This window comes from Petromyzon marinus, chromosome 52 (assembly GCF_048934315.1).
Source record: "Petromyzon marinus isolate PM22_M1 ecotype Great Lakes invasive population chromosome 52, UKy_Petmar_22M1.pri1.0, whole genome shotgun sequence".
Classification (NCBI taxonomy): domain Eukaryota; kingdom Metazoa; phylum Chordata; class Hyperoartia; order Petromyzontiformes; family Petromyzontidae; genus Petromyzon; species Petromyzon marinus.
In genome coordinates this window covers 3447367-3573152 of record NC_133718.1, presented here as the reverse complement: position 1 = coordinate 3573152, position 125786 = coordinate 3447367, and the positions used below count along the sequence as shown (strand labels likewise).

At 51.4% G+C, this 125786-nt stretch overlaps 1 protein-coding gene across 1 annotated transcript; it reads right to left on the bottom strand.

The window, feature by feature from the left end:
• Window positions 1–5690: 5690 nt before the first annotated feature.
• On the bottom strand, window positions 5691–92472 carry LOC116953507 (potassium/sodium hyperpolarization-activated cyclic nucleotide-gated channel 2-like). Its single transcript, XM_032973763.2, has 9 exons — window positions 92181–92472; window positions 84214–87745; window positions 44508–44931; window positions 34395–34556; window positions 26018–26236; window positions 24200–24346; window positions 22681–22921; window positions 21555–21719; window positions 5691–6796 (listed from the first exon to the last, which is right to left on the bottom strand). Exons 2-9 carry the CDS (start codon window positions 85143–85145, stop codon window positions 5691–5693), a joined length of 3396 nt encoding a protein of 1131 aa, XP_032829654.2. The 5' UTR covers window positions 85146–87745; window positions 92181–92472.
• Window positions 92473–125786: the final 33314 nt, after the last annotated feature.

Sequence of the window (125786 nt, the reverse complement as noted above, 5' to 3'; positions counted from 1 at the left end):
GAAGTGACTGACGGGAAAATCTCCTGCTTTGATCAGAAACAGAAGTGACAGACGGGAGAATCTCCCGCCTTGATCGGAAACAGAAGTGACTGACGGGAGAATCTCCCGCCTTGATCGGAAACAGAAGTGACTGATGGGAGAATCTCCCGCCTTGATCAGAAACAGAAGTGACTGACGGGAGAATCTCCCGCCTTGATCAGAAACAGAAGTGACTGATGGGAGAATCTCCCGCCTTGATCAGAAACAGAAGTGACTGACGGGAGAATCTCCCGCCTTGATCGGAAACAGAAGTGACTGACCGGAGAATCTCCCGTCTTGATCAGAAACAGAAGTGACTGACGGGAGAATCTCCTGCCTTGATCAGAAACAGAAGTGTCTGACGGGAGAATCTCCCGCCTTGATCGGAAACAGAAGTGACTGACGGGAGAATCTCCCGCCTTGATCAGAAACAGAAGTGACTGACGGGAGAATCTCCCGCCTTGATCAGAAACAGAAGTGACGGATGGGAGAATCTCCTGCCTTGATCAGAAACAGAAGTGACTGACGGGAGAATCTCCCGCCTTGATCAGAAACAGAAGTGACTGACGGAAGATTCTCCCGCCTTGATCAGAAACAGAAATGACTGACGGGAGAATCTCCCGCCTTGATCGGAAACAGAAGTGACTGACGGGAGAATCTCCCGCCTTGATCGGAAACAGAAGTGACTGACGGGAGAATCTCCTGCCTTGATCGGAAACAGAAGTGACTGACGGGAGAATCTCCTGCCTTGATCGGAAACAGAAGTGACTGACGGGAGAATCTCCCGCCTTGATCGGAAACAGAAGTGACTGACGGGAGAATCTCCCGCCTTGATCGGAAACAGAAGTGACTGACGGGAGAATCTCCTGCCTTGATCGGAAACAGAAGTGACTGACGGGAGAATCTCCCGCCTTGATCGGAAACAGAAGTGACTGACGGGAGAATCTCCCGCCTTGATCGGAAACAGAAGTGACTGACCAGAGAATCTCCTGCCTTGATCGGAAACATAAATTACTGACGGGAGAATCTCCCGCTTTGATCGGAAACAGAAGTGACTGACGGGAGAATCTCCCGCCTTGATCGGAAACAGAAGTGACTGACGGGGGAATCTCCCGCCTTGATCGGAAACAGAAGTGACTGACGGGAGAATCTCCCGCCTTGATCAGGCGAATGTAGCGGCCTCTTGTGGCTGGAAGGGGTCACATGATCCCGTGGCACGAGAGACGTACGTGATTTTTTCCAATCTTAATTTCCTCTTCCTCAACCCACGCGTTTAAATGTGTGGGTTTCAGAATCGATATTTCAGTACATTGCTTAAGCCACGCATCTTCCTCACCACGCTTACCTGCCTATATGGAGGTAGGCCTCCATGAACAGATGTTTTTTGGGTTAGATCGTGCAAATATGAATGCTTCGTTAAACCTGCTGCAGCCTATTAGTACGGTCTGTCACGTAAACAAAACATGCCACTTCGTTACTAGTTCAGCACCAACTGGTGTGTTGGAGAGTAAACCCACTACGACATTTACCGGGGCCAGGCCTGTACGCACGCAGCGCGCGTGTACAAATTACTGACAAATCGGAAACCCTTTGAGTGACGGCCAAAATGAGTCCGCAATTTAAACCCCATCGGAACTCCCTCTTGAGCATTTGACATGATATATATTACACATGCACGTGCTGCAGCAGGATGATATATACGCGCGCTGCATTAAAATGATATACATGCGTGCCTGCCTGCCTGTATTAGAACCACGGTTAACTGCCGTGGACCTATACATTTTTTAAGCTTTCGTGACTGCAGGGATTCATATTCTTGGTTCTTTCGGTAAAGTCACGTAGAAGGGAAACAATGTTTATTATTGTATTGTTTCCCTTCTACGTGACTTTACCGAAAGAACCAAGAATATGGCGTGGACCTGTGAGGTGTCAGGAGAATGAATGAAGGACACCTTCAAGGTTACCGCTGTGCCCTTCGTTGGAGAACGCGGCGGTGAGATGTTAACTACCTCGCCTGGTATACAGGAGGTCGAGGGTTCGATCCCGACCCTGACGCCTACTGTATATTTGGAGTTTGCGGTGTCTCTCTCTCTCTCTCCGCGTGGATGTCTCTCCGGGTCCACCGTTTTTTTTCCCCCTCCACAATTTAGAATCAACGCGTTAAGATTATTTGGCTGCAATACATTTTCACACATGATAAGCCACTTCTCTTTGGGCTATCATCTGTGGCCAGGTCGCTTCTGAAAAAGAGCTACTTAGGTCAGTGAGCCTTCCACCTGGTAAAATGTTAAAAAGAAAGTTGAGTTTTTTTAGTTTGGAATTGCACGGCGAGACGGCAGGAGGAGCGTGTGAAGGAGAGCGATCAGCGGTGGAGGACGTGTGACTGTGGCATCGCAGCAACACGAGGGACGGCGATGGAGCGGGGAGGCCTTCATCCAGCAGTGGATAGAGTGTGGCCGATGATGATGTGCGCGCGACACACTCTGGCACGTTAGCCCCACCCGAATCTCGACCCCTTGGAAAGGTCACCTCGAGGTCTCCGTATGTAATACTGGAAAAGGAACATGTCGAGCAAGTTTAAGATTTGCTCAGATGCGGTTATCTTATGTTTAAAGCCCCCTGAGCCAGTGGTGTAAATTCCACATTCCTATGGCAGGGGCGATTATTTCCACATGACAACCGCTCTTGACTTCCCCCACAAAGCGGTACTAATTTTATCGACCCTCTCCCAAACAGAATTTGAACTCCGCGCCCTTCCGATTGCGAGCCGCTCGCTCCGCCGCTGAGCCACCTAGGAATGGCAGCAGCAGCAGCAGCCAGGGCTTCATCAGTTGGAGCTGTCCGGTGGGGAGGAGGGGGTGGGGGAATGAGAAGTGGGGGAGGGTGGGGAGGGAGTTGGGGGGGGTGGTGGTGGATCCAAGTATCCGGTTGAGACATCACATGCCTCCGCCAACCACGACACCCACCGCTCCCAAACGCAATCCTGCGATTCACGTAAACCGGGGGGGTCTCGGCAAAACCCCCGGCCATCCGGAGCCGCACGGGGCCCTTCAAGGACTGCAGCGTCGTGACGTTACTTATTCGCCGCGTTGCATTGCGGCTCTCGAAATGTCTAAGGTTGATTCCCTTCTTTTTTTGTACCGAATTCTAAAAACAAAAAGTCTCCCTCTCGTTGTTTCGGGTTTGCCGACAACCACCCCTGGCGTAAAATGTCGCGCGATCCCACGGCGCGTGTCGCGAGCGAGCGCCAACGACCGCTCGCCGATCCCACGAGGCCGATCGCTTCCGTGCGTGGCGGACAAAGAAACCTCCCCCCCCCCCGCCCCCCGCCGCACCCCTTCAAACAATGAAATGACAGAACAAAAGTTTACATCGGCAACGCTGAGAGAGCGATTCGGAGCTACGGACTGCAGAACTCCCCCCCGCCACCAATCCGGCAAAAACAACGGCAAACGGGGAGAAAGCGAGGGAGCGTTGCTCACGACGTCGCGCTGCGGTTGCGGCATTGGCGACGTCGCTGCGGAGCCGTGTACAGGCGGTGAAACTGCGCCGGAAGCCCCACGGGAAATTGCAACCGGGGGCTGGAGGGGGCCCTAGAGCCACCGGGCCACGAAGACGGCCCAGGGTAGGTGGGGGGGGGGGGCATTGCGCTGTGGGGCCGAGGGGCCAGAGAGGACTACCAAGGGGAACAAAAAACATCGAAACGGAGCTTCCAATTCTATTCGTGGCACCGGGGGTCCCGTGCCAGCCACTGGGCAGTGGGCAAAGAGCTCGGCGGAGGTGCGTGCCATCGCAGCTTCGTGACGACGACAGATTCGTCGTCGCGTGTCGCTTGTTGTTGTTGTTTTTGTGTGTGTGTGTGTGGCTCGCCGACGGCTCCTCGAGCCAGCAGAGTTTTTTTTGTTTTTATCAGAGTCCACTTTTGCGTCGGGAGACGCACGGGTGGTCCGCACGGTCGCCACAGTTCTGCCCACTCGGCACTTGCAGTCATCTCTGTTATCCTGTAGTTGGGGGGGGGGGGGTTTCGAGGGCTCTATGTATTTATGTACATTGTGGTTGTGCGTGCGTGCCACTGCGCGTGTCACTGCGTGCGCGCGCCTCCCATGGACTGAATCCTTTCTCGAAATTATTCGCACGCGAAATCACGACTCTTCGTGGCTATTGGTACGAGTCACACACTCAGACGTCAATGTCCAACGGTGGCGATGAAGATTACGATAAGTATGCATATGATGAAGATGGCGACGATTTGTTAAACGATTATGTATTTTCACAATAGACAGTTGCATTGTTGTAGTTTTGACAGCGGTCGGGGCTGCCAAGGGTTGTCGTGGGGGGAGCGGCGATCTGCCACGGACCTCACAAAAGAGGGCCCCAAAAATCGGGCCTGAGGACGAGGAGCCCCCACGCGGAATTCCACCCCTGGCCTCTTAAAAAAAAACCCTCTCAGCGATGGTGTTGATGTCACGTGATATGTGGTGATGTCACGTGATTCGTGGTGCCGCTGCTGAAATTCACTTTTTGATGCCGCCGCTGCTGCTGATGGTGATTGATGATGATGGTGGTGGTGAAATTTGCCACTGGTGATGCCGATAAATACCGTTGCTCATTGATCACCGTTAGTTATTTTTGAATTGTCATGAATTGTGCTGATGATGACGACGGTATTTATTTTAAATTACTTTCCCGCTCATTAAAAAAAGTGTGTGGGGGGGGGGGAGGAAATACATTAATTGCCGTGGTGACAGCGATGGCGACGACCGTGCGCGTTGCGTTTCAACTCAACAATTGCCGATACCGAATTGACTTGACGACGATGGCGACGACGATGAACGACCTCGTAAAATAATTCACCCACCACGCGGTGGAGGGTTGAGGGGGGAGACAAAATTTGTAGCCGTGCGGCGGCGTCATCGTCGTCGGTCGTAATTCGATTCGGGAATAATTTTCCGCTCACAGTGGCGCTGCCCACACGTCGAAAATAATCGTCGACGCTGAAACGTTGCGGCGGGCTGAGCCGTCGGCGCGTCGTGATGCTTAGCGGCAATCGTGGGGGCGGCGACAGTGTCGTCGCTCGATTTGAACGCCGGGAATTATTTGAAAACAACGCAACAGCGATTTGGGACGATGACAAATTACTCGGGGAGATCAATTTAGAACGGCGAGGTTCAAAACTGGGAAACTGTGTTCAATGCGAACCGGGTGGCTGTGAGCAAACGGACGGTGGGTTCTGAATGAGGACAGCGATGATTTTGACCAACAACTTATTTTAAAGCACCGACGGTGGTGAGCGATTGACGACGATGACTTTGAACGAGTTTGCGATGACGTCGCGGGCGGCGACGATCTCCACTGGCGATGACGATGGCGGCGCAGAGTGACGACGAGGCCCTGGACGACCGTAACGTTCGCACGTCACCGCACCATCGTCTCTACCACCACTCGCAGTACCACAACCACCAGCAGCAGAAGCACCACCACAAAGCAGCACCACCAGCAGCATCATCATCATCATCAGCACCAGCAGTGGCACCACCAGCAGCAGCGGGGGCATCACCAACAGCAGCGCTACGAGCACCACCACCAGCAGCATCATCATCATCATCAGCACCACCACCAGCAGCATCATCATCATCAGCGGCACCAGCATCAGCAGCGGGGGCACCACCGCGCTACAGGTTGGAGGAGAGCCTGGCCCGTGCGGGCTCGCCGCCCTCCCCGGCCACCACCACCGAGTCCCTCTTGACGAGGCTCAGCTCCCGCGAGAGCGGCGCCCCGGGCACCCACGGCACGCCGCCGTGGGTGCCCACGGACGCCGACGACAGCTGGCGCCGCAGCAGCGTCGCCGCCCTCCCGCGCGACGGCCCCTGCCGCTGAGCGGCGCCGGCGGCGGCGGCGGCGGCGGCTGCCGTCGTGGGCAACATCGGCGGCGGCAGCGGCCCCCACCGCGCGGACGCCGTCCCCCCGTCCGCGGGGCCGGGGCCGGGGCCCATCCCGCCCGGCGACGCGGCGGCCGACGGCGCCGGCGCCGGCGCGGCTCGCGCCGGCGCCCCGCCGTCGTGGTGCTTCAGCGCCGGCTGCGACTGCGAGAGCGGCCGCGCGTCCCGGCTCAGCGCCGTAGCCGCGGCGCCGACGCCGCCGACGCCGGCCGAGGAGGAGGCGCCGGTGCCGGCGCCCGCGGTCGTGCCGCTGCGTCCCAGCGTCTGCGCGCTGCGGTGGGCGGCCCTCCGCGGCGTGCGCGGGGGGCTGCCCCCAGCCTGCTGCTGCTGCTGCTGCTGGCGCGGCGAGCGCGGCCGCGAAGGGGAGGAAGGCCCGGCCTTCGCCGAAGCCCCGCGGGAGGCGGATGGCACGGAGGAGGGCGGCGGCGGCGGCAGCGCCGGCGGCGGCGAAGTCGCGGCGCCGATCGACGGCCAGAGCCACGTGGCCGCCGGCTGCTGCTGCTGCTGCTGCTGGGGCGACTGCGCCGACGACGGCGGCGCGGAGGAGCGCGGCCGGTGCTGCGCGTGCGGCGTGGTGCCCTGGTGCGTGAGCGCGATGGTCACGGAGGCGGCCGTGTTGATGAGGGAGTTGACGGCGGCGCTGCCGCCCGGCGACAGAGCCCCCTGCGCCTGCTGCAGCTGCTGCCGCTGCTGCGCGTGCTGCTGCGCGGCGGCCTCCTGCAGGGTCATCTCGCGGTCGTAGCGCACGATGCGCTGGATGATGTCGTGCTCGCTCGTGTTGAAGATGCCCTCGTTGAGGTCGTCTTGCATCTTGTGCAGCAGCATGGAGTTCTTCTTGCCTGCCGCGGGCCGACAGCGTTTCGACGGTGAGAGGAGACACGGACCACCAGAGAGAGAGAGAGATCATTCACCATCCCTCCCCCCCCCCCCCCCCTTAACGCCTCGTCTGGAACAGATGGGATAGGTTTGCCACCACGGCATTCTGGGAGTGAGTAGTTTCAGCAGCAGCAGCAGTATTAGTTCAATGCGGGCAAGGCAAGGCTCTGGACCGGTTTTGACATTCAGTGTCTCAGAGCAGCTCTGAAAGAGGATCGGTTCTTCGCCTTTCAGTTTCTCTGGAATTTGGTGAATTGCAAATACACCCACTCACTCAACCACTCGCCCTTCCCACTCACCCAATCAACCACCCAATCACCTACTCACCTATCCGCTCACCAACTCGCCCACCCATCCACTCACCTACTTATCCATTCACTCACCCACCCACTCAACCACTCACCTACTCACCCACCCACTCACTCACCCACCCACTCACCTACTCACCTGCACACTCCTCACCCACCCACCGCCTACACGATTATATTTGGCACAATGCGGAGTTCTGTGGGCCATGATTTGGCCTGGGAGGGGGGGGGGGGTCGAGGAGCTCTCATAGTGAGGGGCGAGAGGGAGCAGGGTAATAGGAGACCGTGTCTACAGGGTGGAGGGTGGCGCACGCTCTTAATGGCTCAATGTTGGCGAACAGGACACCGGTGATGGTGGGGTCACATCCCCCCCTACCGATGTGGAGCCGACGCGTCCCAAATATTAATTGATTGTTCGGCTGGATAAAGGCACGAAGAGTGTGTGTGTGCGAGTGCGTGTGTGTGGGAGGGTTGTGGGGAGCGATAGTGTAGCGGTTAGCGCACTGCGCTATGAACCTGGCGACCCGGGTTCGATTCCGGCTCACGGCCAACACCAGTGACGATTATCTGAACCGGTCCCGGGCCTCCCCTAGGTCGACTCAGCCTCAAATGAGTACCTGGTGCGGTGTGTAAGCATCGTCACTAGGGAGACAAAGGCGGTCGGGCGTGGTGCTGGCCACCCACCCCCTCGTGTACCGTTCCGGCCTTCATAGGTGCTCGCTAACAGCACTTGCCCCTACAGTCTGTGAAGGCTATACGGGGGATCTTTATCTTTGTGTGTGGGAGGGTGCGAGTGCGTGGATTAAGTGGGTGTTGGTGCGAGTGCGTGGTCTGAGTTCGTGTGTGGGGGGTGAGTGCATGTGTGTGGGGTGTATATGTTGGGGTTTGTGTGCGGTGTGGGTGCATGTGTGTGGGGGTGTGAGTGCGTGTGTGTGGGGGTGTGAGTGCGTGTGTGTGCCAGGCGTGGTGCTGGCCACCTTTGTGCCGTGCCGGCCTTCATAGGTGCTCGTTGACAACACCTGCCCCAACCTTCCATTACATCAAACACGAGATTGGATGGAGCACGTGTGTGCGCGCGCGCGTGTGTGCACGTGTGTGCGTCAACGTGTCTCTCCTGAAATATTATTTGCCCTTTGGCTCCGAAGGAAATGGCTTTTAAGTGACCTATGTTCTTTCCACTCATTTAACTCACAGCTCTGTCTTGCACTCAAAACGACACGGCCATAAATCATTCTACCGGTGGTGTGTAGTCGGGAAGGCCGCTCTACTTCGATGATTGTAAACCGGTAAGCAAGCTCCAACCTGCTTGCTGTTATTGGCTTCAGCGTCACGCTCTTCGAAAAGGTGAGCGGGAATCGAATTCGGGTCGCCCGGTTCGTGGCGCAGCGCGCTAACCACTACACCACCGCTCCCCAAAGACGAAGATCCCCCGTATAGGCTTAACAACCTGTTGGGGCAAGCGCTGTTAGCGAGCGCCTACGAAGGCCAACGCCACGCCTGACTGCCTTTGTTAACCCAGTGGCAATGTTTACGCACCGCACCCGGTCCTCATTTGAGGCTGCGTCGACCTAGGGGAGGCCCAGGACCGGTTCAATTAATCGCCACTGGTATTGGTGGCGCCGGGTTAGTAGCGTAACGCGCTAACCGCTATACTACCGCTCCCCACACATACACACATACACACGTATAGCGCAGAGAGGCCATGGTCAGAATGTATCGGACAGTGCATTGCCAAGGAACGTGGAGAGCATTCCTTGAGGCCTCCGTGCCAGCTCGTGACTGAACTGTGCGGTGGGTGGGTTGGGGTAATTGGCCTACTCTTCCAGGCGGCACAGACTTCTTGGAAGAATTTGGAGTACCCACACTTTACCCCATGACTGCACACGACCTGCCAATCAAATCCGTGGTCTACAACAGCGGTCCCCAACATCTTTGGCACCAGGGACCGGTTTCGTGGAAGACAATTTTTTCACGGACCGGGGGGGGGGGGGATGTTCATCATTGGGTCTTTCCCCCTTTTCAAAAAAACTCTCCAGCGACATTTGTTTTTTACTCATTGTGGCTACAAGGGGTTAGAGCTTGTGAGCTTACCAACACTGTGACTGAGACGAGTGCGCAGTGCAGGAAAGAGGCGCGGAAGGAAGTGGTGAATAATAAAATAATTGGCGGGCCACGCGCGGACTCACCGCTCTCACCTCCTGCTGCTGTGCGGCCCGGTTCCTAACAGGCCACGGACCGGTACCGGTCCGTGGCCCGGGGGTTGGGGACCCCTGGTCTACACAATCATACTGCTGGGTGGATAGAGGCGGGGAGTGTGGGGGGTGGGGTAAATATAAGAAACTTCCACCGTTGTTTCATTTGCCATGTCAGGGAGAGCCAATCGAAGTGGTGACCCCACGGAATGCCAGTCCGCTGCGCTAACCGCTTACACCGCAGCAACAACAGCAGCAGCAATGGAGCAGCAGTAGCAAGAGAGCAGTAGCAGCAGCAATACAGCAGCAGCAACAGCAGAAGAAACAGGAGCAGCAACAACAGCAGCAGCAACACAACAGCAGCAGCAACACAGCAGTAGCAGCAATACATCAACAGCAGCAACAGCAGCAGCAGCGCTCCCTTGCTTGTGCGAGAGTCGTTAACTAAGATCCACGTCCCCGTGATCTGCCGGGGCAGCGGCAGGGCGAACTCATGAATTCTGAAAAGTCTGCGCGCCGTCTTATCATCCTCTGCCAAAAAAACCTCAACGGATAAGGAGGGCATGACAGAGGCAGCTGCGGCAGTGGCAGCAGCTTTAAACGATGTGGACGTAGGAGCTGTAACAGGATAAAATAGATCAGCGATAGAATTATAAATTATGCTCACGTAGAGGGAAGACAAAGTCAGCGTCGAGGGGAGGCCTAATATGGGGTTTTTTTTCGATCCACAAATCGTCTCTTTAGATCCAGAAATTATGTGGCAGGAATCTTAACGATAAAAAATTTTCGTATTCAAAATATCACGGCTTGATCCATGCTGGAACACATCGGCACACGCATTCAAAATATCATAGCCATGCGTGATCCACACTCGAACACATGCACACAAGTATTCAACATATCATAGCCATGCTTGATCAAATGCTCGGACACATACACACAAGTATTCAACATATCATAGCCATGCTTGATCCATGCTCGGACACATACACACAAGTATTCAACATATCAATATATTTGCCTATGGGTTCGATCATGGATCAAGCAATGGATCAAGCATCGTACCGTAAAAAAATCGCTCGATTCCCGTTTAATCGTGCATTGGATCGTTAAAAACACGTTGAATCCCATTCCGGTAATACTCATATGCGCAAAGTCACGCCCCAATAACCGTATATGCGCCTAAAACATTAACATAATTATTAATTCATTCTGTCTCCGATAAAATTGATCCTGTTACAGCGGTGCCGCTAATTGCCGCGATGGAGCGAGCCCGCTAGGGTCACCCCGCGCGGTAGCGCAAGAGGAGCACAACAAATTTCGTATACGAGAATTAAATAAATGTGTCTCGGAAGGGTACCGCGCGCCTTTGTTTCCCCCACCGGGCGCCGGGGGCTGACAAACACTTTGTTCCAATTAACCTTTGTCAGTGTTTAATGGTGATGCTGTTCAACTTCGTAACCCGTGGAGGGTTCCCGTGGTTTTGGTGAAAGGAGGTGGCCAATTAAGATAAGGTGGAGGCCCGTGTGGGTTTTGAACTGAATATTGGGGATGCTTCATCGTCGTCATCATCATCAGCAGGAGCAGCTATGGTCGATCCACTGCTGGATGAAGTTCTCCCGACGCACGCAATAATTAATAACACAATATCATAATGTATTCATTCATAACATGATTAATAATCAGGTGTGGTGGCACAGACACTGCATTATGGATCCAGCAAATCCGAGTTGGATTCCCGGGCAGGGCTAACATCAGAAGCGAGTGCGTGCTAAACGGGTCCTTGACCCTACGGCGCTGAACCGATCATTCCATGGCGAGAACCCAGTGAGCCTTGGAATCTCTCTTGCAATGCGGGAACCAGTGTCAGATGGGTGCACATCACAGGAGCCAATCACAGGAGCCAATCACAGGAGCCATTCAGTCGGCGGTCATTAATTAGCGCTCACGCTGGCGTTGCTTCGTCGAGCAGAGTCGTGACCCCAGCACGAACAGACGCGACGACACGGGTAGCCGCATTAACGTCACGTGTGCCCGTCCTCGTCACGTCGGAGAAGACGAGTTGACGATTAGCGATGTGGGTGGGAGGGAGACCGGCTAGGGCTCTGAGATGGATCAGGAGTTCTACGTACGTATGTTGAACTTCTTTCGCACCGTATGTAGCCAACCTTGCGAATCGGAGGTGCGGGGGAAGGACAATAAACTAAAACACAAAAAAAACTGCTTTAAATAAATGAGTTTGTCAATCAAGATGATGATGATGATGATTTAAAAAAGTGCATAGCTCCCAGCCGCTTCCTAATATCGGGAGGAGCGTTCCAGACGGCCGCAGAAGCGCACGTGAAAGCGCTTGATGTGGTGGCCGTCTTTGTTCGATGGCTGAGCCCAAAAGCGGCCGCGAGGCTGACCGGAGTTCGTGTGATGGTTTAGACTCCATGACGAGATCGGCGTGAAAACTCGATTCGAAGCTTTCGTGACTGCAGGAATTACTCTTTGGTTCTTTCGGTAAAGTCACGTTAGAAATAAAATAAATAATAATAGAATACGCCGTTTCGATTGCAACACAAGCAACCATCATCAGGTACACATGAATGAGAAAACAAACATAGTAAACTTGGAAATACAATGCAACACAAGACAGAGAGTCGGCCAACAACACAGTCAACACCCCACCTGGTTGATTGCGTTCTTCCAAAGATTGCTAATTTTAAGGCCTCGACACAGAAACGTTGTCTTTCTGTGTGCCTATGTGTGTGTCTCTCTCTGTTTGTCTCTGTGTGAGTCTCTCTCTACCTGTGTCTCCGTGTCTATGTTTTGTCTCTCTCTAAAATTTAGCAATCTTTGGAAGAACGTAATCAACCAGGTGGGGTGTTGACTGTTGTGTTGTTGGCCGACTCTCTGTGTTGTATTGCATTATTTTTCCGAGTTTACTATGTTTGTTTTCTCATTCATTTGTACCTGATGATGGTTGCTTGTGTTGCAATCGAAACGTCGTATTCTATTATTATTTAATTACATTTCTTTCTACGTGACTTTACCGAAAGAACCAAAGAGAGATCGGCGTGGTATTGTGGTTCATTTGCGGCAATCACTTTGCGATGTAACAACTCACCACAGCGACCTGCACATTCCTTTGTTCCATCTTCACACACGCTGGCCGTCCTCTCTGTGTTAGCGTTGTTGTTGTTGCTGCTGTTATTTGCAGTGCCTCTACTCAATAATAACAGTAACGGATTGTGCTGACGCAGATGACATTGCGAGCCCCATTAACGAAATCTGACTTCGCGAAGGGCGAGTGAATGAGAGTGAGGGAGCGCAAGAGAGCGATAGAGAGTGAGGGAGAGAGAGCGAGGGATAGTGAGAGAGCGATGGAGAGTGAGGGAGAGAGAGTGAGGGAGAGCGAGAGAGAGAGTGAGCAAGAGAGAGCGAAAGAGAGAGCAAAGGAGAGGGGGGAGAGCGAGGGGAGAGTGCGCGCCACAGTGCAAATTTGTCAAAAAGCCTCTACGGTGAACAAATTCCCATGTTTGCTCTTAGACAGAAACCGACGTCTTGAATGATAAAAAGAATATCTAGATTTGAAGCTTTCGTGACTGCAAGAATTCATACTCTTTGGTTTTATTCGGTTAAGTCACGTGACTTAACCGAATAAAACCAAAGAGTATAAAGATAATATCGGTTAAAAAAATCTAGTGTTTTTAATGTACAATTTTATTCGCACTCAAAAGTAGAAAATACATTATTTTGACCCCAGAAACCGCACTTTCAGCCCAGAATTAGTAAAATTTGATGTGCTGAATAAAAGTGGGTGGCATCCTTTCGAGATGCTTAATTTTCTTTATGCGAGCCATCCACTTTTATTCGGCGCATCAAATTTGATTTATTCTGGAGTCAAAAATAATAGACCTTCTACTTTTGAGTGCAAATAAAAGTGTGTGCACTGAAACACTTTTTTTAACCTATTTTTTACGTTGTCGTCCCATTGTCGATGACTTAACAAAGACCTGACCGTAAATGCTGGTCATTTTCATAGAGCAAGCTTACGTAGCGTTGAAGGGCGGCAAAGAAATGGATGGAACAATCTCGTCTCTCTGTTTATGCAAAATTTTTATGTGAACATGCAAAAGGCAAATGTGCAGGCATCAGGGTTAGGATGAAACTCAGGAACCTCCCATATACCAGGCGAGGTTAGTAAGCATCTCGCCACGGCACGATGCCAACTCTGAAGACCAGTAAAGAAAATATGCGTAAGGAGCCGTTCATAGATGACGTCACGCACCTAGAGGGGTTGGAGGGGGCGGTCACACATTTGTGACGATGCGTGACGAGGGGAGGGGGGGGTTTGAGAAATGTGACGTCACATCAAAATGCGCAACTTTAAGTAAATATAGATCAACACGTTCTACTTAATTAAATAGACTTTTTTAATGTTTTCTCCTACAACATCAGAGTGCAGCGCCACTTTAAATACGCACTACAATAACAATAGTTTAAAGCGATTTGAAACATGTTTTATTTTGGGGGGGGGGGCAGAGCTTTGTGACGTCATATTTGAGGGGGGGGGTCTGACTTTTTGTGACACCGTGTGACGAGGGGTGGGGGGGGGGGGGTCAAAAATCGTCAAAAAATCGCGTGACGTCATTTATGGACGGGCCCCTAACCCTCAAGGCCCGTGAAGAAATCACCCCGACTTGGAATGTGGCCGATGTGTTTGGCCCTCGAAAGTAAAGCAGCTCTGAGCCGGGAACAGTGGCGGTCGGTCGGGGCTGCCCACCATGTACTACTAGCAGGTTGCCATGGGCCTGGGAGCCGCACGTTGTGTTTATATGCGAGTTGTCACAATACGTATATGCTGCCCACCTTTAGCAATCCGCACTTGAGGCCGTCACCTACCCCCCGCAGTGCAATGACAAAGGTCTCGATGTTCCTACGGGCATTCCGAGGCACTCGTCTAGAGCGGTGGAAATTCCACATTGCCATGGCAGGGGCCACGATTGACAAGCACCGACGACTACGCCCGAAGCGGCAACCACGTCACACGAGCGTGTTGAGATGGCAATAATGGTGTGTGGGCTTAGCCTAATGCACAAGCCGTTGAACCGACACGTAATTTAAAGCGTGCGCATTGCTCTATAGCAGTGGAGTGAAGTGACATTCCGAGCAAGGCGACAGGGCCAAAGTGCGTTCAATTGTAGGATTTGCGATCGTTCGGGTCTGTAGTGTATGCCAGACGGCAATGCACACACACATGGATCCCGCAATGGTATAACCAATGCGCACATACGCACAGCGGTTGTATATATCTCGACAGCGTAGGCAGCGTGCACAGTGATCACTTTAGTATTTATGTCAACAAGAGAGAATGATAACTTTTTGGTGAATTTCTACGGTGCTCAATAAAAGGTTAAGTTCATTTAAGAAACTATTCTTCAAATGTATTTATATTATCATTTATGCCGAATGTCTACTACTGCTGTGTCCTGTACAGCACTTTGAGATCCTTGACGAAGAGGCGCTATATGATGTAATTGTAATTTAAATGGTAATCATGATCACAATGAGGAGCCACTATATGATATAATTATAATTAAAACAGTAATTGTGATCACAATGAAAAACCACTATATAAATTTAACAATAATTAAAATGCTAATCATGATTGTGATAAAAGGCCGCTTTATAAATGTAATACAAATTATTTAAATGTTAATCGGTAATCATGATCACGATGAACAGCTGCTATGTAGATGCAAATATAATTTAAAGTCCTTTGATCACGATGAAGAGCCACTATATAAATGTGTAATGACAGTAGAGTCGACCTACGGTGTGAGTGGACTAGTGGCCACGGGAGGTAATGACAGGAGAGTTAGCCTGCAGTCCGAAGGGACTTGTGGCCACGGGAGGTAATGACAGGGGAGCCAGCTTGCAGTACGAATGGACTTGTGGCCACGGGAGGTAATGACAGGGGAGTCAGCCTGCAGTGCGAATGGACTAGTGGCCACGGGAGGTAATGACAGGGGAGTTAGCCTGCAGTCCGAAGGGACTTGTGGCCACGGGAGGTAATGACAGGGGAGTTAGCCTGCAGTGCGAATGAACTAGTGGCCACGGGAGGTCATGACAGTGACAGGGGAGTCAGCCTGCAGTGCGAGTGGACTAGTGGCCACGGGAGGTAATGACAGGGGAGTCAGCCTGCAGTGCGAAGGGACTTGTGGCCACGGGAGGTAATGACAGGGGAGTCGGCTTGAAGTACGAAGGGACTGGTGGCCACGGGAGGTAATGACAGGAGAGCCAGCTTGCAGTACAAAGGGACTGGTAGCCACGGGAATGATCGAGAATAGGAGCATGGCCAGGTGACGGAAGAGGACGGTGGAGTATGCTGGTAGAGCGAGCGGTCTAGAACCAGCGAGAAGGTTCGGGAATGGTGGTCGTGGCCTCGGACCGTACGTAAGGGAGATGCGCGAGAGACTCGGTGCTGTCGCAGTGGGGGGGTCTCCGCCTACCCGAGTGTGAGCACGTGGCTCCTTAATACAGAAACCATCTCCAGACAAGCGCGTCGAAGTCATCATTACAAATGTTAATATACTTTAAATGGTAATAGTGATCACGGTTCTCACCTGCGAGCGCTTTTCAGCACAACCATGCCCGCCCTCCGCGAGTGAGAACGCGCCTCACGGCGCAAGCGATAGCGCTGTTTATTACGATTATAAGCATGTAATTGTGTTAACAACAGTAGTAACTGTTATAATTACGATCAACGTTTTAATTGTTGGTCTCGCGCTAAGGGAATAGGGCAACACAGCGGCCGCTCAGGCGCCATCACGAGCAGGCGCTGCAAGGCACACGCCTCGCATTGGTCAGATGGCCACTCAGCAACAGCCGCTGTGATTGGACGAGACGTTTGGCCCTCGTGGCTGGGTCCAACCATTCGTGATTTTCGCTCCAGCGCTGTCCTCCAGACAGTCTCGTCCCTTCACCTGATGAAGGCCGCTTGTGTTGTGGCCGAAACGTCGTGAGAATTTTATTGTGTTATTTTATTTTATCAATTTATTATTTTATTCTCATTCTACCTGACTTTACCGAAAGAACCAAAGAAGAAGGGGGGAGAGGTAGAATGTGTGAGTCCTAATTATTAAAATTACAAGAGAGTTTTGATAATAAATTAGTAAAATTTACTGTTTAAATAAAAAAATAAAATAGATTGTTAATTCTTAAAATTATAAAAAATAATCACGATGAAGAGCCGCTCTATATATGTAATTATGATTTAAACGGTGTTACTAAAAGACCTGTTACTAAAAAAAACCTGCTACTAAAAGACGTATTACTAGAACACGTGTTGCTCAAAAACATTACTAAAAGACATGTTACTAAAATACACGTTACTAATTTTTTTTTAATAAAAAAATAGTATTTAAAACACACGAACACACGCGTTCTGATGACAATCGAAACGTCTTAGTTTTTATTATTCTTATTGTTTTCTTTGAACCTATCTATGTGACTTTACCGAAAGACCCAAAGAAAATTTTACAAAAAAATGTTACGAAAAAAATGTAACTAAAAATGAAACAAACGCGAGGCAGAGACGACGAGACGGGTCCAATCTAGATTTGAAGTTTTCGTAACTGCTGGGATCCACGTTCTCTTTGGCTTGTGTTGCGCCCGAAACGTCGTGATTTAATTGATTTTATTTGATACCTACGTGACTTTACCGCAAGAACCAAAGAGTAGAAACGGGTGCACCGGGGCGGAATGGAATGGACATCGCCACGTGGCCTCTCTAAGCCAACAACCTCTCTCTCTTTCTCTCTGGGTGCTGTCGAGAAGGTCCATTGCCCGAAACGTCGCCGATTCAATATTTCCTTTTTTTTTACACCACACACGCGTTTTTTGTTTTGTTCTTCTTCTTGACGAATGCGTTGTGAGTGTTGGCTTGCTTGTTTGGATGTTGCTGTTGGTAAAGGGGCCGTAAATTTCGTGTCGGCCGCTGACTTTCTCAATCGCGGCGGAGGCGGCGGTGACGAGAACTGATGGGAGGAGCGGTAGGGCGGGCGGGCGACGAAGGGCATTTGCTTCTCCGCTTGAAGGTTCTCAATAAAACATTCATAGCAATAATGAACGACGCCGATGCCTCCGTGAAATAAAACATTCATAGCGCCCGGAGACAAGCTGGCGAGCGCGCCTGTGTGTTTGTCTGTGTGTGAGTGTGTCTGTGTGTGTGAGTGTGTCTATGTGTGATTGTGTGTCTATGTGTGTGCGTGTGTCTGTGTATGTGTCTGTTTCAAAGATCTGGGAAAGGTCCCATCAGTGAGCTCCTCCGGCAAGCAAGGCTGCGATGGCTGGGTCATGTAGCCCGCATGCCCAGCCACCGCATGCCGAAACAGTTTTTGTTCGGCCGGATCGAGGGGGCTAAACGGGCGCGGCACGGGCTAGAGAAGAGATGGAGTGACGTGGTCCAGGAGGACGTGGAGCTGAGTGGACTTGCCGATGACTGGTACCAGCGGTGTCAAGATCGGCCTCTGTGGAGGAGGATCGTGAAGGACGCTACTGGGCAGTTGGAGGCAGTCGCCCTCCAACAACAACGGAGGGCGGAGGAGCGACGCTCACAACAACGAGCGGAGCGCCGGGTGGCTAAAGCACAGCAGGCTGGCACTGTAGGGGGCACAGGTGGTGCACCAGCCAGTCATCTCAGTCATCTCAGTCAGTCGACCCGTGGTACTTGGGTCTGCCCTGTGACCTCCTGCCTGCGGGCGTTCGACACTTCACGTGGCCTCAAGGTGCACATGGTCTGGCACAAGCGTCGTGGTGATGTCACCGCCACTTAGTGGCGAATGGCGGTTGTTGTTGTCTGTTTCAGGAAAGGGCGGTCCTGCACAGATGCCATATTTTCTGTCCGTCTGCTACAGCAGAGGTGTAGGGAATTCTAACAAAACCTACATCTCTGCTTTATTGACCTGGTCAAGGCCTATGATACCATCAGTAGGCCTAGGCTCTGGGTTGTTCTTCGTGCTTTTGGAGTCTCTGACCCTCTGCTCACGATCATTAAGGACCTTCATGATGGTGAGCGGGCCCGGGTAAAACTACGTGGCCGGGAGTTAGAGCCATTCCCTGTACACCTTGGGGTGCGACAGGGATGTCCTCTGGCTCCCACATTATTTAACATCTATTTTGACCACGTAGTTCGTGAAGCCTTCAATAGCTGTACCGGGGGAATCTCCATTTGGTACCGATATAATGGGAGGCTGATCGATGCCCGGGTGCGGTCAAGGGATGGCTCCCTATTGCTCAACCACCTTATGTATGCTGATGATTTGGTAATAGCTGCTCATTCAGAGGAGGAGTTGGAGACGCTGCTGCTGAGACTGGAGCGTGCCACTAAGAGATGGGGCCTTACCATCAGCCCCACCAAAACTAAGCACCTGCCTGGGTATTTTGTACCATCGGACACTCCACCCCCACAACTCCCAATCGGTGATGGGGCAGTTGTGGAGAGAGTGGAGAGTTTCCCATACCTGGGCAGTGTGCTTATGACCGGCTCCAGTTTAACAGCAGAGGTCTCACTCCGAATCAGTCGAGCGGCAATATCTTTTCATCGGTTGCGTAACGCTGTGTGGAGGCTACCTGGTCTGTCGCTCCACACTAAGCTTCAGGTCTTCTCGGCCACGGTCATTCCCTCCCTTCTCTATGCTTGCGAAACGTGGACCCCCTTAATGGAGCATCTTCGCCGGTTGGAAACATTTAGGCTGGCCTGCCTACGATCCATCCTGGGTTTAACCAGGCTGGATTGTGTGAGGAGCTCAAAAATCCTTGAAAGATCTGGGCAAGGTCCCATCGGTGAGCTCCTCCAGCATGGCTGGGTCATGTAGCCCACATTCCCAGCCACCGCATGCCGAAACAGCTTTTGTTCGGCCGGATCGAGGGGGCTAAACGGGCGCGTTACGGGCTAGAGAAGAGATGGAGTGATGTGGTAGAGGAGAACGTGGACTTGCCGATGACTGGTACCAGCGGTGTCAAGATCGGCCTCTGTGGAGGAGGCTCGTGAAGGACGCTACTGGGCAGTTGGAGGTAGTCGCCCTCCAACAACAACGGAGGGCGGAGGAGTGACGCTCACAACAACGAGCGGAGCGCTGGGTGGCTAAAGCACAGCAGGTTGGCACAGTAGGGGGCACAGGTGGTGCACCAGCCGGTCATCTCGGTCATCTCAGTCAGTCGACCCATGGCACCTGGGTCTGCCCCGTGACCTCCTGCCAGCGGGCGTTCGACACTTCACGTGGCCTGAAGGTGCACATGGCCTGGCACAAGCGTCGTGGTGACGTCACCGCCACTTAGTGGCGAATGGCGGTTGTTGTTGTGTCTGTGTGTGTGAGTGTGTCTATGTGTGTGCGTGTGTCTGTGTGTCTGTGTGCGTGTCTGTGTTTTTTTGTTTTCTGTATTTGTGTTTATGCTTACTTAGTCTGTTATAATCGGGATATCTAGGTCAAGTTTAACACTGACCATAGGATAGAGCTTTGTCACGTATTCATGTAAGTATATGGCGAGGTGTATGTGTGTGTATACGTATGTGGGGAGCGTTAGTGTAGCGGTTAGCGTGCTGCGCTATGAACCTGGCTCCCGGGTTCGATTCCCGCTCACGGCCAACATCAGTGACGATTATCTGAACCGGTTCCGGGCCTCTTTTAGGTCGACTCAGCCTCAAATGAGTACCTGGTGCAGTGTGTAAACATCACCACTGGGGAGACAAAGGCGGTCGGGCGTGGTGTTGGCCACCCACCCCCTCGTGTGCCGTGCCGGCCTTCATAGGTGCTCGCTCACAGCACTTGCCCCAACAGTCTGTTAGAGGCTAAACGGGGGATCTTTGTCTTTATGTGTTTGTCTGAGGAGGCTCGTGAAGGACGCTCACAACAACGAGCGGAGCGCCGGGCGGATAAAACACAGCAATTGGGCACAGGTGGTGCATCGGCCAGTCATCTCTGTCAACCCATGGCACCTGGATCTGTCCTGTGACCTCTCGACAGCGGGCGTTCGACACTTCACGTCGCCTGAACGTGCACCTAGCCTAGCACAAGCGCCGTGGTTATGTCACCGCCACTTAGTGGCGAATGGCGGTTGTTGATGTGTCTGTGTGTATGTGGTGTTGGCCACCCACCCCCTGATGTGCCATGCCGGCCTTCATAGGTGCGACTCGCTAACAGCACTTGCCCCAACAGTCTGTTAAGGCTACACGGTGGATCTTTGTCCGTGCGTGTGTGTTTTGTAGTTAACGCGCTGGCTACGAACCCGGTGACCAGAGTTCGATTCACGCTCACAGCCAACATCAGTTCCGATTATCTGAATCAGTTCTGTGCATCCTCCTCTAGGTCGACTCAGCCTCAAATTAGTATCTGGAGCATCGTGTAAACATCGCCACTGGGGAGACAAAGGCGACCGGGCGCGTTGCTGGCTACCCACCACCTCGTGTACCGTGCTGGCTATCATAGGTGCTCGCTAGCAGCACTTGCCCGAACAGTCTGTTAGGTCTATAAGGGAACTCTTTGTGTGTGGGGTGTTTGAATGAGTGCGATTGTCCTCATGTCCCCACGTCTCCCCACGTACTCCCCCCGCGTCTCCCCACGTCTTTCACCAGGTCTCACCCCACGTCTCTCCACGTATCCCCAAGTCTCACCCCACGTCTCTCCACATCTCCCCACGTCTCTCCACATCTCCCCACGTCTCTCCCCACGTGTCTCCCCATGTTTTCACCAGGTCTCACCCCACGTCTCTCCACGTATCCCCAAGTCTCACCCCACGTCTCTCCACATCTCCCCACGTATCGCCCCACGTCTTACCCCACGTCTCCCCGCGTCTCTCCTCACGTGTCTCCCCACGTCTTTCACCAAGTCTCACCCCACGTCTCTCCACATCTCCCCAAATATCGCCCCACGTCTTACCCCACGTCTCCCCGCGTCTCTCCCCACGTGCCTCTCCACGTCTTTCACCAAGTCTCACCCCACGTCTCTCCACATCTCTCCACATCTCCCCACGTATCGCCCCACGTCTTACCCCCGCGTTTCTTCCCACGTGTCTCCCCACGTCTTTCACCAAGTCTCACCCCACGTCTCTCCACATCTCCCCACGTTTCGCCCCACGTCTTACCCCACGTCTCCCCACGTGTCTCTCCCCACGCGTCTCTCCCCACGCGTCTCTCCCCCCCCCCACCACCGCCCCCGGCGAGGGTATCTCACCGATGCGGTCGAGGCGGTCGATGGCCACGGTCTCGAAGGCTCGCCGCATCATGGGGTACTCCTCGAGCACCTCGTTGAAGTGGTCCACGGAGAGCGAGAAGAGGCGGCAGTAGGTGTCGGCGCGCACGCTCGCCGTGCGGCGCCCGCGCGTCAGCAGGCAGATCTCTGCATGCGCAGCGTCGCCGTCGTCGGCATCGTCAGCAGCAGCAGCATCATCATCATGAACAGCATCATCAGCAGCACCATCAGTATTATCATCATCATCATCAACAGCATTATCAGCAGCATCAGCATTATCAGCAGCAGCAGCAGCATTATCAGCAGCAGTAGCATCAGAATCATCAGCAGCATCATAATTAGCATCAGCATCATCATGAGCAGCATACATCATCAGTGTCATAATCATTATCATCATCAGGCAAATCTCAACACGCGCAGCGTCATCATCAGTTTCACCCGTTATCATCATCATAATCAGTGGCATCATCATCAGCCGCAGATCTCTTACATGCACAGCATCATCGGCATCATCAGCATCGGCATCATCATTATCATCATTATCGGTGTCATCTTTGTCATCTTCGCCATCGTCAACAGAGACGCCGAGCGACATCATCAACGCGGGAACGGCTCCTGGTTCAAAAGCAAGGGCCAACTCTGCGGCTGATGAGGCACCGGGTGTCAAAGCCGCTCCAGAGATTTGTCTCGCGTTGAACCGAACGCGGCCTCACTCATGCCACGACCAGAAGGCTGATGGGATGTGTAAAAAAAATAAGTTTGTGTGGCGACAAATCACGCGAAGGGGGTGTGCAGAAGAAGGCGCCCGATCGTCCGCTTATTTATTTATTTATTCCTCCTCTTGAGGCTCCTCCTCCTCACGTCCTCCTCCTGAAACTCCCTCCCTCTCCTCCCTCCCTCCCTCCCTCCGTCTCCTCCCTCCCTCCCTCCTGACCTCCTCCTCCTGAACCCCTTCCTCCTGACCTCCTCCTCCTGAACCCCTCCCTCCCCCCTCCCTCCCTCCCTCCTGACCTCCTGACCTCTTCCCCCCCCTCCCTCCTCCTGAACCCCTCCCTCCCCCCCTCCCTCCTCCTGAACCCCTCCCTCCCTCGCCCTCGCGTCGACCGACCTCCGAAGTAGGAGCCGTCGGAGAGCTTCGTCTCCTTGTTGCCCTTGGTGATGATGCTGACGACGCCGTGCTGGATGAAGTACATCTTCTTGCCGATGGTGCCCTCGCGCACGATGAAGTCCGCCGGCTGGAACACCTCGAACTGCAGCTTGGTGAGCATCGCCGTCACGAAGTTGGGGTCCGCGTTGGCGAACAGCGGCATGGAGGCGACGAGCTTGCGGCAGTTGTAGTTGACGATCTCCTGCGGTCGGCGGGGGGGGGAGCGGCACGGGCGGCGTGGTTCGTGGCGACCAGGTGACCACGGCGGCGGTGGCGGTGATGATGGTGGTGGTCGTGATGACGATGGTTATGGAGATGGTGATGACGATGGTTATGGAGATGGTGATGACGATGGTTATGGAGATGGTGATGACGATGGTTATAGAGATGGTGATGATGATGGTTATGGAGATGGTGATGAAGATGGTTATGGAGATGGTGATGACGATGGTTATGGAGATGGTGATGATGATGGTTATGGAGATGGTGTGATGATGGTTATGGAGATGGTGATGACGATGGTTATAGAGATGGTGATGACGATGGTTATGGAGATGGTGATGACGATGGTTATAGAGATGGTGATGATGATGGTTATGGAGATGGTGATGACGATGGTTATGGAGATGGTGATGACGATGGTTATGGAGATGGTGATGACGATGGTTATGGAGATGGTGATGACGATGGTTATGGAGATGGTGATGACGATGGTTATAGAGATGACGATGACGATGGTCATTGAGATGGTGATGACGATGGTTATGGAGATGGCGATGACGATGGTTATGGAGATGGTGATGACGATGGTTATAGAGATGGTGATGACGATGGTTATGGAGATGGTGATGACGATGGTTATAGAGATGGTGATGACGATGGTTATAGAGATGACGATGGTTATAGAGATGGTGATGACGATGGTTATGGAGATGGTGATGACGATGGTTATGGAGATGGTGATGACGATGGTTATGGAGATGGTGATGACGATGGTTATGGAGATGATGATGACGATGGTTATGGAGATGATGATGACGATGGTTATGGAGATGGTGATGACGATGGTTATGGAGATGGTGATGACGATGGTTATGGAGATGATGATGACGATGGTTATAGAGATGGTGATGACGATGGTTATGGTGTTGACGATGGTTATGGAGATGGTGATGACGATGGTTATAGAGATGACGATGGTTATGGAGATGGTGATGATGATGGTTATAGAGATGGTGTTGACGATGGTTATGGAGATGATGATGACGATGGTTATAGAGATGATGATGACGATGGTTATGGAGATGGTGATGACGATGGTTATGGAGATGGTGATGGTTATAGAGATGATGATGACGATGGTTATGGAGATGGCGATGACGATGGTTATAGAGATGACGATGGTTATGGAGATGATGATGATGATGACGATGGTGATAGAGAAGGCGATGGCGATGACGGCGACGCGTCTCGCCCTCACGTGTCTGAGCGGCTCGTTGAGCTCCCCCAGGATGTTGTCCTCGTCGAACATCTTGCCCTGGTAGCGGTGCTCGTAGTACTCGTGGATGCGCTGGCGCAGCTCCGCCGGCAGCTTGTGGAACGACATGTACTGCTCCACTTGCTTGTACTGCGCGCGGGGGGTCAATAGGTCAAGGGGTCAATGACGGAACAGCGGCTCAAGGGGGTCGACCGGTCAATGGGGGTGGGGGGGGGGGTTATATCGTGTAAATGTGAAACGTGCCACTAAAGCCATCGCCGCCCCCGACACAGCCAATCGGCGAGGTCTCGTCGCCGGAAACAAAACGTGGACAAATTCGCCGGCCGCTTCCAGCGCGCCCGGGTTGTTGTTGTTGTTGTTGTGGGTGTGTTGGGAAAGCAAACCCCGCGGCGTTTACAATTTCGAGTACGGTGAAGGTTCCGCGGGCGACTGCAACCAAGCAGGAGCTCCAACTCGGGGCAATTGGCATGGAATTGCGAGGAAAGTCTCCCCTGCGTCGTCAGTCTCAAGCAAATGTGACGTCATCGCTGTGAGCCCACGTGGTGTTAATCTGGTCAGTGGGAGGTCAATGTGTCAGCTAAACAGAGGGAGGAGGGTCATCACGTCGACGGGTCAAAGTGTCAGCGATGCATAGGGGGGGTCAATGGGGGGGGTGGGGTGGTCAACGTGTTGGTGATGCACGTGGGGGTCAATGGGTCAGCGATGCACAGGGGGTCAACGAATCAATGGGGGGATCAACGTGTCAGTGATGCACATGGGGGTCAACGGGTCAATGCGGTGGGGGGGTGGGGTGGTCAACGTATCAGTGATGCACATGGGGGTCAATGGGTCAGCGATGCACAGGGGGGGGGGTCAATGTGTCGACGGGTCAATGGTGGGGTCAACGTGTGAGCGATGCACAGAGGGGTCATTCGGTCAACGTTTCACAGTGATGCACATGGGGTCGACTGGTCAATGTGGGGTGAAGCGGTCACCCGCGTCAATGGGTGAGAGGCGACGGGTCATTGCTGCTGATGAGGATGATGATGAGGATGATGAGGATGACAGTGTCGACGATTAGAATCGCCCAGGGCCGGATGTAGGCCTAGGCCGAGTGAGCCACAGCTTCGGGCCTCTCATTACGAGGGGTGCGGTAGGCGGGCGGCGACCTCCGAATACGAAATAAATAACAATGAAACAACGGCACGAAGTTGCAAGTTTTTAACATAATCGGTTGAAAAATAAAGAAGACTGTGGAAATAACAAACAAACAAAAAAACCGAACTTAAACGGTTACGGGGTCTCCTCTTCTTACGAACGAGTTAGGTTCCAGAGGTCTCTGTTCGCAAGTCGATTTGTTTGTAAGTTCCAACTTTACTCCTATCGATTCCAAACACGTTGTACGGCACGGACACTAAACACGGGAGAATGGCTTCAAAAGTTGTGTAATCTCCTTTAGACGTAGATGCCGCTGGTTCTTCACGTTTCGTGCAGACGTAGATGCCACCACCGCCGTCTATTGCACGACGGTTGAACTTAAGACTCTCGGTTCCGAACAGGCAACTGGACATACGGACCAGGCTTGTTCATATCTCTGACAGTTCGCAAGTAGAGGAGTCCCTGTATTTCCATTGCGATATATGACAACAAATCTAAGGGGCATTCCTCCGAGGGGAACCCCTCGAAAAGCTTCACGTGGCTGGATTTTTAGATGCCCCAGCAACGTCACAATCTCCCACACCCCCCCCACCCCACCCCTCCCCACGAGGGGAGATGGAGGAGGTGGGGGGTGGGGGGTGATCCTCAATGCACCCCACGCACCTTCTCCTGGTACTGACGGCGCGACGAGTCGAGCGACTGGATGAGCGCCGTGGCGTGCCCGATGAACATGGCGTAGCACGTGGCGCCCACGATCATGCTGAGCATGGTGAGCCACACGTCCGACATGCTGGAGGGCGCCTGCTGGCCGTAGCCGATGCACAGCATGTGGCTCATGGCCATGAAGAGGGCGTACGAGTACTGCATCTCCCACGACACGTTCTGCGGCGGCACACAATGACAAAGGTCGCCCGTGTAGCCTTCACGTGGTGGTGGGGGGGGGGGGGGGGGACAAGTGCTGTTAGTGAACGAGGAATAGCAGCAACTCAGAAAGGCCGGCACTGTTGCACACGAGGGGGTGGGTGCCGTGCGGTGGGCAGCAAACCGCGACATCGCTAAGTAACACAAATTAAGAGATCGCTTCCACCCCCACCCTCCCCCTGGCAAACTCGCCGTGCGTGTGGTAAACTACGGCGCTGTGGGTGAGTGTGGGTGGGTGAGTGTGGGTGGGTGGGTGAGTGTGGGTAGGTGAGTGTGGGTAGGTGAGTGTGGGTGGGTGAGTGTGGGTGGGTGAGTGTGGGTGATTGTGGGTGGGTGAGTGTGGGTGGGTGAGTATGGGTGAGTGTGGGTGGGTGAGTGTGGGTGGGTGTGGGTGAGTGTGGGTAGGTGAGTGTGGGTAGGTGAGTGTGGGTAGGTGAGTGTGGGTGGGTGAGTGTGGGTGGGTGAGTGTGGGTGATTGTGGGTGGGTGAGTGTGGGTGGGTGAGTATGGGTGAGTGTGGGTGGGTGAGTGTGGGTGGGTGTGGGTGAGTGTGGGTAGGTGAGTGTGGGTAGGTGAGTGTGGGTAGGTGAGTGTGGGTGGGTGAGTGTGGGTGGGTGAGTGTGGGTGGGTGTGGGTGAGTGTGGGTGGGTGAGTGTGGGTGGGTGTGGGTGGGTGAGTGTGGGTGGGTGAGTGTGAGTAGGTGAGTGTGGGTAGGTGAGTGTGGGTGGGTGAGTGTGGGTGGGTGAGTGTGGGTGAGTGTGGGTGGGTGAGTGTGGGTGAGTGTGGGTGAGTGTGGGTGGGTGAGTGTGGATGGGTGAATGTGGGTGAGTGTGGGTGGGTGAGTGTGGGTGGGTGAGTGTGGGAGAGTGTGGGTGGGTAAGTGTGGGTGAGTGTGGGTGGGTGAGTGTGGGTGGGTGAGTGTGGGTGAGTGTGGGTGGGTGAGTGTGGGTGGGTGTAGGTGAGTGTGGGTGGGTGAGTGTGGGTGTGTGTGGGTGGGTGAGTGTGGGTGGGTGAGTGTGGGTGTGTGGTGGGGTGGGTGAGTGTGGGTGGGTGAGTGTGGGTGGGTGAGTGTGGGTGGGTGGGTGAGTGTGGGTGGGTGTGGGTGGGTGAGCGTGGGTGGGTGAGTGTGGGTTGGTGAGGGTGGGTGTGTGGGTGAGTGTGGCTGGGTGAATGTGGGTTGGTGTGTGAGTGTGGGTGAGTGTGGGTGGGTGAGTGTGTTGGTGGGTGAGTGTGGGTGAGTGTGGGTGGGTGAGTGTGGGTGAGTGTGAGTGTGGGTGAGTGTAAGTAGGAGTGAGTGTGAGTAGGGGTGAGTGTGGGTGAGTGTGAGTAAGGGTGAGTGTGGGTGAGGAGCGTGGGTGAGTGTGAGTAGGGGTGAGTGTGAGAGTGGGTGAGTGTGAGTAGGGGTGAGTGAGTGTGAGTGTGTGTGAGTAGGGGTGAGTGTGTGTGAGTGTGAGTAGGGGTGAGTGTGAGTAGGGGTGAGTGTGGGTAAGTGTGAGTAGGGGTGAGTGTGAGTAGGGGTGAGTGTGAGTAGGGGTGAGTGTGTGTGTGAGTGTGTGTGAGTGTGAGTATGGGTGAGTGTGAGTAGGGGTGAGTGTGTGTGTGAGTGTGTGTGAGTGTGAGTAGGGGTGAGTGTGAGTGTGAGTAGGGGTGAGTGTGTGTGTGAGTGTGTGTGAGTAGGGGTGAGTGTGAGTAGGGGTGAGTGTGTGTGTGAGTGTGTGTGAGTGTGAGTAGGGGTGAGTGTGGGTGAGTGTGAGTAGGGGTGAGTGTGAGTAGGGGTGAGTGAGTGTGTGTGTGAGTGTGTGTGAGTGTGAGTAGGGGTGAGTGTGAGTAGGGGTGAGTGTGAGTAGGGGTGAGTGTGTGTGTGAGTGTGTGTGAGTAGGAGTGAGTGTGAGTAGGGGTGAGTGTGTGTGTGAGTGTGTGTGAGTGTGAGTAGGGGTGAGTGTGGGTGAGTGTGAGTAGGGGTGAGTGTGAGTAGGGTGAGTGAGTGTGTGTGTGAGTGTGTGTGAGTGTGAGTAGGGGTGAGTGTGAGTAGGGGTGAGTGTGTAGAGTGTGAGTAGGGGTGAGTGTGGGTGAGGAGCGTGATCTCCGGGCGTGTCTCCGCACGCCCGGAATCCGGCGCCGCGCGCCTCGGGTTAGCGGATCACTCCGGGATCACGCTGCGCGCCAGAATCCCACCCAGGGCGGCACAGGGCGGTGCAGTGCAGCAAGTAGGTTCCTTGTCTACCCACGTCCTCTTCAGCGTGTGTCTCCTCTTCGGTGTGTGTGTCTCCTCTTCAGTGTGGGTCTCCTCTTCATTGTGTCTCCTCTTCAGTGTGTGTCTCCTCTTCAGTGTGTGTCTCCTCTTCGGTATCTCCTCTTCAGTGTCTCCTCTTCATTGTGTCTCCTCTTCAGTGTGTCTCCTCTTCGGTGTCTCCTCTTCGGTGTCTCCTCTTCAGTGTTTCCTCTTCATTGTGTCTCCTCTTCATTGTGTCTCCTCTTCCGTGTGTGTCTCCTCTTCAGTGTGTCTCCTCTTCAGTGTCTCCTCTTCAGTGTCTCCTCTTCGGTGTGTGTCTCCTCTTCAGTGTCTCCTCTTCAGTGTGTCTCCTCCTCAGTGTCTCCTCTTCAGTGTGTCTCCTCTTCGGTGTGTGTCTCCTCTTCAGTGTGTCTCCTCTTCGGTGTCTCCTCTTCAGTGTTTCCTCTTCATTGTGTCTCCTCTTCATTGTGTCTCCTCTTCATTGTGTCTCCTCTTCAGTGTCTCCTCTTCAGTGTGTCTCCTCTTCAGTGTGTCTCCTCTTCAGTGTCTCCTCTTCAGTGTGTCTCCTCTTCAGTGTGTCTCCTCTTCAGTGTGTGTCTCCTCTTCAGTGTGTCTCCTCTTCAGTGTCTCCTCTTCAGTGTCTCCTCTTCAGTGTCTCCTCTTCAGTGTCTCCTCTTCAGTGTCTCCTCTTCAGTGTGTCTCCTCTTCAGTGTCTCCTCTTCAGTGTCTCCTCTTCAGTGTCTCCTCTTCAGTGTCTCCTCTTCAGTGTCTCCTCTTCAGTGTCTCCTCTTCAGTGTGTGTCTCCTCTTCAGTGTGTCTCCTCTTCAGTGTCTCTTCTTCAGTGTCTCCTCTTCAGTGTCTCCTCTTCAGTGTCTCCTCTTCAGTGTCTCCTCTTCAGTGTATCCTCTTCAGTGTGTGTCTCCTCTTCAGTGTGTGTCTCCTCTTCGGTATCTCCTCTTCAGTGTCTCCTCTTCATTGTGTCTCCTCTTCAGGGTCTCCTCTTCGGCGTGTATCATCTCCTCCTACCGTGGTGTGGTTGTCTCCGGGGCTCGCCGGCATCGGTTGACAAGCGAACCTGACTCTGCTGATGAGACACTGAATGTCGACACCTTGTCTGGACACATCTCTTTTTTTAATATTCTTTGGTTCTTTCGGTAAAGTCACGTAGATGGAAAATAATAAAATTAAATAAAATTGTCTGGACCCCCCCCCACTCCTCCTCCAACGCCCCCCCCCAGCTTGAGAATCATCCGAAGCCTCCGTTCCAAAACACTCAAACTTGTTCCACCCCACCCCGCACCTTCACATTTAGACAGCGCACGGACGAGTTTTAGAATTCTTTCTTCGCGATGATGATCAGCCACTAAACTTCCTTGAGCGATCGTTTTGTGACAGCTCAGGTCACTTCGGGGGGGGGGGGGGGGGAGAGCCGTATAGCTCAGTGAAGGGTCGGGGGGGGTTACACCTTGTAAGATAAATAAAAATAGTGAAGTTTATTTTATTTAGTTTAGTTTAGATCGCACCCCCCCCCCTCCCCCCACGGTCAAACCACTCAGGGCCACAATCACAGCCCGTCATACTCGGCGGGGGTGAGAGGGGGAGCGGGGGGTAGGGGGGGGCTGGGTGGAGGAGGGGCTGGGGGGAGGGAGGCTGGGGGTGGGAGGAAAGAGGGGAGCTTGGGGGAGGGGGGTTGGGGAGAGGAGGGGGCTGGGGGGGGCTGGGGGTGGGGGTGGGAAGAAGGGGGGGGCTGGGGGGAGGGGGGTTGGGGAGAGGAGCGGGCTGGGGGTGAGTGGGGGAAGGGGGGTTGGGGAGAGGAGGGGGCTGAGGGGAGGAGGACTGGGGGTGAGTGGGGGGAGGGGGGGGTTGGGGAGCGGGGTGGGGGGCTGCGGGGTGGGGGGTGGAATTCCTGCGAGGTGGGTACGCGGCGTTGCCGACTGTGGAGCGCTCGGAATCTTTCTCGCCAGGGAGGATTAACAACGCTCGCCCTCTCGCATTTCAATGAACTTCACCAACGCCTCTCCCGTGCGAGGAGAGGCCTTGTTTGTTCTCTTCAGTCGGTGGGGGGGGGGTGGCGGCGATGGGTGGGGGGGCGGAGGAGCTGTTCATAATCGGGCGCCCGTATTTGCCAAGGACGAGTTATGCACGAAATCTTGGCCTCACCGTTGGGGTGGAACGCTGGGATGGATGGGGGAGGTTTTTTTGTGGTGTGGTTTTGGTTACAATCGCGTACGGTGGCAGGTTGGTGGAGATTGGCGATTTGACCCGGTGGAGAGAATGCAGGGTGGGCGCCAGGGAGGCGAGACGCCCACTGCCACGCCTGGTACACAGGAGGATCGTGGGTTCGAACATGGCACTGCCGCCTGTATATTTGGAGATTTCTCTCCGGGTCCTCCGGGGTTTCCCTCCACATTTAGAACCACCGTGCCTTTTAGAGTATTTGGCTGCTATAAATTTTCACGTGATAAGCCACTTCGTTGAGCTCGCATGTGTAGCCAGGTAACTTCTAAAACAGTTACATATATAGCTCAGTGGGCTACATTTAAAAACAATAGTTTATAGTCGAGTTTTTAGGTCCCGGCTGGTGGTTCACCCTCCCGCCCTCCACCCGCCTCTCCCCTCGTTCCCTCCGGTACCACCCCCACCCTCTCCTGAACTTTTGTTTTAATTGAAACTCGGAAGAGAAATAAGTTATTCAGAACAAACGCCAACAACAACAACAACCCAGCCATGAGTTGCGCAAGTCACATTTTGAGAAAAAGTCGCGGGAGCAACTGGGACATGGAGCGATTTGCGTGACTTTGAGTGGAGGTAATCTCACTGCGTGCCCACACATAAGAAACAGAATGACGAAGTGACCGTGATTATTTCACCGAAATCGCCTTCCAATTCATCCACGTGCGCCGCGATTCTCACCTTGCTGTAACAATAGCGCCCTGATTGTCATTGAGATCGGACGGAATCTGTCACGTGTCCCTATCACTATCACGTGTCTGTGTCACTATCACGTGTCTGTGCCACTGTCACTTGTCCTTCACTGCGACTTCACGCCTGTTGTTATTCGCGGTTCGGCGAGTAGGCAAGGCTCCGAATCCATTGAGTTGTTTCGTTATTCTGTGCACCATTGCGGCAGATTGAAAAAAAACTACATTTCTTTAGAACTGCTTCTTGTTGTTGTTGTTGTGTGTTTAGTTTGTTTGTCATTCCACCCCGCACCTCCGATTAGCACGGTTGGCTACGTACGGTGCGAAAGAAGTTCAACGTACAAACGTCAATCAATCACGTAATATGATTGCGCGGCCTTCAAAGAAAGATTATATAACAGCCGACGTATCAGACAATACACCAGAAGGACCATCGCCCGAAACGTCATATATATTTCTCTTTCAGGCCACGTGCGGCGTTAACGTTAACGAACGTGGCTGTCTCCCTAGCCTGGTCATCTCTATGAGCACGGCTGGCTACGTACGGTTGCGAAAGAAATTCAGCAGACGTACAGACATTGGGGCCATCTCTCCGAGCCATCGACACGTGATGTCGATGGTGGGTTCAGCCGAGAGAGTCAAGCCCCTGCACTCCGTCCCATTCCCCTCCCCCGAAAGCCCCTCTCGAGACCCTGCGTGCCAGTGCTCTTCACTCGTTTTCAGAGACGCGGGGGAGGGGGGGGTTGGCACTTTCGCTGATGATACATCATCAGTGCCGAGGGCCGTCACACGCATTTGAAACCATTGCTGAGTTTGACAGCAGCACGATGACGATGACGACGATGATGATGATGATGGGGGGGTGCGTCAGGGGCCGCACTAAAAGCCACTGGCGGGCCGCCAGTGGCCCCCTTGGTGGTGGCAATGCAATGAAGAAGGCCGCCGTGTGCCCTCTGTTGTGGCCCCAAATTCGTCCGCCCTTGCCCTCCCTTGCCCTTGCCGCCATCTCAATCAGTTTTTTTCATACTTTGCCGCTTTTAAAACTGCTTCAAGAGCTTCAATAGACCCAAGTCGACTTCGGCTACGCCCCTGCACCCGCGCGTGTGTAAACCTCGCGCGCACTTTTTGGGGGGTCTCTGGCCCAGAGACGCCGGAGCACCGCTACCAAGCTCACGTGCGGGATCCATCCCGTGAGTCGGAGCCAGTCCTGCAACAGACTCCACACCGCTGTTGTTGTTGTTGTTATTGTTGTTGTTGTATCAGAGAGCCAACTTCAATGTGTGATCGATGAGCATTCGTGATGGACCGGGCTCATAAGAGTGCTCAATAAAAAAAAAATACTTGCTTAAAGTGCCTTGAGTATAGGCGCTCTACAAATATGAAATATAAAATAAGATAAGGAACCTAGTCCCCCACTCAGGCCTGCTCCAGCCCTACAGAATGCACTCTGCTGCTGCCCATTGTGGGCCAGTGGTGTGTGTGTGTGCTGGTTATTGTGTGACAGTGGTGTGTGTGTGTGTGTGCTGGTCATTGTGTGACAGTGGTGTGTGTGTGTGTGCTGGTTATTGTGTGACAGTGGTGTGTGTGTGCTGGTTATTGTGTGACAGTGGTGTGTGTGCTGGTCATTGTGTGACAGTGGTGTGTGTGCTGGTCTATGTGTGACAGTGGTGTGTGTGTGTGCTGGTTATTGTGTGACAGTGGTGTGTATGTGTGTGTGTGCTGGTTATTGTGTGACAGTGGTGTGTGTGTGTGTGCTGGTCTATGTGTGACAGTGGTGTGTATGTGTGTGTGTGCTGGTCATTGTGTGACAGTGGTGTGTGTGTGTGCTGGTTATTGTGTGACAGTGGTGTGTGTGTGTGTGCTGGTTATTGTGTGACAGTGGTGTGTGTGTGTGTGTGCTGGTCATTGTGTGACAGTGGTGTGTGCTGGTCATTGTGTGTCAGTGGTGTGTGTGCTGGTCATTATGTGACAGTGGTGTGTGTGTGTGCTGGTTATTGTGTGACAGTGGTGCGTGTGTGTGTGTGCTGGTTTTTGTGTGACAGTGGTGTGTGTGTGTGCTGGTTATTGTGTGACAGTGGTGTGTGTGTGTGCTGGTTATTGTGTGACAGTGGTGTGTGTGTGTGTGCTGGTCATTGTGTGACAGTGGTGTGTGTGTGTGTGCTGGTTATTGTGTGACAGTGGTGTGTGTGTGTGTGTGCTGGTCATTGTGTGACAGTGGTGTGTGTGTGTGCTGGTTATTGTGTGACAGTGGTGTGTGTGTGTGTGATGGTTATTGTGTGACAGTGGTGTGTGTGTGTGTGCTGGTTATTGTGTGTCAGTGGTGTGTGTGTGTGTGCTGGTCATTGTGTGACAGTGGTGTGTGTGTGTGTGTGCTGGTCATTGTGACAGTGGTGTGTGTGTGTGTGCTGGTTATTGTGTGACAGTGGTGTGTGTGTGTGTGTGATGGTTATTGTGTGACAGTGGTGTGTGTGTGTGTGCTGGTTATTGTGTGTCAGTGGTGTGTGTGTGTGTGCTGGTTATTGTGTGACAGTGGTGTGTGTGTGTGTGCTGGTCATTAGGTGACAGTGGTGTGTGTGTGTGTGTGCGCTGGTCATTATGTGACAGTGGTGTGTGTGTGTGCGCTGGTCATTATGTGACAGTGGTGTGTGTGTGTGTGCTGGTCATTGTGTGACAGTGGTGTGTGTGTGTGTGCTGGTTATTGTGTGACAGTGGTGTGTGTGTGTGCTGGTTATTGTGTGACAGTGGTGTGTGTGTGTGCTGGTTATTGTGTGACAGTGGTGTGTGTGTGTGCTGGTTATTGTGTGACAGTGGTGTGTGTGTGTGCTGGTTATTGTGTGACAGTGGTGTGTGTGTGTGCTGGTCATTGTGTGACAGTGGTGTGTGTGTGTGCTGGTCATTGTGTGACAGTGGTGTGTGTGTGTGTGATTGCGCTGTCCCATTGTGTTGTAGTTTTCCTCCGGCCGTACCACCATGCGGGAGGTGGTGACCCAGCAGTCCTCTGGGAAGTCCTGCAGCATGGGCACTAGGAACTGCAGACAGCCGTCCCAGTGGCACAGCAGCAGCATCATGGCGATGAGGTTGATGATGCGCATCACGGCACTCGCCAGGTCGTACGTCATGTGGAAGATCTGTCGCGACGGGCAAGGGCGACACGAAGACAAAGATACCCCCGTATCGCCTCAATGCTGCTACCTATGTGTAATCACAGTGGAGTCTACATGCGGTGTCAGTGAACTGGTGGCCACGGGAGGCAATGACAAGGGAGGAAGCCGACGGTGTGAATGCACTCGTGGCCACGGGAGGCAATGACAGGGGAGTCAGCCTGCAGTGCGAGTGGACTAGTGGCCACAGGAGGTAATGACAGGGGAGTCAGCCTGCAGTGCGAGTGGACTAGTGGCCACAGGAGGTAATGACAGGGGAGTTAGCCTGCAGTGCGAATGGACTTGTGGCCAAGGGAGGTAATGACAGGGAATGATCGAGAAGGGAGCGCGGTCAGGTGACGGAAGAGGCCGGTGGAGTCTGCCGGTGGAGCGAGCGTCCAGAGTCAGGGAGAAGGTTCGGGAAGGGGGGGGGGGGGGGGGCGGGGCGTGGCCTCGGTCCATATATAAAAGGGAGATGCGCGGGAGACTCGGGGCTGTTGCAGTGGCATCTCCGCCTGTGTCAAGTGAACGTGTCTTCAATGAAGTGCCACCTCAAGAGAAGTGTCTCAAGTCGTCTTTACATATGCAAGGCCGGAAGAGCACAGAGACAGACACACACAAAGACAAAGATTCCCACCCACTCCCCCCTCCGTGTAGCCTTATCAGACTGTAGGGGCAAGTGCTGTTAGCGAGCACCTTTGTGAGGCCGAAACGGCACACGAGGCGGTGGGTGGCCAGCACCACGCCCGGCCGCGTTTGTCTCCCCAGTGGTGATGTTTACACACCGCACCAGGTACTCATTTGAAGCTGAGTTGACTTAGGGGAGGCCCAAGACCGGTTCAGAATAATCGTCACTGGTATAGGAATAGGTTTTACCCTCTTAACTGGCACAAAAACTGACACCTTTATTCAAGGCATCATGTTTGCAATAACCACAACACAAGCAGCCAAAATGCAAACAAAAAAGACAACTCTGATAATAATATTGGCACTGTCCTTGAATTTGATTGGTCCACACCCGAGACAGCTTTTCTTAGAGCCTAGTCTCCATTGGTGTTGGACCAGAAGACGCCAAAAGGCGTACAACTCAAAAACAGCGCACTATCAGAGTATTGAGGGCTCGGGGTGAGCATTTACAATATGAGACCTCCTTTGCCAGAAACAAGATATAGGAATAGGTTTTACCCTTTTAGTTTTTGTGCCAGTTAAAAGGGTAAAACCAATTCCTATATCTTGTTACTGGCAAAGGAGGTCTCATATTGTAAATCGTCACTGGTGTTGGCCGTGAGCGGGAATCGAACTCTGGTCGCCGGGTTCGTAGCGCAGCGTAGCGCTAACTACAAAGAAACACACAACGACAAAGATCCAGCGTATAGCCTGGACAGACAGTTGGCGCCGGTGCTGTTAGCGCGAGTAGCACACTGTGTGAAACGGGAACCGAGTTCTCGACCAAAGCTCGCGGTTTACCGGTCGATCTACGTTCCCACCCTCACCTATGGCCATGGGCTTCGGGTAATGACCGAAGGGGTGAGATCGCGGGTACAAGGGACCGAAATTTGGTTTATCGGTAGGGTTTTCCGGGCTCACTCTCCGTGATGGGATGAGGAGCTCGGTAATCGGAGAGAGCCGTAGAGTCGAGCTGCTGCTCCTGCGGATCGAGAGGAGCCAGTCGAGGTGGCTCGAGGACACCCGGTAAGGATGCCCCCCCGGTAGACTCCACCCTGGAACTCTACCGGGCAGCACGTCCCACTACGTCGCTCTGCTGGTCTGGGAACACCTGGGAATTCTCCAGGAAGAGCTAGAGTCCGTGTATAGTAGTGTATAGCAGTGTAGTGTATAGTGTAGTAGTGTATAGTGTAGTAGTGTATAGTGTAGTGTATAGTAGTGTATAGCAGTGTAGTGTATAGTGTAGTAGTGTGTAGTATAGTAGTGTATAGTGCAGTGTATAGTAGTGTAGTGTATAGTAGTGTATAGCAGTGTAGTGTATAGTGTAGTAGTGTATAGTGTAGTGTATAGTAGTGTATAGCAGTGTAGTGTATAGTGTAGTAGTGTATAGTGTAGTGTATAGTAGTGTATAGTGTAGTGTATAGTAGTGTAGTGTATAGTGTAGTGTATAGTGTAGTAGTGTATAGTGTAGTGTATAGTAGTGTATAGCAGTGTAGTGTATAGTGTAGTAGTGTATAGTGTAGTAGTGTATAGTGTAGTGTATAGTAGTATATAGCAGTGTAGTGTAGTAGTGTGTAGTATAGTAGTGTATAGTGCGGTGTATAGTAGTGTAGTGTATAGTAGTGTATAGCAGTGTAGTGTATAGTGTAGTGTATAGTGTAGTAGTGTATAGTAGTATATAGCAGTGTAGTGTATAGTGTAGTAGTGTATAGTGTAGTGTATAGTAGTGTATAGTGTAGTGTATAGTGTAGTAGTGTATAGTGTAGAGTATAGTAGTGTATAGCAGTTTAGTGTATAGTGTAGTAGTGTATAGTGTAGTGTATAGCAGTGTAGTGTATAGTGGAGTAGTGTATAGTGTAGTAGTGTATAGTAGTGTATAGCAGTGTAGTGTATAGTGTAGTAGTGTATAGTGTAGTGTAGTAGTGCAGTGTATAGCAGTGTAGTGTGTAGTGTAGTAGTGTATAGTGTAGTGTGTAGTAGTGTATAGCAGTGTAGTGTATAGTGTAGTAGTGTATAGTGTAGTGTATAGTGTAGTGTATAGTAGTGTATAGCAGTGTAGTGTATAGTAGTGTAGTGTATAGCAGTGTAGTGTATAGTGTAGTAGTGTATAGTGTAGTGTATAGTAGTGTAGTGTATAGTGTAGTGTACAGCAGTGTAGTGTACAGTGTAGTAGTGTATAGTGTAGTGTTTAGTAGTGTATAGCAGTGTAGTGTATAGTGTAGTAGTGTATAGTAGTGTATAGCAGTGTAGTGTATAGTGTAGTAGTGTATAGTGTAGTAGTGTAGTGTATAGCAGTGTAGTGTATAGTGTAGTAGTGTGTAGTAGTGTATAGCAGTGTAGTGTATAGTGTAGTAGTGTATAGTGTATTAGTGTATAGTGTAGTGTATAGTAGTGTATAGTGTAGTGTATAGTGTAGTGTATAGTAGTGTAGTGTATAGCAGTGTAGTGTATAGTGTAGTAGTGTATAGTGTAATAGTGTATAGTAGTGTATAGCAGTGTAGTGTATAGTGTAGTAGTGTATAGTGTAGTGTACAGCAGTGTAGTGCAGTGTAGTGTATAGTGTAGTAGTGTATAGTGTAGTGTATAGCAGTGTAGTGTATAGTGGAGTAGTGTATAGTGTAGTAGTGTATAGTGTAGTGTAGTAGTGTAGTGTATAGCAGTGTAGTGTATAGTGTAGTTTGTAGTAGTGTATAGCAGTGTAGTGTATAGTGTAGTAGTGTATAGTGTAATAGTGTAGAGTAGTGTATAGCAGTGTAGTGTATAGTGTAGTAGTGTATAGTGTAGTGTACAGCAGTGTAGTGCAGTGTAGTGTATAGTGTAGTAGTGTATAGTGTAGTGTATAGCAGTGTAGTGTATAGTGGAGTAGTGTATAGTGTAGTAGTGTATAGTGTAGTGTAGTAGTGTAGTGTATAGCAGTGTAGTGTATAGTGTAGTTTGTAGTAGTGTATAGCAGTGTAGTGTATAGTGTAGTAGTGTATAGTGTAGTGTATAGTAGTGTATAGCAGTGTAGTGCATAGTGTAGTGTATAGTAGTGTAGTGTATAGCAGTGTAGTGTATAGTGTAGTAGTGTATAGTGTAGTGTATAGTAGTGTAGTGTATAGTGTAGTAGTGTATAGTGTAGTGCATAGCAGTGTAGTGTATAGTGTAGTAGGTATAGTGTAGTGTGTAGCAGTGTATAGCAGTGTAGTTTATAGTGTAGTAGTGTATAGCAGTGTAGTGTATAGTGTAGTGTATAGCAGTGTAGTGTATAGTGTAGTAGTGTATAGTGTAGTAGTGTATAGCAGTGTAGTGTATAGTAGTGTAGTGTATAGTGTAGTAGTGTATAGTGTAGTGTGTAGTAGTGTATAGCAGTCTAGTGTATAGTAGTGTAGTGTATAATAGTGTAGTGTATAGTGTAGTGTATAGTGTAGTGTATAGTATGTATAGCAGTGTAGTGTATCGTGTAGTAGTGTATAGTGTAGTGTATAGTAGTGTATAGCAGTGTAGTGTATAGTGTAGTAGTGTATAGTGTAGTGTATAGCAGTGTAGTGTATAGTGTAGTGTATAGTGTAGTAGTGTATAGTGTAGTGTGTAGTAGTGTATAGCAGTCTAGTGTATAGTAGTGTAGTGTATAATAGTGTAGTGTATAGTGTAGTGTATAGTAGTGTATAGCAGTGTAGTGTATAGTGTAGTAGTGTATAGTGTAGTGTATAGTAGTGTATAGCAGTGTAGTGTATAGTGTAGTAGTGTATAGTGTAGTGTATAGCAGTGTAGTGTATAGTGTAGTGTATAGTGTAGTAGTGTATAGTAGTGTATAGCAGTGTAGTGTATAGTGTAGTAGTGTATAGTGTAGTGTAGTAGTGTAGTATATAGTGTAGTGTATAGTAGTGTATAGCAGTGTAGTGTATAGTGTAGTAGTGTATAGTGTAGTGTAGTAGTGTAGTATATAGTGCAGTGTATAGTAGTGTATAGCAGTGTAGTGTATCGTGTAGTAGTGTATAGTGTAGTGTATAGTGTAGTGTATAGTAGTGTATAGCAGTGTAGTGTATAGTGTAGTAGTGTATAGTGTAGTGTATAGTTTAGTAATGTATAGTAGTGTATTATATAGTAGTGTATAGTGTAGTAGTGTATAGTGTAGTGTATAGTGTAGTAGTGTATAGTGTAGTGTATAGTGTAGTAGTGTATAGTGTAGTGTATAGTGTAGTAGTATATAGTAGTATAGTGTATAGCGTAGTAGTGTATAGTGTAGATTATAGTGTAGTGTATAGTGTAGTAGTGTATAGTGTAGTAGTGTATAGTGTAGTGTATAGTGTAGTAGTATATAGTAGTATAGTGTATAGCGTAGTAGTGTATAGTGTAGATTATAGTGTAGTGTATAGTGTAGTAGTGTATAGTGTAGTGTATAGTGTAGTAGTATATAGTAGTGTAGTGTATAGTAGTGTATAGTGTAGTGTATAGTGTAGTGTATAGTGTATAGTAATGTAGATCTAGAGTCTGTCGTCAGGGAGGTGTGGACCGCCCCTACTCAATGCGCTGCCACCACGACCCTCACCAGGACGAGCGAACTGAGAAACGAACGAACGAACGAACCTATGAAGGCCGGCACAGCACACGAGGGGACGGGTGGCCAACACCACATACACAACCATACACAAGAACAACAACAACAACAACCGCCATTCGCCACTAAGTGGCGATGACGTCACAATGGCGCTTATGCCAGGCTACGTGCACGTTAAGGCCACGTGAAGTGTCGAACGCCCGCTGGCAGGAAGGTTGATTGACTGAGATGACTGGCCGATGCACCACCTGTGCCCCCTACTATGCCAACTTGCTCTGTTTTAGCCACCACGCACCCCACTCGTTGTTGTGAGCGTCGCTTCTCGACCCTCCGTTGTTGCCGGAGGGCAACTGCTTCCAACTCCCCAGTAGCAGCGTCCTTTACGAGCCTCCTCCACAGTCCCAAAGACAGTACAAACTAAAACAACACATACATCCCCCCCGTATAGCCTTTAATATACTTCTGAAGCAAGTGCTGTTAAGCGAGAACCTATCCCAAAGACAATAGTCTACCATATGACCCCCCCCCCCCACACACACACACACACAGACCGGCCAACATGCACACACACACGCACACTCACAGACACGTAGACACGTAGACACTCTGTTAATTAAATCGATTTACGAGGGAGCGTGTGAGTGCAAGTGGGCTACACACACACTCACGCCAGGATGGACAGCACACACACACACACCAGAGCGGACAGCACACACACTCACACTAAGGTGGATAGCACACACACACTCACACCAGGGTGGACAGCACACACACTCACGCTAAGGTGGAGAGCACACACACTCACACCAGGGTGGACAGCACACACACTCACACTAAGGTGGACAGCACACACACACACTCACACCAGGGTGGACAGCACAAACACTCACGCTAAGGTGGAGAGCACACACACTCACACAAGGGTGGACATACTAAAACAGACAACCTCCCCCTCAGTATAGACTGTCGGGGCAAATGCTGTGAGCGAGCAGCGATGGTTGGTAAGCACCACGCCCGACCGCATTTGTCTCTCCTATTGCGATGTTTACACATTGCACCAATTACTCAATTGAGGCTGAGTCGGCCTAGGCGAGGCCTAGGACCGGCTCAGAGACAATTGGCACCGGTGTTGGTGTTGGCCGTTGAGTGGGAATCGAGCTTCGGGGTCGTCGGGTTCGCAGTGCAGCGCAGCTAACCGCTGTCCCACCGCTCGCCGCCAAGGTGGGCAAACCTCGCGCCGCTTCTGCTGGAGGCGGGCGGCAGTGGCGGAGGTCGTTTGTAGCGACGCTGATTGGTGACCTTGGGTGACCTTGACATTGAAGGGGCCCGGACCTCGGCCGTCCGCTCGCCCGTTCGCGCGCTCGCTCGCTCGAGTGACGCCCGCGCGGCTCATCATCACGGGGGGTCAGGGTTAGGGTCGACTTCGATCGTCGGCGTCATAAATCGGTTTGCCACTTGGCTCCCGTGTCCAGAGACTTACATCAGAGCCAGTGACTCACGTAGACTCACACATTCTTACATAGGAGCCATGAACTCACATAGCCTTATATAGGAGCTATAAACTCACATAGCCTTATATAGGAGCTATAAACTCACATAGCCTTACATAGGAGCCAGAGACTCACGTAGACTTACATAGGATCCATAAACTCACATAGCCTTACATAGGAGCCATAGACTCACGTAGACTTACATAGGAGCCAGAGACTCATGTAGACTTACATGGAAGCCAGAGACTCAGGTAGACTTACATAGATGCCATAGACTCAGGTAGACTTACATAGGAGCCAAAGACTCACATAGACTTACATAGGCGCCATAGACTAACATCGACTTACATAGAAGCCATAGACTCAGGTAGACTTACATAGGAGCCATAGACTCAGGTAGACTTACATAGGATCCATAAACACGTAGACTTACATAGGAGCCATAGACTCAGGTAGACTTACATAGAAGCCATAGACTCACATAGACTTACATAGGAGCCATAGACTCACGTAGACTTACATAGAAGCCATAAACTCACGTAGACTTACATAGGAGCCATAGACTCACATAGACTTACATTGAAGCCATAGACTCACATAGACTTACATAGGAGCCATAGACTCACATAGACTTACATAGGAGCCATAGACTCACATAGACTTACATAGGAGCCATAGACTCAGGTAGACTTACATAGGATCCATAAACACGTAGACTTACATAGGAGCCATAGACTCAGGTAGACTTACATAGAAGCCATAGACACACTTAGACTTACATAGGAGCCATAGACTTACATAGGAGCCATTGTCTTCTGGAAGATGTGTTGTAATCTAGATTTTCAAAACCATATTCCGGAAGGCCATTCTTCACGGCCATACATTACCGGCCAGGGGGCAGGAGGTACCGACAGCCGTCCACAATCACCTTGTAGAAGAATCTCTCTCCCCATTTCATAGCAGCGTGTTCAATATTCATCTTCTGGAAGGCAGTGCCTCTCCATAGCGATGCCGTATTCTCGCTACTATAGAACCAATTATTTTTTCATTTCATTTTTTTTAAATCTCACCGCGCCGTTTTGAGAGTGTCTAATAATCCAGAGACTACGGCAAATGTAAACGAAACAATTATGAGCAGATGTCGTTGTTGTTGTTGTAGAAATCCTTTCCGAGCTCCTCCAAGGATACTTGTTTCTTTTAATCGATTACTTTATTTATCGACACTCGGTGCACACCTCGCACACCCCCCTGCAAAGAGCGTTCAGTGAGATCTTCTGGAGGAACTGCGCGGCTAACGGTGCATCACCGCGTGCGTAACCTTGTTGGTTCGCAGGCCAATGAAACCGAAACAACGGAATTCTCGTGACGCTGGAATCTCCCCAAATTGGGTATATGAACAAAAAATAACAACCACAAATGTGATATCACGGGGTATCTGTGCAGTACCATTGATGATTGGGATGAGACCATTAATTTAACACGTAGGAGGCTTTTGCGACCAATATTATTCATAATAAACGTTTTTGGGTTAAATCGCGTTATTTATAAATGTGTCGTAACACTCCACCACCCGACACCGCCAATCAGCAAAAAAAAGTGTCACGTTGACAAAAGACAAAATAGTTCACTACTTTAGCCCAACGGTGTGTTGAAGAGTGAATTCACAACATTTACAATGTTTGAGTACGACGTTTCGCTGGTAATTACATCCAGCATCAACCCGCTTCAACTGAGGACCCCGGTTTAATCACAGGCAGCTGCCTGGATTCGAACCCAGGCCCTCTGCGGCGCCGGCTCAGTGCTCTGACCCGTGAGCCACCCGTTCACCACCCACACTCATCTATTTATTTATATGACATTTTAAAAAAAACTTTACTTCATTTGAATAATCACAAGGCCATAGAGGCAACTGCATGCGCGGTTCCGTCCTTATCAAGGTTCATCAGCACCGTACGGTACTCCCAATCGTGCCTGGATGATTGACGGGGCGATGTAGGAAAGAGGACCGGTGGGGGAACGGTTGTGGGGGGGGGGGTGGTGGGGGAGGAAGGGGGTAGGGGGGGGGAGTGTCGAGTTCGTGAGCGCGATGCGCGCGACGCGAGCGGAGTTATTGGCTGCGTCGGGGAGCCCCCGAACGTCACCCCAAGGGCCTCCGTGCCTGCTGCCGCTCGCCCGGCCGTTACGTCCAATTGAGCGATTCGATGGGAATCTGTTTAACATTTTTTTTGGGGAAAATGCCACGAGGCGCCGTTAAAAAAAGATTCACGGAGCGTCTACTGGAGAGAGGCGGTGCAACGCCGCACCACACAAGGACGACGGGAATGTCAAACTGCGTGCCAACTGCTACTGTACCGGCCCTGCAAGCGATGCCCACCGGCTCCCGGAGAAGACCCACAGATTTATATCGAGACCCGTAGGTTAACGTAGGGTACCCATACGCTTGCAGATAGAGACCCATAGGATGACATTGAGAGCCATAGGCTCGCACAGGGACCCATAGATTTCTACGTAGATTTATAGACTTACACAGAGACCCATATGATTACATTGATACGTATACTCATATATTTATAGACTTACATAGAGACCCAAAGGATTACATTGATACTCTTATATTTATAGACTTACATAGAGACCCATAGGATGACATTGAGAGCCATAGGCTCGCACAGAGACCCATAGATTTCTACGTAGATTTATAGACTTACACAGAGACCCATACAATTACATTGAGACTCCTAGATTCATAGGCTTACATAGAGATCTATAGGATTATATTGAGATCCATAGGCTCGCATAGAGACCCATATATTTCGACATTGACTTTTAGACTTACACTGAGACGCATATGATTAGATTGAGACTCATAGATTTATAGACTTACATAGAGACCCATATGATTGCATTGAGACTCAGATTTATAGACTTACATAGAGACCCATAGGATTACATGGAGGCTCAATGGCTTACATACATACCTATATATTTATACACAGACTTATAGACTTACATGGATACCCATAGGATTACATGGTGACTAATAGGCTTACATAGAGACCCATAGATGTATACAGAAACTCATAGGCTTACACAGAGACCCATAGAAATATACAGAGACTCATAGGCTTACAAAGAGACCTATATATTTATACACAGATTTATAGACTTACGTCTACGTGGATACCCAAAGCATTACATATAAAATAAAATAAAAAAACACCACCACCTCGTGAAGAAGCTCACCTCCTCCCACTGGTGGATGTAGCGAATGAGCCTGGACAGACGCAGCAGCCTCAGCAGGCTGAGGATCTTGGCGAAGCGCACGATGCGCAGCGCGCGCGCCGTCTTGTACACGTCCGAGTCCATGCCGCTCTCCACGATGAGGAAGATGTAGTCGACGGGGATGGAGGACACCAGGTCCACCAGGAACCAGGTGCGTAGGTACGTGCGCTTGATCTTGCGTGGGTCCAGGATGATGTCGGTGTTGTCCTCGACCACGATGCCGGTGCGGAAGTTGAGCACGAGGTCAACGAGGAAGAAGGTGTCCGAGAAGACGTTGAAGATGATCCAGGGCGTCGTGGTCTCCTCCTTGAAGAAGGTGATGCCCACGGGGATCACGATGAGGTTGCCCACCATCAGCAGCAGCATGACGAGGTCCCAGTAGAACCTGCGAGAGGATTTTGTGAAGAGATGAGATTGGCCGGTGAGGGGGGGTTACGTGTGTACGTGTGGCACATGTGCGATGTGGGAGCGGTCGAGCAGTGGTTATGAACCCGGCAATCCGACTTTGATTCCCGCTCATGACCAATAACAGTGGTGAATATTTTAACCGGCCCTGGGTCTCCCCTAAGTCGATGCAGGCTTAAATAAGTACCTGGTGCAGTGTGTATACATCAGTACTGGGGGAGACAAAGGCGACCGGGCGTGGTATCGAACATCCACTCCATCGTGTGCTCTGCAGGCCTTCCTCCTATCACCAATAGTCTGTTAAGAGGCTATACAGAGGATCACTGTCCGTCTCTTGTTTGAGGAAGAGGATAGGTGAAGGTGCACCACCTGTAATTTTCTCAATCTTTTGCTCATGCTTTTAGTACCTCGTGTGTCTCACTTGAGGTAAATACCATGGATAGTCCGTTGTGTTTAATAACGCGGACAGCTCCGTGTGTATTTCACTTGGGATAAGTCCCACGGACAGCTCCTTGTGTTCAGTACCGCGGACAGCTCCGTGTGTATTTCACTTGGGATAAGTACCACGGACAGCCCCCTGTGTTCAGTACCATGGATAGCTCCGTGTGTATTTCACTTGGGATAAGTCCCACGGACAGCCCCCTGTGTTAAGTACTACGGACAGCTCCATGTGTATTTCACTTGGGATAAGTACCACGGACAGCTCCGTGTGTATTTCACTTGGGATAAGTACCACGGACAGCCCCCTGTGTTGAGTACTACGGACACTCCATGTGTATTTCACTTGGGATAAGTACCACGGACAGCCCCCTGTGTTAAGTACTACGGACAGCTCCATGTGTATTTCACTTGGGATAAGTACCACGGACAGCTCCGTGTGTATTTCACTTGGGATAAGTACCACCGACAGCCCCCTGTGTTATTTCACTTGGGATAAGTACCACGGACAGCTCCGTGTGTATTTCACTTGGGATAAGTACCACGGACAGCCCCCTGTGTTGAGTACTACGGACACTCCATGTGTATTTCACTTGGGATAAGTACCACGGACAGCCCCCTGTGTTAAGTACTACGGACAGCTCCATGTGTATTTCACTTGGGATAAGTACCACGGACAGCTCCGTGTGTATTTCACTTGGGATAAGTACCACCGACAGCCCCCTGTGTTAAGTACTACGGACAGCTCCGTGTGTATTTCACTTGGGATAAGTACCACGGACAGCCCCTTGTGTTCAGTACCATTGACAGCTCCGTGTGTATTTCACTTGGGATAAGTCCCACAGACAGCCCCTTATGTTCAATACAATGGACAGCTCCGTGTGTATATCACTTGGGATAAGTACCACAGACAGCCCCTTGTGTTCAATACTATGGACAGCGCCGTGTGTATTTCACTTGGGATAAATACCACAGACAGCCCCTTGTGTTCAGTACCACGGACAGCTCCTTGTGTATTTCACTTGGCATAAGTACTACGGACAGCCCCCTGTGTTCAATACCGCGGACAACTCCGTGTGTATTTCACTTGGGATAAGTACCACGGACAGCCCCCTGTGTTCAGTACCATGGACAGCTCCTTGTGTGTGTGACAAATGATACGAACAAATATTAACATCATCACTTCTCACCCAGCACAGATACTTATATTGTTTGGTTTCAATCATTTGTATTTATTCGCTCAAGAAAACCTCACTGAATCTCAATATTAATTTTCAAGTCTGCTTACTACAGCACCTTTCAGAGGGAAACCTGGGTACACGAAGCATACCCATGCATGAAAGGATAAAACACACTGTGCTGCACAGAAAGCCAGCCTGACCTAACCTACTTGCTGCACTCCCTCGTATGGGCAACACCACACTGTCATGCAAGGTTAGTGTCTCCTTGAGCGCCAAATCTGTGTGATCCATCAACTCTGCCTCGACGTCAGATTCACACCCGGCTATTAAACAATTATATTTTGGAAGATTCGTTACTTCTCCTGCTAATGAATGCACGAGGGGACATTCCGTTAATTTGATTTTCGACTTAATTTCGTAAAGTTCAAGCTCTACAAATGTAAAATATCGGTTGGGCAATCACGCGTTGATCTTTCGTCTGGAGCAGGGTGGGTCGGGAGATGAAACACGCCCGAGTGTGATGAAGGTTACCACTTATAGAGGGACACTCAAAAGTATTTCTGCGATATCGGCTTTCGCGAGCCGTTCTCTATCACACAGAGTGGTGCAATTCTCGCTCTGTGAGAGCTCCAAGTGGACGCTTCGTCTGGCGACGTGACGCCAATAGCAGAGAGAGAGAGAAGACGAGCAAGAGAAAGAATTGGGAACGAGAGGAAGAGGATGGGGAATGAGTGGATGAATGGGAGGACAGGGCCAGGGGAGACGAGAAGGAGGAGGGAGAGGCTGCCTGAGGACCTTGACGATGCTGCTTCTGCACAGAGCGGCGTCTGTTCTCATAGGGGGCGGGGCGAGTGGGGGTGGCCACTTCACAGAAATCACGTGATTCGCGGGAAGGCTTGAGCTGACGTAGAAGAGTTTTGCAGAACAAAAGCAGACGCGATTTTGTTCAACGTAGCAGGCGCATGAAATGTGAAATAGGATTCGACTAAATTTAGTGTTCACTTTGGGAATAGATATTGTGCTTGTCACAGCAAGTCTAAAGATGATGTGTTGCTTGCAAATTAACACAATTTGCCCGGAGTATTTTTAGCCCTGCTTTCAAACACGATCACATTGCCCCTATTTCCATCCTGGTAAAAAAATAAACACCATGATACTGTTCAGCTCGTTTTGTCAATCCACTGCTGGATCAAGGCCTCCCCACGTCGTATCAGTTACGGAGGGGGGAGGGGTTATATGACCATACAACACCACACTGGTTGGTGAAGATCGAAGGTGCCCAGAACCCTTTAATCAGATATCATTTACCACTGACGTTAGCCGTAGCCGGTAATCGAGCGAACTGGATTTATCGTGCAGTGAGCTACCCAATACCCCATCCCCTCTCCCCCCAACGCCTCCACCCCTCCCCCCACCACAAGTCCTAATAGCGCCCGTTAAGAGTCCATAAATCAATCACTGCTCTTAACGGCGGCCCACTCTAAAACTCAGTGCCTCCATTGGAGAGCAATCAGAGACCTCGGCTCCCCATTCACTTCCTCCATAACCGGGCACTGAGCACACACGGCCCGGGTTCGGCATTTCTCTCTCAGAGTGATGTTTGTTTAAAAAAAAAAAACACCCCCGCAGAAAACCACAGATTATCGTTTTCTCTCTCCTCGTCTCTATTCGGCTAACCCGAGCGTTCCCTCCCCCCGGGTCAACAATCCGACGAGAGATATGCGAGCTGACAGACCCGACCGTGCAGAAGACGATTAATGGGAAGAGGCCACTCACGAAGGCGGAAAGGCCGCGTGGTGTCTCCCAGTTGGCCAGGGGGGGAGGGGGGGTGGGATTCCACCCCCAATCCGGTTTCCAGGCAGCGCTGTGGAGTATCGGGGGAGGGGGGGGTGGCGTCCAGACATCACCTGGCCAGCTGATCGCCCGAGGTTCCAACACCTGGTTTTGTCCCGGGCAGTCTCATCGCGCCCAAGCGCTAATTACACGCAGGCTTAAAACAAAATCCTGCTGAGCTTCTGAGCTCTTGTCAGATCAGCCGCCGCAATCACGGTGATTGGGTCTTAAGAAGAAGAAGAAGAAAAAGAAGAAGAAAAAACAGGTACAGAGCTGGCGTGAAATAAACGTGACTCGAGTGATTGTCAAGTATGTGGCCCAGCCACTGTGGGCGTCCGGAAATGCCGAACACGTGGATAAGTGACGCCCCTCGGCATGTGGCTTAAAAACATTTTGGATTTTTAAAAAAATCTGTTATTTCTGAGTCCACGTGTTTCTCCTCTCCAGCAAGGTGACACGCACGCTGGTGATGATGATTATGCTGACGATGACACATTTAAATACGCAGCAGCGCACGAACAGCAGGCGCAGCATTAATGCAGTGTAGTTGCATAAATTAAATGTATTTATAGTGCCGTGGAACTCTTCCACCAATTTGGGAGTGGGGTGGGTTGGGGTGGGGGTTGCGGGTGAATTCCGCATTCTCTGAATTATACGACGCTTCGGGAAGTAAAACGCATTTCCCAAACTCGTGCCCAGTGCAAATAAAGTTCTACAAATCTGGTGACACAAACGCACGCACGGCCAGAAATGTGGCAGCGAGGTGAGTTGGGCAGGTAGCTGGGTAGTCGGTAGTTATATAAATATACTAGCTTGACTACCCGGCTTCGCCCGAGACTTGGATTCTTGTCTTGGATTAATACACGGCCTACGCCGAGGGTGGGGTCGTGACGTCGTCACGTCAGCAGGCACACTGCGTGACGCTGCCGCATGGGGGTGACATCTGAGATGTGACGTCACCGCTCACTTGCCGTGCAAAATATATCCATTATTGCGCCCCCCCCCCCCCCCAAATACAAAAGTCTATGTTTTTTCCTTTTTGCATTGTGTACAGTCTGGAAACTACCCACATGCCAAATTTCAAGTTTGTTGCATGTCGCGAAGTATGCTAAACATTTGGAACAGACACACATATTCACAACTTTGCTTTTAATATATATATAGTTAGATAGCGATTTGTATAGATCATTGGGTAGGTAAGTGTGATGGGCAGAAATATAGTTTGCTAGGTAAAGGTAAGGCGTTATAGGTATATAGGTAGATATTGGTGATTGGGTAGGTAGGATTAATTGGTATATATGCAGTTGGGTATGTAGGTTGGTAGATGGCTCACTCTCAGAGCTGACCTTGGAGGTCAAATATCGACTGCTCAACAGCTCTACCACCTGACTGAAGAAGTGTTTACAAAGCAAATCCGCTGCCCGCAAACAGCGTTGACCACGGCGACATCTCAAATCGTCGGCACGGTATGAACAGTCTGACAAACATCAACGGACACACGGCCCCACTCGCGGCGCATTACTAATTCGCCAATGTTGACATTTCCAGGGGCTGCCGGCGGGAAGTGTTTGGTTGGCAAGGGGCCGGCTGCAGCGCCCAGGGGGTCGAGATTGGGACCGCGAGAGCGCTTAGATGACAGCGGCTGTGGCGGAGTGGCGCGCCCCAGCCTGCTGTCTCGAGAGGGCCCTGCTGCTGCTGCTGCTGTTTCTGCTTCTGCTGCATCCGCCTTTGTCTGCTGCTGCTGCTTTTGCTTCTATTGCTTCCTCTGCTTATAGTGCTGCTTCTGCTGCTACTGCTGCTTTTTCCTTTTCTGCAACTGCTGCTTCCTCTGCTTCTACTGCTGCTTCCGCTGCCGATTTTGTTGTTGCTGTTGCGTCTGATGCTGCTTCTGTTACCGTTGCTTCTGCCGATTCTGCTGCTGTTGCGTCTGATGCTGCCTCTGTTGCTGCTTCTTCTGCTTCTGCTGCTGCCGATTCTGCTTCTGCTGCTGCTGCTTCTGTTGCTGCTTCTGCTGATTATGCTGCTGCTTCTGCTGCTGCGTCTGCTGCTGCTGTTGCTTCTGCTGCATTCCGCTTGTGCAGATCACACGGCGCGGGTTGTGGGGAGAGCGGTCAATGCCGAGGTGCCGCCCGCGTCCCCCCCCCCCAGCCCCTGATCTCGAGTGGTGTTCACGGCCGAGGTGCGGGGAATAAAATAAATAAATAAAGAAACGTCACGGAATTCAGGGCAAGGTCACGGGGAGAAGAGAAACGTGGGGGGGGGAGGGGGGGATGGCAGTGACTCACCTAAAAGGTTATATGTTGTGTTTGTTGTTTAAAATGCCGTCTTTAATCTTAGTGGCTACATAAAGTCAACACGAACGCAATGAATGTTTAAAAGTAGACACGATGGGATTTCGAATCGCTGCTTTCCGATGGAGGCTGCTTTATGCTTAGCTTCAGAGATTCCGACGGGTGAGCACGCAGCTGCATACCAACTAGACTTTAACTTCAACAGGAAACTCAAGAGCATGCATTTTAAAAAATATATATTTTATAGCTGCGCATACGGGGGAAGTTAATTAGAAGTTAATTTAATCTCAAACATCATATGCATTGGCGTGGCGTGATCTACAGTGTGCTTCTGCCGTGCGGTTCGTTTGCAAACCCATAGTCGTTGCACTGATGTCAGTGATTATAGCGCTCACGATTGTGAAATGAGGGTATTTTATCGATAACATTTTTTTATCAATAAGGAGGATTCAAAAAGCGAGTCATCGTGATGCTGGCAGTGGCGCACGGGAACAAAGAACGGCAACTGAACGTCTGGCTTGGAAAACTCGCCTCACTTTACCCCCCATAGTTCGAGCCGCTTTCCCTGCAGCCTCTGAGTGGCTGAGTGGGAGAGTCAGTAGGCGAGGGAGTGAGTGGGCGAGTGAGTGGGATGAATGAGTATGTGAGTGAGTGAGGATGTGAGTGAGTGGACGAGTGGTTGGGTGAGTGTGTGAGTGAGTGAATGGGTGAGGGAGTAGGTGAGTGAGTGTGTGAGTGAATGGGTGAGGGAGTAGGTGAGTGAGTGTGTGAGTGAGTGGATGAGGGAGTAGGTAAGTGAGTGTGTGAGTGAGTGAGTGGGTGAGGGAGTAGATGGTAATATTTCCCCTCTCCACACTCTCCTCTCCACCTCCCCTCCACCCCTCCACTCCGTTCCACCCTCCACCCCCCTCCCGCTGGGAAACCCGCAACACCCTCAGAGTCTCCGATGCAGAGCGGTGGTGGTGGTGGTCGTGCTGGCGACCCACGTAGTCAAGGCGCTGTCCCTGGTGCTGAGCTGCAATGTGGCTCTGATAGACGCGGTTACTGGGGCGTTTATTTGTAGTAGTAATATTATAATTGAATGCATCACCGATGTTTACCCAGGGAAGTCTTATTGAGTCTCGTGGCTTTATTTGGCAGGGAGGGTTGGGGGGGGGAGGGTCCTGCCAAGTTTTGGCGGTTGGGATCGATCATTATTATTGCTGCTGCCGCACGTACGTGATACCAATCTCGGCAATTGTCGTGGAGTTTTTCAAACGTTTGCAATACGATAAAAGCGTGACGCTGGCACATCAGCGGCCTTGCCAATTGGCCTCGTCACGGGATCTTGAACGTCCACCGTCGGTGTTCGCGGAAGGGGCGTCGTGTGACAATGGTTATTGCACAGACTGCCGTCCACAGCAGCCTGTTGGGGCAAGTGCTGTTGGCGAGCACCTATTGGGAGGCCGGAACGGCGCATGCGAAGGTGTTCTGGACAGAAACGCGCCCGGCCGCCTTTGTCTCCCCAAGCGCTGATGTTTTTTTTTTTCTCACCGCAACCAGGTACTCATTTAAGGATAAGTAGACCTAGGGCCCCGTTCAGATATTCGTCACTGACGTTGGCTCTGAACGGGAATCGAACTCTCGTCGCCGGCATCGGGGCGTGGTGCGTTATAATCACGACGCGATCGCGCCCCGGTGTTAACCAGGGCGGCCGCCGGAGTCGAACCGTGGATCTTCGATGATAAGCGGCGGGCGCTCCAACCGCTGGGCCTGCGTCAGTGGCAGCAAAGGGCGTAAGGGTGGCGCATCGACGATTAATCGATTCTTATGCTCGCGATGCGCGGCGTCGAATGACGCGACATCCCCACGTGTTTAGTGACGCGTCTGTTGAGCGTCACGCGACGCCCCTGCAGCCACTCAAAGCCGCTCCGTTCACCGCAATCGTGAGAATCGATTATCGAATCGAATCGTCATTTAATCACGGCAATCATCCTAAGCGCCGTTGTATTATAGACACGTGCTATGGGTACAAATGTTTGCTCCTTGCTGATACATTCATTTAAGCAATGGGGAGCGGTGGCGCAGTGCTTAGCGCACTGCGCAATGAACCCTTTGACCCGGTGACCCGGTTTTGATTATCTGAACCGGTCCTGGTCCACCGGTAGTTCGACTCAGCCTCAAATGAGCACCTAGTGCGGTATGTAGTAAACATCGTCGCAAGGGATACAAAGGCGGCCGGGCGTGGCGTCGACCACCCACCCCCTCGTTGTGTCGCGCCGGCCTTCATAGGCGCTGCTCGCTAACAGCACTTGCCCCAACAGTGCGTTAAAGAGGCTTCACGGGAGATCTTTGTCGCGCGTGCGTGCATGCGCGTGCGTGCGTGCGCGCTTGCACGTGCGTGCGTGCGCGCGTGCACGTGCGTGCGCGCGTGCACGTGCGTGCGTGCGCGTGCGTGCGCGCGCAGTAGCTTAGCAGCCTCAGCGTGGCTGCTCCATGAACACCGCATCAATATTTTACGCTCTCTCTGACGTTCAAGTGCCTAATGATCGCGCTTGCGTAACGCGCGTTTCAAAGGTCACTCGAACGCACCTCGGGAGGGCACGCACGCGCGCACGCACCCATACACAGACGGATACAAAGACAAAGACCCCCCCCCTCGTCTCCTCCTACCCGGGCGTAGCCTCCCAACAGATTGGTGGGGCACAGCGGTGGCTACGCTGCTGCACGTGGCTGCCTGTCATCGCTGCTGCTGCTGCCGCTGTAGCTGCTGGGGAGGCAGCAGCAGTAGCAGCGAGAGGTTCGTTGGATCACCCACAGCTACCCTGGCTCGCCATGAGAAGGCGGTACAAGCCACGGTGCCGACTAATCGCCATCTGTATCCATCCGTGCGGGAGTTGGAGTTTTATTTCACCCCGTGCGAGCTTTCTCCGGGTGCCTCGGTGTCCTCCAACTTGCATAGACACACTGATCCTTCGATGTCGGCTCTTCCTATCATTGTGAAGCAGAATTCACCAAGCGTTGGATTGTTCACCCACTAATAGGGAACGTGAGCTGGGATTAGACCGTCGTGAGACAGGTTAGTTTCTACCCTACTGATGCTGTGTCGTTGCAAACAACTCCAAACGTAGCAGCACCTTCGTGAATAAAATGACGAATTTCCGTTAACGAGCTCATATGAAGGCCGGCACGGCACACGAGGGGGTGGGCGGCCAGCACCACGCCCGACCGCCTTTGTCTCCCTAGTGGCAATGTTTACACACCGCACCAGGTACTCATTTGAGGCTGAGTCGACCTAGGGGAGGCCCGGGACCGGTTCAGATAATCGTCACTGGTGTTGGCCGTGAGCGGGAATCGAACCCGGGTCGCCAGGTTCATAGCACAGCGCGCTAACCGCTACACTACCGCTCCCCACTACACACACGACACACACTGACACACACGACACACACTGACACACACTGACACACACACGACACACACTGACACACACTGACACACACTGACACACACACTAACACACACTGACACACTGACACACACTGACACACACGACACACACTGACACACACTGACACACACTGACACACACTGACACACACACTGACACACTGACACACACACGACACACACTGACACACACTGACACACACTGACACACACACTGACACACACTGACACACACGACACACACTGACACACACTGACATACACTGACACACACGACACACACTGACACACACACTGACACACACTGACACACACTGACACACACACGACACACACTGACACACACTGACACACACTGACACACACTGACACACACGACACACACTGACACACACTGACACACACTGACACACACACTGACACACACGACACACACTGACACACACTGACATACACTGACACACACGACACACACTGACACACACTGACACACACACTGACACACACTGACACACACTGACACACACACGACACACACTGACACACACTGACACACACTGACACACACACTGACACACACTAACACACACTGACACACACTGACACACACACGACACACACGACACACACACTGACACACACTAACACACACTGACACACACTGACACACACACACACAACACACACACTGACACACACACTGACACACACTGACACACACTGACACACACGACACACACTGACACACACTGACACACACTGACACACACTGACACACACACTGACACACTGACACACACACGACACACACTGACACACACTGACACACACTGACACACACACGACACACACTGACACACACTGACATACACTGACACACACGACACACACTGACACACACACTGACACACACTGACACACACTGACACACACACGACACACACTGACACACACTGACACACACTGACACACACTGACACACACGACACACACTGACACACACTGACACACACTGACACACACACTGACACACACGACACACACTGACACACACTGACATACACTGACACACACGACACACACTGACACACACTGACACACACACTGACACACACTGACACACACTGACACACACACGACACACACTGACACACACTGACACACACTGACACACACACTGACACACACTAACACACACTGACACACACTGACACACACACGACACACACGACACACACACTGACACACACTAACACACACTGACACACACTGACACACACACACACAACACACACACTGACACACACACTGACACACACTGACACACACTGACACACACTGACACACACACGACACACACGACACACACGACACACACACTGACACACACTGACACACACACGACACACACGACACACACACTGACACACACGACACACACTGACACACACTGACACACACTGACACACACACTGACACAAACACACACACACGACACACACACTGACACACACACTGACACACGATACACACGATACACACGACACACACTGACACACACTGACACACGACACACACACTGACACACACTGACACACACTGACACACACTGACACACACACGACACATACGACACACACACTGACACACACTGACACACACACTGACACACACACGACACACACTGACACACACTGACACACACACTGACACACACTGACCCACACACTGACACACACACTGACACACACTGACACACACTGACACACACACTGACACACATACTGACACACACTGACACACACTGACACACGACACACACTGACACACACTGACACACACACACTGACACACACTGACACACACTGACACACTGACACACACGACACACACACGACACACACTGACACACACACGACACACACTGACACACACACTGACACACACACACTGACACACACTGACACACACTGACACACACGACACACACACGACACACACTGACACACACGACACACACTGACACACACGACACACACTGACACACACTGACACACACGACACACACACTGACACACACTGACACACACTGACACACACACTGACACACACTGACACACACTGACACACACGACACACACGACACACACACGACACACACTGACACACACTGACACACACACTGACACACACTGACACACACACACACAAACACACTGACACACACTGACACACACGACGCACACTGACACACTGACACACACTGACACACACACTGACACACACTGACACACACACACACAAACACACTGACACACACTGACACACACTGACACACACTGACACACTGACACACACGACACACACACGACACACACTGACACACACACGACACACACTGACACACACACTGACACACACACACTGACACACACTGACACACACTGACACACACGACACACACACGACACACACTGACACACACGACACACACTGACACACACGACACACACTGACACACACTGACACACACGACACACACACTGACACACACACTGACACACACTGACACACACTGACACACACGACACACACACTGACACACACACTGACACACACTGACACACACTGACACACACGACACACACGACACACACACGACACACACTGACACACACTGACACACACACTGACACACACTGACACACACACACACAAACACACTGACACACACTGACACACACGACGCACACTGACACACTGACACACACTGACACACACACTGACACACACTGACACACACAAACACACTGACACACACTGACACACACGACACACACGACACACATGACACACACACTGACACACACTGACACACACTGACACACACGACACACACTGACACACACACTGACACACACTGACACACACGACACACACGACACACACACTGACACACACTGACACACACGACACACACGACACACATGACACACACACTGACACACACTGACACACACGACACACATGACACACACACTGACACACACTGACACACACACTGACACACACTGACACACACTGACACACTGACACACACGACACACACACGACACACACTGACACACACGACACACACTGACACACACTGACACACACGACACACACTGACACACACTGGCACACACGACACACACACTGACACACACACTGACACACACTGACACACACTGACACACACACTGACACACACTGACACACACGACACACACACTGACACACACACTGACACACACTGACACACACGACACACACGACACACACACGACACACACTGACACACACTGACACACACACGACACACACTGACACACACACTGACACACACTGACACACACAAACACACTGACACACACACACTGACACACACACACTGACACACACACACTGACACACACACGACACACACTGACACACACGACACACATGACACACACACTGACACACACTGACACACACTGACACACACGACACACACTGACACACACACTGACACACACGACACACACTGACACACACTGACACACACACGACACACACTGACACACACACTGACACACACTGACACACACACACACAAACACACTGACACACACGACACACACTGACACACACTGACACTCACACTGACACACACTGACACTCACACTGACACACACTGACACACACACACACACACAAACACACTGACACACACTGACACACACACACACACACAAACACACTGACACACACACTGACACACACGACACACACTGACACACACTGACACACACGACACACACACTGGCACACACACTGACACACACTGACACACACGACACACACACTGACACACACACTGACACACACTGACACACACGACACACACACTGACACACACGACACACACTGACACACACTGACACACACACTGACACACACGACACACACGACACACACTGACACACACTGACACACACACGACACACACTGACACACACACACAAACACACTGACACACACTGACACACACGACGCACACTCGGGACGTCGCAGCAGAGACAATCTGAACGAGCTGAAGAGGGCTGCAGAAAGTATTTGACCGCGCACGAAGTCGTTTTGGGCAGGAAACACACAGAGGGCGAAAAGCATTCGGGGTCGTGCAACCAACAGCAGCTGTTCGGGTGGTGGGGAGCGGTGGTGCAGCGGTTAGCGCGCGGTGCGCTACGAACCCGGCGGACCCTGAGTTCGATTCCCGGCTCACGGCCAACACCAGTTGACGATTATCTCAACCGGCCCTGGGCCTCCCATGGGTCTACTCAGCCTCCAATCAGTACCTGTTCCGCGGTGCGTAAATATCGGGGAGACAAAGGCGGCCGGGCGTGGTGCTGGCCACCCACCCCATCGTGTGCCGTGCCGGCCTTCATAGGTGCTACTCGCTAACAGCACTTGCCCCTACAGTCTGTTAAGGCTACACGGGGGATCTTTGTCTTTGTTTAGTGGTGGTGGTGGACGGGGGTGATAGTTGGTGGTGGTGGTTGTGGTGGTAGACGGGGGTGATGATTGGTGCTGGTGGTTGTGGTGGTGGTTGACGGGGGTGATGGTTGTTGGTCGTGGTGGTGGTGGTGGACAGGGGTGATGGTTGGTGGTGGTTGTGGTGGACAGGGGTGATGGTTGGTGGTGGTGGTGGTGGATGGGGGTGATGGTTGGTGGTGGTGGTGGTGGACGGGGGTGATGGTTGGTGGTGGTGGTGGTTGTGGTGGACGGGGGTGGTTGGTGGTGGTTTGTGGTGGTGGTGGACGGGGGTGGTTGGTGGTGGTTTGTGGTGGTGGTGGTGGTGGATGGTGGTGGTTTGTGGTGGTGGTGGTGGTGGACGGAGGTGGTTGGTGGTGGTTTGTGGTGGTGGTGGTGGACGGGGGTGGTTGGTGGTGGTTTGTGGTGGTGGTGGACGGAGGTGGTTGGTGGTGGTTTGTGGTGGTGGTGGTGGTGGTGGACGGGGGTGGATGGTGGTAGTTTGTGGTGGACGAGGGTGATGGTTGGTTGGTGGTGGTGGAACAAACCAAACAAACCCCCCGGCAAGGACCGCACAAGCGACGAGCAGCAGCGAATGCGTCCACTCCGATATGCGGCAAAACCCCCAACAGCGGAGCCCACAGAGGGTGTGGGTGTAGGGGGTGGGGGTGTAGGGAGTGGTGGTGTAGGGGTGGGGTGTAGGGTGGGGGTGTAGGGGGTGTAGGGAGTGGTGGTGTAGGGGTGGGGTGTAGGGTGGGGGTGTAGGGGGTGGGGGTGTAAGGGTGAGGGTGTAGGGTGGGGGTGTAGGGGGTGGGGCTGTAGGGGTGGGGGTGTAGGGGTGGGGTGTAGGGGGTGGGGGTGTAGGGGTGGGGTGTAGGAGGTGGGGGTGTAGGGGGTGGGGGTGTAGGTGGTGGGGGTGTAGGGGTGGGGTAAAGGGTGGAGGTGTGGAGGTGTAGGGGTGGGGGTGTAGGGGTGGGGTGTAGGAGGTGGGGGTGTAGGGGTGGGGTGTAGGGTGGGGGTGTGGGGGTGTAGGGGGTGGGGGTGTAGGGGTGGGGTGTAGGAGGTGGGGGTGTAGGGGTGGGGTGTAGGGTGGGGGTGTGAGGGTGTAGGGGGTGGGGGTGTAGGGGTGGGGTGTAGGAGGTGGGGGTGTAGGGGGTGGGGGTGTAGGGGGTGGGGGTGTGGGGGTGTAGGAGGTGGGGGTGTAGGGGGTGGGGGTGTAGGGGGTGGGGGTGTAGGTGGTGGGGGTGTAGGGGGTGGGGGTGTGGGGGTGTAGGAGGTGGGGGTGTAGGGGGTGGGGGTGTAGGGTGTAGGGTGGGGGTGTAGGGGGTGGGGGTGTAGGGGGTGGGGCTGTAGGGGTGGGGGTGTAGGGGGTGGGGGTGTGGGGGTGTAGGAGGTGGGGGTGTAGGGGGTGGGGCTGTAGGGGTGGGGGTGTAGGGGGTGGGGGTGTGGGGGTGTAGGAGGTGGGGGTGTAGGGGGTGGGGCTGTAGGGGTGGGGGTGTAGGGGGTGTCACCGTCGTAATTTACGGCGAGAGACAAGGGGCCGTGACTCGCGTGCAGGGGCAGGAGGCAAGGGAGCTCCTCCGGTATCGATCACTCGGCAAATCGGCTCCTGTGAAAAACGTATTAACCGTCCGACGCACGTGTCCAATCTGTTGTTGTTGTTGTTGTCTATGTTGTTTACGACCCCCTTCGCAGGGGTGGGGAAATTAGACGGTAGCAGAGGGGTCACTCTCGCCTCGAGCAGGAAGGAGGTTCGGCCAACGCCGCACATCCGGGGTGGAGGCGGTGGCTGTCAGGAACATGTCCCAATCCATCCAACACCACCAACCGCGAGCAATTGTCTTTTGTTGTTATTGATATTTACTGGAGGAGGAAACGCGTCCATTGTTTGTTTTTAGTTAACGTAAGTGGGGGGGGGGGGGGCTTGTTTTAAGTGCTCGACATATCGGGACTGGTCGTTCAAGCCCAACCTCACCACCCTCCAACCTGACCCCCGTGCCCCAACTCACCGCACATTCGTCAATAACACCGTGGCATTAAAACATGAATATACATACGGGGAGACGTTCTGGACTAATGGTCCTTCTATTGAGCCAATTATTGGACTGTGTACGTGTTACTGTCTGGTGAACACTGATTGTGCACCACTACCAACAGCAGCAGCAGCAGCACCGGATCATTCGTTCATTTCGTGCGTAGACGTGTGGCTGACGTTTCGGGCAATGGCCCTCTATTCACGGCATGTAGAGAAAGGCTCAGAGAGGTAGAGCGATGAGTTTGTTGTTGTTGTTGTTTGTGCTTGTGCAATGCGTTGTCACCAAATACTCCCATCTCTCGCCGACAACTCCATCAGGATTGACGCTCGCGTTATCTTTTTTGGAGGCAGTGGATTGAGACTCAAGGCGCCCGCAGCTGCGCGATCTTATCAATTCGACCGCAGACGCCGAGACATTTGGAATTATTGAGAGCAGATTTAACGCCTCAAAATAACATTCCCCGCATGAATTATTTAGAAAAGTCAAGCCCCCCCCCCCCCCCTCCGATGATGATGATGATGAAAAATGTTTATTGGGCTCATTATGCTGTTCGGAGTGAAAGTAAGAAACGTAATTTGATGACAATGTTTTAATATCATTTCGTGGCAACCGTATGAATGTCATAGCTGACCCTACCTCAGAGGGCATCAATTCGAGTCAGGCTCATTTGTCTTACTGGCTGAGAAGTCCAGAGGTTAGGGAAGCCCCCATTGGCACTGAGATGTATACGTGTGTGTGTGTATACAGCAATTGTGCAGATATAAATCAGGGTAACATCAACCGTGTTATCAGAGGAATCTACAACACTGCACGAATATAAATCAACATCTGTCATGAGAGTTCGCTGGTTATTTATTTATTGTTATTGTTTTAAAACCGTTCAATTAAGTTACAAAACAAGCGACTGTAACATATTTCGGGTGATTATATGTAGAACAACCAGGCCTGATACATGACAGGGTCAACATATTACAGGGTTAATATATGGCAGGGTTAGTATATGGCAGGGTTAGTATATGACAGGGTTAATATATGGCAGGATTAGTATATGGCAGGGTTAGTATATGGCAGGGTTAGTATATGGCAGGGTTAATATATGGCAGGGTTAATATATGGCAGGGTTAGTATATGGCAGGGTTTGTATATGGCAGGGTTAATATATGGCAGGGTTAGTATATGGCAGGGTTAACATATGGCAGGGTTAGTATATGGCAGGGTTAGTATATGGCAGGGTTAATATATGGCAGGGTTAATATATGACAGGGTTAATATATGACAGGGTTAATATATGGCAGGGTTAGTATATGGCAGGGTTAGTATATGGCAGGGTTAATATATGGCAGGGTTAATATATGGCAGGGTTAGTATATGGCAGGGTTAGTATATGGCAGGGTTAATATATGGCAGAGTTAGTATATGGCAGGGTTAGTATATGGCAGGGTTAATATATGGCAGGGTTAATATATGGCAGGGTTAATATATGGCAGGGTTAATATATGGCAGGGTTAATATATGGGAAACAGTCCCGACTACCGCGTTTACAATATCCCTGAGCCTACGACCAGGTTACCCACAATGCACTACACAATGATCTATTGTTGTCAGTACAATCTCAGAAGCTAAGCGAGTTTGAGCCTGGATCGTGCTTGGATGGGCGACCAGCAAAGACACAGGTCTACCGTATAGCCTTAACAGACTGTTGGGACAAGTGCTGTTAGCGAGTAGCAACTAACGATGTCTAGCACCGATGATGCTAGATATCACTGCAGAATAATCTATTGTTGTACTGTACTCTGCTGCCACGTCATTGCCTCCCCCCGCCTTAACAACCCTCAGCACTGACAAGCGTGGTGAAGTATGGTGAAATAACCCCCCCCCCCCCTCCCATGACCCACAAGGCATGGGGAGATACTCATCCAGCTGTGGATCGGTTAAACGAGCTGTACGGACTGTGCACGTGTTAGATTGCCGGTAGATATTGTTGCGGAAACATTTTTAGGTCTACAAATTGTTAGTTAATTTCCCTACGGGATTGAATATTGTGAACAGGTTGAGGCGTAATCATGCAGCAACTGAGAGCAAAATCCCCGGACACAACCCGGCTCAACGCATTCGTTTTTAGAACACTGCGAACGCGTGTGTCTGGCCTTAAATAACAAGTGGGACAATCGGCGACGCTTCGGGCAATGACCCTTCCTCTCGGCACATGGAGAGGCTAGAGAGGTGCGCATTGAGAGACCAGGCAGGGCCATCTCCTGGCCCCTCTCTCTGCGCGCTGTGAACAAGGACCGTTTGCCCGAAACGTCAGATGTTTTTTTTACACGTGCCGTGCTTTTATTTTTAATTTTAGTTTAAAAAAAATTCCATCTGCGTGACTTTACCGAAATGAGAACCAAAGAATATTAATTCCTGCAGTCACGAAAGTTTTAAGTCAAAATCGTACACATGCTCTGTTTAAGGCCACGGCGTTACCGAGGAATGTACGTGGAGTTTGTGTTGCCGCTATTTGTGCGCCAACGCCAACGCAGTGTAGCAGCACGGCGTGATCTTGTTTTAATTAAAAAATGTTTTGCTTTTGTGCAATTGTACTCCAATCGCTGGCGCAATGGCACAAAGGGGTGCTGGGTGCAGCCCCTGCAATTGCTCGCGCATGCCACTGCTAGCGGAAGGGGGCCTCGACTGCAGAGAGAGAGAGGGAGAGCTCTAAAGAGACTCCCTCTATAGAAGTGGTTCTTAACCTTCACGGCAGCCTTGCATCCCTTTCGTTCTCAATCATGAAAAAATGTACAATGTTATTTAAAAAAAACATAGGGTTTTATGAAACAAAGTACGTTGTACGTACGCGCCCCGTGCTTAATTTGCGTTTCGATGATTTACCTTCTAACAAAAAAAAATTCTGCCCATGTCTCGCACCCCCAGAAAGGGCATCTCGCACCCCGGGTTAAGAACCACTGCTCTAGAATGTTAATTGGCCTGCTCTTCTATGCGGGATAGACTTGTTAAAAAATTATTTGGGAGTACCCACACTTTAGCCCACTGCCACGCGCGACCTACCAATCAGATCCGTGCCGTACACATTCATACTGTTTTTATTATTTAATTGTTTCCCTTCTACGTGACTTTACCGAAAGAACCAAGAATATAAATCCCTGCAGTCACGAAAGCTTTAAATCAAAACATTAATACTGCTTGCTGGGTGGATAGATGCGGGGGTGGGGGGCGGGTTTAATAAGCTTGCCCCATTCCGAGTTAAAACTTTCGTGACTGCAAGAATTAACATTCTTTGGTTCTTTCGGTAAAGTCACGTAGATAGAAAAAATAAAAGTAAATGAAATAAAATAGAAAGTTTAATTTTTTTTTCTATCTACGTGACTTTACCGACCGAACCAAAAAATATTGCCCCCATTCCTTTAACTTCCGTGCCTAGCGATCGAATCGAACCCATGACCTCTGGGGTGGTGAATTCCGCTGTGCCAACCACCACACTGATCCGTGGTAGCACTGACCCCCGTGGGATGCGACGGAGACAATCAAAGCGGAACTCCCGCGGAAGTAAGCAGCACATGTCCTCCATTGTGGCAGAGATCGACCTGCGGAAGATGAGATTACAGAACTACTTCTGAGATATCTGCCCAGTGGGCCTTCATCACACACTCGAGGGGCGCCGCACTTTCGTTCCCACGCGAAGAAATTGTCTCAGCACGAAAAGTTAAAAAAAACTTAATTTAATTTGTTGAAATTCTCAGCGCTGCATTTTTTTTTTACCCAAGTGAATTTTTTTTATCGAAATATTAAACGTTGTGTGTGTGGTTTGGTGTGTCAGTGTGTGTGTGTGCGCGCGGTAGTGTAGCGGTTAGCGCGCTGCACTACGAGCCTGGTGACCCGAGTTTGACTCCCGCTCACGGCCACAATTTGTGACGATTATCTGAACCGGTCCTGGGCCTCCCCTATGTCGATTTAGCCTCAGAAGAGTACCTGGTGCAGTGTGTCAACATCGCCACTAAGGAGACAAAGGCGGTTGGGCGTGGTGCTGGCCACCCACCCGTTCATGTGTCATTTTGGCCTTCATAAGTGCTCGCTAACAGCACTTGCCCCAACAGTCTATTACAAACTATGCGTCTTATCTTTGTATTTTTGTAAAACATTGATGACCGGCTTGAGACCAATAACGACTCTACAAAAAACCCCGGGTTACCCCCCCCCCCGCCCCCACAACTCCGCGTCTACTCGTAACCCACGTCTCGGATTCACCAAAATATATTATTTTATTTTACCAGGTAAGGCCCACTGAGCGATACAGCTTCTTTTCAGAAGGGGCCATGGCGATCACAAATGCGAGCTCAACGAAAATTGCTTCAGAGCGGACAAAATACTCTGAACGCGTTGGATGTTGACTCCAAATGTGGAGGGAGAAACGCGGAGGCCCCGGAGAAAGATCCACGCGACCACGGGGAGAACGTGCAGACTCCAAATATACAGCAGCAGCAGCAGCAGGCGTCAGGGTTAGGATATCGAACCCACGACCTCCTTGCATACCGGGCGAGGTAGTTAAAATCCCGCCACCATGGCGTCCATGAGAGACGACCTTCAACATTCGTTCCCCAAAGACATCGCTACAGTGCGCGTTTATATACCAACAGATGTGGGGAGCAGTAGTGTAGCAGTTAGCGCTACGTTTATATACCAGTAGATGTGGGGAGCGGTAGCGTAGCAGTTAGCGCTACGTTTATATACCAGTAGATGTGGGGAGCGGTAGCGTAGCAGTTAGCGCTACGCTACGTTTCTAACCCGGCGATCAGAGTTAGATTTCCCGCTCACAGCCAACACCGGTGGCGATGATCTGAATCGGTCCTGAGGCCTCCCCTAGGTCGACTCAGCCTCAAATAAGAACCTGGTGCGGTGTGTAAAACATCGCCTCGAGGGAGACAAAGGCGGCCGGGCGTGGTGCTGACCACCCACCCCATCGTGTGCTGTGTCGGCATTGATAGGTGCTCGCAAACAGCACTTGTTCCCAACGGCCTGTTACGGTGATACACGGGATCTTTGTCTTCATATACAGAATTAATTAGACAAATGTCACCCAATTAAAGATTCATCAACTCGGCGTTGCCATCTCCGAGTTGACCCGATGAGGCCCCCACTGCAACACAGAGGGGGGGGGGGGGGACGTGAGGGAGCGGTGAGGAATTGAACTGCCAAGGAGACTGCGGCTCTGCGTGTGCCTGATGACGATGATTATCTCGATGCAGTCAACGTGGTTGGTGACGATGGTGCAATGAATGTGGATGATGACGATAATGGTATAAGATTTTGATTTAAAGCTTTCGTGACTGCAGGGATTCATATTCTTGGTTCTTTCGGTAAAGTCACATAGAAGGGAAACAATAAAATAATAAAAATGTAAAACAATAAAATGATCACGACGTTTCGACTGCAACACAAGCAATCATCATCAGGTTTGAAAAACCTCAACAAGAAAATTTGAAAAAACTGTCTACCATGAGAGATTCGTTCATGAGGCTATCCACATATACAAACACAGAGACAATTTCAACCGAGAAGATGGATTCTGGCTTAGCAATCATTGGAAGGATTTGATAAACCATTTTGGGTCTTAATTGATTGATCACGCTTAAGGTGGCTTTCAGACCGCATCCATTATTCTTCGTCTCCCCCCTCCAGTTTTCCGAACATAGATGGACTCGTCCAATTGAATAACTGTCAAATCGCTATCCGTGGTGCTAACGTTATAAATAAAAAACGCCACTTTTTTCAAATTTTCTTGTTGTGGTTTTCACACCTGTCACACCTATTTTATTGTTTCCCTTCTACGTGGTGACTTTACCTAAAGAACCAAGAAGCTGATGATATAGTCAAAGTGCTTGATGATGATGTGATAAATGTGGATGATGACGACGATGATATAATCAACATGGTTGACTATGACTATGATGCGTAACACCAGATGATGATGATGATGATGTGGTGGTGGTGGTGGTGGTTAGGCTAGCAGTGCCACTGCTGATGATCCGGTGAACGTGAAATTTGGTGATGACGATATCACTGTATACATTTCATGTTGATGATGATGATGTTGTTGATGGTGATGTTGATGACGATGATGTTGATGAGGACGACAATGACCGCGTTTGCAGTGGTGCTGCTGCTGATGATAATCCAAAAAGCGAAACCCGGATGGCAATGATGGTTTAAATTCTGATGACTAGGATCATTTTTAGTATCAATCGACTAAATGATCGCTTAATTATTAGTTACAGACTACATCATCCGCATTAGCCAGCGAGCTCACGAGTGGGCAAACACCCCCCCCCCCCCCACGACCCGCGCCTCTCATCCAGCAGTGGAGAGACAAAACGGCTCTGCTGGTGTCGCTGCTTGTAGCCGTGCAGTTTGTAAATTGCAATGCGCATCGGCATACGCGCGGGTGTTATATTCCACGGCGCATATAAGACGTAGCGTTTGACCTTGGGTGACCCCAATCAGAGATATCTATGGGACCTTTTTGGCCAGTATCAAAATGATGAAAGAACTATAAGAATAGGCTTTGACCCGCCTGGCAAGACAACAGGAGTTGTTTAAGATATTCAAGCAGCGAATAGAGACACCCTTATGCGAGGCATCGGCTCTGCATTGACCACACGTGTTTGGTGACGAACAAAAAATAGCATGCAAGTAAACAGGCTCTCTGGTTAACGGAATCTCGACGCCTTGCAATAGAAATCTACTTAAATTTCGATTTAAAGCTTTCGTGACTGCAAGGATCCATCATCTTCTTTGGTTCTTTCGGTAAAGTCGCGTAGAATGAGAATAAAATAATAAAAATAACACAATAAAATTCTCACGACGTTTCGGCCACGATGCAAGCGGCCGTCTTCAGGTGAAAGACACAGACCCGTCGGGACGACAGAGCTTCAATGACTCTACTTGGCTTTTGAACGTCTTAACACGTCCTCCGTTTTTTTTCATTTGTTTGTTGTTATTGTCATCAAGGGTCGAGCCGATTTCCTACTTCATTTTTAAACCCAATCAGAGGCGTCCTCTGCTCGGTTCACCCGTCATTGTTTCCCGTTGTCGCACGCTTCTCGTGGAGGCGTACTGCGAGTACGTCCGCCGCCCGTACGATCGTAGGCACAAAGACAAAGAGGGCCCCGTGTAGCCCACACGGACTCCTTCGGCAAAGTGCTCTTGCTGAAGCGCGTCTGAAGGTCGTCACGGAGCACGCGCGAGTGGGGTGGGAGCGGCCGGATACACGGCCGGCCGCCTTTGTCTCCCCAGTGCTCATGTTTACACAGCGCACCAGGTACTCATTTAAAGGCTGAGTGGACCTGGGGGGGGAGGGGGGGCGGTAGGGGAAGGACCAGGAACGGTTTAAATATCTCTCTTTGATGTTAACCGTGAGCGGGAATCGCACAAACTCAGGTCACCCGTGTTCATAGCGCGGTGCGCTAACCACTACGCCACCGCTCCCCACAGACAAACACACACACACACATTCTCAACAACAACAACAAGGACTGCTATTTCGAGTTGACAGTCCTGATAACACGGAGCTCCAGCCAGGCCAGAGCCACTTCCATGGGGCCTTAATTTAGAGAAAGCCGATTCCAATTAAGATCGAGATCTCAGTGTGTGTGCCCGTTTTCCACGTGTGTGTCTCTATGTTGCGCACACGTGTTCCACGTGACGCAGACAACGTTAATTTGCATGCACGTACGGCGAACTTCCTTCGCACCGTACGCAGCCAACCGCGCCAATTGCTCAGCGCGTCGCGTGTTTGACGATCACGGTGGCGCATGCAACGTGGGACGACTGTGACGTTGATTAGATTCGAAGCTTTCGTGACTGCAGGAATTACTCTTTGGTTCTTTCGGTAAAGTCACGTGGAAATAAATAAAATAAAATAATAACATAATACGACGTTTCGATTGCAACACATCATCAGGTACAAATGAATGAGAAAACAAACCTAGTAAACTTGGAAATATAATGCGATACAGCACAGAGAGTCGGCCAACAAAACAGTCAACACCCCACCTGGTTGATTACGTTCTTCCAAAGATTGCTAAATTTGAGAGAGAGACAAAACACAGACACGGAGACACACAGACAGACACACAAGCAGAGACACTCACACAGAGACACACAGATAGACACACAAGCAGAGAGAGAGACTCACACAGAGACACACAGACAGACACACAAGCAGAGAGAGACACACACATAAACACGCAGACAGACACACAAGCAGAGAGAGAGACTCACACAGAGACACACAGACAGACACACAAGCAGAGAGAGACACACAACATAGACACAGACAGACACACAAGCAGAGAGAGACACACAGCATAGCCACACAGACAGACACACAAGCAGAGAGAGACTCACACAGAGACACACAGACAGACACACAAGCAGAGAGAGACACACAACATAGACACACAGACAGACACACAAGCAGAGAGAGAGACTCACACAGAGACACACAGACAGACACACAAGCAGAGAGAGACTCACACAGAGACACACAGACAGACACACAAGCAGAGAGAGAGACTCACACAGAGACACACAGACAGACACACAAGCAGAGAGAGACTCACACATAGACACACAGACAGACACACAAGCAGAGAGAGACTTACACAGAGACACACAGACAGACACACAAGCAGAGAGAGAGAGACTCACACAGAGACAGAGAGAGACGCACACATAGGCACACAGGATTGTGAAGGGCAGTAAATCGCATGGCAAAGGCGGAAAGAGGCAACAGGCGTGGTGGAATCCCGACTATGTATCTACAGATACCCGACGCACAAACGGAACATTTCACATTCTCCAGCAGAGCGCGGCTGTGATGTCATCCAGAACGGACCCATGCAGCGTGTAACGGGGCAGTAGTGTTGCCCCGATCCACGAATGCGGCGGCAACACTCCGCCACTCCCCACGTTGCGGTCATCTGGGACGAGGCCACCTGAATGTGAAACCGCAAGTCGCCGCTGGGCCATCCACATCGGCATCGGCGCACGACGACTACGACAATAAGACGACGAACAGTCCAGCGAGAAACGCGTGGACAGCACGCAGCGTTTGTGACAAACACGACACCACCAACAACAACGACAACACCACCAACAACGACAACGATGGCTATCGGTGAGTCCCAGCGGCACAAGAGTTCCCGTCCAGGCCACGGTGCTACCTCCCGCCTCTACCGAGGGAGCGGTGGCGCCGCGGTTGGCGCTCTGCTCGAACGAACCCGGCGACCCGAGTTCCATCGATCGCTCACGGCCACCGAACACCGGTGGCAGCGATCATCTCCGACCCGGTGCTGGGCCCTCCTTCTCCTCCCTCCCCTAGGTCGACTCAGCCTCAAATTAGTACCTGCCACGGTGTGCAGGCAACAAGGGCTGCCGAGCGTGGTGCTGACACCCCCTCCCCCCATCCAGCACTTGCCCCAACAGTCTGTTCAGGCTATACGGTGGGAGGAAGGGGTGGGGGAATTATTTGCCTTTGTGTGCCCTGCTCCGTGAGAGAGATATAAAGTCTCCATCCCTTGTCACGGAAAAACACGATCTCATCGATTAAGGAGGCGTCTCTGTCAGTCCCATCCGTGAGTGACGCGCAGAGCGACGACCACGCCCGCGCCTCCGACTGAGCACGGGTTGGCTACGTACCCGTGCGAAAGAAGTTCCACGTACATACAAAGATCCCCCGTGTAGCCTTAGCAGGCTGTTGGGGCAAGTGCTGTTAGCGAGCAACCTAATGAAGGCCGGCACGGCACACGAGGGGGTGAGTGGCCAACACCACCGCCGGCCGCCTTTGTCTCCCCAGTGGCGATGTTTATACACCGCACCAGATACTCATATGAGGCTGAGTCGACCTAGGGGAGGCCCAGGACCGGTTGAGCACCGATGTTGGCCGTGAGCGGGAATCGAAATCAGTTCGCCGGGTTCATAGCGCAGCGCGCTAACCGCTACACTATCGCTCCCCACCATATACACACACACACACAGACACACACACACAGACACACACACAACCATAGTGCTGAACTGCCGTCTGCATCAGAGTGAAGGTTAAAGTTCCCGTGACGTCGCTGGCAAGAGGAGGCCATCGCGCGTCTCCATCACGGTCCAGGTTTGTTCACTTCGGACAATTTCAGCACGAACGAAGACTCAACTGGAATTATACAGAGACCCATAGACTAACATAGAGACCCATAGACTAACATAGAGACCCATAGACTAACATAGAGACCCATAGACTCACATAGAGACCCATAGACTTACATAGAGACCCATAGACTCACACAGAGACCCATAGACTAACATAGAGACCCATAGACTTACATAGAGACCCATAGGCTCACATAGAGACCCATAGACTCACACAGAGACCCATAGACTAACATAGAGACCCATAGACTCACATAGAGGCCCATAGACTCACATAGAGACCCATAACATAGAGACCCATAGACTCACATAGAGACCCATAGACTTACATAGAGACCCATAGACTCACATAGAGACCCATAGACTCACATAGAGACCCATAGACTCACATAGAGACCCATAAACTCACATAGAGACCCATAACATAGAGACCCATAGACTAGCATAGAGACCCATAGACTCACATAGAGACCCATAGACTCACATAGAAACCCATAGACTCACATAGAGACCCATAGACTCACATAGAGACCCATAGACTTACATAGAGACCCATAGACTAACATAGAGACCCATGGACTAACATAGAGACCCATAGACTAACATAGAGACCCATAGACTCACATAGAGACCCATAGACTCACATAGAGTCCCATAGACTAACATAGAGACCCATAGACAAACACAGAGATCCATAGACTAACATAGAGACCCATAGACTAACATAGAGACCCATAGACCAACACAGAAATCCATAGACTAACATAGAGACCCATAGACTAACATAGAGATCCATAACATAGTGACCCATAGACTAACATAGAGACCCATAGACTCACATAGAGACCCATAGACTCACATAAAAACCCATAGACTCACATAGAGACCCATAGACTCACATAGAGACCCATAGACTTACATAGAGACCCATAGACTCACATAAAAACCCATAGACTCACATAGAGACCCATAGACTCACATAGAGACCCATAGACTTACATAGAGACCCATAGACTAACATAGAGACCCATAGACAAACACAGAGACCCATAGACTAACATAGAGACCCATATACAAACACAGAAATCCATAGACTAACATAGAGACCCATAGACTCACATAGAGACCCATAGACAAACATAGAGACCAATAGACTAACATAGAGACCCATAGACAAACACAGAAATCCATAGACTAACATAGAGACCCATAGACTCACATAGAGACCCACAGATTAACATAGAGACCCATAGACTAACATAGAGACCCATAGACTAACATAGAGACCCATAGACTAACATAGAGACCCATAGACTAACATAGAGACCCATAGACTCACATAGAGACCCATAGACTAACAAAGAAATCCATAGACTAACATAGAGACCCATAGACTAACACAGAAATCCATAGACTAACATAGAGACCCATAGACTAACATAGATACCCATAGACCAACACAGAAATCCATAGACTAACATAGAGACCCATAGACTAACATAGAGATCCATAAACTGACAAAGAAACCCATAGACTAACACAGAAATCCATAGATTAACATAGAGACCCATAGACTAACAAAGAAATCCATAGACTAACATAGAGGCCCATAGACTAACATAGAGACCCATAGACTAACATAGAGACCCATAGACTAACATAGGGATCCATAAACTAGCATAGAGACCCATAGACTAACATAGAGACCCATAGACTAACACAGAAATCCATAGACTAACATAGAGACCCATAGACTAACATAGAGACCCATAGACTAACATAGAGATCCATAAACTAACATAGAGACCCATAGACTAACATAGAGACCCATAGACTAACATAGAGACCCATAGACTAACATAGAGACCCATAGACTAACATAGAGACCCATAGACTAACACATAAACCTATAGACTAACATAGAGGTCCATAGACTAACATAGAGACCCATAGACTAACATAGAGATCCATAAACTAACATAGAGACCCATAGACTAACATAGAGACCCATAGACTAACATAGAGATCCATAAACTAACATAGAGACCCATAGACTAACATAGAGACCCATAGACTCACATCAAAACCCATAGACTAACATAGAGACCCATAGACTAACATCAAAACCCATAGACTAACATAGAGACCCATAGACTAACATCAAAACCCATAGACTAGCATCGAGAGCAAAGGGGCTTCCTCAAAGCCCCATAGATGTCCTTGGTTACCTACAGACTTAGAGAGTGAGCAGTGACCAACTTATTCCATAGAGACCCATAGACTTAGGAAATATATATACACACTTAAATCTGTAGACTGGATAACATAGAGACCCATAGACAAACAGAAAGCAAACATATTTTCTTGAAACCCCACCGACTTAAATAATAACCGACAGAACCACAGAGACCCATAGAGTTGCACAGGGACCAAACAGATGAACGTAGAGATCCATAGACTAACATAGAGACCCACGGACTTGACCGACATGACATGCGGCAGGCCTTCACCCAGAAGTGGATCGACGGAGGGATGCGAAGCACTCTTCAAGAACCGATCCCAATCTCCTCTGGGATCTCGCGCTGCTGCTGCTGCTGCCACCATCCTGGAATTTCATCCCAGGTTTGAGAGAACGGTGATAGCGAACAGAGTGTAGCCCACGTGGACGTCCAGCACCACGCCCGGCTGCGTTTGTCTCTCTCCCCCCCACCCCCCCCCCCCCCAGTGCTGATGGTTTATTTATTTTTTACACATCGCACCAGGCACTGGATTATGTCTGAGTCGACCTAGGGGAGTCCCAGGAGCGGTTCAGATAATCGTGACCAACGTTGGGCCGTGAGCGGGAAGCGAACTCGGATCATCCATCACCATCATCCCATCATCACCCACTGAATACACAATCATCATCATCATCACCCACTGAACACACAACCATCACCATCATCACCCAATGAACACACAACCATCATCATCCATCACCATCATCACCCACTGAACACACAACCATCATCATCATCATCACTATCATCACCCACTGAACACACAACCATCACCATCACCATCATCACCCACTGAACACACAACCATCATCATCATCACCCACTGAACACACAACCATCACCATCATCACCCACTGACACACAACCATCATCATCCATCACCATCATCACCCACTGAATACACAACCATCATCATCCATCACCATCATCCCATCATCACCCACTGAACACACAACCATCACCATCATCCCATCATCACCCACTGAACACACAACCATCACCATCATCGTCACCCACTGAACACACAACCATCACCATCATCATCCACTGAACACACAACCATCATCATCATCACCCACTGAACACACAACCATCATCATCACCCACTGAACACACAACCATCATCATCACCCACTGAACACAAAACCATCATCATCATCACCCACTGAACACACAACCATCATCATCATCATCACCCACTGAACACACAACCATCATCATCATCACCATCATCACCCACTGAACACACAACCATCACCATCATCATCATCACCCACTGAACACACAACCATCATCATCATCATCACCCACTGAACACACAACCATCATCACCATCATCACCCACTGAACACACAACCATCATGATCATCACCCACTGAACACACAACCATCATCATCATCACCCACTGAACACACAACCATCATCATCATCACCCACTGAACACACAACCATCATCATCATCATCACCCACTGAACACACAACCATCATCACCATCATCACCCACTGAACACACAACCATCATCATCATCACCCACTGAACACACAACCATCATCATCATCACCCACTGAACACACAACCATCATCATCATCATCATCACCCACTGAACACACAACCATCATCATCATCACCCACTGAACACACAACCATCATCATCCATCACCATCATCACCCACTGAACACACAACCATCATCATCCATAACCATCATCACCCACTGAACACACAACCATCATCATCATCACCCACTGAACACACAACCATCATCATCATCATCACCCACTGAACACACAACCATCATCATCACCCACTGAACACACAACCATCATCATCACCCACTGAACACACAACCATCATCCCATCATCACCCACTGAACACACAACCATCAACATCATCACACACTGAACACACAACCATCATCATCACCCACTGAACACACAACGATCATCATCATCATCATCATCACCCACTGAATACACAACCATCATCATCACCCACTGAACACACAACCATCACCATCATCACCCACTGAACACACAACCATCATCATCATCATCACCCACTGAACACACAACCATCATCATCATCACCCACTGAACACACAACCATCATCATCACCCACTGAACACACAACCATCATCATCACCCACTGAACACACAACCATCATCATCATCACCCACTGAACACACAACCATCATCATCATCACCCACTGAACACACAACCATCATCATCATCATCACCCACTGAACACACAACCATCATCATCATCATCACCCACTGAACACACAACCATCATCATCATCACCCACTGAACACACAACCATCATCATCATCACCCACTGAACACACAACCATCATCATCATCACCCACTGAACACACAACCATCATCATCACCCACTGAACACACAACCATCATCATCATCATCACCCACTGAACACACAACCATCATCATCATCACCCACTGAACACACAACCATCATCATCATCATCACCCACTGAACACACAACCATCATCATCATCATCACCCACTGAACACACAACCATCATCATCACCCACTGAACACAAAACCATCATCATCACCCACTGAACACACAACCATCATCATCATCATCATCACCCACTGAACACACAACCATCATCATCACCCACTGAACACACAACCATCATCATCATCACCCACTGAACACACAACCATCATCATCATCACCCACTGAACACACAACCATCATCATCATCACCCACTGAACACACAACCATCATCATCATCACCCACTGAACACACAACCATCATCATCATTACTCACTGAACACACAACCATCATCATCACCCACTGAACACAAAACCATCATCATCACCCACTGAACACACAACCATCATCATCATCATCATCACCCACTGAACACACAACCATCATCATCACCCACTGAACACACAACCATCATCATCATCACCCACTGAACACACAACCATCATCATCCATCACCATCATCACCCACTGAACACACAACCATCATCATCCATAACCATCATCACCCACTGAACACACAACCATCATCATCATCATCACCCACTGAACACACAACCATCATCATCATCACCCACTGAACACACAACCATCATCATCACCCACTGAACACACAACCATCATCATCACCCACTGAACACACAACCATCATCCCATCATCACCCACTGAACACACAACCATCAACATCATCACACACTGAACACACAACCATCATCATCACCCACTGAACACACAACGATCATCATCATCATCATCACCCACTGAATACACAACCATCATCATCACCCACTGAACACACAACCATCACCATCATCACCCACTGAACACACAACCATCATCATCATCATCACCCACTGAACACACAACCATCATCATCATCACCCACTGAACACACAACCATCATCATCACCCACTGAACACACAACCATCATCATCACCCACTGAACACACAACCATCATCATCATCACCCACTGAACACACAACCATCATCATCATCACCCACTGAACACACAACCATCATCATCATCATCACCCACTGAACACACAACCATCATCATCATCATCACCCACTGAACACACAACCATCATCATCATCACCCACTGAACACACAACCATCATCATCATCACCCACTGAACACACAACCATCATCATCATCATCACCCACTGAACACACAACCATCATCATCACCCACTGAACACACAACCATCATCATCATCATCACCCACTGAACACACAACCATCATCATCATCATCACCCACTGAACACACAACCATCATCATCATCATCACCCACTGAACACACAACCATCATCATCATCATCACCCACTGAACACACAACCATCATCATCACCCACTGAACACAAAACCATCATCATCACCCACTGAACACACAACCATCATCATCATCATCACCCACTGAACACACAACCATCATCATCACCCACTGAACACACAACCATCATCATCATCATCACCCACTGAACACACAACCATCATCATCATCACCCACTGAACACACAACCATCATCATCATCACCCACTGAACACACAACCATCATCATCATCACCCACTGAACACACAACCATCATCATCATTACCCACTGAACACACAACCATCATCATCCACTGAACACACAACCATCATCATCATCATCACCCACTGAACACACAACCATCATCATCATCATCCACTGAACACACAACCATCATCATCACACACTGAACACACAACCATCATCATCATCATCACCCACTGAACACACAACCATCATCATCATAACCCACTGAACACACAACCATCATCATCATCACCCACTGAACACACAACCATCATCATCACCCACTGAACACACAACCATCATCATCATCACCCACTGAACACACAACCATCATCATCATCACCCACTGAACACACAACCATCATCATCATCACCCACTGAACACACAACCATCATCATCATCACCCACTGAACACACAACCATCATCATCATTACCCACTGAACACACAACCATCATCATCATCATCCACTGAACACACAACCATCATCATCATCACCCACTGAACACACAACCATCATCATCATCATCCACTGAACACACAACCATCATCATCACACACTGAACACACAACCATCATCATCATCACCCACTGAACACACAACCATCATCATCATCACCCACTGAACACACAACCATCATCATCATTACCCACTGAACACACAACCATCATCATCATCATCACCCACTGAACACACAACCATCATCATCATCACCCACTGAACACACAACCATCATCATCATCATCCACTGAACACACAACCATCATCATCATCACCCACTGAACACACAACCATCATCATCATCATCATCATCCACTGAACACACAACCATCATCATCACACACTGAACACACAACCATCATCATCATCACCCACTGAACACACAACCATCATCATCATCACCCACTGAACACACAACCATCATCATCATTACCCATTGAACACACAACCATCATCATCATCATCACCCACTGAACACACAACCATCATCATCATCACCCACTGAACACACAACCATCATCATCAGCAACCATCCCTCCTCGTTCGAGACCAACACGTCATCGTCATCGCCTCTCCTCCCGGCGTGTACCCTCCTGGCTCCTCCAAGACACCGGGGGTGTCGCCACGGCCCGCGTCAGGACATGAACGCAGGCAGGGCCGGCCCGCACGTCTCGCTCATCAACGGGAAAGCGGCGACAAGAGCCACGGCGGTGCGATTGTGGCCAATGCGACACACCACTGTGGAGCATATTGCGAAACCAAAGACTCACAGAGACACGTAGAGACACACGGAGACTCATATAGGTAAATACACATGCGTAGACACACGGATATACATAAAGATACATAGAGACTCACAGAGACGCATGGAGACAGATAGGGATACATAGAGATATATCGAGGAGACTCACAGATGCATATCGAGACACACAGAGACACATCGAGATACGTTAAAAACAAGCCACGGTGGTGCGATTGTGGCCCATGCGACCCACACCACTGTGGACCACACAGTAAACCCACTGTGCCCCGCGCTCCTACGGAACAGGGAAAACTCCACGAGCTCCCTCGCTCTCTCTCTCTCTGCTGAAGCCCTCTCGTCGTGGCCAGCAGCAGACCTCGACACTGGCATCCAACTTCCTGGACACCTTTCTCCTGCTGCTTGTCGCTACTGCCGCTACTGCTGCTGCTGCGGCTACCGGAGCGAGAGGCCACCACCTTCACCATCGCGAGCGCACTCTGCGTCGGGACGCGTGCGCGCTGAACTTCCTTCGCACGCGGAGCCGACCGCGGCGATCGGGGAGGCGCGGACGCTCCGTCCTCGTTCCGATTTCCCGCATTGCCAAGTCGCACCGTTGATGGGTGTCCGCTCAGCAAACCCTTGGCAACGCGGGGTTCGCCTTGCTTGGGCGCTGTGGCAATTGTGACCGTGATCGTTATTGTCGCGATTAAAAACGCGAAGGCCCCGCATGAGATACACGTACAACAACACGGGCAAAGATCCCCCGTGTAGCCTTCGAGAGGATGTCGGGGCAAGTGCTGTTCGCGAGAACTTACGCAAGCCGAAACTGCGCCCGAGGTGGGGTGTTGTGGCCAGCACCACGCCCGGCTGCCTTTGTCTCCCCCCCCCCCCACCCAGTGCTGATGTTTTTACACATCGCTCCAGGTACTCAATTGTGGCTGAGTCGACCTAGGGGAGTCCCAGGACCGGTTCAGATATTTGTAACCGATGTTGAGCTGTGAGCGGGAATCGAAATTGCGTCATCATCACCGACTGGACACACACGTACGGGCAGCAACCAATGCTACTGCATTCATCACCATCATCATCACTTCCACATCACCATCATCATCACTTCCTCATCATGACCATCATCATCACTTCGTCATCGTTATCATCATAATCCTACCGGACTCATCATCATCATCGTTATCATCATAATCCTACCAGACACTCAATCATCATCATTGTTATCATCATAATCCTACCGGACTCTTCATCATCATCGTTATGATCATAATCCTACCGGACACTTAATCATCATCATCATCATCGTTATCATCATAATCCTACCGGACACTTAATCATCATCATCGTTATCATCATAATCCTACCGGACACTCAATCATCATCATCATCATCGCTATCATCATAATCATACCGGACTCGTCATCATCGTTATGATCATAATCATACCGGACCGCATCACAATCATGATCGGCCAAGGTCACCCGTCGAGTGCCCCCCTCCCCGCCCCCCCCCCCCCCCCCGAATGGAACATCTCAAACATTCAGTGCCGCTGGGAGAGGCGTCCACGTGGTTCCGTGCGTTCAGGACCAAGCGCATCAGGGTAGGGTAGGGGAGGGGGGCCCAGACTCTCTCATGGCTCCTCCCTCGCCAAGGCGGCTTCCTCCTCCGCCTTGCGTCACCGCGGCTCATCCCGGCTCGGAGAGGATTGTCCGCAGGACCAGAAAATCTCCCCCCGCCCCCAATCGTTATGCAAATTCCTTTTGTGCGATCCACTGCTGGATGAGAGTCATTCTTCCTCCTCCGCTTCGCGGGGGGGGGGGGGAGGGAGAAGGGGGGGGGGGGCGGGACAAGGAGTGTTGACCATACTTCACCACGCTGGTCAGTGCCGCTCATTATAAAACGTTGCCCGTGCTTGTGGAGATCACAAGCAGCGAGATGAATGCCGAGAGACAGAGAGCGCACGATTGGCACCGCTGGATACGTGCGGCGCGAAAGACGATTCAACATGCGCGCGTTACAACGTCAAACTGATTATTCATTATTCTGTGCGCTGTGTTGTGGAAGGGCTCTGCTTAGAACTAGGAGCGATGTCTCACGGAGAGTGAAGGAGTCGTTGCCGATGAACGTCTGGCCGTTCGACATCATTTGCTGCAAGCAGACCACGACTCTCCTGTTGCTGATGAGACACTGAATGTTGGAGACCGGTCCCAGAGTTTTTCAAGTTTGGACACGAACCAATTGCTTGCTGAAAAATTATGCGTGCTCAGAAGTAAATGAATAAAAAAAATGTTTTTTTAACGCAAAAGCCATGAGGCTGAAGGGATGTGTAAAAAATGAACCCAATTAATTTGTTTCACGTGGAAGGGGGGACGGATCTTTGAGGGATGGGATAACGAACGCTGTGGCTAGCGCGGTGCACCACCGCTCCATATCCACCACAAAACAAAGACATAGATGCCCCCCCGTACAACCTCAACAGACTTTTGGGGCAAGTGCTGTTAGCGAAAACACTTGCGGAGGTGGGTGGCCAACGTCACGCCCGGCCGCCTTTGTCTCCCCGCGCGGCGATGGTTTACACACCGCACCAGGTACTCAAATATCTGAGGCGACCTATGGGGAGGCCCAGGACCGGTTCAGATAAATCGTCAGCGGTGTTGATGGCCTTGAGCGGGAATCGAACTCGGGTCACCGGGCTCCGCAGCGCAGCGTAGCGCTAACCACTGCACTACCGCTCCCCCGCAACTCACGCAAAAAAAAGACGAAGATCCCCCGTGTAGCCTTAACAGACTGTAGGGGCAAGTGCTGTTAGCGAGCACCTATGAAGGCCCGCCACGGCACACGAGGGGGTGGGTGGCCAGCACCACGCCCGGCCGCCTTTGTATCCCCAGTGGTGATCTTAACACACCACGCCAGGTACTCATTTGAGGCTGAGTCGACCTAGGGGAGACCCAGGACCGGTTCAAATAACCGTCACCGGTGTTAGCCGTGAGCGGGAATCGTACTCGGGTCGCCGGGTTCGTAGCGCAGTGCGCTGACCGCTGCACCACCGCTCCCCCTGAACTCCCCCACCACCCCCATAGCCTTAGCAGACTGTTGGGGCAAGTGCCGTTAGCGAGCACCCATGAATAGAGGTCACTGGTGTTGGTGGCCGTGAGCGGGAATCGGAACCCGTGTGGCCCGGGTTACGTAGCGCGGTGCGCTAACCATTGCGCCAGCGCTTCCGCCACAACACAACGCACGCACGCGCACGCACGCGCATCATCATCATCATCATCGCCGCCACCACCACCGTGCATCATCAATGTTTTAACGGCGAGACGACGATTCCGCGGTTGACATTGCGAGTCTAAAAATACCGCGCGTGAGAGCGAGAGGTGGTGGGTGGGTGGGGCTGAACAAGGGGAATGGGGGGGGGGGCGAGGGGGGGGGGGCGTGAGAGGGCAGTGTGGGGGGGGGGCTGAACAAGGGGAATGGGGGGGGCGAGGGGGGGCGTGAGAGGGCAGTGTGGGGGGGGGGCTGAACAAGGGGAATGGGGGGGCGAGGGGGGGCGAGGGGGGGCATGAGAGGGCCGTGTGGGGGGGGGGACTGAACAAGGGGAATAGGGGGGGGCGAGGGGGGGGGCCGTGGGAGGGCCGTGTGTGGGGGGGGGGGCACTGCGCTGTCACGGCCCAGAGGGAGACGGCAACGTGAACCCCCACGGCTCCGACCCGATTTGCTTGCGGGGGGGGTGAGGGGGGGGGCCCAGGGTGGATTACAGTGCGTGGCTATGGAGGGTTAGGGGGGTGGCAGTGACATCAGTGACATCATCAGTAACATCTGTGACATCATCAGTGACATCAGTGACATCATCAGTGACTCACAGCTCAACTGGAACGGATCCTGGGACTCCGCTCAAATCGACTCGGCCTCAAATGAGTATCTGGTTTCGGTGTGTAAACATCATCATTTGGGAGACAAAGGCGGCCGGCAGCGGGGCCGTGCCACCACCACCTAGCCCCCCTCGTGTGCCGTGCCGGTTCTTAACAGGCGCCCCGCCAACGGCACTTGCCCCGAAGCGTCTGTTGAAGTCCATACCGGCTGTGGATCTTCGTTCGTTATTCGTATTTAATGCGCTCCCCGGCAGCCTAGCTTCGACATCAACGAAGGGGCTGAACATCGGCGGACAGTGACACCTTGGGGCCTCTTCCGACAATTCCTCTAGATCCACTCAGCCTTAAATGAGTAGCCTAGAACAGCGCGTACACTTCAGGATCGGCTCATTTTTGCACCATGTTAGCCTCAACGTTTATATTATCGCACCAGAAGATATATATTCCCGAAATGAATAAAAAACACACACATCGATTCGTAATGCTTCCATCGTTGATTCTTAAAAATTGTTAACAATCTACAATTACACGAAGCGTTACACCACCACCACCACCACTCGCTCGCAACTTAACGGCTTAAGTTATCGTAACTACCCCCCTAAGTTAAGCTCCCCCAATCTAATGTCGTTTAACACACATCAGTCAGTTTACAAGAATGTTTAGATTATTGTGTTAACAGACCAAAGCAGTGTGTGAATAATACACACGCGGCCTGATTTTACTGAGTCTCACTAAGTCAGACAAAAGCCCCCCCCCCCCCCCCGCCTTGGAGATTAATAAGTGCATAAATCTATTTACGACTTAATAACATTGGCCCCTACTTACCGAGGAGAACAACACTGAGTGTCAAGGCTCTCTCTTTTCACGGGAGGGGTGCTGCTACATTGGGATGGTTGGCCGGTTAAATTGTTCATCAGAATTCGGCTCCTGGTCGTGGTGAAACCCGGAGGAACCCCATCGCACTGCATACGGAAATCTGTATTTGTACCGGAGAAATCCTATGAGCTATGAAGCTCTTTTTCACAGAGCCGATCACGCGAACCGACTTGCTGTCTTATCAACAAGGCTAATCCCCGGTCACCTCGCCATGCACCCAACGGGCGGAGTTCAGAGGTTCGGAAATCTGCACGTGAACCACCAACCCCAAGTCTTGCCTCGCAACAACGCAAAAGAGCCCGCACCACCACCACCACCCCAACCACCACCACTCACTAGCACCACAGTCGCCACCATCACCAACAGCAACAACATCGGCACAACCACCATTACCACCACAATCACTACCACCATGACTACCAACATCACAATCAACCACCAGTCCTCACCACCGCTATCACAACCCCCACCACCACCAACCACCACTATATCCGTCACTACCAGCACCACCACTGGCATCTTCTGGACCACCACCATCACTACAACAATCACCAACAGCATCATTACAATCATCTACGCCAGCAGTAGAACTAGCAATAGGATAACTACAATCACAAACAGCACAACCAACCACCACCATCATCACAAGCACCCACCACCATAATCACCAACTCCAAAATCACCACCTCCACAACAATCACCACCTCCACAATTACCACCGCCTCCACAATCACCACCTCCACAACAATCACCACTACCACCACAACAATCACCACCACTACCACAACAATCACCACAATCACAGCACTCGCCACCTCCGCAACCACAACCACCACCACTACAACCACCACAACAACAATCACCCTCCTCCACCAACAACCACCTCCTCCTCCGCCAACAACCGCCACCACGCCGACTCTACCTGAAGTCACTGTAGGGGTGGATGATCCAGAATCCGGCCAACTTGACCCTTTCCTGCTCCTTCTCCACCGCCTTCTGACTGCCGAACATTCTTAGCGAGAACTTGTTCACTCCGGGCAACATCATCGCGCTGAACTGACGGTGCATGAAACTGCTCTGACTGCCCGTCTGATCCGCGTCTTCTCCCGCCGCGGAGGTTGAGTCGAGGTTCGCGCCCGGACCTCCGTCCTCCGCTTTGAGCAGGGACATCGAGCCACTGACGCTGGCACCGCCGCCCCCTCGGCGAGACATCTTCCGCTGCTGCTCCGAAGATAAAGAGTCGTTCTTTCGGGAGCCGCCAACGCGCTGCTCTTGACGTCGCCTCGACGACCTCTTCATGGCCCCCTCCGCGAAGCGGATGGTGGTCGCGTTGTTGGAGTCGGATGATTCCTGCGGAGCCGAGTCCTCGAGGAATCGACAGCTGCCGAAGTTGGTCTCCACGGACGCGAGGCTCTCGCGACTCTGCGCGCAGTCGCCGTTGGGGCTGCACTTGGCCACCAGGACTCTGGTCTCGTCCTCGTCCCGGCACGACTCAACTCCCGGCGAGATCGTGTTCGCGATTGTTGTCGTTGTTGTGGTGGTGGTGGTTGCCGCGCCGCCGCCACCGCCGCCGCCGGTGCTCGAGGGAGATGTGGACGAAGCAAGAGTCCGTAGTCGAATGAGTCTGCCGCCGCCACCACCGCCACCACCGCCGCCACCACTCCCTCCGACGCTCGGGCAAAGACCTCCCTGTTGATCGGCCACGTTGGATGACTGCTGCTGCTGCTGGTGCTGGTGGTCGTTCTGGGTGCTGTTCGTGTGTTCGTCGTCGCAGTCAATGAGGCTGGCACGGGGGCACAGATGCTGGGGCAGGCTGTAGAGGCGTCTGCGCATTGCGTGTGGCAGCTTATCCATTGCGAGTCTGTGTGTGTGTGTGTCTGTGTGCGTGGTGAGTCTGTGTGTCTGTTACGCCCGCGCCGCGTGAGTAATGTTAGCCTCCACCCGTCGCTCTCACTCTCTCTCTCTCTGTCTCTTGCTCTCTCTCTCTCTTGCTCCCTCTCTCCCACCTCTCTCTCTCTCCAGATATCTCACAAACTCCCGCTCTCTCTCGCTCTTCTCGTCGCTGTGCGCGTTCCCTCCCTCGCCTCTCTGCGTGTGTGTGTCCTTCTGTGTACGACTGTGTACCCGTGCATTTGGATGTACGTCTGTGTGTGTTTCAGGTGTGCGTCTTCTTACGCGTGCCTTTGTTCTTGCATGTCTGTGTGTGTTCTTGTGTGTGTGTGTGGTGTGTGTGTGTTCCTGTGTGTCTGTGTGTGTGTTCTTGTGTGTTCTTGTGTGCCTGTGTGTTGTGTGTGTGTGTTCTTGTGTGTCTGTGTTCTTGTGGGTCTGTGTGTGTTCTTGTGTGTCTGTGTGTGTTCTTGTGTGTGTGTGTGTTCTTGTGTGTCCGTGTGTGTTCTTGTGTGTCTGTGTGTGTGTGTTCTTGTGTGTCTGTGTGCTCGCACACAGCACTTGCCCTAGCCGTCTATGTAGGTCACACGGAGGATCTTTGGCTTTGTTCTTGTGTATGTTTGTGTGTGTGTTGTGGTTCGTGTGTGGTGTTGTTATCTTCGTGTTCTATGTATGTACGCCGGCTCGGGCGTGTGTTTGTGTTGTGTGTGTGTGCGCGCGTGTTCCTGTGTGTTCTAAGCGCGTCTGCGCGTGGTGTGTGTGCGTGTCTGTGTGTGCGTGTCTGCGTACGTTCTTGCGTTCTTCTATACAGTGTGAGCGCTCGCCTGTGCGTGCGTGCGTGTGCGATCGTCTTTATGTTGTTGAGCGCGCACGCTTGTGTGTTCGCGTGTCTGTTCACGCGCGCGTGCGCGTGTATGCGTTTGTTCACGCGCGTGTGTGTGTGCGCGCGTGTGTGTGTGTTCGCGTGTGTGTGTGTGTTTGTGTTCGCGTGTGTGTGTGTGTGTTCGCGTGTGTGTGGGTGTTCGCGTGTGTGTTCACGCGCGCGTGTGATCACTTAAGTTCTTATCGGGTTTGTTCCAGCTTTGATGATGACGATGATGGCGGTGAAGTAATTGATCTTGACTAATAGATGATGATAATGCACTTTTAAAATTGTAGTCCATGTACAGTGTTGTGATGATGATATTGATTGACTCTTGTACGATAATGCTAATGTGTGACTAAACAAAAACATGAGGTTGATAATGTATTATAATGTTGTTGGGAGATGATGGTGGTGATGGTGGTGGTGATGATGGCGATTGATCGTGGCTACTGGATAATGAAGATGTAATTGTTACTCCGACTTGACGATGCTGTAATCTTTGATGTAATGACTGACGATATATTTGAATGGTAGATGGTGGTGTAATTGATCAATTATGGTGATGTAATGTAATTACAGTACTCTACTTGGCTTCCCTTTGACATTGTGATTATGGCAATTAGATAATGAAGTAAGACGCTAAAGATAATATGGATTATGTGGGATATCGGTGAAGGTCAGATAACGATGTATCTGAATCATGACCAGAAATTATGATGATAGATCCTAATTATGATATCATAATGATATTTGGAAGTTAAAGCTTATGATCATGTAAATAGTTATTCATCTTAATCGTGGCGATAAGGTTAATAATCAATTTAGATTTACATAGATTAGTGTAGGTTTAGCACGGTTAGTTACGTGCGGTGCGAAAGAAGTTCGACACATTAAAAATGATTAATATACTAATCGTGGCTAATGATGATACTAAAAGTGAGTATGCGCAAGGTGATGATGATGATGATGGCGATGGATACTAATTGTGAAGGGGTGTGATGTTCAACGTGAGGACAAAAAATAGATGGTGAATTAATGAATGCAAAGTATTATAGTTGATGATGATGATATTTAATTCTGATGATGCTGAAACTCGTGATGATACGGGCACGATGATGTCGTCAAAGTATAACAACGATAATGATGATAAGATATACATAACAATGATCTTAAAGATAATCCTTAAAATGATGATGTCCATATTACATGTTATAGTTGATGATGTTGTCTGCTCGAGCTTACGATAGATGCTAAATACAATTATGGACCCTAAAATTGATGACAGAGAGGATGATGCTAACAGCAATCACAGATGAAATGATGGATTCTAAAGATGACCATGCTGCTGTCAATGAATCTGAATATGATTTTACCTGTTAACCAGTCTGGCAATCAGATGAATTAATTAATATCAACGCCGATGCATAGAATAAGGACATCACCATCATCATCACCACCAAAGTCATCTTTTCTCAGTCCCCTCAATCAGCCCCATCGTCATTACCTCCTCCGCAAAAATCCTCTCTCGCCAAATCCACGTGCTTCTATCCTCGTGGATTTTTTTGTTTGTTCCCACTGCTAGCCTATCGCAGGCCGTCCTCCAGACTCGCAAGGACACTCGGCTCCACCGGTGTTGAGTGTCCAATCTACCGAAGACCCCGTACGACGGTGTCCCCTAACGCACCGCTGCAAAGATCCCCCACTGCACACACACACGCGCACACACACACACACACGAGACAATCAGTCCATGCATTATTCATGTATACATGTATACTGTATACATATATTAAGTAGATGCTGCTGCAAGTCACTTAAATGCACCATCCTTCACGTGTGTGTGTCTCTCTCTCTCTTCCCCCGTGTCCACTCTGTAGCAACAGCAGCGGCATGTACAGCAGGCAGTGCGCACACGGAAGTCGACGGGGTAACCACGACAGTAAATTCGGCACGTCGCGTGTGGTGATGGGGCAAAGCATGGGTACTCCCAAGCGTGGAAGAGTAGGCCAAATAACCCCCTTACAGAGGGGATCTCTTGACATCCCTCAAGCGGAGGCCCTTCCGCCATGCAGCAGTGGCGTGAGCATGCTATTGCAGGGCTGCGCCTTTGTATTTGTAAATATGAATACGCCAGGGGTAAATCACCCGGAACGCCCCCGATCTCGCCAGATCTCAGAAGCTAAGCAGTGCTACAGCCTGGCCATGGGCTTCGATAGGACCCCGCTACGCGCGCCGTCCGGCAGAAGGCAGTTTGAGCACGACGTCCGGCGTTGTACTGCACTTCTACGCTTCACCCAACCGTCAGTAACCCCGCGTGGTGAAGTATCGTCAATGATAATCCCGTGACCCGCGTGGCCCTCGTCCCAGCGGCGGATTGATGAGAGGGCGCGCGGGAATTTGGCGACACGTGTGCCTCGGGGCAAAGAGCGCCTGGGTTCGAGTCGCGACTTGGGCGCCTCTCTGCGTGGAGTTTGTATGCCCCCCACCCCCCCCCCCCCTGTTCTACCCCTGTGTCCCGTGTGGGTTTCCTACGGGTTCTGAGGTTCCCCCCCCCCCATAGGTAAAACCAACACACACACAAACACGCAAGGTCTCTGGTATTGTTCCAAACATCTCACTGTTGTAAAACAATTGGATGAAAACTTTGGCTTAAAACTTTCGCGACTGCAGGAATTGATATTGTTTGGTTCTGTCGGTAAAGTCACGTAGATAAAAAAATAAAGTTTATTAAAAATATATATATACTACAAATAATAAATAAAAACTCACGACGTTTCGGTCGCAACACAAGCGGTTGTCATTAAAAAAATAATAAATAATAATAACAGCCTTTCCCGTTGGCTATCTAATCCACTGCTGGATGAGTGCGGGTAGGTGAGGTTTGGGTGAGTAGGCGTGCAGCACAACTTTGGGCTTGGCTGGCCTGGCCAACGCTGACAACGTCGAAGCTCTGGATCATTCGACGTACAGAGACTCGTGTAGTATGCATTCTTAATTATTATTTTTATTTTGATGATTTTTTTTAGTAATTTGACGCAAATTACTCGATTGGAGCAGCAGCAGCAGCAGCATCAACCCCTCCCTCCCCCACCCACCCACCCCCCCGCCGACTGCGAACACTCGGCATGACCCTCCTGTGAGTGAGCCTTGAGACTGGGCGAAGGCATCCCCCAGTAAACAAACGTCAACAATGATTCAGCTAAACACGTGGCAGGCTTTCGCGACCCAATACTAGTCATAATAAAAGTGTTTCTGGGGGGTTAGATCGCGTAAGAATAAATGTGTCGTAACCCTCCACCACCCGACACAGCCAATTAGTAAGTGATTTGTCGCGTAAACATAACGCCAATTCGTTACCAGTATAGTGCATAGTGCACTACAGCCCACCGTTGTGTTGGAGAGTAAATCCACAACATTCACAATCTGAGTAGCACGACGTTTCGCTGGCAATTAAATCAACCAGCGTCCACCTGCTTCAGGTCTTATATAGGGCAGCAGCAGGAAGACGTCATCGCTGAACCCATCAGGTGCAGAAATCAGAGGAGGGAGAGGCGGGAGGGATATTGTAATCATATAATAGATTAGTAATCCCTTACTAATTGGCTGTGTCGGGTGGTGGAGGGTTACGGCACATTTATGCTTACGCGATCTCAACCAAAAAAAAACCTTTATTGTTAGTAAACAATATTTACAGTAACGTGCACACGTTCAGAAAGCAAAAGCATTAACTTTGCATATACGTATCAACACAAAAAAGACAGGTCCCCAGTGTAGCCTTTGATGGGCTCGTGACAAGTGCTTTTAGAGAGCACCTACGAAGGCCGGCATGGCACCACCACCACCACCACCACGCCCTGCCGCCTTTGTATCCCCAGTGCTGATGTGTACACAGCTGCAGCAGGTGCGGTACAGGTGAAACTCATTTAAGTCTGAGTCGATCTGGGTCGGGTTCAAATAATATTAGGCCCGCTCTTATCGATCGCACACCAGGGGACAGCCCTACCTGCAGGCTGGGCAGAGCATTTCCCGTTGGCTATCTAATATCCACTGCTGGATGAGTGCGGGTCGGTGACGTTTGGGAGCATAGGCGTGCAGCACAACTTTGGGCTTGGCTGAATGTCTAAAGCCCTAGCAGCATTCGACGTACAGACCCGTGTAGATGGTATTCTTAAACGCATGAACAGCGTTCGTGAAATCATTGTGCATGCATTATGCTAAGCGTTCATAGGCATCCATAATGGGGCTACATACGTATATGAATGCATCGACTGATATGATTCGCACATACGTACTGTACGTACATAAAAACATACATTACCTGCACATATGGGTACATACCATTGATGCACATTTATAGCACACGCATTACACCCGGGCATGTAAGTGCCCACATTGATTGGCTCATATATACCTTGATGCACGACATGCATGGACACACACACAGTACATACATTACACACACGTGGTAAATAATACACACACACATACTCTACACACACTTTTGGAGGCAAGTGCTGTTAGCGAGCACCACCTATGAAGCCTGGGAAGGCACGCGAGAGGGTGGGGTGACCAGCACCACGCCCGACCTCCCTTTGTCTCCCCTCGTTTGGATGTTTCTTGCACACCGCACCACGGGCACTGTACTCATTTGAGGCTGAGTCAACCTAGGGGAGGCCCAGCACCGGAGTACGAGACGCAACGTCATCACGGGACCGGGCCCCAAAGCGCCTTCGCCGCTTGCTGTGGACAGGATTTTGTATTTTTTTTCCCGGTTCGAATCCACACGGGCCTTTGTGATTAATACTGCGCGCCGAAAAAAATACCTCGATAATAAGACGCGCAGTCTTTTGCCTCATCCACAGGGGGTTGGGAGAATGTAGGGGAGGGAGGGGGGCACACGTGAACGATGCACGTCGCTCACAAAGCGTAGCGAGGGCCGTTTTGTGTGCACTTGCGCGCGTATCGGCGTCACCGCCCGAATTTTGCCCCAGAATTGGAAAATCGCGTCGCAAATTTACTCCGTTGGAGACTCGACGGATGACAAATGAATCCCCTCCGGGGGGCGGGGGGGGGGATGATGGGGGGGGGGTGCGCAGGTGACGATTGCAAGGTTCACTGCCGAGCCCTCAAAAGGTCAAAGCAACATTGGCATGAGAAACGCGTCGCGGGCGAGTGCTGTGCGAGCGCCTATTGATGTCAGAACAGCACGGCGAGGCGAGAAAGCACCGGAGCCCGGCCGCCTTTGTCTCCCCCCGGCGCCCGGTGCTCATTTGAGGCCGAGTCGACCTCAGAGGGGGGGGGGGGAGGAAGTCTCAGAAACGGGGTCGTGAGACCATCGTCACGAGTGTTGGTGGCCGTGATCGGGAATCGAACTCGGGTAGCCAGGTTCGTAGCGGCAGCGCGCTAACCACTACACTACCGCTCCCCACACGTACACACACACACCACCACCAACACACATACATACATACTGTATACCCATTCATTCGAGCACACACATCCACGTACGTACACGTTCATACAGCGCACGCACTGATTCAACAAACATGGTATCACCCCACACACAAAGACAAAGATCCCCCGTATAGCCTTTAACAGACTCTAGTGGCAAGGGCTGTTAGCGAGTAGCGCCAAGGAAGGCCGGTACGATACACGAGGGGGGAGGGGGGAGGTGGCCGCCACTACGCCCGGCTGCCTTTGTATCCCCAGCGGCGATGTTTACACACCGCACCAGGTACTCATTTGAGGCTGAGTCGACCTAGGGGATGGCCCAGGACCGTGCGCTTGAATCGAACTCGGGTCGCCGGGTTCGTAGCGCAGCGCGCTAACCGTTGCACCACCGCTCCCAGCATACGCACAACACGCATTCATAACAACGCATGTTCCACACGGGCAACGTGTGTATAACACATACAGTGTCCATAATAATAAAATATCTCCACGCTGAGCAAAGCGCCTAGCCTTAACATACGCCCATAAACATGATCAGCATCAGCAGAGAGTCTCGTCAGCATCGTCATCAGCAGCAGCAGCAGCATCATCATCAGCAGCAGCCTCGTCGTCGTGGCGAAGAGGCCACGGCTCTCGAGTCGGCTACCCGGGGCACTCTCAGACGCAAGCACGAAGGGCGGATCGACCTTGGGGGAGGAGGAGCGGCGGTGGCTGGACGAGGAGGAGAGAGGAGCTGGGAGAGGGGATATAGAGAGAGAGCGAGAGAGAGAGGGAGAGAGAGAGAGAGTGAGAGCGAGAGAGCGAGAGAGGGAGAGCGCTGTGATGGGAGCTGCTGCTGCTGGTGGGGTTGGTTGTGGTGGCGGTGGTAGTGATGGGGTGGTGGTAATGGGGTAGGTGGTGATGGTGGTGGTGGGGTGGTAGTGGTGAGGGTTGTAGGGTTGGTGGTGGGGTTGGTGGTGATGAGTTTGGTGGTGGTGGCAGTGGTAGCATTGGTGGTAGTAATGCGATTGGTGGCATTGGTGGTGGGGTTGGTAGTGGGGGGGGGAGGGGGGGTTAGTGGTGGGGGTGGTGATGGGGAGGGGGTGGTTTAGGTGGTTGTGGAGGTGGGGTTGGTGGTGGGGTTGGTGGTGATGTTGGGGTTGGTGGTGGTGGAGATGGGGTTGGTGGTGGTGGTGGGGTTGGTGGTGGTGGAGATGGAATTGGTGGTGGGGTTGGTGGTAGTGGTGGAGGTGGGTTGGTGGTGGTGGTGGGGTTGGTGGTGGTGGAGATGGAATTGGTGGTGGGGTTGGTGGTAGTGGTGGAGGTGGGGTTGGTGGTGGGGTTGGTGGTGGAGGTGGGGTTAGTGGTGGTGGTGGAGTTGGTGGTGGTGGAGGTGGGATTGGTGGTGGGGTTGGTGGTAGTGGTGGAGGTGGGTTGGTGGTGGTGGTGGGGTTGGTGGTGGTGGAGATAGGGTTAATGCTGGTGGAGGTGGGGTTGGTGGTGGTGGTGGGGTTGGCGGTGGTGGTGGAGGTGGGGTTGGTGGTGGGGTTGGTGGTAGTGGTGGAGGTGGGGTTGGTGGTGGTGGTGGGGTTAGTGGTGGTGGTGGGGTTGGTGGTGGTGATGGTGGGGTTGGTGGTGGTGGTGGTGAGGTTGGTGCTGGTGGAGGTGGGGTTGGTGGTGGTGGTGGTGGGATTAGTGGTGGTGGAGGTGGGGTTGGTGGTGGTGGTGGAGGCGAGGTTGGTGGTGGTGGTGGTGGTGGAGGTGGGGTTGGTGGTGGTGGTGGGGTTGGTGGTGGGGTTAGTGGTGGTGGTATTGGTGGTGGTGGTGTGGTTGGTGGTGGTGGAGATGGGGTTGGGGGTGATGTTGGGGTTGGTGGTGGTGGAGGTGGGATTAGTGGTGGTGGTGTTGTTGGTGGAGGTGGGATTGGTGGTGATGGGGGTGGAGGTGGGATTGGTGGTGGGGTTGGTGGTAGTGGTGGAGGTGGGGTTGGTGGTGGTGGTGGGGTTGGTGGTGGTGGAGGTGGGGTTGGTGCTGGTGGAGGTGGAGTTGGTGGTGGGGTTGGTGGTTGGTGGTGGGGTTGGTGGTGGTGGGGTTGGTGGTGGTGGTGGGGATGGTGGTGGAGGTGAGATTGGTGCTGGTGGAGGTGGGGTTGTTGGTGGTGGTGGGGTTAGTGGTGGTGGAGGTGGGGTTGGTGGTGGTGGTGGTGGAGGCGGGGTTGGTGGTGATGGTGGAGGCGGGGTTGGTGGTGGTGGTGGGGTTAGTGGTGGTGGTGGGGTTGGTGGTGGTGGTGGTGGTGATGGTGGGGTTGGTGGTGGTGAGGTTGGTGCTGGTGGAGGTGGGGTTGGTGGTGGTGGCGGGGTTAGTGGTGGTGAAGGTGGGGTTGGTGGTGGTGGTGGTGGTTGTGGTGGTGGTGGTGGAGGCGGGGTTGGTGGTGGTGGTGGTGGTGGAGGTGGGGTTGGTGGTGGTGGTGGGGTTGGTGGTGGGGTTAGTGGTGGTGGTGTTGGTGGTGGTGGAGGTGTGGTTGGTGGTGGTGGAGATGGGGTTGGGGGTGATGTTGGGGTTGGTGGTGGTGGAGGTGGGATTAGTGGTGGTGGTGTTGTTGGTGGAGGTGGGATTGGTGGTGATGGGGGTGGAGGTGGGATTGGTGGTGGGGTTGGTGGTAGTGGTGGAGGTGGGGTTGGTGGTGGTGGTGGGGTTGGTGGTGGTGGAGGTGGGGTTGGTGCTGGTGGAGGTGGAGTTGGTGGTGGGGTTGGTGGTTGGTGGTGGGGTTGGTGGTGGTGGGGTTGGTGGTGGTGGTGGGATGGTGGTGGAGGTGAGATTGGTGCTGGTGGAGGTGGGGTTGTTGGTGGTGGTGGGGTTAGTGGTGGTGGAGGTGGGGTTGGTGGTGGTGGTGGTGGAGGCGGGGTTGGTGGTGATGGTGGAGGCGGGGTTGGTGGTGATGGTGGAGGCGGGGTTGGTGGTGGTGGTGGGGTTGGTGGTGGTGGTGGTGATGGTGGGGTTGGTGGTGGTGAGGTTGGTGCTGGTGGAGGTGGGGTTGGTGGTGGTGGTGGGGTTAGTGGTGGTGAAGGTGGGGTTGGTGGTGGTGGTGGTGGAGGCGGGGTTGGTGGTGGTGGTGGTGGGGTTGGTGGTGGTGGTGGGGTTGGTGGTGGGGTTAGTGGTGGTGGGGTTGGTGGTGGTGGAGGTGTGGTTGGTGGTGGAGATGGGGTTGGTGGTGATATTGGGGTTGGTGGTGGTGGAGGTGGGATTAATGGTGGTGGTGTTGTTGGTGGAGGTGGGATTGGTGGTGATGGGGGTGGAGGTGGGATTGGTGGTGGGGTTGGTGGTAGTGGTGGAGGTGGGGTTGGTGGTGGTGGTGGGGTTGGTGGTGGTGGAGGTGGGGTTGGTGCTGGTGGAGGTGGGGTTGGTGGTGGTGGTGGGGTTGGTGGTTGATGTTGGGGTTGGTGGTGGTGGGGTTAGTGGTGGTGGTGGGGATGGTGGTGGAGGTGAGATTGGTGCTGGTGGAGGTGGGGTTGTTGGTGGTGGTGGGGTTAGTGGTGGTGGAGGTGCGGTTGGTGGTGGTGGTGGAGGCGGGGTTGGTGGTGGTGGTGGTGGTCGAGGTGGGGTTGGTGGTGATGGGGGTGGGATTGGTGGTCGAGGTGGGGTTGGTGGTGATGGGGGTGGGATTGGTGGTGGGGTTGGTGGTAGTGGTGGAGGTGGGGTTGGTGGTGGTGGTGGGGTTGGTGGTGGTGGTGGGTGGTGGTTGGTGGTGGGGTTGGTGGTTGGTGGTGGGGTTGGTGGTGGTGGTGGAGGCGGGGTTGGTGGAGGTGGGGGTTGGTGGTGGGGTTAGTGGTGGTGGAGGTGGGGTTGGCGGTGGTGGAGGTGGGGTTGGTGTACGGGGTGGGCTGGAGTCGCGACATTGAGACAGGTGCTACGCGCTCACGTTACAGCGAGGGGAGAGTGAGTGAGAGAGAGAGAGAGGGTTGTGTGAGAGTGTGGAGCAGTGCGCAGCGGTTAACGCACTGCGCACTGCGCTCTATGAACCCGATTCCCCGTTGATGACTAACACCAGTGACGATTATTTGAACCGGTCCAGGGCCTCCCCTAGGTCGACTCATGTGTGATGTGTAAACATCGCTACTGGAAAGACAAAGGTGGCCGGGCGTGGTGTCGGCCACCCTCGTATGCCGTGCCGACCTTCATCATAGGTGCTCGCTAACAGCACTTGCCCCAAAAGTATTTTCAGGCTATACGGGTGATCTTTGTCGTGGGCAGCGGTGTTGTCGTGCATAGCGCGCATCGCTACGAACCTGGCGACCCGGGTTCGATTCCTGCTCACGGTCAACACCGATGACGATTATCTGACCCGGTCCTGGGCCTCTCCTATGTCGACTCAGCCTCAAAAGAGTACCTGGTGCGGTGTGTAGTAAACATCGCCACTGGGAAGACAAAGGCGGCCTTGCGCGGTGCTGGCCACCCACCCCCTCGTGTGCCGTGCCGGCCTTCATAGGTGCTACTCGCTCCCAGCACTTGCCCCTACAGTCTGTTAAGGCTACACGTGGGATCTTTGTCTTTGTGACCACTGAGAATCCGTACTGGTTGATGAATCTTCAGTGCCCTTGACGTCCCCGGTTGTGTTGCGTGGGCCGGGGGAAACTTCGTCTCCACACGCGGTCCACCACGTCCAGTATAACGTCTCGCGAGGCCAGTTGGCTACTCAGCAAAGTGCCGCCGACACTTTGAGTCTTACCCATTAATATATTTTTGTTAAATCAAAATCAGAATCTTATTTTAGACTTGAGCAATCCGATGAACTATGAAGGTCTTTTTCCCAGATGTATATCTCCTGCACCCGGCACAGCACGTTCAGTATTCACCTCTGGCCACGGTATCGCAGCGGACAAACGATTTCAGGGAGGAACCGCGGTCGCTGGGCACGGGATGGTGGTTTGCAAATCTGCTTCGTCTCGGCGACCTTGGGGCTCCGTGTGGCTACGCGGGGACACCGTTCGTGAAGTCCCGGCCTTGCATTGTGCGAGCGACGTGCTCCCGCGTGTGCGTGCCAATGGTACCGACGCGGTGGCGAGCAGCGATCGATCTCGCTCCGTCGCTCGAAGCCTCGTCCACGAATGCGTTGCTCGACACATTTCTGACGGGGGGGGGGGGGGGTGGCGGTGGTTGAGGACGCTACCGAACACGTGCCGCGTGGTGTGACTCCTGAGCTAGGGGGAATTTATTTCACGTTTTTTTTTGTTGGGGGGGGGGGGTTTACAAAAAAAACACATTCTAATAAAAATAAGAGGCTGCCGCTCGCAATCGCCACGCATCGCTGCTTCAGGCTGCCAGCGGGAGGGTCGATGTCGCGTAGTCGAGACGGGATCTATCTACTGCTGGTTGAACGCATCGCCTAGCCGTCCGGGGGGCGTGAAGGCGACGTGTGAACGCGAGCCGATTTCACCGCTCCGTCTCTCCGCCGGCCGGGAGGTGGTCAGTCGGGCGCCTTCCCTCCCTTGCCCGCCACTCCGTGTTATTGATCTTGACCCACCGGCTCACTTTCGTTCTTGACAGCCCCAACACGGTGTCTCGAAACCCTTGCGTTCGTTCGGCGTCGTCAGCGTCAACTTCATCGCCTTGTCGTCTATCAATGCAATTCAAAGCTTTTTTTGCGCACTCTGTTAAGTTAAAAAAAAAAAAAAACCACCAGTTTATTCGCGGCACGTGCACGGCAAGCGGAGCAGAATTGGTGGCACAAAAAGAGTGCATCTACTGCTACGACAACTCCATAAGAGGTGTTTTTTGTGTTAGATCGCGTATACATTTATTTACGCGATCTCACCCAAAAACCTCTATTATGGATAATATTGGTCGCGAAAGTACAGCTACTTAGTATAAGAATTGGTTTTATCGTTTCTGGCAATAAAAACACGCGTTAAGATGTTCAAACACCAACAAAGAAACCGTTTTGCAATGATTTATGTCTGCATTGACCCCACACGCAATACTTGTGGTGAACATGCAAACAAATATGCTTAATAATAATGTATGTACTGCCTTTCAAGAAGACTGTCACTGGTGTAGGCCAATCAGGTTCAAAGACAATGTCATCTATAATAATTAACTCCCAGAGCTGAGGTGGTGACAGGATGGTGTTGTGGTGAGGGATGAGAGGGTGGTTGTGGTGTTTGTTGGTGGAGGTGTTTAGTGGTGGTTGGTGGTGGTGGTTGGTGGTGGTGGTCGAGGTGGTTGGTGGTGGTAGTGGTGGTTGGTGAGGGATGAGAGGGTGCTTGTGGTGTTTGGTGGTGGTGGTGGTTGGTGGTGGTGGTTGGTGGTGGTAGTGGTGGTTGGTGAGGGATGAGAGGGTGCTTGTGGTGTTTGGTGGTGGTGGTTGGTGGTGGTGGTTGGTGGTAGTGGTGGTGGTGAGGGATGAGAGGGTGCTTGTGGTGTTTGTTGGTGGTTGGTGGTGGTGGTTGGTGGTGGTGGTGAGGGATGAGAGGGAGGAGCAAGAAGGAGCGAGCAGACGTGAGTTGCACGGGAGGAGGAGGAGCGGCGTCTGTTTTCAAAGTGGGCGAAGAGAGGGGAGGGGTTCAGATTGGGGGGAGGACACTCCGGAGTCGCGTGACTTACGGGAGGCTTGAGCTAATGCATAGAGAGAGATAGGGGTATATATTATCTATGTATATACTCTCACGAGTCCCCTCGATTGCTGCACATTGAACACCAATGGAACTTTCTACAAATAAACTGAGGGCACCCCAATGAGCTCCCCCCTATCTCCGGTTGTAGCCAACGTTTTCATGGAGAAATTTGAGACTGACGCCATCCAGACTGCCACTCTGCGCCCAACCTTATGGAAGAGGTACGTGGATTACACTTTTGTAATCTGGCCACATGGCCGGCCTGCTCTAGACCAATTCCTCGACCACATCAATTCCATACACCCAGCCATCAGATTTACCATGTAAGTCGAAAAAGATGGCAAGCTACCTTGTTTGTATGTCCTAATAAAAAAAGAGACCTGATGGTTCAATGAGCCACTCTGTCTCCAGGAAAGCTACCCATACGGATGCTTACCTGAAACCGGATTCCCACCACCATCCATCCCAGAAGAATTCCCTCATCAAGACTCTGCACCATAGAGCCCAATGCATCTCCGACCAGGAACACATTGCCAGTGAACTCAAGCACGTACACCAAGCTCTTAAGGCTAATGGTTACTCCGACGACACAATCCGCAAAGCTATCACTCCAACCATGAAGAAGGACCCTCTTGAGGAGCCATTCAAAACCATCATTGCGGGGATCAGAAAAAATATCTCCAAAATCGTGAAAAAACACAAGATCCAGGTCCGATTCAACACTTTACATAAAAATCCGTGATCTGGTTCCGTCTGTAAAAGATGTGATTCCAGACATACAGTACCCTGGCGTCTACAAACTAAGTTTCCTCTGTGGTAGTAGTTACATTGGAGAAACCAAACGACATGTCTCGGACCGCATCCATGAACACAAAGCAGACCTAAAACACAGGACCAACACCTCGGCCGTGGCAGATCACTGTTATAATTCAGTGGGCTCACATGACATTGACTTCTCCAAAACAGAGGTTATCTGCAAGACATCTGGCTACCATTAGAGATTCGTTCATGAGGCTATCCACATATACAAACACAGAGACAATTTCAATCGAGAAGATGGATTCTGGCTTAGCAATCATTGGAAGGATTTGATAAACCATTTCGGGTCTCCCCCCTCCTCTTTTCCGAACATAGATGGACTCGTCCATCTGAATAACTGCCAAATCGCTCTCCGTGGTGCTAACGTTAAGAAAAAACCGCCACTTTTTTCAAATTTTCTTGCTGTGGTTTCCACACCTGATGATGATTGCTTGTGTTGCAGTCGAAACGCCGTGAGAATTTTATCGTTTTATATTTTTATTATTTTATTGTTTCCCTTCTACGTGACTTTACCGAAAGAACCAAGAACACCAATGTTATTATTCAGTGGAGCGGTGGCACAGTGGTTAGCGCACTGCGATATGAACTCGGCGAAACGAGTTTGATTCTCTGCCATCAGTAACGAGTAGCACCTGAACCCGGCCTCAGAATCGTTCTCAGGATCATAATCGTTACTTAGACTGCAAGAGGAATCCAATGACCTATGAAGCTCTTTTTCACAGATGTCCAGTATAGGCAAAGACCCACATTGACCATCGTGGTGAAGTATGGTTAAACAAACACCCCCTCCACCACGTGACCGGCACGGCGTGGGAAGAACGTCTTCCGTCCATCGTTACGCCGTACTGCCCTAAACAAATAAGCGACGATTACAATAATTATCTAAATATAACACACAATGGTAGGTGGACGTATCACATAACTACGCAGCAGGAGCCAATTAACGCACGCGTAATTGACGGCACGTGTCGTGCAGACACCGCGCCCCACGATTGTTGCCTCGTCCTGCCTCGAGACCTCATCACCGCACACCATACCAAATCATCCTCCTCCTCTTCCACCTCTTCCTCCTCCTATTCCACCCCTTCCACATCTTCCTCCTCAACCTACACCTCCTCCTCCTCTTTCTCAACCTCCTCTTCTTCCACCTCCTCTTCCTCCTCCTCTTCTTCCACCTCCTCTTCCTCCTACTCCACCTCCTCTTTCACGTCTTCCTCCTGATCCTCCTACTGCACCTCCTCCACCTCCTATTCCTCCTCCTCTTCCACATCGTCCTCGTCATCTTCCTCCTCCAACTGCACCTCCTCCACCTCCTCCTATTCTTTAGCTCCCCCCTACGCTCCCTCCCACCCGGCTGTCCCCCTGGAGCTCAACGCTGCAGGGCAACGCTGGGCCACATGGCACACTGTATGGTACATTCACGTTTCTCCGATACACACACTACAGTATATATATACACATTTTACATACTAGTGTATTATATACATTATGCTGTACGATACACCGTAATGGCGTGAGTAAGTAGTGGGGTGGCAAAGATGATCTTCGCTTTTAAGGGTTATTAAGTCGGGGAGGATGGCCACATGCACAAAGACAAAGGTTCCCCGTGTAGCCTTCACAGACTGTTGGTGGCAAGTGCTGATAGCGAGGTGCAGCACCGATGAAGGCCGCCACGGCACGCGAGATGGGTGGGGGTGGGTGGGCCAACACCGCGGCGGACCGCCTTTGTCTCCCCGGTGGCGATGTTCACTACGCACCGCGCCAGCTACGTGGGCACCACGTGGGTTGGAACGGCTGGACGAACGTTGACCCGACGTTGCGCGTTCACTGGGGCGCCCAGCCCGAGTGACGCTTGGAGGATGACGACGCAGCTGCGTCGCGCTCCCGCTGTGAGTCGGAACGTCAGCTCGTCCCGGTCTTTAAAAAACAGCTCCCGCCTCTGCTGTGAAGAGTCGCCACGCTCCCTCCTTCTTCTCAAGATAGAAGCTCTCCCCCCACTCCACCACCTCCACTCCCCCCCCCCCCCCCCCCCCCCCACTTGCTAACACGATACCCCAACGTCTCGCAAAAACAAAATCTTACATCGGAACATCACAGAGTCTTCCCCCCTCTGAGATCCCTTCCAGGGAGTGACCTGTGGTCCGCCCGCAGTCGAGGGCAGAAGTTTCCACCCCCACCCGTCCTCCTCTCTATCTCTCTCTCTCTCCCAACACCACTTCGCCTTTCCCTATAGGGGCAGAGAGAGAGGGGATCTTGGTCTGTCGTCTCCGTGTAGGGATTTTGTTATCGGGCGTGCGGGTGTTGTAGGCAGCGCGGGATGTGGTCCCTCTAAACTCTAAACTCCTTGCACGGTCGGTAAGTGCCCCCCACCCCCCACAGAAGCCCCAACCGCTGTCCCATTAGAACTCGACAACAATCAGTGGTACTCGCTCACCTCCTCACTCACCTCCCTATCTCGCTCACCTCCTCACTCACCTCCTCACTCACCTTCTCCCCGTCTCGCTCACCTCCTCACTCACCTCCCCGTCTCGCTCACCTCCTCATTCCCCTTCTCTCCATCTCGTTCACCTCCTCACTCACCTTCTCCCCGTCTCGCTCACCTCCTCACTCACCTCCTCACTCACCTTCTCCCCATCTCACTCACCTCCTCACTCACCTCCCCGTTTCGCTCACCTCCTCACTCACCTCCCCGTCTCGCTCACCTCCTCACTCACCTTCTCCCCGTCTCGCTCACCTCCTCACTCACCTTCTCCCCGACTCGCTCACCTCCTCACTCACCTTCTCCCAGTCTCGCTCACCTCCTCATTCCCCCCTCTCCCCGTCTCGCTCACCTCCTCACTCACCTTTTCCCCACTCGCTCACCTCCTCACTCACCTCCTCACTCACCTTCTCCCCGTCTCGCACACCTCCTTACTCACCTTCTCCCCGTCTCGCTCACCTCCTCACTCACCTTCTCCCCGTCTCACTCACCTCCTCACTCACCTTCTCCCCGTCTCGCTCACCTCCTCACTCACCTTCTCCCCGTCTCGCTCACCTCCTCACTCACCTTCTCCCCGTCTCGCTCACCTCCTCACTCACCTTCTCCCCGTCTCGCTCACCTCCTCACTCACCTTCTCCCCGTCTCGCTCACCTCCTCACTCACCTTCTCCCCGTCTCGCTCACCTCCTCACTCACCTCCCCGTCTCGCTCACCTCCTCACTCACCTCCCCACTCACCTTCTCCCCGTCTCGGTCACCTCCTCACTCACCTTCTCCCCGTCTCGCTCGCCTCCTCACTAGTTGGGGGGAGTGGTACCTCTAACCGTGCTACGTGGAGGGGTTAGCGCTACGCTGCGTTACGAACCCGGCCACCCGAGTTCGATTCCCGCTCACGGCCACAAACACCGGTGACGATTTATCTGAATGGGTCCGGCACCCCTCCGCCCCCCCCCCCCTCAGGCCGACCTGGTACGGTCTATCAACATCGCCACCAGTGAGACAAAGGCGGCCGGGTGTGGTGCTCCCCCCCCCCGCCTCCACTCCCTCGTGTGCCGTGCCGTCCTTGCATAGGTGCGACTCGCTGACAGAAACTCGTCCCCAAGGGGTCTGTCAAAGGCTACGCGGGGTGGGGTGGGGTGGGATGGGGTGGGGTGGGATGGGGTGGGGTGGGGTTAGGGATGGGGTTGGGTTGGGTTAGGGATGGGGTTGGGTTGGGTGGGATGGGGTGGGGTGGGGTGGGATGGGGTGGGGTGGGTTAGGGATGGGGTGGGGTGGGATGGGGTGGGGTGGGGTGGGGTTAGGGATGGGGTTGGGTTGGGTTAGGGATGGGGTTGGGTTGGGTGGGATGGGGTGGGGTGGGGTGGGATGGGGTGGGGTGGGATGGGGTGGGGTGGGGTGGGGTTAGGGATGGGGTTGGGTTGGGTGGTATGGGGTGGGGTGGAATGGGGTGGGATGGGGTGGGGTGGGTTAGAGATGGGGTGGGGTGAGGTGGGATGGGTTGGGGTGGGGTGGGTTAGGGATGGGGTTGGGTTGGGTGGGATGGGGTGGGATGGGATGGGGTGGGGTGGGTTAGGGATGGGGTGGGGTGAGATGAGGTTGGGTGGGGTTAGAGGTTGGGTGGGGTGGGGGACGTTTGTGCGCCACGAGGAGGCTACGCGGGGCGAGCGATCGACTCGCGACTCAATCCCGGCAGGGGCGGTTCAGTTTCTGTTTGTGAATTAACGTACGATGTTGTCTTTATTATTACTGTTATAAGTATTATTTATTATTATTTAGTATAATTACGTATTATTATTGTCATTTATTATCAAGTATTTATTCTTAATTGTGATTATTTATCATTAATAATAATTTTAAATTATTGATTGTTATTATAAAAAAAATATTCTAATTTATTATTGTTGTTGTTACTCATCATGGTTTTTTTAAACCCGGTTGCTGAGCACGGGGGGCCAAAGTGGGAGAAGAGTCGACGCACATTGCTTGAAATTGAGCAACAGCAAGGTCACCTCCTCGCTCCCACCTTATCGCTTGCCTCTTCACTCACCATCTCGTTCACATCCTCACTCACTTCCTCACCATCGTGTTCACCTCACTCAACTCTTCGCTCACCTCCTCACTCACCTCCTCGCCCTGCCCCCCCCCCCGCAACTCGCACCCCCACTGTGAAGTGACTTTACTTCTCCCCCCCCCACATCTCCCCGTGTGAACCCCCCCACACCCCCCACACCACCACACCCCCACACCCACCACACCCCCACACCCCCACACCCCCACCCCCCACACCCCCACACCCCCCACCCCCACACCCCCCACACCCCCCACACCCCACACCCACCACACCCACACACCCACCACACCCACCACACCCCCCACACCCCACACACCCACACACCCACCACACCCCCCACACCCCCCACACCCCCACACCCCCACACCCCCACCCCCCACACCCCCACACCCCCCACCCCCACACCCCCCACACCCACACACCCACCACACCCACCACACCCCCCACACCCCCCACACCCCCCACACCCCCCACACCCCACACACCCACACACCCCCACACCCCCCACACCCCCCACACCCCCCACACCCACCACACCCACACAACCTTTAGTGGAGCTCAGACCTCCGCGTGACGTTCGCTTGATGTCTCTGCCAAAGCAGGGCTATCAATAGTCTTCAATGTGGCAAAGGCGCAGCCCTGCAAGTGCGCGCTCGCGCCCCTGCCGGTGCAAGAACCTCCGCCAGATGGGGACGTTCCAGGCAGCCGCCTCTAGATCCCGAAATTTATTCTTTTAATTTTTTTGGTGGGGGGGGGGGGGTCTACTCTCGGAAGACCTTCAGAGCGAACTACACTTCACCCCACCACCTCACAAGGACCTGCCGACTGTCTCACATGCGACGTATACCAATGCAGACTGCTGGCTGGACAGGAGACGGCCGTGGGAGGATGTCCAATGTGTACAGAGGACCGCAGAGCTCAGACAATTGATGGTGACGGGTCTCAGGCTCGCTGCTGCTGCTGCTGCTGGCGTGGTGATACACGTTGAACTCATGATATGAAAAGTAAGAGTGGGTTTTACCCTTCCTGGCAATAAAAACAGGATGTGTTAAGATGTTCGAACACCGCAAATAGAAAATGCTAAACAGTCATCGCCTTATTGTTGCAAAACAACATCAACAAGAGCAACACGAACTTGGCAGGACTCTTCTGTAATTCTTCAATCCATCTGTGCGGAATTTTGAGTGTTACTCCACTCGTAGACACAGCGTGGTTGGTGATGCAAAACAAGGATAGGCTTTACCCCATCTGGCAATAAAAAACGTGAGTTGTGTTAACATGTTCAAACACCAAATAGATTACCTTTTGCAAGGAATAAAGTACTGCATTAACCACACACAGTACTTGTGGTGAACGTGCAAACATAACATGGATCAGCTTAACACGTAGGAGGCTTTCGCGGCCAATATTATTCATAGTAAACGTTTTTTGGTTAGATCGCGTTATTTATAAATGTGTCATAACACTCCACCACCCGACACGGCCAATCAGTAAAAAAGTGTCACGTTGACAAACACACCGGTGGGCTAAAGTAGTGAACGATTTTGTCTTTTGTCAACGTGACACCTATTTTTAGCTCTTTCGGTAAGGTCACGTTGAAGGGAAACAATAAAATAATAAATATATAAAACAATAAAAATTCTCACGACGTTTCGACCATAACACAAACGGTCGTCATCAGGTGTGTCGGTTTGCATTAATTTATTTATTTTAAAACGGTGTATTTATTTATAAAAAACGTCAGTGATCTGGTTCCGTCTGTAAAAGATGTGATTCCTTACATACAGTACCCTGGTGTCTACAAACTAAGTTGCCTCTGTAGTTACATTGGAGAAACCAAACGCCATGTCTCGGACCGCATTCGTGAACACAAAGCAGACCTTAAACACGGTAGGACCAACACCTCGGCCGTGGCAGATCATTGTTACAATTCAGTAGGCTCACATGACATTGACTTTTCCAAGACAGAGGTTCTTTGTAAGCCATCTGGCTACCATGAGAGATTCGTTCATGAGGCTATCCACATATACAAGCACAGAGACAATTTCAACCGAGAAGATGGATTCTGGCTTAGCAATCATTGGAAAGATTTGATAAACCATTTCAGGTCTTAATTGATTGTTCACGCTTACAGTGGCTTTCAGACACCATACATTAATTTTTCGTCTCCCCCCTCCTCTTTTCAGAACATAGATGGACTAGTCCTTCTAAATAAACTGCCAAATCGCTGCGCGTGGCGCTGACGTTTTTTTTTATAAATAAATAAATACAACGTTTCAACAATTTTTTTATGCAAACCGACACACCTGATGACGACCGTTTGTGTTGCAGTCGAAACGTCGTGAGAATTGTTATTGTTTTATATATATGTTATTATTTTATTGTTTCCCTTCAACGTGACTTTACTGAAAGAGCTAAGAATATGAATTACTGCAGTCACGAAAGCTTTAAATCAAAATTTAACGTGACACCTTTTTTACTGATTGGCCGTGTCGGGTGGTGGAGGGTTACGACACATTTATAAATAACGCGATCTAACCCAAAAACGTTAATTATAAAAAAACATGCTCTGATAATAATGTATACATTGTCTTTAAAGAAGGCTGTCTCTGGTGTAGGCCAATGAGTTTCAAAGGCAATGCCAGTGTCTAATAATTATCAAAGCATGTTTTTGTTTGCAAGTTCACCACAAGCACGGCGTGTGGTTGATGCAGACGTGATTCCCTGCAAAATGTTTCTATTCGGCGTTTGCACACCTTTACACCTCTTAAATTTTGATTTAAAGCTTTCGTGACTGCAGTCATTCATATTCTTAGCTCTTTCGGTAAAGTCACGTTGAAGGGAAACAATAAAATATATATAAAACAATAAAAATTCTCACGACGTTTCGACCATAACACAAACGGTTGTCATCAGGTGATGAGGACCGATCAGGTGATGACGACCGTTTGTGTTATGGTCGAAACGTCGTGAGAATTTTTATTGTTTTATATATATTTTATTATTTTATTGTTTCCCTTCAACGTGACTTTACCGAAAGAGCTAAGAATATTAACACCTCTTGTTTTATTGCCAGAAAGGATACAATCTATACTTATTTTTCATACTTTGATAATGGCAAACAGGTCCCATGAACTTATGGTCATGATGATATATTGCGAGTCACATCTATATAAATAGATATATATCGAAAATAAATTACTTTACCAGGTAAGGCCCACAGCTTTATGGCTGTGTTTTTCAGAAGCGGCCTGGCCACAAATTATAGCTCAACGAAGTCACAACACAAGCGATCGTCATTAGACGATCGCTTGTGTTGTGATCGAAACGTCGTAGTTTGTTGTTTATTTTATATGTATTTTTTAAAAATTAATTTGTACCCATCTACGTGACTTTACCGAAAGACCCCAAAAATAACGACAAATGAGACGAAGATCCCCACACCCCGTATCGACTTGGGCCAAGTGCTGTTCGCGAGTAGCACCTTATGAAGGTCGGCACGGAACACAAGGGGGTGGGGTGGACAACATCACGCCGGGCCGCCTTTGTCTCCCCAGCATCAGTACTGTATTTGCACACCGCAGCGAGTGCTCGGTGTTTGTGCTGTGTGTGTGTGTCTAGGGGAGCGGTGGTGCAGCGGTTAGCGCTACGCTGCGCTACGAACCTGGCGACTCGAGTTCGATTCCCGCTCACGGCCATCACCGGTGATGATTACCTGAACCGGTCCTGGGCCTCCCCTAGGTCGACTCAGCCTCAAATGAGCAACCTGGTGCGATGTATAAACATGACCACCAGGGAGACAAAGGCGGCCGGGCGTGGTGCTGGCCACCCACCCCCTCGTGTGCCGTTCCGCCCTTCATCAGTGCTCGCTATCAGCACTTGCCCCTACAGTCCGTTACAGGCTACACGGGGGATCTTTGTCTTTGTCTAGGCCGAATCAACCTCGGGGTGGAGGCGCAGAAGCGACTCCAAATATTCGCCACCGCCGTGGGTGGCGATGAAGAGGGAATCGATCGTCGGGTCGCGGTCGGACTACGGAGCGCGGTGGAAACGCCCTGAACCCCCCTGCAGCGCACGCGACACTCACCTCGGCGACCGTGGCGACCGGGAGGGAGGAAGGAGCTCTCGCTCGCTCGCTCGCTGCAGGCTGCAGACAGCAGCAGCAGCAGCTGTCACAGTGTCCACGACCCAGGGGAGGCCTCTCGGCAGGAGGCGACTCAGCCCGGATCAGAGACTCCCACCGGGAGTAAAACAACGGGAAGTCACTAACCACCCCCCACACCGACCCACCACCACCACCACCACCCGCGCATCTACCGTGCCACACACGTACCTCCCCCCACTACCACCACCACCACCACCACTCCAAGTACTCCACAGTGGCTAGGAGATGTTAGCTGGTATACAGGAGGGCGTGGGTTCGATCCCTGACGCCTGTTGTGTATTTGGAGTTTGCGTGTCTCTCTCTCTCTCTCTGTAGAGATGTTAACTACCTCGCCTGATATACAGGAGGCCGTGGGTTCGATCCCTGACGCCTGCTGTGTATTTAGAATCTAGAGCATTTGGCTGCTATAAATTTCCACGCGATAATGACGCGCCACTTCGCTGGACTGTCATTTGTGGCCTCGGTCGCTTCTGACAAAAGATCTGCAATAGTTCAGTGGGCCTTAGCCTGGTAATGTAACATGGAAAATTGTTTTTAGTTTAAGTTCCTCCCGGCCCACGGATGGGCATTTCGAATTCGGTGAAAACATAAAAACACACACAGCTGATCATTTTAAGAGCCGCAATGCCACTGCGGGTGAATACGAGACGGTGGTGGTTTGAAGCCAACAGGTTGCCAACCTCTGTGCCACCCAGAGTGGCGAACGCAGAGGCGTGGGGAGTCGTCGGGGCGAGAAATAGGAAGGGAGGAGGGGGGGGAGGTGCATCAATGATATCAGCTGAAAATCCGAATAAACATTGCAAGACAATAAACGTAGCAACATAATAAACATCGCAAGATGTTCACAATTAAAGAGGCTTTAGTATGTCTCCCTTCACCTCTGTCGTTTGTCGTCATATCTCTTCCCATCTCACTCCACCTCTATCTCTTCTCTCCTGTCATCTCACGAGACTTATACATTTAAAAAGGGGGGGGCAGAATTATTTTCATTTTGCCCCCCCCCCCCGCCTAAAATGGGCCAGCGTCCCAGAGTCTCCACCACGCACGTGCCTCCAAACCCACGCACCGCCACCCTCCACGTGCCTCCAAACCCACGCACCGCCACCCTCCACGTGCCTCCCTCCACACACTGTCTCATGGACCACCCACCCCATACCTACAGTACAGTATACACATCGCCCCCTACACGTACCACCCTCCAAGTACCTTCCACTTCACACACGTGCCTCCCTCCACACACGTACCTTCAAACCTACACATACCCACAGAGCCACACGTATCTATCAATCCCACAAGTAGTCCCCCTCCCACCACCCACCACCATCACCACACACGTGCCTCCAAATCTCACATATCCCTATCAACCACACACCGGTGGGCTTAAGTAGTAACTATTTGGCGTTTTGTTTACGTGACAAATCCCTTACCAATTGGCTGTGTCGGGTGGTGGAGGGTTTCGACACGTTTATACTTACACGATCTAACCCAACACCCTTTATTGTGAATAATATTGGTCGTGAAAGCCTGCTACGTGTTTAACCGACGTACCCATCAAACCCGCAAGTGCCTCTTGAATTCTACGTACCCTTAACCCTCCACGTGCCTTCAAACACGACACGAACTCTCGCCCCCCGTGAAAGTTCAACGTAATCCAGAGCTACTCTTTGGTTCTTTGGGCAAAGTCACGTAGGTATACAATAAAATAAATCACGACGTTTCGGGTGCAACACAAGCGTCCATCATCAGGTGGGAAAGCATGGTCTGCTGCCGAGGCAGACTGTTTTAAAAGGTTTGAAATGGGTGTAGCTCAAGTTTCATAAAGAAGTGGCCGGGGCTAGTGATGTTAATGTGAGAAATTAGCGTGATGTTAATGTGAGAAATTAGCTAATTATGACCCTTGAGCTACACCCATTTCAAACCTTTTATAACAGGCTGCCTCAGCAGGAGACCATGCTTTCCCACCTGATGATGGACGCTTGTGTTGGGCCCGAAACGTCGTGATTTATTTAATTTTCTACCTACGTGACTTTACCGAAAGAACCAAAGAGTATGGATTCCTGAAGTCACGAAAGCTTCAAGTCAAGAGTAAACCCCCTCTTCAACCCCCCCCCCCTACCACGAGGGGTACCTCCAAATCTACATGTACCCCCCCCCCCACTACTCACGCAAGCAATCTGTTAACCCGAGTAAGCATAATCCAATTTCACAGAATCTAGATTCGCTGAAGCTACGGGTAATTAATTGCATGCGCAGCTGTTAATTATGGGATCTGTCATTCACCTTCACGATGATATTGCCCGCTAGAGTCCGTGCCAGTTACTCTCATAGAGGCCTATTAACTAAAGTGACAGTGAGTAATTTTCGTGGGAGATCTATTTAGCAATTGGCGCATCCACTGCCGCGTGATGGTGCGTGGATATCTGTTCTCGGTTACATTAACACCGCATGAAGTTCAACACTACACACCGCTATTACCGCCGCCGCCGCCGCCACCACGTGTTGTGGTTGTGGCGGTGATGTGCGCGGCTGTGAGTGGCAGTACGGCAAGTGGGATACATTTCAATCTGTAGTCCTTCCGAAATGGGGAGGAATCGAGCGTTTCTCCCTCTCAACATCCGGCGCGCGCGCGTGTGCTTTCACCACGTGCTCCGCTTTCGTTCCCCACGTGTAAACACTCGTTTGTGACACACCCATTTAATTGCATTATTTATTATTTGATGGTCTAGAACGCGGACACGCGATTTGGGGGAAGACCTCCTCGTGTGAAGAATCTGAGTCGCAGCAGACGCTAGGGAGGAGGGTGGTGTTGGTGGTAATGATAGTGGTGTTGGTGGTAATGGTGGTGGTGGTAATGATAGTGGTGTTGGTGGTGATGATAGTGGTGGTGGTAATGTACTTATGACCAGCTCCAGTTTGACAGCAGAGGTCTCACTCCGAATCAGTCGGGCGGCATTATATTTAATTGGCTGCGCGATGCCCTGTGGAAGTTACCTGGTCTGCCGCTCTGCACGAAGCTTCGGGTCTTCTCGGCCACAGTCATTTTCTCCTTTCTCTGTGCTTGTGAACTGTGGACCCCTCTGGTGGAACATCTGCGCCGGTTATAATAATTCAGGCTGGCATGCCTGCGATCCATCATGCGTTTAACCAGACTGGATTGTGTGAGGAGCTCACCAATCTTTGAAAGATCTGGACACATTCCCATCAGTGAGCTCCTCCAGCAGGCAAGGCTGTGTGATGGCTGGTTCATGTATGCCGCATGCCCAGACACCGCATGCCCAAGCAGCTTCTGTTTGGCCGCATAGCGGGAACTAAACGGGCACGACATGGGCTGGAGAAGAGATGGACTGATGCAATATGGGAGGATGTGGAGCCGAGTGGACTTGCCGATGACTGGTACCAGCGGTGTCAAGATCGGCCTCTGTGGAGGAGGCTCGTGAAGGACGCTGCTACTGGGCAGTGGGAGGCAGTCGCCCTCCAACAACAACGGAGAGCAGAGGAGCGACGCTCACAACAACGGGCGGAGCGCCGGGCGGCTAAGATGCAGCAAATCTTCACAGTAGGGGGCACAGCTGGTGCAGCTGCCAGTCATCTCAGTCAGCCTACCCATGGCACCTGGGTCTGTCCCGTGACCTTCTGGCAGAGACTCTTCCACATCTCACGTGGCCTCAACGTGCACCTGGCCTGGCACAGGCGTCGTGGTGACGTCACCGTCACTTCGTGGCGGCGATTGGTGGTAATGTAAGTGGTGGTGGTGTTGTAGATATACATTTTCCAAAACTGTATATGAAGTGTGATATTATATTCTTGGTTCTTTCGGTAAAGTCACGTAGAAGGGAAACAATAAAATAATAAAAATATTGAACAATACAATTCTCACGGCGTGTCGACTGCAACACAAGCAATCATCATCAGGTGTGAAAACCACAGCCTGAAAATTTGAAAAAAGTGGCGGGTTTTTTTTACGTTAAATTTTGATTTAAAGCTTTCGTGACTGCAGGGATTCATATTCTTGGTTCTTTCGGTAAAGTCACGTAGAAGGGAAACAATAGAATAATAAAAATATAAAACAATAAAATTCTGACGACGTGAAAAAAAAGTGGCAGTTAAAAAAAACCGCCACTTTTTTCAAAATTTCTTGATGTGGCTTTCACACCTGATGATGATTGCTTGTGTTGCAGTCGAAACGTCGTGAGAATTTTATTGTTTCATATTTTTTTTATTTTGTTTCCCTTCTACGTGACTTTACCGAAAGAACCAAGAATATGAATCCCTGCAGTCACGAAAGCTTTAAATCAAAATTTAAGTGTGATATTGTCTATTTTGTACGTCATGGCTCCTGGCATACATGTGTATTCATTGCATTGCAAGGGTTGAGAGAAGCCAGAAGGCTCGAAACTAATTAGCATTCGAATGAGAAGTTGGCAAATAGGCTTGACGGCTTGGGATGATAACCATTGACAGGAACACGTGAACTCCTCCCCTGAGATAACAAACGCATCGCCAGCGAGGCCATTCATGTGCAAGCACCCTGCTCTGCTGTTTAAGGAAAGCTACACTCGGCATCTGAGCTGTTTGAATTAATAACACGTCTTGGCGTTTGGAGAGTGGAAATGCTCAGAATGACAACCACGGCATACGAATATTCTTAAACATCGTGCTATTAAACGTTAAATTTGATGATAGGATGTAATGACGATGCATCCCCGGGTCAAAATTAGTTTTTTGTTTAACATTGACAGATTAGCATATCCTTCTTAACGATCACTGTTGTGTGACAGACGGTCTGCGTTACGCATGTGAAACTTTATAATGGAATCATGGAAGATCGCGTTGAAGTACTGAACCAAAAGATCACTCAGGACAATAACATATGTATATATAAAATCTAATTGTCAATTATACACAACCAAAAATAATACTTATTCAAGGGTGTATAGCCAGAGGCACGCCCGACCGCCTTCGTCTTCCCAGTGGCTATCTTTACACACCGCACCTGGTATTCACTTTAAGGCTGAGTCGACCTAGGGGGGGTGTAACCAGGACCAGTTCAGATAACCGCCACTGTTCTAGATTTAAAGCTTTCGTGACTGCAAGGATCCATACTCTTTGGTTCTATTCGGTAAAGTCACGTGACTTTACCGAATAGAACCAAAGAGTAACCGCCACTGTGTTGATTGTGAGTGGGACTCGAACTCGGAATCAACTAGGCTCGCGGGAGAAGGGACAAACCGAGACACGAATAGCCCGAGGGAGGAAGTCCGTTTCACACTGAGACACGTGTGCTACCGACACACACACACACACCACAACTCAGGGCCTACTTTTACGAGTCGATAAGACATTCCAGGGCGGGGGAGGGGGGTGGAAGTAAAGTGGTCCTGAGTTCACACAAGTCTTGGGGTGACCTCCGAAGGAAGGGAGGACGGCGTTCGTGACACCAGGGCCGGGTTGTCTGCGGAGCCAGAACCGGGGTTGAACTGAGGCCTTACTCGATGGGAGGAGCTTTAGGCTTTGGCATGGTCAAGGGAATTAATGAAATACGGTTGGAAATTCCTGTGTGGCAATAGACAAAAGATCGTATCGATCTTGCAACGGCAAGACCTGAAATCAGCCTTAAGTTTGAGCTTTACAGAGGCTAAGTGTTTGAGCTCTTACTAAGGCAGACTCCGAGTGTCTGAGTCGTTAAGTGTTTGAGCTCTTACTAAGGCAGACTCCGAGTGTCTGAGTCGTTCAGTGTTTGAGCTCTTACTAAGGTAGACTCCGAGTGTCTGAGTCGTTAAGTGTTTGATCTCTTACTAAGGCAGACTCCGAGCGTCTGAGTCGTTCAGTGTTTGAGCTCTTACTAAGGCAGACTCCCAGTGTCTGAGTCGTTAAGTGCTTGAGCTCTTACTAAGGCAGACTCCGAGTGTCTGAGTCGTTAAGTGTTTGAGCTCTTACTAAGGCAGACTCCGAGTGTCTGAGTCGTTCAGTGTTTGAGCTCTTACTAAGGTAGACTCCGAGTGTCTGAGTCGTTAAGTGTTTGATCTCTTACTAAGGCAGACTCCGAGCGTCTGAGTCGTTCAGTGTTTGAGCTCTTACTAAGGCAGACTCCGAGTGTCTGAATCGTCAAGTGCTTGAGCTCTTGCTTAGGTAGACTCCGAGTGTCTGAGTTGTTAAGTGCTTGAGCTCTTACTAAGGCAGACTCCGAGTGTCTGAATCGTCAAGTGCTTGAGCTCTTGCTTAGGCAGACTCCGAGTGTCTGAGTCGTTCAGTGTTTGAGCTCTTACTAAGGCAGACTCCGAGTGTCTAAGTCGTTAAGTGCTTGAGCTCTTACTAAGGCAGACTCCGAGTGTCTGAGTCGTTAAGTGCTTGAGCTCTTACTAAGGTAGACTCCGAGTGTCTGAGTCGTTAAGTGTTTGATCTCTTACTAAGGCAGACTTCGAGCGTCTGAGTCGTTCAGTGTTTGAGCTCTTACTAAGGCAGACTCCGAGTGTCTGAATCGTCAAGTGCTTGAGCTCTTGCTTAGGTAGACTCCGAGTGTCTGAGTTGTTAAGTGCTTGAGCTCTTACTAAGGCAGACTCCGAGTGTCTGAATCGTCAAGTGCTTGAGCTCTTGCTTAGGCAGACTCCGAGTGTCTGAGTCGTTCAGTGTTTGAGCTCTTACTAAGGCAGACTCCGAGTGTCTAAGTCGTTAAGTGCTTGAGCTCTTACTAAGGCAGACTCCGAGTGTCTGAGTCGTTCAGTGTTTGATCTCTTACTAAGGCAGACTCCGAGTGTCTGAGTCGTTAAGTGCTTGAGCTCTTACTAAGGCAGACTCCGAGTGTCTGAGTCGTTCAGTGTTTGAGCGCTTGCTTAGGCAGACTCCGAGTGTCTGAGTCGTTAAGTGTTTGATCTCTTACTAAGGCAGACTCCGAGTGTCTGAGTCGTTCAGTGTTTGAGCTCTTACTAAGGCAGACTCCGAGTGTCTGAATCGTCAAGTGCTTGAGCTCTTGCTTAGGTAGACTCCGAGTGTCTGAGTCGTTAAGTGCTTGAGCTCTTACTAAGGCAGACTCCGAGTGTCTGAATCGTCAAGTGCTTGAGCTCTTGCTTAGGTAGACTCCGAGTGTCTGAGTCGTTAAGTGCTTGAGCTCTTACTAAGGCAGACTCCGAGTGTCTGAATCGTCAAGTGCTTGAGCTCTTGCTTAGGCAGACTCCGAGTGTCTGAGTCGTTAAGTGCTTGAGCTCTTACTAAGGCAGACTCCGAGTGTCTGAATCGTCAAGTGCTTGAGCTCTTACTAAGGCAGACTCCGAGTGTCTGAGTCGTTAAGTGCTTGAGCTCTTACTAAGGCAGACTCCGAGTGTCTGAGTCGTTCAGTGCTTGAGCTCTTACTAAGGCAGACTCCGAGTGTCTGAGTCGTTCAGTGTTTGAGCTCTTACTAAGGCAGACTCCGAGTGTCTGAGTCGTTCAGTGCTTGAGCTCTTACTAAGGCAGACTCCGAGTGTCTGAGTCATTCAGTGTTTGAGCTCTTACTAAGGCAGACTCCGAGTGTCTGAGTCGTTCAGTGTTTGAGCTCTTACTAAGGCAGACTCCGAGTGTCTGAGTCGTTCAGTGCTTGAGCTCTTACTAAGGCAGACTCCGAGTGTCTGAGTCATTCAGTGTTTGAGCTCTTACTAAGGCAGACTCCGAGTGTCTGAGTCGTTAAGTGCTTGACCTCTTACTAAGGCATGACTCCGAGTGTCCCTGAAAACAGCCACATCTTTGCATTTTTGAGTCTCTCTGCAGAGTCGAGGACTTCGAGAAGCGTCTTGCGGTAGGCTAAGAGGTGTGGGGGAAATTGCTGGCAAAAAGCGTCCGCTGTGGCACCCATCAAGCGACTTCACCAAGGGGAGATGGTGAGTCGCACGCCCAAATGTCGAGGCAGTGCACGGGAATGCTGTCCACACTATCGGCTGGACGAGTTCCGTCAGTCGCCAGGTCAACGCGACCGGCATCGTGTGGGACGTGAAGAGGCCCAGTGAGTGCGTCGAAATTGTCACGTTCACGCCGCTTGCACGGCGTGAGACCTCCCAGGGTGATGCAATGAAGGGCGCTCGCGAGCCAAGCCGCTCCGAGGGTGTACCAGCGTGCTGGGGATGGGGTGGGTGGGTGGGAGGCAGCGTGGCCCCAGCGTTATCTCCAGCTGCGGATCGAACCTGCCGTTCGAAACTCCCTTGTGGGAGCGGAGGTATTGTTGTTGAGTGGGAGGGGTGAGGGGTGGGGGGGGGAGACAGAAGACGTTACGTGAACTTGACACACGCACTCGGCATTTCACGTGTACAGGTCGGGGGTAAGGAAGGATCTCAGCTTGCATGCGTCACGCATCATAACAGAGCGATTCGTCGCGTTACAGTGAGGGGGAAAAAGTATTTGATCCCATGCTGATTTTGTACGTTTGCCCACTGACAAAGAAATGATCAGGCTATAATGTTAATGGTAGGTTTATTTGAACAGTGAGAGACAGAATAACAACAACAAAAATCCAGAAAAACGCATGTCAAAAATTGTATGAATTGATTTGCATTTTAATGAGGGAAATAAGTATTTGACCCCTCTGAAAAACATGACTTAGTAGTTGGTGGCAAAACCCTTGTTGGCAATCACAGAGGTCAGACGTTTCTTGTAGTTGGCCACCAGGTTTGCACACATCTCAGGAGGGATTTTGTCCCACTGCTCTTTGTAGATCTTCTCCAAGTCATTAAGGTTTAGAGGATGACGTTTGGCAACTCGAACCTTCAGCTCCCTCCACAGATTGTCTATGGGATAAAGGTCTGGAGACTGGCTAGGCCACTCTAGGACCTTAATGTGCTTCTTCTTGAGCCACTCCTTTGTTGCCTTGGCCGTGTGTTTTGGGTCATTGTAAATGGAAGAAACACACGACCTATTTTCAATGCCCTGGCTGAGGGAAGGAGGTTCTCACCCAAGATTTGACGGTACATGGCCACGTCCATCGTCCCTTTGATGCGGTGAAGTTGTCCTGTCCCCTTAGCCGAAAAACACCCCCAAAGCATAATGTTTCCACCTCCATGTTTGACGGTGGGGATGGTGTTCTTGGGGTCATAAGCAGCATTCCTCCTCCTCCAAACACGGCGAATTGAGTTGATACCAAAGAGCTCCATTCTGGTCTCATCTGACCACAACACTTTCACCCAGTTGTCCTCTGAATCATTCAGATGTTCATTGGCAAACTTCAGACGGGCATGTTTATGTGATTTCTTGAGCAGGGGGGCCTTGCGGGCACTGCAGGATTTCAGTCCTTCACGGCGTAGTGTGTTACCAATTGTTTTTTTGGTGACTATGGTCCCAGCTGCCTTGAGATCATTAACAAGATCCTCCCGTGTAGTTCTGGGCTGATTCCTCACCGTTCTCATGATCATTGCAACTCCACGAGGTGAGATCTTGCATGGAGCCCCAGGCCGAGGGAGATTGACAGTTCTTTTGTGTTTCTTCCATTTGCGAATAATCGCACCAACTGTTGTCACCTTCTCACCAAGCTGCTTGGCAATGGTCTTGTAGCACATTCCAGCCTTGTGTAGGTCTACAATCTTGTCCCTGATATCCTTGGAGAGCTCTTTGGTCTTGGCCATGGTGGAGAGTTTGGAATCTGATTGATTGATTGCTTCTGTGGACAGGTGCCTTTTATACAGGTAACAGGCTGAGATTAGGAGCACTCCCTTAAAGAGTGAGCTCCTAATCTCAGCTCGTTACCTGTATAAAAGACACCTGGGAGCCAGATATCTTTCTGATTGGGGGGGGGGTCAAATACTAATTTCTCTCATTAAAATGCAAATCAATTTATAACATTTTTGACATGCGTTTTTTCTGGATTTTTTTGTTGTTATTCTGTCTCTCACTGTTCAAATAAACCTACCATTAAAATTATAGACTGATCATTTCTTTGTCAGTGGGCAACGTTACAAAATCATCAGGGGATTAAATACTTTTTTTTCCCCTCATTGTTCCATCAACTGTTCTGCCTATTCTCTCCTTGTAATCACGTGATGGTGAGATTCCATCGTCGACGATCATCCAGCCACGTGTGCTCGCATGAGCACACGTGTTTCAAGGCGTTCGCCCGGTTTTTTTTCCTCTCTCCCTTTAATCGCGTAGTATTGTGTGACACGACAGTTGACGCTTCTGTAATCATTTAGCACGGATTGATGCGTACAGCGATACCTTGGCCTTTCGTCCACTTGACAATCGTCGCTTCGCTCTTTCGGCCGTTTTCAATCATAACCACATTTCAAATTTCGTCCACGCGGCTTTCCTCTTTCGTCCGGGTTCATCCCCAAACCTTCCACGACGTTCCCGCCACTCGCCGTCATATGCGTTCGGCCTTTGAATATAATGCGTTCCGTGGGAATCTCTTATATTTGTGCTTCTTCGTTATATTAATAATACTGTGCTTATTTCTGTGATTGCACTGTAGACAATTCAAATAAAGGCTCTGCTTTGACATTTGTCCATTGTTGACATTCGTCCTTGCTCTAGACCCTAACCAGACAAAAGTGCAGGGTATTCCTGTACCCATATTTCCATTGGTACTGCTGTTGCTGTTCTGATGTGAAGTGTGTTTTTTTAAATATTAGAGTAAGTGGGATTAAAGTTGCTTAGATTAAGGAGGGTCTGGGTGCTTTCTTTCCTTACTCGTGCATCGTTTTATCTCAATTGCGAGAACTGTGTCCTGCGGTGACATCTAATATCCCGAGGCCTGACATGATTACACATAATTGATAAAGCGAGAATCAGTGAATGTTAAAGCGAGAATCATTGATATTATCACAATTGATAATGTATACCCCTAGACAACGAGAGCGCCAATGATATTAATAAGAACTTGTAATAATATATACATCATCACTCTTAATCATATGCATACGAATTAATAATTATTTTAGGCATAATGATCATTATTAACAACACGCAATTACAATTTTCATTTAATTACATTAATATCACACAATTATCATGTATTTTTTAAAATATAATTGTATTATTTAAACACAATATATACAACAGTGGTATCATGATCGTGGTGGTGATGACAGTGGTGGTGATGGTGTTGGTGATGATAGTGGTGGTGGAAGAACGACACTCACAACAACGAGCGCAGCGCCTGGCGGATAAAATACAGCAAGTTGACACAGAAGGGGGCACAGGTAGTGCATCTGCTCGTCATCTCAGTCAGCCAACCCATGGCACCTGGGTCTGTCCCGTGAAATCGTGCCAGCGGGCGTTCCACACTTCACGTGACCTGGGAGTGGCGGATGTTGTTGTTGTTGGTGGTGGTAATAGTGGTGATGGCATTGGTGATGGATGATAGTGATGATGCTCGTAGTGGTGGAAGTGTTAGTAGTGATGGTGGTTGTGTTATAATTATAGTCGTTGTGGTGGTCTAGTTGGTTATGATGTTGGTGGCCGTGGGTCAATATATCTGCCCTCTGCTCTGAAGGTTACCGCTCGATACATCTCGAGTTGTAAGGCAGAGATCAGATGAAGCTAAACACATCCTTTTTTAATTTCTGTTTGAACTCTCGGGCTCTGTGGGAACTGGGATTCCTGGGAGGTGGGGCATAGATATATCTAAAGATAGAGACACACGGATAACAACAACAACCGTCATTCGTCACTAAGTGGCGGTGATGTCACCACGACGCTTGTGCCAAGCTATGTGCACCTTGAGGCCACGTGAAGTGTCGAACGCCCGCTGGCAGGAGGTCACGGGGCAGACCCAGGTGCCACAAGTAGACTGACTGAGATAACTGGCTGATGCACCACCTGTGCCCCCTACTGTGCCAACTTGCTGTGCCTTAGCCACCCGGCGCTCCGCTCGTTGTTGTGAGCGTCGCTCCTCCGCCCTCCGTTGTTGTTGGAGAGCGACTGCCTCCAACTGCCCAATAGCGTCCTTCACGAGCCTCCTCCACAGAGGCCGATCTTGACACCGCTGGTACCAGTCATCGGCAAGTCCACTCATGTCCACGTCCTCCTGTACCACATGACTCCATCTCTTCTGAAGCCCGTGCCGCGCCCATTTAGCCCCCTCGATCCGGCCAAACAAAAGCTGTTTAGGCATGCGGTGGCTGGGCATGCGGGCTACATGAGCCAGCCAGCGTAGCGTTGGCTACCGGAGGAGCTCACCAATGGAACTTTGTCCACATCTTTCAAGGATTTGTGAGCTCCTCACGCAATCCAGCCTAGTTAAACCCAGGATGGATCGTACGCAGGCCAGCCTAAATGTTTCTAACCGGCGAAGATGTTCCATTAGGGGGGTCCACATTTCGCAAGCGCAGAGAAGGGAGGATATGACCGTGGTCGAGAAGACCTGAAGCTTCGTGCGGAGTGATAGACCAGGTAACTTCCACACCGCCTTACGCAATCGATGAAAAGATAATGCCGCTCGACTGATTCGGAGTGAGACCTCTGCTGTTAAACTGGAGCCGGTCATGAGCACACTGCCAAGGTATGGGAAACTTTCCACTCTCTCCACAACTGCCCTATCAGCAATAGGGAGTTGTGGGGGTGGGGTGTCCGATGGTACAAAATACCCAGGCAGGTGCTTAGTTTTGGTGGGGCTGATGGTAAGGCCCCACCTCTTGGGTGGCAAGCTCCAGGTTCAGCAGCAGAGCCTCCAACTCCTCCTCTGAGTGAGCAGCAATTACCAGATCATCGGAATACATAACGTGGTTGAGCAATAGGGAGCCATCCCTTGACCGCACCCGGGCATCGATCAGCCTCCCATTGTATCTGGACCAAATGGAAATTCCTCCAGTACAGCTATTGAAGGCTTCACGAACTACGTGGTCAAAATAGATGTTAAATAATGTGGGAGCCAGAGGACATCCCTGTCGCACCCCAAGGTGTACAACTCTCGGCCACGCAGTTTTACCCGGGTCTGCTAACCATCATGAAGGTCCTTAATGATCGTGAGCAGAGGGTCAGGGACTCCAAAAGCACGAATAACAACCCAGAGCCCAGGCCTACTGATAGTATCATAGGCCTTGACCAGGTCAATAAAGCAGAGAAGTAGGTCTTGTTGGAATTCCTTACACCTCTGCTGTAGCAGACGGACAGAAAATATGGCATCTGTGCAGGACCGCCCCGTCCTGAAACCGCATTGGGGCTCCGCAAGCCTCTCCTCAGCGTGCCTGGCAAGGCGATGTTGAATAATGCTTGCCAGGACCTTTCCCGGCCTCACACTGAGGAGTGAGATGCCCCTGTAGTTGTTACAGTCTGTGCGGTCCCCCTTCTTTAAAAGGTGGTCCACCTTCTTTAAAAGGGGGACCACCAGGGCATCCTTCCAATCCTGCGGAACCCGTCCAGCGGTCCAGACTGTTGATATGATGTCATGTAGGGCAGTCTGTGCACAAACGCCACCCTCCCTCAGCATTTCGCTTGGGAGATCATCTCTGCTCAGTGCCTTTCCTGGTCTCAGACTCTGGATCGCCTTCAGTACTTCCTCAACAAATGGCACCTCAGACAGCCACTCACAGGGGGCGACTTCCTCCTCCAATATGAGGCACCGCATCCTCAGCAGGGTCATCCCCACTTTGTGCCACGATGTTTTCCTGGCTAGGGGATTTTCCCTCCCCCAGGACCTCATAGAAATGCTCAGCAAATCTGCAAACCCGTTCCTGGGGTTCGGAGATTGGATCACCATTCTTTCCCCTAATGATGGTAATAGGTGTGGCACTGCAGGTTACTTTGATGGAGTTAAAGAGCGATTTCTGATCGCGGGCCACTGAGGCAGACTCCATCTCCTCAGCAACCCGCGACCACCACCCATCCTTGCAGTGCCTCACGGCTCTCTGAACCTCCGAGCGAAGGCTGTGGTAAGCCTCCTCATTCTCTGACGTGGGATGCTGTAGCCGATGAGAGTGGGCCTGTCGCTTTTTTTTCAGCCAGCTTGAACACCTCTGTCAGCCAGGGTCTCTGGGGAGGTCTGGACCGTGTATCCAATGGGCCACAGTCCTAAACCTCGCCCATTCCCCTCGACATCAGGGGGAGTGGGGGATGATGCCAACCCCAGCTGCAAGTGATGATGAAATTCTCACTTACAACTTTCATCAGCTAGCCGAGACCATGCCACTAAGGGCCTGGGTGTACACCCACCACCGGAGTGGAAGAATGGCAGGCGCATCTTACAGATGACAAGTCGATGGTCAGAGGGCAGATCAGCTCCACAGTAGGTCCTGGTGTCAAGGACATGGGCTCGTATCTGCTGGTCCGTCGCTATGTACTCCAGCAGATGTTCTTGCTTGGACCCAGCTTGCATCCATGATGTAGTGTGGTTGCGGCGATGCCGGAACAGCGTGTTGGTAATTACAAGCCCATGGGCTGCACAAAAATCTAGCAGCCTCCTGCCGTTGTTATTGAGCTGATCTGGCCCATGCCTTCCATTTACTCCAGACCAGGAGCCAGCATCATGACCAACTCGGGCAATGAAGTCACCCAACAAGATGACTCTATACCAAGGGGCCACTTTAGCTAGCACCTGTGACAGGAGGTCATAGAAAGCATCTGACTCATCGTCCTTGCCTGCATCCCTCCACGGATGTTCGTCTTCAATGGGGGCATAAGCAACCACGACCACCACTCCTCACCTCTGGTTGATGGGAAGGCGAGCCCAAAGTAGCTTGGGGCTTACAGCTTCCCACACCTCACCGCAACGCTCCCACTCCCCCTTAATTATTTTATTCAGAAGAGCCACTCCCAGTTGTTTGGTAGTCTCCTGCCCCGAGTAGAGGACTGTCCACCCCTTTTGGTGGCAGGAGCCAGAGCCAGTCCACCGGACCTCCTGAATACCAGAGATCCAGGCGGCACCAGTCCAGCTCCCGACAAAGGAGTGGCAGCATCTCCTCCGCAGTGACCGTTCAAACATTCCACGTGGCCACGCGTAGTGGTTTTTTGTTGTTTCTGGAGGAGCCCCGAGGGTAAAGATTCAGTCTCCTGGCTCCACCTAATGGGGTTTGGCCAGGAGACGTCATAGACGCCTGTCTCCCCGGGGCCTCCGGCACAAGCTTATTTATTAGCTATTTTCGACGTGGTTTAGTGGTAATTAATTGAAGGCAGAGGGGTTACCAGCCACTCGCACCCATCCAGAGCCCCCATTTAGCCGCTGTGGTGGTTACAAATGCCATGAGGGGAAAAGCCAATCGGAATTGGCCCTCCCCTCACGGCACTGCCCACGACAGCGTTGCCCGTCCGGCACCACAAGGAGACAGGGGGTTGTTCTGCAAGACTGATAAACACAGAGAAACACAAGAACACAGAGACAGGCACAGAGAGACACACACAAAATCAGAATCTTTATTCATCCTGGATAAATCTGATGAGCTGTGAAGCTCTTTGTTACAGATGTCTAGTCGAGGCGCGTCAGCAAGAAACCGAGACACGCCCACTGTGAAAACAGTACACACACTCACTCACGTTGCCAAATCAGGAGGGCTGATGGTTGAGGTGTATCGCGTTGCGCTGGTGTTCGACTACTCAGAGCCCTGGCTGTTAGCAATGTCAGCTTTTTATTAATCCCCGAGCCAACACCAACCACCCCAGGCAGAGGAGTTACAGCCGTGGAGCAGGCTACCACAACCAACATCAACCAAATAACAATCACTACCAGATCACCCACACACATCCACTCACACCTACGGTCCCTACCGCTTTCCAGAACCACACACACAGAAGCTTTTGGGGGGGGGGAGAAAGGGAGGGGGGTCGTCCACCTCCCCCTTGCAACTCTGCTTCAAGTTCCCACGTTCCTCCTCCAGGGGTTTTCCTCTCCCCTATGCGACTCTACATCGCAGAATTCCCCTCTTCCAGAGTGTTCACCTCCCCTATGCGACTCTGCTTCGCAGAGTTCCCGTCCTCAGACAGCGGGAGATGTCCGTGGGCCACCCAAGCGGCCACCCCGGTAACCCGATGGGCCCCGACTTCACTCTCGGCCAGTGCCAGGCTGCAGCTCGCTCGCTTCCATGCGCCTGACGCTCCTGGCACGCCTCTTGGGGGTCCCAGACGACCCACCGGCCCTGGTTCACTCCCCAGGTCGGCCGCCGGAAACACAACAATTATAATACCGTCACCTGATGTTTCCCTGTCCGATATCCATTCTGTAGAGTTGTAGACAGCACTCAGCTCCTACTTACAGTGCCGATCCCCCGGTCCTCACTCGTGTTGCGCCTATGATGGTGGGAACTCGCCCCGCCACCACTCCTGCTGAGTTGCGCATGCCCCCACAGTACCTATTCGTGGTCTCCTTTTATAGGGCTGCGCAGCCTATTGTTCGGTCCCTGGGCCAATCCCGTGAGAGGGGTCCGTCTATAAATAGGCTACGTTTACCCTCAAACTGATTGGCCTGTTCTCTCCCCAAGACCCGTTCCCACACCGGTCTGACCGCACTCTCTCCAGCTCACGGGCTCGGCTTCACGCACGATGCCACACTACCCCATACACATGCAGTACACACACAGTACACACATAAAGTATACACACAGTGCACACACACACACAGTTTTTATCAAATTATTTTGCGTCGAGACTGATACCCCATATCGTTGAGAAGAGACGTTCTTGCGTATACCATGGCGGGGCAGTTCACCAGCAACGAATCAATCAACGCCTGGCCCTGCTGCTGATGAGACATTAAATGTCAAAACCGGCCCATGGCTGGGCAGTTCACCAGCAAACGATTCAATCAACGCCTGGCCCTGCTGCTGATGAGGCACTGAATGCCAAAACCGGTGCAGAGTTTCTCCTCGTAGCGAATCAATACCGTGGTGGTGGGAGGGGTTTGGGCAATGAGTTGTGTATCTCCAATTATTCATTATTATTTATTTTTCATCACGTGCAGAGACGGACGTGTACAGCGAGACCCATTTCGTCTGCGCTCGCCCTGGCTCTGGTCGACCCTGATGACCCATCGCCAATTTCGCCCGGGTGCCCCGCGTGCCTTGAGTCGTCGCTGGGAGCGCGTTGCTTCGCCGATGCGACCGTCCGCGCAACGGACGAATCCAATTTTTTTTTTTTGGGTGGGGGGGGGCCCGGCCGAGAGGAGGATCTGGTGGGGGTGGGGAGGGACTTAATGAACGCCGGCCGCTATCTGCCTTGAGCCACGGGGGCTCGCTTTTAATTGGACCTGCCGGCCTCGAATCAATCATCGATGACACCACATAAGGTGGGGGGTTGGCGGGGGGGAGAGCGCAGTATCTACCTGGCGTCACAGTTACGGGGGTAGGTGAATTGGGTTGGTGAGTTGGATTGATAGGTTCAATGGGTTGGTGAGTGAGTAGGTGAGTTGGTTTGGTGAGTTGCGTTGCTGAGTGGGTTGGTGAGTGGGTAGCTGAGTGGATTGGTGGGTTGGATTGTTGTGTGGGTAGGTGAGTGGATTGGTGAGTGGGTATGTGAGTTGGGTTTGTGAGTGGGTAGGTCAGTTGGGTTGGTAAGTGGGTTGGTGAGTGGGTAGCTGAGTGGATTGGTGAGTGGGTTGGTGAGTGGGTAGCTGAGTGGATTGGTGATGGGGTTGGTGAGTGTGTAGGTTCGTGGGTTGGTGGGTAGGATTGACGTGTGGGTAGGTGAGTGGGTAGCTGAGTGGGTAGGTGAGTGGGTAGGTGAGTGGGTGTATGGGTTGTCACAGTGGGTGGGTATGCCTGCGTGTTGTTGTTGATGTTGATAGTGAGTTGTTGATCGAAGCCGCACTTCTCCCGCGGCTTTTCAGAGGGTTCTGCATCTCATCGCAAGGCGGGCACTCCCAGTGGCAGCTGGCGGTTGCTGAATGCGGGGACTCTTCTATTACGAGCACTTCGACTTACGAACTTTCAGAGATACGAACAAACCTGTCTGTATGTCCATTTGCCTGTTCGGATCGAGAGTCGTAGGTTGAACCGCCGCGAAATAGGTGGCGGTGGTGGCATCTACATCTGCAGAACATGAAGAACCAGTGGCATCTCCGTCTACAGGAGATTATAAAACTTCTGTAGCCATTCCCCGTGCTTAGTGTACGCGCCGTACGACATTGGCATCTACGGGAGTAAAGTTGCACTTACGAACAAATCGACTTACGATCAAACCTCTGGAACCTAACTCGTTCGTAGGTAGAGGAGTCCCTTTTATCCCAATTAAGTCATTTGCGGGTAATTCTAGACCGTGACAAATAAGTAATTTATCCCTCCCCCTGCCTCTGA

Coding starts and splice junctions, on each gene's coding strand:
- LOC116953507 (XM_032973763.2), bottom strand. CDS start 85,145: ATGGATAAGCTGCCACACGCAATGCGCAGACGCCTCTACAGCCTGCCC. Junction 24,347..26,017: donor GCCGTCAGTACCAGGAGAAG/GTGCGTGGGGTG, acceptor CCCCGCGCGCAG/TACAAGCAAGTGGAGCAGTA. Junction 22,922..24,199: donor TCAACGAGCCGCTCAGACAC/GTGAGGGCGAGA, acceptor CGCCGACCGCAG/GAGATCGTCAACTACAACTG.